This window comes from Ochlerotatus camptorhynchus, unplaced genomic scaffold (genome assembly GCF_037179485.1).
Source record: "Ochlerotatus camptorhynchus isolate MF236.1 unplaced genomic scaffold, CSIRO-AGI_Acam_v1.1 ptg000077l, whole genome shotgun sequence".
In the NCBI taxonomy this organism is placed as follows: Eukaryota; Metazoa; Arthropoda; class Insecta; order Diptera; family Culicidae; genus Ochlerotatus; species Ochlerotatus camptorhynchus.
In genome coordinates, this window is record NW_027040567.1 from 7,766,517 (window position 1) to 7,872,177 (window position 105,661).

Sequence of the window (105,661 nt, forward strand, 5' to 3'; positions counted from 1 at the left end):
AATAAAACCATCCGCACCATAGTTCCATTTTAATAAACTTTTAGACTTTTTCCACCCACACTTTAGCTTCCAATTAATTTCACAATCACGTAAGAAATCCCACAGTTTCTGCACAGTTTGTTCCGCGTACCCCTCCAAATTACCAAGTAGCATGCCGGCCCTGTGACACAGTTCAGGGGTCTCATGCTACTGAGCTAGATATCCGGGAGTCTTGGTTGAGCCACATAGGGTGAGTCTCATCTAGTCTCAAGCTACACTTTAAAGTAAAGAAGACAGTTACCATGAATAATGCGAGTGATTGAAATCTTCCATGCTTGGCTATAGCCCCCTAGTCCTCTCGTAATTACTCCAATAGATTCAGGAAAATATTTTATTGTTTAAGTTTATTGATTCAATAAGATCGAATCAGTTTATTTTAATGCCTTACTTGAGTTTTGCCATGATCAAGACAGAAATACTGATATTTGCATATTTTCAAAGTCATAAAAAATGATATTTTCTAATCTGTCGTTCTGCTTAAAAACTAATTTGTCCTAATCTTACTCTCACTTATACCTAATGGAAGACATTGTCAACTATTTTCCTTAGCAAACTTCTGTCAACGGGCAAGGTCTGTTCGTACTTGTATACCGTCTCGTGGTACTTTGCGTTCAGTTCTGGATCCTCTGGTCCCCAGTGGTGCATCGGTTTGAAACAATGCAAGATTCGATCCTTCCAACTTGGCTCTTTCCTCTTCATCAGCGCATAAACAGCCCAGGCCGGCAATTGAAGAACGCCGGCCGCAAAGACGCACCATCCAAAAGCTAAAGACCAATATTTGTTAGCAATTTCAGACGAACGAAACTGTAAATCAAACAACTCACCATACATTCCATCCGTGTAAACGTAGCCATTGAAGGTAATCGGTTTGTATGTTGCTACGTGATAGATCAAAATAGCAGTCAGTAAAATAGGTGTCACAAATCCCCAACATACTCTCCAGTACAGTCCGGTTTTGATTCCCAACATGAACTCGATATCCCGGCAGATTCGCCCAACTCCGTAGATCCAAGAGAACGTTATCATCTCAAACACAGCCAACACCAGTGCCACAAACGAAGCACCGTAGAAATCCAAGAAATCGAGCAAATACTGTCCGCCTGGAGTGGTGTAGATTATTCCGATTCCGAACCCAATGATCGCTATCACGAACGCCACCAGCGACGGCTTCAATTGGGGGAATCGATCCCGCACCACGGTCATGATGGTCGTTGCCATTCCAACGTTGCTTCCGATTCCGAGAACGAACAGCATCAGGAAGAAGGCACACGCGAAAAACTGTGGCCATAATGTGAACTTTGCTATTGCATCGGGATAGGTGATAAATGCTAGTCCAGCACCGCCTCGGACGACCTTGTCAATGTCCGGGGCATCCAGAACATGAGCCAAGTGGCCAATGATTCCAAAGACTATAAGTCCAGCGAGCATGGAAGTGCACGTGTCCAGGATGGACACGATGGTGACATCCCTGTAATTAGAAATAAGATGATAAATTAAAGATCAATGAAGAACCCAGATACTCACCGGTAGACATTATTCGAGAATCGATTGTACGACGAGTACATGATAACGTTTCCGAAACAGACAGTTAGTGAGAAGAACACCTGAGTCACAGCCGAGTACCACACCTTGGCTTCGAAGATTCGATCCCACTGTGGTTTGATGAAGTACAGCATTCCCCGGCCGGCACCCTCCAAGGTACAAGCCCGGATGAGCAGCACTAGCATCACAATGTATGGGAAGATTGCCAGGAAGTATGCCACTTTGCCGGAGCTTTTGATTCCTGCAAATTGAAATGTGTGTGCGTGTGTGAGTGAAAACGCTATAGTATAACTACATGTGGACGATACCTTTGATCAAGGTTAGACAAATACAAGTCCATGGTACTAGCAAGCATAGCACCAGCTTCCAGTCGGGAGCTCCAATGCCGTCGTCTATGGTATCAGCTTCGTTAAGAACCTCTTTTCTGTGGTAATAAATAATAAATAATAATAATCAATAAACATGTAAGCCGGTTAAATATTGCTTGACAATCAGTTCCCAGATGAGATTATGAATGAAAATGAAATTGATAAACGGAATATTGATTCCAGATTTGAAAATCAAGATTCTGTCCCTGTTTATTTAAGTATTGCAACCAAATTGGATTTCGGCACGGTAAGTGTTACTAAGTGTTCACTAAAAAGGTTTGTCCAGACTCTGCATCAGCACAACCAACTTTAAAGGATACAGCCCGAAGTAACGGTTCTCTGGATGAACCATCCACAATGCTGGAATTTTCAATGGCATTTCTTTCATCGAATAACACTGCTCAGGGAAGCGATAAGATCAAATTTGACCTTCTAAAAAACCTCCCCGATATCGCTCATTTATGGAATTCAATATAAATAGTTCCACCAGCATGGAGACAGGTTAAAGTAATAGCTATTCAAAAACCTGGGAAACCAACATCTGATCACAATTCTTACTGTCCGATCTCTATGTTATCATGCCTGAGGAAATTATTAGAATAAAATATCTTATTAAGACTTAAACATTGAATTGAACCAAACAATCTACTTTCAAATACGCAGTTTGGTTTCCGTAAAGGCCCACGCACATTAGATGCGGATCGGACGCGTTGCGGCAAAATCTATTGTCTAACTGTCAAATTTACGTCAACGAAACTCAAACGGATCTAATGTGGGTGCCCTTAAGAGTAAAGGAACAAGCAATTGTCTAACGATGCTTTCATCTGGTATTCAACTAGCCTTTGCGCACAAGAAGAAATTGGTTTCAGTCTTTTTGGCGCATTTGATTCAGTTTTCATAGACAAACTGTCAGACAATTTGCACAGTAGTGGATTACCTGGTATTTTAAATAATTGTCAGGAAAACAAATGACCTTCAATGTAGGTCAACTGACAACTTCTAGAATTAGCTACATGGGCTTACCCCAAAGGCAATGTTTAAGTCCCTTACTTTATAATTTCTATGTCAAAGATATTAATAACTGCTTGGATAATCGATGCACGCTTAGACAGCTTGAAATCGATGCCGTGGTTGCTCTGAGAGGTTCATGAGCAGAAATCTTGCAAAGACCATTGCAAAATTCCCTAAATAATCTGTCCTTCTGGGCAAGAAATTGAGGTATCGAGTTTTCACCGCAAAAACTGAATTGGTAGTATTTACAAGGAAGTGGTTTCCAGCACAACTGCGTTTAAATCTTTTGGACAGAGACATTACCCAATCTTTAACTTTCAAATACCTTGGAGCCTGGTTTGATTCAAAATGCACTTGGGTTACCCACATTACGTATTTGAAACGAAAGTGTCACAGATGATCAACTTTCTACGATCAATTTCCGGGACATGGTGGGGTGCTCACCCGGAAGACCTAATTAAACTGTATAAAACGACTATTCTTTCAGTTCTTGAGTATGGCTCGTTTACGTCTTTATCCGTTCATTCTATGAAATGAGCAAATCCAAGCCGTTAACTAGGAAACTTGGGCACTGAGTGAGTTCCGCTCGAGTTTCAGGTGGCTTAAATCACTGAGTGACTGAGTCAATGGTTGAGCAGGATTTTACTGGTTATGCTGTACGGATACGGAGACACGACAAAGAGAGGGAAAGAGGATTTTTATCGCTGCTTGCCGCAGTCAGCGTTTTTTTGTAATCCATTTATTTGTCAAGGCTCAAATGCGGTAGCTTTGCGGAGCCAAATTATTTTTCATTTAATTCAGTCAGCGTTCTGTTTCATTGGTGAAGGTTATTGTTGTTATTCTTACTGATGCAGATTTGCTGTCTTCACCTCTGTCTTCACCCACTTCAACAGTCTTATTCTCATCCATGGTATGGCAAAAATGTGCCAACCCCGGCGTGACGTTGAATCTATCTTCAGGTGTCGCCCCTTTGCACGCTTACTAATAAGTTGTTTAATTTCACTTGCCCCTTTCTCAACCAGGCTTGAAATATAAGCTCTTGTAAAGGGTTCCCCGGCGGCCTGGTATAGTGGTTTCAGAAGAGTTTTGGTACAATTCTAGTCCGGGAATCAAGAATAATGTTTGTTTTGTTGGTGTCAACCAATAATTTTACACTCGCGCTCGCATTGGATTTCTTCGTGGATGGCCTTTCTCCAGCGTCTTTTCTTTCGCAAAACCCCAAGCTTTAGGCCACCACAACGTGGTGTGACACCATGCGCCGCTTGTAGTTCTTCGATATGATTTTTTTTTGCTCATTTATGCATTTGGCGTCGGGATCAGCATTGCACCGAAAAACTGATCCTCCCTCCGCCAGTACTTTCTTCACGACACTCAACACTGACTACTCTTTTAGCGACTTACGCTTTGCCATCATCACACACGCACAAATACAGTCGATGATAAAAAAAAAAAGCACCCAGTCACAACTGCTTCACCGAACAGGTAGACTCACTCTGACCCAATTTGTCTCCACACTCTGACTCAGACCTCGAGTTAGATTCATGGTGAATCAGATCGACTAAGCTCAATGACTGAGAGAGAAAGAGAGAGAGAGAGAGAGAGAGTCTGGTTACACCATTTGAAAAATTCATGTAAATTTCTGCTAGGTATAGCGCACATAAATTTAACGCTAGATTTGGCATAAATTTTCACGATATTTCATGTTAATTTAAGTGCTATATCACATAAGTTAGCAATATTGTATGCAAGCTTGTAAACGATTTCGCTGTTTGAGTCAAGTATAGCTCAAAATTAAACGAAGGGAGATTTTACGCGATAGTTAAAATTCAGAATTTTTTCTGTGTTGATGAACATATTCTCATGATTTGTCTGTTCTCCCGCTGAGTTGAGTCGGAATATTTTTGTAATTGCCTCTTCCCTATTCGTAGTGAGAGCCTGGTACGAAAATGAACATTGTGAGTTGTATCTCTCAAATACTGGTAGTGATTGTTAATTGATGCGAATATTTGCATCATTGACTACAGTTCCCCCATTGACTATGATCTCTCCATGAAACAGGCTATTCAAGGAGTTCCAGATCAACTTTGACCTATCTCAATTACCCGTATTTTTACTGAAAGTACCAACAAGTCAATTGCAATAGAAGATTTTTCACTGATGGATCACGCATTGATGGCTCCATTGGATTCGGTGTCTTCAATGAATACTCAACCGCCTTTCGGAAACTTCAGGAACCTTGTTCCGTTTATGTTGCTGAGCTAGCAGCAATCAACTTCGCATTGGGGATGATTTTTGACATGCCCATAGATCTCGGATAGTCTCAGTTCGATTGAGGCTATTCGGTCGATGAAACAAGGTAGGCACTAATCTTATTTCCTTTCAAAGTTAAGGGAGAAGATGAGTTTGCTGGTCGAAAGATCACATATGATTACCTTTGGTATGGGTCCCCACACATCCCCACACAAGGCAGACTCTCTCGAAAAGGTGGGTGCACAACATGGCTAGATTTATGATAGAAGAATTTCACATGATGAATTTTTCCCATTCGTACGTCAGCGTTCTCTTTTAAGTTGGCATTTAGATTTGACAAGTAATTCTCTTGGGCGGTGGTTACATTCCATTATTCCAAATATTTCTTCGAGAGCGTGGTTCAATGGTCTAGATCAGGGCGTCACAATATCAGCTTCAATCGACCAAATCGATGCGACGAAGAGATTGCTGGCTTTCTTTTTCTGTTAAAGTCGAACAGCTTCGCAGCATTCTAGAACCTCAGTCGGCGTGCACAAACAAATGTTCAGTGTCAACGTCTCTCTTTCTCCCGTCGCTCCATTGGTCTTCCTTTCAAGCTTCGGTGAAACGGATGAGCGAAAGAGTGCTCGACTTTGATATTTTTCTCTTTCATGAAATACGTCAACAGAGGTTTCATGACGTATATGACGGAAAATGAAATTACATATTTAAAGCATTTCTCACGTAAAAACACTTGAAGATTACACGTAATATGTTTAATTTATCTTCCATCCACATATTTATCTAAAATAATTAACGATAACGGGACATAACGCATTTTAAACAAATTGAAATAGCGGTGATAGAGTGTTCGTGAAAGGGAATTGAAAGCCATAATGAGGTTTCGTTTAACTAGAAAATCGACGTTACTTACATTGAAAGCGATGAGCAAAGCAACGACGAGAAGATCCACAGCCAGCGTTTCCTTCTAAGCGTGCTTCTTTTTCATTATCATTTCTTGCTGATAGTCTAGCAAGGCGTTATAGAAATGAAGCGTTGAACACGTTTGTATGAGATAAACAAAACTCGAGTTCATTTTAGAGCTTCGAAAATGTAGAGCCCTGGTCTGGATGTATGTCGGGGCTTCATTCGCGTGATGTCAAGACTTATGTCCAACCAATGCTCGCTAGAGGCACATCTCTACAGAATAAACCTCGTTGATAGCAAAATATGTAGGTGTAGAACCGGTTATGATGACATCGATCATGCAGTTTGAGATTGCCCGGGTAATGACGCCTCCAGAGCATGACTGTTGGATACCCTAGTGGTCCGAGGTAGACAACCCTTCCGTGAAGTAAGAGATGTATTGGGAACCCGTGATCTTCCCTACCCCCTCTTTTCCAAACAATTTCCAGCCATTGTGTCCCAGTCTTATTTTCCTCCTGTCTCTGAGCTACTTGCCCTTGCCCAGCCAGGATAGTAGTCTAGTCTAGAGTAGTATCTGAAGGAAGAGTCAGAAAGCAGTTTCCTACCGCTCCTTCCAATCGAAATTGTGTCCCATTAATCTCAAGCCCACCACGAGTAATTGGTACCCAATACTAACCTAGAACTACTGCTGTTTCAAATGTTGATACAAACATTACTGATTTTTGGCTCCGCAAAGTGTCACACACGACTGAGCCTAGTAAATAAACGAACTAGTGAAAAAAAGTGTGATTATGTATTCAGTAGCTTACAATAAGAGCTATCAAGGTATATTTGGCATATAAATTTCACACAGAGAGCCAAAGCTGCCTCAGCCAAAAACGTCGAAAGCATCAAAACGAAGGCGTACTTCTTACAGACCTTCAACACTTAGTACAGCTAAGAGCTACAGCACACCAGATCAGCTAAGAATTGATGAACATGATTGACCACCCATGGTTTATCTTATGTTATTGCCACATCAGCTGAAATTACACATACAACCAATAGACGATGCTTGGGACTAGAATTCATCCTCAATGTGTAAAAACTGGTGATCTCAAACTAGGCAATACTAGTGCCGGCCGCACTCTCAGCGCCGTACTCTAGCGCACTAAAGCTTCATTTTGAAATCAGTATAGCATTGGAGGCGAACCAGCCCAAGGCTGAAAGCCTCCCTAATAAAGTTAAATAATAATAATAATAATCAGTATAGCATTTCCTATCAACTCTGAAAACCGTAAACTTCACGTACGAAGTAACAACACACTTTAATAGCATCATATTGCGGGGTTACTAGTGTAATAGGATGCTTTGTTAATTGTTCATTAACTTGATTGCTTGTAATACTTATGAATATTTTAGGTGGACAAAAAGGCGAACTAAGAGGTGGACGCCTGAGCTTTTCCAAATTTATATCGCTGTGAAGCAACTGCAAACTCTAGAGGGAATTTATATCTGTAACTGAAACCAGTTCGATTTTGTTTGCCAACCTGGTTAAAATGTCATATTTAGTTATCTTAAAGATGAATCGTCCAGCTCAAACCTTTTTAGGGGTAAGAGGTGGGACCATCATCATCATTTAATTGAATGTAAAAAACTATGTTTATTAATATAAATATAATTGTACATCAATTCGCACTATTACGCTTTCAATCTACCAACAAAGTATGCAGTGAAACATCACCTTTTTATTGCTGCAAGAAGTATACACTGAAACCTCTATTTACGAACCAAACTGGAGGCTCGTAAATTGAATCGGTGCGTAACAAAAAACCTCGTTATTTGGGATTTACTTCGTTAAAAAGCTTTTTAATAATATTGTCAAATATGGGTATTTTTGGAATGGGGATGACGTGAAGGAACCGGAAATCTATGTCTGAAGTCATTTTGAAATCCAAGATGGTAGCTTCCGGTTACAGCAAAACTGGGAAATTCTGTCAAATTCCCCACAATATGGGTATTTTTGGAATGGGGGTGATATTGTGTGGTATTTCACAACATTTAAAAGTTTTTTTGAAACTGCACACCTAGAAATAATTTATTTTACACGTTACGGAATCCATCTTTGGCCTAAAGGATAAGACGCAAACAAATATGTTATGTAAAATTAAGTGCAGTGAGACTGAAAAGTTCGTTGCTCGACGAAAAGTACGTCTGATTGAGTTGAATTTTGCGTCTGTTATGACTCAATTTTATGTCAAAATTAACGCTCGTATATATCAGTCGCAGAGCACCTACATTTACATGATTTTTTCTAAGTGTGTGGAAGATGGCTTTTGAATTTCAAAATGGCGTTAGATATCGATTTTCAGTCCCTACATGTCATCAACATTTCAGAAATACTCATATTGTGAGGTATTTGCAGTATTTTACAGTTTTTCTGTAACCGGAAGCCACCATATTGGTTTTAAAATGGCGCCAAACATCGATTTCCGGTCCCAACACGTCACCCCGATTCCAAAAATACCCATATTGTGGGGTATTTGATAGTATTTTCAAGTTTTTCTGTAACCAGAAGCCACCATGTTGAATTTAAAAATGGCATCAGGCATCAATTTAGATTCCTACACGTCACCCTGATTACAAAAATACCCATTTTGTGGAGTATTCGACATTATTTTCCATTTTTTTTTGTAACTGGAAGACGCCATCATGGATTTTACGGAAATTGGGGTCAGACATGGATTTCCGGTTCCACGAACTCCCGATTGCAAAAATACTCATATTACGGACTATTTGACAGTATTTCTCAGTTTTTCTAAAACCTAAAGCCACCTTCTTGTGTTTCAAACTTACGTCAGACGTGGATTTCCGGTCTCTACACGTTACCCCATATTTTGGGGTATTTGATAGTATTTCCCTAACTGCCACGTTGGATTTAAAAATGGTGTCAGACGTCGATTTCAGATCCGACTACACGTCACCACCCAAGTAACATTTTAAGTTTTATGAAATACTGCAAAGCAACTATAAAACAACATTCATAAAACCCTGGTCAAGGCTATTTTGTCATTAATGCATCCACCATAACCTCATTAAGGCTAGAATATGTCTAGTTAGCCCACGCTGGAGAAGGTTCTGAAGGGTGTATTCTCGAAGCTCTTCAAGATTGATTTACTGCAAAAGGTTGTATGACGAACGCATTGAGAACCATTTGAAAGCTACAATAAAAGCTATTTAGCAACAATAAAAACCCTTTCCGAGCCATTTCTCCTAGCCGCATGCTGAATCCACTAGGAAAGCATCAATCAAGATAGAAAAGGATTTATGAATCTGATCTTATCAAAATTAGTAAAATAGAAACTGATGGTATAAAAATCTTGTTGAATATCCAAATTTATTGCAATAGTTCTCATTAAGCGGCCTTGTTTTAAGTGCCATATTAAATTTTATGTGAAATGTACGTGAAAACATCAAAAAAATTAAGTCCACCCTCGTAAAACGTCGATTTGACTAATTATTTAACATTGAAAAAAAAAAAGTATATTTTTAAGATCGAGCTTGACCAAGATTTTTTTATTATTTTCGCATTTAAATGATTGCTTATTGCTAAATTTACCAAAATATAGTTATATCTAAGGAAATATTGATTGAAAATCGAAGATTGTAAAAAACAAGCAAACTAATTGTAACATGGCGGTGGCATAAAAGTTGATTTTCATGGGTCATTTGTGAAAAAGTTGTTTTGCTTTCAAGAATTCCTTAACAAATCAATAAGGTTTTAAAATGGCTTTTATGAAGAAAACTTGCAGGCTGAATTGTATTTATCCAAAGCCATTTTGCTTGATGCTCACCCGTTCAGATTTATGGCAGCATTTATGGAGGCAAAGTTGCCTGCAAAAAGTTAAACGTCAAAGTTTGTTTATCTTTCGATAGTTGCGCTGTGAGATCCAGGATTCTTCCAGGCGGTTTTATCCCGATGGTTACTCAGATAGTTTGCGATACTGTTTTACAACATTTCACATTTCGAACAGCTGGAAGCGCAAACGTTCCCGAAAAAGATCCCCTTCTTCCGGATGGTTACAGAAGTGCACCATCCAATGATGCAGGGATGTACGCTTGAATGAAATGATCAAAGAGTTGATTCTTTCGCCGAATAAAATCGCTGCTTTGGATCGGAAACCAGCTAATCTCCGCTAACTAACAGTTTCAGTGGTTTGCTATCGGTTGTTATTCCGATTGTCATCGCAAGATCTGGAGAAGGCTGGTATGTTTTTCAACTTTCGACAATGTTTTATGAGTTCGAGGGCCCCGCTCACTTTACTCTTCTCCGACAGATGGTCAGTCGTTGCTGTTAGGCTGGTTCTTCTAAAGAAGTAAATTTATCATCTATCCTTCGAGATTTCCTTGTCATAAATTTGGCATTTATTAACTATTAGGAACCATCTTTTAAGCTCAATTTGTAAACAGAGTAATTGGGGAGTTAATGATGCACTTTAAAAAGCCTAAAAAGCAACAATAAATGCTTTTTTCTCTAATGCAAAACCTAATGGTTTTATCGTTGCTTTTATAATGATAGAACACGTTTATAAAGTATTTTATCATGACATTAATAAACAATCGCTAAAGACGTTTATGCTTGAATTACTGAACAGTTTTAAGGAGGGATTGAAAACTGTTTTAAATTTATTTTTAAAGCAAGACAGTTTTTGACTTTCTTGCCAGACTATAAAAGGTTTTTAAAACAGCAAAAAGCTGAATTACTAAGCAGGAATGTTTTACACTTTGAAATGCTATATTTAAACTAAATGGATTGTTCATTACCGTTATAAAACCATCATAAATCAGAGTGGATGCTAAATGGTTACTGAATTGTTACTTGGGCATGATTCCAAAAATACCCATATTGTGGAGTATTCGACAGTATTTTCCAATTTTTCTGTGACCGATAGCTGCCATCTTGGATTTCAAAAATGGCATCTGACATCGATTTTCGGTCCCTTCACGCCACACCGATTCCAAAAATACCCATATTGTGAGGTATGTGACAGTATTTCCAAGTTTTTCTCTGTACGGAAACCACCATCTTGGATTTAAAAATGGCATCAAACATCGATTTCCAGGCAACTTTCACCAAAACAACTGCACTGAAAAAAAAAAAATCTTTTATTTGATATTTTGAATTTAAATTATTAAATTGAAAATTTATTTTTGAAATTTTAATGTCTCGATATAAGTACGTATGCACTTTTATTTTAAATTTTGAAATTTTACTAGGTAAACATTAACATTGAACATATAACAATTTAACATTCCATATGAAACGTTCTAATTCTCTAATCTGAAATGAAAATTAGTTGTCAGCATGTAGTAGCTGAAATTCAATGTTTAAAAACATTGAATTATTATAATTTAAATGAAAGCAAGTAATAGGCAAACATTTATCATTTATTATGTGTCTTATAAAACTAAAAAATCATCACTTTGCACTTTACATTTTAAAATTCACATTCATCAATCAACATTTAAAATCTACCATTTGACAGTAAACGTTTAATATGTAGTAAACAGTGATGGAAAAAATCAAAAAATCAAAAATCAGGTACGGCCAAAAATCACTTCTGATCTTGAGATCAACAAAATCACAAACAGAAAATCACGGCTGATTTTATCTTAGCTGATCTTGAGAGTAGCAAAATCACAAAGCACAAAACCAAGGATGATTTTAACCTTAGCTGATTTTGAGGTTACAAAAAACCAAACGGAAAATCAATAGTTTGGTATTTCAGTCAAAGTAAAAAACCGACTTCCACCGGCATTTTGGAATTCAAGATGGTGGACCAAAATACAATATGGCGGCCCCCGGACAGGGAATATTCATCTAAGCCCATGCAATATGGATATCTACGCAATGGGCTCGATGAGGGGAAGCGAAAAATTGACATCCGCCGCCATTTTGGAATCCAATATGGCGGACCAAAATCCAATATGGCAGAACAAAATCCAATATGGCGGCCCCCGGACTAAAAATAAGCATTAAACCCATGCAATATGGGTACCTACGTAATGAACTCGATGAGGTGAAGTGGAAAATTGACATCCGCCGCCATTTTGGAATCCAATATGGCGGACCAAAATCCAATATGGCGGAACAAAATCCAATATGGCGGCCCCCGGACAGGGAATATGCATCTAAACCCATGCAATATGAGTATCTACGAAATGAGCTCGATGAGGGGAAGTGTAAATCGAAAAATTGGATGTGCATAACTTATGATAAATTCAGTGCCAACATTTCAAAGGGGCGTAATTGCTTTTGTAAACAATGGCTTTAGCCGTCGAATTTTCGCAAATTAAAGCCTACCCCTCCAAATTACCAATGCTAGCTGGTACAGGAAACATTCATCTACCTGCTGGTGCTATTCATTTTTATGGGTGAGCTTTCATTTGCGAGAAATCGACGACAAATGCAAATGGTTTTATATTTACAAATGAAATTACGCCCTTTTGAAATGTTGGCACTGAATTTATAAAACAGTCTTGTTAAAAAAAAAGTTGTTTTGTGTGTTAATTGGGCTAAATAGTCTAGAAACACTAAAAATCACAGTCTGAACACTCTCAAATACATCTTTCGGTTACCTTAAAAATGTCCCCAGGTCTGGAAAAATTTCTCATCGATTCATTCAGTTAATCGTCTTCAAGCCGACCACCCCGTCCGATATTCAACATTTCGGAAGAAGTTATAATGAATTGATTGATTTCCTTTATTAAGAAGATGTTCAGCCGCAGGCTGGTTCATCCCTTGAAATTATTATGATATACACAGATAAAATTTTTAATAGTGGTATAAACATTCATTCACGTAAACTTGTATTTCATTTCACGCATCCGAGCAACTTGCAAACAGTGTTGTTTACAACAATGGGCTTTTGTAAACAACATTTGCTACATTGCATGAAATGTCTCAGAACTTTACATGATATATAATGTTAACTTATATGATATGTGACGCTCCATTTATGTACATCATATTGAACAGAAATTTACACTACTTTTTCGAACTGTGTATATATTTTATAATATCATAGGAAAGCTTGAACATACTGAGAGGTAAGCACATATCATCGGTAAGAGACGTGTGTGTGAGAAAATTTGCGAAAAAATCTAAGGTCACCGGTGGGATTCGAACCCACAATTCGCATTCAGTACACGGGTGCATAGCCAATTATACAACGGTGGACCTATGGTCTACGGATGTATTTGGCTAATGACATTTGAGTTTCGAATCCGTTCCCCACCCTAGTCTTTTTGCGCAAGCGTTCTCTGATACACAACTCAAATCTTTGCGGGGTTTAATTAAGGAATGTTCCCTTTAATTAATCCTAGGGTACGGCAAAACTTGGCTTCAATTAGCTCATCACGAAAGTTCGGAACTTCTCTTCTCATCGGAGATTATTGGCATCAATTCAATGGACGCTGCAGTACAGGTGCAGATGCTCGTACACACCAAACATCAATGCTGCTTATGTCAAAGTCCATCTGCAGTCTGCACCTAACAAGTAGACATTTTTGCCATCGATGCCCACATTTAGGAACCCTTCCCAGCAAAATATTTACTTTTCATACTCACACAAAGAACAGCTCCGCCGACGACACCTTCTTTTCGGTTATATTTTCCGCGAAATTGACCGCCAACCGTGAGTCGATACACGTCGTATTCCAGCCGTCCCGGCATTCGCTCCACGGCAACGGATCACCGAACGACGCTATCAGGTATCGCATCGTGACGCCCATCAACGACGCGTAGTACGTCATCACGATGAACGTCGAGTAGGTCTGCCCGTAGCCGATGCCACGCATGGCCGGCGATGCGTCGTACACATCGATGCATCCCCGGCTGGAAAACTGTCCGATCAGCATCTCCAGGTAGTAGATGGGTCGCCCCACCAGCAGTAGCACGATCAGATAGGGTATCACAAAGGCCCCGCCACCGTTCTCCAGGGCCGTGAACGGAAACCGCCATACGTTGCCCAAGCCCACCGACAGGGCGATGCACGACAGAAGGAACTCGATATCTTTGCCCCATTTGTCCCGTTGCGTTTTGTTGGGGATGTTCTTGACCAGAGTCATTGCGGTGGGGTGAGGCCCGACACCGTTGTCCGGTTGCTTGCAGAACGGTACAGCGGTGAAGCGTGATGGTTTTTTCTCGTGGTAGCTACGATCCGGTTCTAGATCCTGAGGGTCACCATCGTGAACGTATGCTGGATTGAATTGTGCCATGTTTGGGATCGATGAGATATTAGGTTCACAAATTGTTTAACACTGGTGGAAGGCTACTACACTTGTGTGCGACTACCGATTCGCGAGGAGCAATTTATGTTAAGATCTTCTACGGGGAATCACTAGCTAAATAGAATTGTTGTTAACGATAGGAAATTGATGGCGTAATAAATAGTGATAAGCTGCAGCATAGGGTGTTGGAAGCTATTTTCCAGTTTAGGGTGGATTCCGGTTCTAATTAGGTGCCTAATCAATCATCATCAGACTACGTTCATGGACAGCATATTATTGACCATGGCTATGCGAAAGTGGCTGTCTTCGGGAAAATTGCACAAGTCATTGAACCCTTCAGACATTTGGAGAGAATGTCAATAAGGCTTTGAAAATATGCTTACCCCCTAGAAAGGGTAAATTTAGTTCGTAGTAACAATAGCATCATACATGAATCGTCACTAAAAGCTCCGATAAATTCACCGACCTGTGGCTAGTGTAATATTAAAAATCCACATTGATCCACCGGGCAAGTGTATGTAACCTTTGTTACCCACAAGAATCTCGTTTTTGATATTATCTTGAGAAAATTAGGCACTAAGTATTGATTTTATTTGTCTCGGATTCAGTTCCTTCCGGGGTTCCTAAAACATGCCAGAGTGGTTTTGGGCATTTTAAATGACTACCATGGATATAGGACCTATTCTGAAATCCAGCAAGATGGCATATTTTCTATAAACACATGATTGTATGCAATTTAGAGAAAATCGTAGATCTCTAGGTCTACTTTCAGGAAATGACCATTTTCCCGGTGAATCCGATTTCTTGCAGAGCCACCTCTCACTGGTTTTCCCGTCCCGACTGGCCAACCACAGGTCCAATCGGATCCCTGTCTTTTTCGTTCAAAAGTAGATAGTCATACCTTTCAAATAGTGGCTCAATCTTAAAATTGGGTAACCAAATTGCCGGGTTATTGGATAGCCAAACAAAAATCGACACGCATTTCGCTCGGGACTTTCCCGGGTTTTTTCAGTTCCGGCTGGCCAACCACAGGACCAATCGGGTTTTTATCTGTACTCAATGAAAGTAGATAGCCATACCTTCCGAATGGTGGCTGAATCGATCGATCATTGCATTGTTCATAGCCAGCCATGTCAACCATGAATCGACACGCATTTTGCCGCCTTGAGGAAGTTTCGTTGGCTTGGGGTTATGTCCGTTAATTTACATGTTTTCAGATTGGCAAAAAGTTAAAAAAAAGATTGGAAAAAGACAAAATTTCACAACACTTACTGTGTAGGTGGTGAACTCTCAGTGTTGCGCCCCTCCACTGACTCTTACACTTTTACGATGCGCTCATCCTATCTCATAAGTATGAATGGAGATTCGACCGTAGTGAAAATTTGGGTGGTATTCGGCTTGCAGTCTTTTGAATTTAGAACAAACAGTTACATTTTGTCCAACGGCATCGCAACGTTGGACAGAATTTAACCATTTTGTTCTAAATTAAATAAAGACTGCTTAGCCGATTATCACCAAAATAGTCCATAAGGGTAGCGTTAAAAAGAAAGATATGTCGCATCAAATTCTTACTCTTTATCCATGTATACAGAAATTCCTCGCAGATTAAATGTTTACAAATGAAACAAGCAACAACTGAGACCATCCCCTCCTCCATCTCTGGCGTTGCTTGTTGCCTATTATAAATGCAATCGGTCTATAGTTTTGCATCAGCCTGATTGAAGCAGAGTCAATTGGCTATCGTTCACAGCTAAATAGTTCAATGGTAACGATGGAATTACCCGTCACCTCCACCACCGCACTAAATGCACTTGCTACAAATAGTCAGTCACTTGTTAGAAGCCATGCACTATATATATAGTCACTAGTCACTACATTGCAGAAACATCAAGCATAAATCACAAATTGAACTTGCATAGCACTCACGGCCTCAAAAAGAATTCCAATTCCAGCAGCTGCAGCACTACAAAGAACCCGTCAATTTGCCTTCACTTGAACTTTGGAGACCAACTTCCAATCTGCAGCGCTGCCCTCACAAGACTGATCGAACAAGTGGCCTTCTGTTTCATCCTGAAGGTTTCGAGATCCTGACGGAATCGATTTTTCCCATATTCAATTTTCTTTTGTTCTGACTACTCAAATTACAACAGGTTTTGAATATGAGGTGGGTACGGTCCTTTCATTTGCTCAATCCACGCCTAATAAGGGCTATGCAGTGGAAAGAAATTGCAGTCTGATGGGGCAGGATTTTCAGGAATCCCTACAAATAAAAAAAGAAAGTACCTTCAAGGAGGTTCTACTCTTTGCTTGGCAAGCAACAAACAATCTGTCAACCGATTGTTTCGATGTTTTCGTCATAAGTGACTAGTGGTGTTATATTACATACGGACATCACTACGGTCGGACATGATTATGATTAATCGACCGAGAACCGGTCTGAAATTGGCCTAACGGTCAGTTTGACGGAGAGCAAATCGAACGAAATATTTCTGAACTCGCTTCAATTTGCTTTTTGGTTTGGATTGCAATGCATTGACGTAGCTAATGGGGTTTCGACCCCTCAAGGATGATCGAGGCTCCCTCGAGATTTTTTGTAGGTTCTAATACACGCAATTTAAAATACATAAATCTTTAAAAACTTCTGGATTCTAGATTCTCTGGAGCACTCTAGGCACCCCCATTAGCTACGATATGGTGCCCGTATAGGTGCGGCTATTGAGCAAAATAATTACTTCAAAGTAGAATAATTCCCACTACAAACTTATCAAAAGCCTAACCCCCTCAAGTACTCATCCCCTAGGTAAAAATGTCAAGATCACGGGTTTGCTTCAAGCATAAACTAAACTATAAACTATAATGGATGAGCTTATGAAGCCCTTCGTTGGCTTTCCAAGTAGCACTTAATTTTCTAGCTTTTTGAGAAGCTTCGTGAACAAAGTTGATTGAAAAGCATTTCATGAATGTAGATTATTTTACTTTTACTGAAACTAGCACTACTCGGAGTCTCAAACCACACACGACTTAGTTGACGGGTGATACCGAGAAGTGCAATGCATGTAGTTGACTGGGAAATTCCGTATAACATCAAAACCAGGGACTAAAGACGACATACCTTTAACTCCGGTTGAATTACTAATAACCATTGCATGATGAGTCCTTTTGGAAATGTCATGTTCGAAACTATATCTAATCTGTTTGCCAACTATTTCTCCTGGATGATCACAGAATCCACATGCATTACTGTTAAATTGCTTAATATTTTCTATAAAACAGCAAAAAAGGTTATCTTCCATTTAATTCCACTTAATTAATTTTGGTATCCATGACAGATACGTATTTCGACTACAATGTGCAGTCTTCATCAGTGTCATTCCCACTAAAGAACTTATCAAAATCTAACCCCCTTAAGTACTCATCCCCTAGGTAAAAAAGTCAAGATCATAGGTATAAAAATGAAACTACAATGTGTTGAATCGGAACCTACCTAACTAATAAAAACCAAAGATTTAAGTAAGCTAAAGGAGAAAAATCTATACAACTCTCTAATAAGGAAAATCCCTAAAGGCTTGGTAGCCATCATAATGAAGTAATGAAATTGGGTTGTTAGCGGAATGCTAAATAAAACAGCAAAAAAGGTTATCTTCCATTTAATTCCACTTAATTAATTTTGGTATCCATGACAGATACGTATTTCGACTACAATGTGCAGTCTTCATCAGTGTCATTCCCACTAAAGAACTTATCAAAATCTAACCCCCTTAAGTACTCATCCCCTGCTAGAAGAGAGTGGATTCCCCCGCTTTTCACGCCGGTGAAGGATGTTGCCAAGCTGGGTGCCGAACTGGTAAAACACAAGTTGCTGCCTCGCTTCAAGCTTTGCAGCATCGGTACCAAAATCATGTGCTCCAGCCTGGAGGAGTACACACAAATTGATGTTTCCTAATGGACAACAACGTGGAATTCTTCACGCATGATCTGCCATCGAGCAAGCCACTGAAGGTGGTTTTGCGTGGATTACCGTCGTTCGAGGTGGCTGCGGTGAAATCCGAGCTGGATCGGCTTGGGCTCAAACCTGAGGCAGGGATCAACCAGTCTTGCGGCCCAGAGATCCAAAATCCGAGATCTGTTTCCGGTCATCATCAGTTGGGAGCATTACAAACCCCAACATCGTGATATTACGCAGTGTATGAACTGCCTCTCCTATGGCCATGGCACCAAAAACTGCCATATGAATACAAACTGCGGCAAGTGTGCTGGAACCAACTCAACTCGCCGGAAGGCTACAATCAACAACCAGCTCGGTCGCCTCCGTAATCATCGTTCGCCTCCTGTACTCACGGAAGTCCAGTACCCAGCCTTCCAGCCCCGTCGACTCAATCCTGCGAGTATCCAAATGGTTCCCAACAGTCGGACCGTTCAGCATCGTCTCGGTGCTGCTGCGGACCAGCCATTCACCGCCCCTGGTTTATCATATGCTGGTGCTGTCTCAGGTGAACCTGTCGACGATTCTCCGTTCACCTCGGAGGAACTTGTGACGCTCGTGGCCGAGGTCATCATCATCATGCGCACATGCAAGACTCGATCTGAACAGCTACATTCTGCCCTGTCCCTTGTCACTAAGTATGGACCGTGAAGCCATCAAGATCGTAAATTGGAATGCTTGCTCTTTGAAGAGCAAAAACATCGAGTTTGTTGATTTTCTCAACGAACGACACATCGACATAGTCGTTATCACCAAGACTCACCTGTTTGCCCGAGCTGAACGTCTCCCTTCCCGACTTTCAGCTCGTAAGGCTTGACCGCACCAGCTCCGGGGGAGGAGGAGTGGCCATCGCTGTGAGACGGCACATCTGCTGCCGGCTACTACCAAGCTTCCAGCTGAAAATTATCGAAGCCATCGGAGTTGAGGTGAGCACATCGCTTGGTCCAATCACCATAATCGCGGTCTACTGCCCCAAGCAAACCAACATTAGGGACGGCTCGGCCGCACACCTCCGAAGAGACATCATCAAGCTAACACGACGGCGGCAAAATTCCGTCATCACTGGCAACATGAACGCCAAGCATCAAGCGAAACCAGAACGGCGCAATATTATACAACGATCTGCAGGAAGCCCACTACAACATCCTGTGTCCGGACACTCCCACCCGGTTGAGTCGATCCGGGGTTCATGCCACCATCGACATCTTCATCAGCAACATTGGCGATAACATCTCTCAACTTATCACCTATCATATATATTCCTTGGCCAATAGGTTTCAAGTTTCCCGGCGAAATTATCATTGTGTCAACTGGCAGCAGTATCAGCGCTGTGTGGACACAGCAATCGATTACGACGTCCTACCGGAGTCGTTCGAAGAAGTCGATCAGTGTCTGCCAACCATCGAAGAGGCGATATCCCGTGCCAGGGAGCAACTCGTACCAGCATCCAGACAGGTGAGTCATACTCTGAACCTTGACAGCCCAACCAAAGATCTTATTAGGCTCCGTAACACCATTCGTAGGCAGTTCCAGCGTTCTGGGCTGCCCCACCTGAAGACCAATGTCAATAGGCTAACGAAAATTATCCAGGCCAGGATGGTGGAACTCAGAAATAACGATTTTGCCAACAAGATTCGCTCTCTTCCAGATTGTGCAAAACCATTTTGGAAGATTACCAAAATTTTGAAAAATAAGTCGAGACCGATCCCTGTGCTTTCCTCTGTTGACCAGAGCTTGGACCCATCCCTACTCATAACCCCAGTTGAAAAGGACAATGCTCTTGGCCAACATTTTGTGATTTCACATAATCTTGGTCAAACCATGGTGAGCCCTCATGGGCCTGCCGTACTGGAGGCAATGTCTAGAGTCGCTGAAACCCCCGTAGTAGTGCATGATGATAAAAGAATATCGACTGATGAGGTGATAGCAGCTGTTATAAGCACTAAAAACATGAAGGCCGCGGGTTTGGATGGTGTAGTCAACATCGAGTTGAAAAACTTGAGTATTGACTTCTTCAACCATCTTTCCGTTATCTTCAACAAATGTTTGGAGCTTGGCTACTTCCCTGCATGCTGGAAGTTAGCCAAAGTGATTTATACACAAGCCAGGCAAAGATCCTACCAGTGCCAAAAGCTATCACCTCATCAGCCTCTTGTCCTCCATCTCGAAGCTATTCGAAAAGTTTTTTTTTTATATCTTTATTAAGGAGACTTTCAGCCCTGGGCTGGTTCGTCTCTTATTCGAAAAGTTGATACTCAGCCGTCTGCTGGTGTTTTCAAATGAAAATAACATCTTTCTCAAAGAGCAATTCGGGTTTAGGAAAGGCCACTCTACCATGCACCAACTCGCACGGGTTACTAACATCATCAAGCGGAACAAGTTCGTTTCCATTTCATCTGCCATGGCATTGTTGGACGTCGAGAAGGCGTTAGACAATGTCTGGCATGATGCTCTAGCTGCATCGATACAACTTTCCGATCTACCTCGTGAAGATCATTAAAAACTACTTGTCAGGCAGATCATTCCAGGTCTACTTGAACAATGTCCCCTCTGATACGTTCAACGTTGATGCAGGGGTCCCTCAGGGTAGCCTGCTTGGGCCTATCCTATTCAACATGATCACGTCGGACGTTCCTCCCCTGCCGGGTGGTGGTATCGTGTCAATGTTCGCAGATGACACCTCCATCATCTATAAGGGTCGAGTGATCCGTGCTCTGGCGAATAAACTACAATCAGGCCTGGATTTTCTGTCCGACTATTTCAAGAGCTGGAAGATTTGTATCAATGCAGCTAAAACACAAACCATTCTGTTTCCACACTCGAATTCACCTCGGCTTGTTCCGCCTGCAACGTCAAGGCCCATGTTGATAGCACTCCTATTGAATGGTCGAGTGAAGTAGTCTACCTTGGCCTCACCCTCGATAGCAAATTGCTATTCCGATCCCATGTTGACAAGACATCCACCAAGTGTAACCTCTTGATCAGGTCGCTCTACCCTCTGATAAACAGGAAGTCCACCCTGTCCCTCAAAAACAAACTTGCTGTCCACAAGCAGATCATTCTGCCGGCTATTGAGTATGGTATGCCAATCTGGGAGAGTTGTGCTAAGTGCCACCACCTAAAGCTTCAGAGGATCCAAAACAACATCCTCAGAATGATCCTTAACAGTCCACCGCGAACTCGTAATTCTGAGATTCACCACCTGGTCGGTCTTCAAACACCCCATTCTCCTATAACGACAACCTAAAAAGAATTGACGTTAATTTTTTCACCCATCAAAAGAGCCAAAAATTCAGGTAGAGAGAAGATTTGCATGTCGTGTATGCTGTACTGTACCTCTCACTGCTACAAAATAGTGTAAAACATGTCTGGTACCTCTTTATATGCGATTAAATTAACATCTGAAGTCCATCCTTTTTTACATATTCTGCACAAAATATACTTTTTGTCCCACCCCATTCATAAAAAAACGGAGGGAAATACTATCAGGGGTGGGGCTTAGAAAGTATGTTTTGTGCAGAATATGTAAAAAAGGAGGGACGTCGGATGTTTTATACAAATTACAGATTCATTACTGAAAGAACTGTCAAAACCCTATGATTTTACACGCTAGTGTTCGCGAGATTCTGGTTGGAGAACTGAATTTTGATGATTTTGTGCCGTTCCTGTGTTGAAGTGGGATTCAGAGGGACGGTTAAAATTCAAAGTAGAGCTTAACATTGTTTTCTGTTACCAAATTCATGCACCAAATGGATTAGCGCGTTTCTGGGTGGTTCTGGTGCAACAAAAATTTAACCTCTGAAAATGGGTTGGAGCGTCTTTGTGTAAATGCAAGAAAGGCGAAAAGTTAAGAGATATTTTTCTGAATACTTGCAGTTCTAGTTCCTCATTATGTGCTTAAGAGGCAGATAAATTCGGACTTTAAGCTATCCAATGAACATTTAGAATTATGATCCTGCTTGGATGGACGAATTTTTGTTTGCTTGAAGTAGCAAATTATGATTAAATATTGAAATCAGGGTCACATGGACCAAACATTCCAATTTTGTGAAAGCACAACTAAGAATATCCAATTTTCGATTATGCTGATGGAAAAAAAAGTAAGGGGGCGATCCCAAGTAACCAACAAGCGTGCTTAATAATAATCCAACTATAAATGCGCCAAAGCTCTGTATTAGTCGTTTGTTAGCTAAAGTATAACAAAATCAAACCAAATTAGTGGGCATATTGGTTACCTCCCAAGTAACAATTTGGGTTTTATGAGGGTACTGTAGACCATGATTTAGACTTGTAGAGTGCTTTAAACCTCAATAAAACTTACAATGTCACTTGGGCTGGGATGTGCAATACGTGCTTGTGAACGATATCCCACCGAAGTTTTCCCACTGCGATCAAGCGTTTGATTAAACGTGTTGTCCATAACAAATGTTCAACGGAGGTTGGATGGGCATTGAAGTAAGGACGGGAATGTATTTGATAATATCCCTAACGGAAAGTCCAGAAACAGCCAGAAAAATAACTAATAAGGGTGAGGAAATTGACATGTCAAGTTACTTCCACTGTATTTTAAATCAATATTAAGAAAAATGCACGAGAAGTTCGCTAAACTTCTCAACGTAGTCTTCGTCAACCATGCGGTCGTGTCATGTACACAACCTCACCAATTTTTCTCAGAAACATCAAATTGGGAGGGAGTTCATTAGAGCACAACATTAGGTTAAAATTAAATATTTTAACACCATCCGTGTTGAACGACAATGTGATTGAATTCCGGAATTATTTTGCTCTGAGAACCCCAGCGTTTTAAATGTCAGTAACGTTTGACGAGAGGCTCACTTTCGACCGGTACCCTAGTAGCACGCTTGTTACAAATCAATTGTGGAAACTTATATACGACTTATTTCAGTCATAAACAAGTTGCTGTAACTAATTGTGATGAAAGTGTGCTACTCGGGTATGCAACTATACTATCCCAGTTATATTTTACGACGGCTATGAGATTTGATATAAAATCGAACGCAACAAAAAATGACGTTGTCTGGTTTTATGTACATCTTAAAACATTCAGAGTTAGCTTCTCCCATATAGACTTATGAAACGGCTGTTATACGAGTATTTAAAAAAAAAAGGGTTTTCTAATTGCACTAAGCACTATTTGTTTACTCACTCCTTTCACTTAAACTTACTTTTACTACATTACTCTTCGGGACTCACTAACTAACTGACTGAAGCTCCCAGCTAAGACCGTTTCGAAACCTAGCTTCCTAATCTAGATTGCTGAGGTCAGCAGGGAACTGTCGTTAGCGCCGCAATGTGTCCGGTCTCATCGTCACGTTCCAGGTGCCGGGTTACAATCGTCGCTACAATGTCGTTTGCCGGTGATGGGAACTTCTATGAGTAATCGATGAGCTGGTCAGATGTCCGTGCTTTGAAGTATAAACAAGACTCGCTTAACAAATGTTCTATTCGTGGGAATACTTCATGGTTCAGGATCTTGTACATAACTATAGTGCCCACATTTATCACATGTGTAATGGCGTTTATAGGGTTTCTTCATGAAAAAATCACTGAACTTATAAAACGTTTCAGGAATAGCTTGAAAATGAAACGATGAAGTTAATTTGTTTTAAAATATCCAAGAGAGCAGCATTTGATAAATTATGCCGCACAAATATATTCATATTTGAATAAAAAACAGAAAGCTCATAAACTATACAAAAAAGAAAAAACTGAAACCAATTTGCGAAACTATCACAACTTATGCAACCAATTAAGTACAGCCATCAACTCTGCATATGAGGACTATAACCGCAAAGTCGAAAATGAAGTCAAATCATGTCCTAAGAACTTTTTTAATTATGTAAACACGAAATTAAAAAGCAGCAATTTTCCTTCGCGAATGAATTTGGATGCAAATGTAGGTGAGAATTCTTCTGAAATTTGCAATCTCTTTGCAAATTTCTTCCAAGAAGTATACACCACATTTTCCGAAGAAGATCGTGACCGCGATTTCTTTGCATTCATTCCTGAAATTTCTAAAAACATCTCTGTCAACCAACTTTCTCAACATGAAGTCCTCAATGCACTTAAAAACTTAAACGCGTCGAAAGGGTCTGGACCTGACGGCATCGCACCCATATTTTTGAAAAACCTTTCTGAAGAACTCGCATTTCCTCTAGAGCGTCTTTTCAACATGTCTCTGAAAAATGGAAAATTCCCTGAAATTTGGAAATCATCTTATTTGGTACCTATTTTCAAATCAGGTGCAAAATCAGACATTCGAAATTATCGTGGAATTGCTATTATTTCTTGCATTCCAAAACTTTTTGAATCAATCGTAAACGGCAATATTTTTCAGCAGGTGAAAAATCTAATTACAAGTAAACAGCACGGCTTTTTTAAAGGTCGCTCAACTACCTCTAATCTTCTAGAATATGTATCTTTCATTATTAAAGCGTTGGACAGTGGCAAGCACGTTGAAGCGCTATACACCGACTTCAGTAAAGCATTTGACCGCATCGACATACCATTATTAATCCTCAAATTGCAGAAAATAGGAATGGAGCCTGGACTTTTGAATTGGCTTCAATCATACCTAACACATCGTAAACAAATAGTTCGCTTTCAAAATAAACTTTCAGAACCAATTTCAGTCACCTCTGGGGTACCCCAGGGTTCTCATTTAGGACCACTTCTTTTTATTTTGTACATAAACGACATTTCCTACATACTTAAAAAAATGAAATTGCTTGTATATGCAGACGACATGAAGCTCTTTATGGAAATAAGTAATTCTAGCGATGCAGAAGAATTCCAGAATGAAATCAATATATTCCACACCTGGTGTAGTAAAAGTCTACTTCAACTGAACGTTAAAAAATGTACTGCAATAGCATTTAGCAGAAAAATTGAAACACCGCATATTGAATTATCATTAGGCAACCAAATAGTAGAAAAAAGCAAAATTGTAAGAGATCTAGGTGTAATCCTAGACTCCAAACTAACTTTTATAGAACATTATAATACTATCATTAGTAAAGCAAACAGAATGCTAGGCTTCATCAAAAGGTTCAGTCATAATTTCGAAGACCCATACACTATTAAGCTTTTATATACCACATATATAAGGCCAATTCTAGAATACTGCCACCTAGTATGGAATCCATACATTTCCATACACGAAGAACGCATAGAATCTGTCCAAAAACAATTCCTTTTATATGCTTTACGTAAATTGAATTGGACTGCATTTCCATTACCATCTTATGAAGCGCGCTGCATGCTCATCAATATACAAACACTTAAGGAGCGCCGCCAATTTGCAATGCTTTTCTTCATCAACGACATTATTTCAATGCGCATAGATTCGGCAGAAATTCTCGCACAATTAAATTTTTACACACCTTGTCGATATCTTAGAACACGGAATTTATTTTCAGAAACATCGTACAGAACAAACTATGCAAAAAATAGCCCAATCAATCGAATGATGCGCCTATATAATTTGCATTGCGGAACTATTGACATCACTATGTCCAAGCAGCAAATAAAAACTAAGCTAAAACAGAATAGAATTAATGCATAGTATGTAAGTAAACATTGTAATTATCATTGTATGTAGTCTACACTGGCTTGACGAAATGGAAATAAATAAATAAATGCCCCTAATTTGGGCCCATACAAATTACCATATTCTGATGTAGGACTACATGTGCGATTTATATATGGGGGTAAACTTTGTGAAAACCAAAAATGAACAACGGAGCAATAAGAATTTAGTTATTACTGTTTTCATAATCCTACCGTGCGGATTGTTCGTATGTCATGACGGTCTCTTTTCTCGTGAAATACGTAGCTCATAAAAACTCCTCATATGTTCAATCGTTTCAACTCAACTCATTAGCATGAAAATATTGTAAAAATTGTATAAATCAAGTACGAAGCCAATTTTTTCGTTCAAATATGGATTTGATAAAGAGTCACAAATTGTTGAGATATTGTTCAAAATCTAATGCTGCTTCTTGATTCTAAATTCGTTCTACGAGTTTCAATTCCGTCCTAACGCATTGAAACGCGTTAGATTTTCTTCGTCCTACGAATAAACGTAGAAAAAGGGGATTCGCTAGGAGCACTTCTTTTGTTTTTAGAACAATGAGCGTAAATATTCATACAATACGCTCTAACAGGGTTTATGTTGTAGCTCATGAACTAACGCATCGGAACAAACCTATTATTGATTTGTGCACGGTGAAATCATTGATATTATTGATCTTTTCTGATCGATAGAACGGTAATGGGCGATTACGACGAAGTAGCGCTCTACCCTATGTTTCTAATTAGTTTTTATAACGATGTTCTGAAATGCACGTTTGATTTTTGTTCACTGTTAGTCTCCTTCGATGAATAATAAAAAAAAATCTTCCATACCAGGGGCAGCAGATTTGAAGATATGTCTTCATTTGCAGACATTTAAAATTCTTTGAGGGTATTTATATAACGCATACTTTTTAGAAACTATCTGGAGACGTCATATTAATGTTATGAACAGTTGAACATCTTAAAAATAATTATTGATAAACCTGAAGGCTTGAAACATATCCAAAGGGCATTAAATCTCTGATCAGCTGTGTATCCTTTACATACTCTCTAATCAAACTTCCGTCTTTGAAGGATATCTAAAAGACGTCATTAGATTTTTTTAACTGTTGGAGAGCTTCAGAACATTTGTTGATCAACTTGAAAAGCCTTGAATAATGTCCAGAGAACTTCAATGATATATCATCGGAAATCCGTGATAATCCACAAAGTCATCGTTAGAGACGAACCATCCCAGGTAACATTTTAAGTTTCATTAAATACTACAAAGCTACAATAAAACAACATTCATAAAACCCTGGTCAACGCTTTTTTTCCTTTGATGCATCCATCAAAACCTCATTAAGACTAGAATCTGTCTAGTTGGCCCACTCTGGAGAAGGTTCTGAAAGATGTTTTCTCGGAGCTCTTCAAGATTGATTTACTGCATGACGAACGCATTGAGAACCAATTGCAAACCGTAGTTAAGCTACAATAAAAGCTATTTGGTAACAATAAAACCCTTCCTTGAGCCATTTTCCCTAGTTGCTTGCTAAATTCACTAGACAAGCATCAATCAAGATAGAAAAGTATTCATTATTACTATCCGATCTTATCAAAATAACTTAAATAAAAACCACAATTATTTAAATAGTTCTCATAAAGTGGCCTTGTCCTAGGTGCCATATTAAATTAAATGTGAAATGTCCGTGATAAAACCGAAAAAATAAGTCCGCCCTCGGAAAGCGTAGATTTTATCCATTATTTTTTAATTTAAGGGGAAACAAAATTATTCTTAAGATCGATCATCACACATTGCAAGGATTTTTTGAAGGTTTTTGCCTTTAAATATTTGCTTGGTTACCAAAATAAAGATATATCCAAGGAAATGTAGATTGAAAAACGAAGATTGTGAAAAACCAACAAAAGTGATTTTGCTTTCAAGAAATCCCTAACAAATTCAAAGGGTTTTAAAAAGGCAGAAGAAAACAGACTCAATTGAATTTATCTAAAGCAATTTTGCTTCATCCTAACCCGTTCAGATTTATGGCAGCATTTATGGAGACAAAGCTACCGGCAAAAATTCAAACATCAAAGTTTGTTTATCTTTCTATAGTTGCGTTGTGCGATCCAGCGTTCTTCCAGGCAATGGATTGGAAGCAGTTACTCAAAAAGAGTGCGAACTGTTGTATTATATTTAGCATTTCGAACAACTTGTTCCCAAAGAAGATCTCGAAGTGCACCATCTAACGACGCAGGAATGTACGCTTGAATTAAATTTTTGATGAGTTGACCCTTTAGCCGAATAAAATCACTGCCATGGATCGGAAATCAGGTAATCTCTGCTAACTGGCAGTTTGGTAGTTTGCTGTCAGTACTGATCCAAGTAATTCCGATCGTCACCTATTGGTACCGGTTCAGCCGGACTTTCTTCTTCTAAACGGTTCTTGACGGTTCTTCTAAAGCAGTAAATTTGGCTGAAATCGACTTCCCTTCGATCGGTAGAATACTTCGTCTATCCTTCGAGATTTCCTTGTTATAAATTTTGGTTTTATTCACTATGAGGATCCATATCTTTTAAGTTCAATGTTTAAACAGAGCAATTGTGGATACACAATATAATACACTTTGAAAAGACTAAAAAGCATTATAATATGCCATTTGCTCCCATTTAAAACATAATGATTTTATGGTTGCTTTTATAATGTGTTCCTAGAGTATTTGATATCGGCGCCGGTGGTGTAGTGGTAAGCGTGATGACCTCTCACCCCAGCAGGCCTGGGTTCAATCCCAGTCGGCGCCGGCGGGATGTTCTGAGGCATAACATCTCTGATCACGCCTTCCTTCGGATGGGAAGTAAAGCCGTTGGTCCCCGGTTCATGAGTTGATGGGTCGATAGGTAGGGTCTAGGTGTGGGAGCTGCCTTCCTAGCACGTCGGTAGCATTGGTGCTCAGCACAGAAAACAAGATCGACGCAAAAAACAAACCAAAAGGAAAAAAAAATAGAGTATTTGATCAAGGCATTAATTAACAATTGCTGATGAAGTTTATGATTGAATTACAGAACAGTTTTTTGGAGGTTTTGAGAACTGCTTTAAATTTATGTTTAAAACAAGGCAACCGTCGACTTTATCACCAGACTATGAAGATTTTTCAAACAGCAAAAAAGCTAAATTTCTAAACAGCAATGTTTTACACTTTAAAATTCTGTATTTAAACTAAATGGATTGTTTATTGCCATTATAAAACCATCATAAATTAGAGTGGATGCCAAATGGTTGCTGAATAATTACGTAGGAGCCCGCGGCTGAAAGTCTTTCAAATAAAAAAAAAAACAAAGTCATCTTAAATTCTCCGACACTTCCTGAACTTCTACGAAGATTCCTGTACTTCCAAGAAGTTTCCATGAACTCAAAGCTTCTATGAAGTTCCTTGAATATGTGGTATGTTCGATGAACTCCTGATATTTCTCATCAACTTATACGAAGTTCTCAGTACTTCAAAGATGTTTCTCTAGCTTACAACTTTTAATGTTTCGATAGCTACAACTGTATTTCTTTCAAGTTTGCGGATCATAAAGGGTGAACACGAAATTATTGCGACACATTCAACAGGGCATAACTTTTTTACCATTGGGTAAAAATCAACCAAATTTTGCTCACTTTCTCATTGATGTGTATTGTGTACATGCTGTCAAACTCGAAGTAAAATGGAGGTGAACCAACGCGAGTTGAGAGAACAAATTCTTTCCAAACACCTGGAATTTCCTGACCTGTCGCACCGGCAGTTGGGAAAAATGTTGAACATTCACCATTCAACCGTCTCCAGAGTGTTGAAGCGGTTCCAGGAGCGGTTGACGTTGGACCACGGCAAAGAAGCTGGAAGAAAACCGGGACCGGAAAACAAAAAGACGGAGGGAAAGGTGAAGCGGATGATTACAGCAAATCCCAACGTCTCAAGCCGTGATTTGGCTAAAAAGATCGGCATGTCGCAGAGCTACGTCCAGAATGCAAAGAAGAGAGCTGGACTACATACATACAAGGTACAGAACTTCCCAAACCACGATGAGCGGCAACAATCGACGGCTAAAACTCGGGCACGGAAGCTCTACGAGAAGATGCTGACAAAATATGGCTGCTGTGTGATGAACGACGAAACGTATATAAAAGCCGATTTTAAGCAAATTCCGAGGTTGGAGTTTTTCACCGGCAAGAGCAAGTTCGATGTGGACGACAAATTTAAGAAGAAGAAAATGTCGAATTTCGCCTCCAAATATCTCATTTGGCAGGCCATCTGCTCTCGCGGACTGAGGAGTGAGCCTTTCGTGACAAAGGGCACAGTAAATGGCGAGATCTACAAATCTGAGTGCCTCGAGAAGCGCCTTTTGCCGTTCTTGCAGCAGCATGACGAAGCTCCGCTATTTTGGCCAGATTTGGCATCATGCCACTATTCTAAAAGTGTCTTGGAGTGGTATGAGGCCAATTCTGTCCATTTTGTTCCAAAGGACAAGAATCCGCCAAACTGTCCGGAGCTGCGCCCGGTGGAGCAGTACTGGGTAATAATGAAGCGGGAACCTCGGAAGAGCAAAAGACAGTCAAAGACGAGAAGGACATGTTAAGAAAATGGAAAAAAAAAAACTGAGAAACTGGTACCGGATGACACTATAAAGACTTTGATGGAGGGCATCAAGCGAAAATGCGTTCAATTTTACACTCAAGGCTTCATCGATTAGCCTTTCTTTTGATTTTTGAAGTAAATATATGTATAAAACTACCCTTAAATTTTGGTTTGATTCTAAACATTATAAGAAAATTGGCATGACATTTTCGGTGTCGCAATAATTTCGTGTTCGCCCTTTATACGAATATCCTATAATTCCAATTCCCTTTACTTCCTAAAAAAATGGCTTACATTCTTAAGATGCATAATTTTTTATTCGGTCTCAAAATATCCATCAACTCTTCAAACTTCCGGAAAGAACCTGATCCTTTCCTAGGAATTTTCCTGAACATATTGGCGAAACAAAGCTCCCAAAGTTACACAGTTCCCTAAACTGATACAAAGACCCTTTAACATTTTTATGATTTTTACGTTATTGCTCATAGCAACGTCCTGAGCTACTAAAAAATTTCCTGAACTTTTATAAAGTTTTCCGAACTTCTTCAAATGTTGCTAAACTTCTACATAGTTTGCCGAAGTTTTTCGAAGTTCCTTGATCATTAACAAAATATCTTCTACACATTTAGAGATTTCGAAGTTTCTTGAACTTCTACGGAATTTCTTAAACTAACAAAAATCATTAACGAAGTGCCCTGTAATTAAGACTTGTATGAAGTTTCCTGAAATGTAACAAGGTTACCTAAACTTCAACAAAGTTCCCCAAACAGAAGTTCCCACTTCTATTAAGTTTTCTCGAATTTCAACAAAGCTGTCTTCGACATTCTCGGATCAAGTTCTCCGAATTTCTCTTAAATTTGCTTAATGACTACCCGAGCAAAGCTGGAGATCAAAATTGAAATCAAAATGTGCTGTTAAGTTGTAACTTACTTTGAATACTCTTAGGTTGGTCAAAGAGCTGCACGCCGTTAAAGACATGCAGAAGACTCCTATGGTTTAAAAGATTAATTTAAAATTGTTTACTGTTGAATTGATAGATTTGAGGATAAAACGAGAATGTAAGTGTATTTATTTTCAATATATTGTACGAAAGCCTGATGATCACTATTTCTCAACTATTTAAATGATTACTGTTATAACTTTACAACTTTGCTGGCCAAATTTACTACCTAAACAAATAAAGACATCTCAGTTCAACAACTGGAAGAATTGAACGGAAGATCGGCGTCGTTGGCCTACTTTGTATCCACCTGTTTAGGACTGACTGGTTGTAAGGCATTAGTGCTAGGTATTGGTCGACCATCACACAGGTTCCTCAACGCTAAGGCACCACTGTACGGATCAACCGATAAAATAGATCCAGCTATTCTGGAATGTATTTGCAGGGAGCAGTGATGCAAAATATCATGACACTCACTCGACACTCGTCAACGCATCAACCGACTATCAATGACAGAACGTTTTGTCACGCAGTGAGCGGTAGAGCCATGCCAAACAACAATCACCAGTAATGATCGCTGCTCACTGGCAAAACTTAACACTCGCTGCTGATGATGTAAAGCATAACGCAAAAAGTGAAGACTTCTGCAGTATGGTGATGATAAAAAGCGAAATGACAGAAGAGCATTTCCAGCCCAAAACGCAAACCGGTTGGACATGAGTGTTTCCGATTTGAATGAAACATTTCTCACGTGTTCGCTGCTACTAATGGTTGCATTTTTCATTTAAATATGATTTTTTCCTCCAGAGTAACTTTTGAAAAGGGCGTATAAAAAATGGATTTTTTTTTCAAAAATCATAACTTGAAAACTATTGATCTGATCAAAATGGCATTTGAGTAGTTAAATTATCTTTGCGGAAAAAATACACTGAAAGAAAAACTAAGTAAATTAGTATTTAAAAAACGAAAAACGAACTAAGAAAATGATAACAATGCCTACGCATTCCAAGTTCGTCTCGGCACGCGTGACTGTGTGAGTTACAAAAAGAGCTGGCAAAATGAAACAGAAGGTGTTGGGCTCACTCACCAACACATTCACATAAGCAAGCAAAGCAGCAACTGCTTGAAAACGAGCATAGATGAGTGTCGTGATTGTTGGAAATGACCAGATCGGTGATGGATCACTACCAAAGACGACATTTTACCAGATGCTTTTTACTTCTTTCGTCAACTTGATGGATGGTCACATGGAGAGTGCTTCGACAAGCACATTGATAGGAATGTACCAAGCGTTACTATTGCTGATTGCATCTGAAACTGGACTGTCCAAAAAATACAAAAAGTGTGATAAAAGTACACGTTTCCGTCAAATCGTATTGATGTCTTTGGAGCACTTATTGCTTGCATCATAAGGAATAACCGCCCCGAAGACACCAAGACGATTAGACGTAAACTTGCAGTTTTATCACACTTTTTAATAAGTGAAAACGCGCTTATTAGTCCAAGTTGGTGTGAAACGCGCAATACCATCAGCTGTTTGACGATCGTGATTGTGATAGGTTGCAACTCTGGCAGGGAGTATAGAGTGCAATATCACTAGCATAACACTATACCCGTTACAATTTTTTTTTTATTTTATATTATTATTAAATAATTATAACGACCAAACCACGGTACATTCAAATTTCTTATGATATTACTAGTATGGAACGATACCTGTTATAATACAACGGAATCATAATATTATTTACTTGAATAATCATTCAACGATAAATGGTATAATAGCTTTATAATACTTGTTTATTCGGGTTTGCAGCAGCCGTAAAAATTGGTTCGTTGAATCTCAGTTTGCTGTCCAAAATAACACCTGAGTCACGAATAGAAACTACGCGTTCGAGAGTGGTAGGGTCGATCTTATAGCTTTATTTTAAAACAGTTCGACAACGTGTGAAAAACATCGGTTTAGATTTTGTTTCTGTAGACGCTCATCCAGTTCGTCGATGTCGTTTTGTATAGCAGCACAGTCCAAAGCCGATGCGATTATCCTGCATAATTTAAGGTCATCTGCGAAGAAAAATTTACCTGATGATAAGCGGAGAGCAAAGTATTGATAAACAGGATGACAATAAGTGATCCTAGCATGCTTCCTTGTGGTAGTCCAGAAATTATGTCAAAACTGAAGAGGCTTTGCAATTTCTTAGATAAGATCTGAACCAAACAATGATCCAGATCGCGAAGTCCATGGGCAGAAGTTTATCAACAATATAAGTGTGTGGAATTGTGTCATTGGCCTTAGAAAAATCTACATAAACTGAGTCAACCGAACGATGAGCCTCTACTTCGTGGAACAGTGTGTTGGTGTAACGACGAAACCATGCTGGAACCTACATATTATCGGTTAGCTGCATTGTACAAACATTGATGAACCAGTTTCTCGAAAAACTTTCCGAGGCAGGAATCATTAGATGTTGTATTGATATTTTGTTCTTGTAAGTTACAAGAAGAGCTGTGGAAATATATGTTTGACACATAAAACCAGTCAATTTCACAATCAGCGATTGTATGATTCGTTCGCGCTCACTCTGATTGTAACTCAATAAAAGCAAAATTGACACATTTTGCTTGTCGAACACATACTTTACAACCTACTATTGTGATATACAACGTATCATTATAACATCTAATGACTTCATAATTCCGAAATACATTGTGTTTAGCCTAAAGTGAGTGGACGCAACTCTGCTTTTAACTGTGAATTATAGTGAAATTGCACTTTCGTTTAGTCCAATTGGCTGTTTTAATGAACTGATAAGCAGTGATAGCCAAGTACCATGCTGGATTTTTTTGTCAAACTACATTATAGTCACTGGCTTTAGTCAGCAGCGTCTTCGCCTATTGACAGGACAAACAAATTGTAAGTCTTAAAATGACATTAAATTCCAGCCCGGAAACAGTCTAGCAGGCGATACACGGCAATAAATAACGGCTAGCAATTAAGCTATAACCATAACCGACCATTGATGATAAGGCCACGTGAATTTTCAGCCACAGCAACAAAACTTTGGCCACGCTGACGTGGGTAATGTCCACAAACGAGCGCATTAATTATGCCGCAAAAATAAAAAGAAGCCCACCAAACATAAAAGTAGAAGAAGAAGCCAAAGTGTCAACCTAATGTTCATAATCATCGATCAAGGTCAACCTCTCCCGGGCAAAATTTGATACTGCTGTTTTTGCCACCTCCGTATGTTTGTTTTTGTTATTTCCGTAGGCTCGGTCGTCTCTGAAAGCTTCGCATGATGGAGACGTTTTTAATGTTATACAGTACACTATAGGGGGCTGTAAGGTTAATGCCCCTAATGTCTGCATAAGTGTCCCTAATATTGGGCCCATGCATACATTTCGAAGGCAAGCATTTTTTGCTAATTTGTCACTAGCAACTAAAAATTTCATTTGCATTGTTCAGACGATGCATTGTTTGGAGATTTTTATCGATGGGTCCACTCTTTAGATTCATTGGCCAACAGTGGAGCCATTTCCCCTATATAGTTCACGATGAATTATGTTTCATCTTGCCCATCGTTCGTCTTAATCATCGTCGTACTGACAGGCGAAATGCAGCTTAATTTACTTCTTCAAGTCAGGCAGAAAAGTGCGTCAGCTCAAATTACTTCTTGGAAATAATAATCACAGGGAGAACAGTAAGTCTATTCCTGTATTGGCCACATTGGCTCTCCGTTTATATATCCAGTGTTTTGCGCTTGTTAGTGATGAGAACCTTTTAGATTGATTGTAATTTGTTCGTAAATAGCTCAAATTTGTAAAAACAATCTGATAACAAGACTTTTGTCAATGAGGATCCGCGGGAACAGTGGAAATCAAGGAAAAATTAAAATTTACGGGCATTTGAGATCACGGACTAAGACATTTTTGAAGGTTACATGAGCAAGTTTTCAAAATTTTGAGATAAAGTCAGTATAGCACATCAATGAACTTTTCGAAATTTCAAACATGGCATTATTTTCCACATTTCAGATTAAAGAAAAAAGATACCTCTTGGACTTGGACAAAATTTGAGAACTCTGATACTTTGAAGAATTATTAAGAAAATCGAGATGAGATTGCAAAGAATTCTAAAGAAGTTGTACCAAAAATATAGGTGCCAGGATATTTTGCAAAGTATTTTAATGAAATTATAAGAAAAACTAAAAATTGTCTCGAAATTTTTTCAGCTTCCTTTTTGAAAATCCTTGAAGGTGCATGAGAAAGATTTGGAATTACGATTATGGACAATTTTTGAAAGATATGCGTGAAGGGGCTGCAAAATTGGGTTACTACTGTATAATGAGGATTATGAATAGTATTCCTGAGAATGATAATCTGTGGAAATTATAGATACTGGGGGTTATTCCACGAACCAAAGTGACTTTTGTCACTAGTGATGCAAAATTTGAAATTTTCACTCCATAGTGCTCAAACGGTTTAAAATCAGGTCCTGATTAGCCTCCCAAAATTTAAACTCATTTGGTAAGAAACTGACTTGGCACAAACTATTACTATAGGAAAACCAAACTTTTTGTTCATTGTCAGTGTGACATAGTAGCCATGATATTTGTGCTCAATTCTTCGCACCAGAAACACCAGTCCAGAATGCAGATTTAGGTGGAATGTTATGTTTTGAGTCTGAAATTGAAACTTTAGACTTAAAGTTTCTTCTACAAAGTTGTTCCTTATAGTTAGGCCCTCATTTTTATGACAATGAATTCTAGGGTGGTTCTTATTATCATTAAAATCATAAACTAACTTTTTTGTTTGAATAAATTAAGGTATACATTTTTCGGCAAAGTTATAGTTAAGCTAATTTCAAGCAACTTTGTTTTAGACAACTTTTTTGAATCTCTAGAATTTGCTGATTTAGAGCTATTTTCTTGAATTGAGTTAGGGTGGCTCGAAAAAAAAACAGTTATTTTGCTCTAGTTTTCTTATTTCAAATTTCTCAGCAAAGATGTTTCCAAGAACTTTTAGATCTTTTAAAAGCGCAAATTTTTACTGCACAAAGCTTTTCAATATCTTTTGCCGATCAAGAGCTATTGATGTTTTTAAACATCATATCTCTTATTGGGGCAAACACAAAATAGTTTTTTACGGCATTTAAAAGGGCGTATGTTATTCTGAATAATATAAAAAAAATTGGAGGTATGTTATTTTTTAAATTCGTATAAAAATCAATTTGATTCAAAGTGTTTTTTATGTTACTTCATACGCGAAGTTAACGATTTTCAGAGTTGGTTGGAAATGCTAACATGAAGCTTTAGTGTGATGATTTATTAGCTAGAGAATGATCTTTAGAAGAGGGTAGGTGGATAGTTCCGTTAGAGTACGGCAGTATGAAAATTGAATAGAAGTTGAAAATGAGCGAAGGGCCATTAAAGCGACAGTTTACAAGATAGACGCACATTTTTGCCTAGCCCGTACGATGTACGCGGGGACTTGAAGTATGTCTCCAAGTCCACAGGCAAAAATGTGCGTCCCTCTTGTTGCTCATAAACTGACTGCGGCTGTGGAATAGTTCTAGCGACGTTTTTCATCACTACCTAAAGCCCCACGTTGGGAGAGCATTTCCAGTCGATGGTGTGTTATAATGCAGTTCTTCTTTACCCAACTATTGTGTTGCTCCTCTCGTCATGACCAACGTGATCATCTCAGAGAGAAAGCAGTAGGGTGGTTGTTGCGTGCTGTACCATCATCAGCATTGTTGACGGCTACTCCCGCCTTGAGTTGTTACATTCAAAGTGTTTTTTATGTTACTTCATACGCGAAGTTAACGATTTTCAGAGTTGGTTGGAAATGCTAACATGAAGCTTTAGTGTGATGATTTATTAGCTAGAGAATGATCTTTAGTACTCTAACGGAACTATCCACCTACCCTCTTCTAAAGATCATTCTCTAGCTAATAAATCATCACACTAAAGCTTCATGTTAGCATTTCCAACCAACTCTCAATCAATTTGAATTTATTCACATTTTTTACTATATTTGGGTATATCTTTATTATAAGAAGAGATACAGGCAACAAATTTCGCCATTAAACATTCGTCTTAAAGAGTTTTGAAAGTCTCTACAAGATGACTTTCATGATAAATTTCAAATAAAAAAGTTATTGGCAAAAGATGGATTTCCTAGGACCACTCTAATGACAAATTTAAATAAAATGTGCTAGTACATTTGTTTCAATATTTAGACATTTAGTTCCATTTAGGGAATTTTAAAACAAGCTTTTTTTTTGTTTTAGAAAATAAAAACATGTGTTGTTTGAAAGAGTTGTAGCCAAGTTGATTTCAAGATAATTTTTTTCTATCTCTTAACTTTCTCAGTTTAGAGTAATTTTGCGGAGTTGATTTAGGGTGTTCCTGGAAAAAATAGTTTATTAACAATAACTTTATTTCAAAATTCTCATGAAACTCCTCTAAAAACTTTTAAAACTCTTCAAGACGAATCAATTCAAATTGTTTTGATACGAGTTTCAGAAATACCATGCCTCTTTTTTTCATTTTATTCAGAATAACATACGCCCTGTCAAATGCCGTAAAAACGGTTTTTTTGTTTGCCCCAACCAGAGATATTAACATTTGAAATGTGCATATTTTTAGTATAAAAACGTCAATAACTCTTGATCGGCGAAAGATATTGACAAGTTTTGTGAACCAAACATTTGCGCCTCAAAAAGATCTAAAAGTTATTTGAAGACACCTTTGCTGAGAAATTTGAAATAAGAAAATTAGAGCTAAATAACTAACTGGACCACTGTGCAATGTTACCTGTTGAACAGTTGAATGAGCATAATCATAAGACATCAATGACTTGAATCATTAATAACTTTTGTTCCTAACATATGATTGAATAGTAGTATTCAACAAAGTTGTAGCTGAGAAAATTTTCTACAATCACTGCTATCATTTTTAAAAGCATAGTGATGTGGTGAATTTTTAGATAAACAAAACATAAGTTTCCCCGTCGTAATTCCCATATAATCTTCAAATGGTCAGTTTCTTACTATAGTAGTTCAAATTTTGGGAGGCTAAGCAGGACCCAATTTGGAACCGTTTATACACTGTGGAGCGAAAATTCCAAATTTTGCATCAGTCTACTCTCCATTTGATTTGCACAGAGGGTCACGTCAACACGACGTGACTTTTCTCACTTCACTAGTGACAAAAGGCACTTCGACTCCCGGAATAACCCCCACTTGTTTAAGGGAATTCGGAAGAGAATTCAAGTGAACCCTACGACAGACATAATGGTGATATCCCATTACACACAGGTTATAAAAATCCTGACACTACCCCTAATGATCAACCATGGCTAAAATCACTTAACTGTCAATCACACTATCAAAGTGATTTCTGATAAGAGGTCCAAGGGAATATCGACAATAATACCACGACAAAATACATCAGAATAAAAGCACACACAATTAGCGGCGCCGGTGGTGCAGTGGTAAACGTGATTACCTCTCACCCCAACAGGCAAGGGGCATGCAGTAGTTCGCCTCCTCGTGGTGCGCCCTGGAAACGTTAATTATCGTACCCAAGGGAGAGATATTGCGGCTAAACGAACTACCGCAGAGTAAGGACGCTGGAGCCCCATCCAGCTCGTCCCAGGAGGTCGATAAGCCCTGCACAAACCCTCATTGTGCAAAGGCAGGAGTGACATCGGGTTCTTAGAGTGTAGACGACTCTGATCAAGTAGCAGCACACGCAGCTCGTAAGCGGTCACATCTGTCCTGTCCTGCCGTGGACAGTTGGCTGGCTATCACGTCTGCTCTAGAACTCAGGCGAACAATTAACAGCGAACAATAAGAGGAAGGCCCTGCACAGCGGCTCACTGTGCAGTAGCGAGTGTCACGTCTGACACAACACTTAGTGATGCTCCATAGCGCAACCGGCCCTCTCCCATGACCTAATGCTTTCGGGCGGTTCCGGGGAGGGCAAGGGCCTAGAGCACAGGGTAAGGTTTAGTGGGTCGGGAGTGCTACATCTCTCATCCCCACACCCTGAGTTATCTTCTCAGGTGTCTGGGAGCAGATTCCCGCCTGCATAAAAAAAAGGCCTGGGTTCAATCCCAGTCGGCGCCGCTGGGATGTTCTGGGGCATAACATCTCTGTTCACGCCTTCCTTCGGAAGGGAAGTAAAGCCGTTGGTACCCGGTTCATGAGTTGATGGGTCGATAGGTAGGGTCCAGGTGTGGGAGCTGGTTGGTGCTCAGCACGGAAAACAAGATCAACGGAAAACAAATCAAGGGAAAAAAAAAGCACACACAAATGATTTACAGAATGTCATGCTAATTTGAAGATAATTTTGCCTCTTTGCCTCATTTGCCTCTAACTTTTTTCATCAACAGCATTCCGCAAAATGATGTATAGAGCTTTTGTATGTTTTATTATTAGCTACAAGTTTTGTTCATAACTCAAATCTGTATCTCTTATGCATCACGAACTAGAGCGGGCAGAACTTGTTACTGTTTTTCAGTGAATGTAAAATATATTCACTGAAAAACAGCAGTGGCTTCTGTTCGCTCGTCTTCGTCATGCATAAGAGATACGGATTTGACTTTTTAACAAAAGTTGTAGCTAATGACAAAACCTACAAAAGCTAAATACATCATTTTGCGGAATGCTGTTAAAAAAAAAGTTAGAGACAAATGAATGTAAATGAATGCACGAAATGAATGCAAATGATTTTTCATGCCTGTCCTCCACCACCGAAAAAGCTCGAATCATCGACGATATTGGTTCATTATATCCAAACAAAGTACGGTGAAATCTGTCCTGTAGTAGTGACCGCTGCCGAAGAGGACGTTGAGCAGCACGGAAGTCCAACATAGAAAGTAGCCGGAGAGAATCGACTGCACCATTGTAGTCTTCGCCTTCTTTCAAGGGTGTCCATGCCCAACAGTCTACATCGATCGGGATAGGCAGGGAGGTTCAACGGATCGCGCCAAGGTAGATGACTCAGTGCTAGCCGGATGAATCGTCGCTGGACACTTTCAATCCTTAAGGTCCAGGAAACATCATTTGGAGTCCAAACAACAGAAGCGGTTTCGAGAATTGGCCGTACCAGCGCGCAATACAAGGATTTCAAGAAATATGGATCCGTAAAATCCTTTGCAATTTTCGAAATAAAGCCCAACTGTCGATTCGCCTTGGCAATTATCGAAGTGTAGTGAGAATTGAACGTCAGTTTTGGATCCAGCACAACTCCGAGATCAGTAATCACTTCAACTCGTTTAAGTGAAGTACCCTTGATGCGATAATCGAACAATATCGGTTGTTTTGAACGATAAAAGGTAATAACAGAGCACTTCGGTACGCTAATAATTAACTTGTTCCAATGGTACCAGTCAGAAAATAGGTCTAAAAGATGTTTTTTTTTTTTTTTTAATTCTTTATTAGAGAGATTTTTAGCCTTAGGCTAGTTCATCTCTAGTCTAAAAGATGTTGCAAACGGTGGCAATCTTCAGTTGAGCGAATAACTAAATATATTTTCAGGTCATCGGCGGCGTATAAATATGATCACGCAGCCTAATTTCGAAGCAACGTCGTTGAAAAACAGTGTGAACAATAATGGTCCCAAGTTGCTTCCTTGGGGAACACCGGATGTATTGCAGAAGGTCGAAAAACACAGGAGTCAAATTTAACGCAGAGTTTTCTTCCCGTTAGGTAAGAGTTCAGCCAAGACACTAGCTTAGAGCATGATCCGAGACGTGACAGCATCACATTGTGATCGATCTTGCCGAAAGCCGCCTTCAGGTCAGTATAGATGACATCAACTTGAGCCTTGCTTTCCATAGCAGTTATGCAAGTGTTAGTGAAGCTTAGTGGATTCGTCGTGACCGATCTTCCAGGCATAAAACCGTGTTGAATATAGCTGTGCGACTGGCGTAGAATCATATCGCTGACAATTATTTCAAACAGCTTTGACGCAGCTGATAAGCTCGTTATTCCTCTGTAGTTCCTGACGTTTTTCTTTTCACCATTTTTGAAGACGGGAAACATAAATCTCGATGAACATTTCAAATAGTCCTATCTGCTTTGATCGATTCTCTTCATCGACTTTCTCTTTTCATAACCACTGCTATGCAAACAGATTTCGCGCTAATTCTACCACATAGTTTGATAAAGGAGGTTCTTATCTAGCGTACAAAACGTCAAATACAACAGGGAAAGGTTTTACAGCTTAGTTATTAACGAAAGAGAAAGTCGGTGAAGAGAATCGATCAAAGCAGATAGGACCATTTGAAATGTTCATCGAGAAATGACTGCTTCCATACCTCAGGAAAAACCCCTTCATCGAGTGACCGGGTGAAAATTGCAGACAGTGGCTCAGCTAAGTCAACAGCACAGCGGCAAAACAAAATCGATGGTATACTGTCGGGACCAGCAGAAAGCGAACTTTTCAACTTTTTGGCAGCAGATATGATCATTGTAGGAGTAACTACGAATGTCGACAGACTAATGAAGTCCATGGGAATGTCTAAAGCAGCAGACTCAGCTTCGATTTCAGAGGCAGGATGGAATTATGGAGCTAGACACATATGAATCGTTTATTAGTGAGATAGAACGGTAGTCCCAGACATGGATACATTATCTAGAATCTGTAAGATAGAATACTCCAGGTTTCTAAAATTAATAATTCTAATAATAAATCGTGTTGCTTAGACATTGATAAAAATTACTGGAATTATTTAGGAAAATTATCACGATCTTGGACTTGGTAAATTTTCCAACCTCTGAGACATGGAAATGGAAGAAATGTTAAAGATACAGAGATAAATATTCGAGAATATCGAACTTTGTTGTAACGGAAATGGATGAATATATGTAGGTACAGCCATATTTGGAGGACAAATAACGAAGATGGTCTAACCCGTGGCTAAAAATCTCCTAAATAAATTTAAAAAAAAAAGTTATATTATTGGAGGTTCCTTTAAAATTCCCGATTTTTCCAGGTTGTTTTCGATTCCTGGTTGATTTTCGGTTTTCCAGGTTTTCCCGATTAAGTGGCCTTTGAATGGTCTCATAGAATGCTATTGAATATTTTTTGAATCGGTCAACTGGTTTTGTAGATATGTCCGGAACAAGATCCGAAAAAAACGTATTTGGAGAACTAAGTCGTGTTTTTCGACAACCACTGAACCGAATTGGATGCACTAACTGCCAAATCACAGGTATTAGCTATCACACAAAACGCTTTAAAATAGTTTTGAGGTCAGTCATTCAGTTCCGATGATATGGCCGGAACAAGTTACTGTAAATATGAACTACTGAACCAAATTTGACACAACAACCACCAAACGGAAGGTGCAGAGGTTCCATAGAATTAAAGAAGATATTTTGTATTGGAATCGGAGATATGGCCGGCGAGTATGGGATGGAAGTGGCATTATGGATAGAATCCTCCTGCAACCATCTTTTATATACATAATTGTAGGAAGCTTAAATCCGGGAAGTACAAGGTTACAGCTTATTTCAAGAACGCAAGCATTCCGAAGCTATTTTCGTATACGATAAGCCCCACTCCAAAAACATTTCAATGTGGTAATCATTCGTAATGTACTGGAACTTTCAATCAAGCTGTATTGCTTGATCGACGCGTATTAAATGAGTTGAAAATGTTTGTAGCATCACTAGTACTCGGAAATTAAGCATCAAAACATAATAGAGGGCAAAATGGAACGAACTCACCAAATCTGGCCAAGTTAACCCAACAAGCTGGCCTGATGTGTTAGAAGGGAAGTGCAATTGTAGACGGAGCCATGGGCGTAGCTAGAAAACTTATCTGGAGGGGCCTAGGGGGGGGGGGGGCTGTTGCATTTGGTTTATTTTGCTAAACTATGGTTAAATAAAAACTCGCGTCAAGGCAACTTGTGTTTGGGTACATTTTTTCAGTGACCATTATTATTATTATTAAATCTATATTTTAATTTTCTGTGATCAATAATATAACGTTGAGGCTTGCTATAATTTTAAAGGTGAAACAGTAACGATTGGAGGAGCTCTAAAAACTTACTAATTTGAACAAACAACGATCGTTTGTTCATGCTTTATGTAATGAAATCACATAGCGTCCGGATCACCTAAATTTAAGCATCTCAAACAGATATTAGGTATATGTAGGAATTTCCATCTCTTCGTTAAAATTTATGCCCGGTATTCTGCTGCTGGAGTGCTAATTCTTGACAATATAGCTAAATCACCAACGCAAAGGTCTTCCCTAAAGAGAATGTTCACATGTTCATAAAATCTAAATTCATCATTCAAGATTCCTTCAGATTCAAATAGTTGGAAAACTTTTGAATACTTCCTGAACAACCTACAGTCTTGAAAGAATGCTTGAATTTTTATCCTCAGAACTTGATCAACCTGGAGTCTTGGAAAAATATCTGGAGAACATTACTAATATCTTCATCTATATGGAGTTCATTTGAATATTTCCTGCTGTCTAGGAAGGATGTATGTCTCAAAGAAAATCCTGTTACTTATGAAACGTTTCCTGAACTTCTAAAAAACACCCTTAAGTTTTACAAAATTTCCTCAACTTCTACGAAGTCCACTGAATATTTTTCAACATTCTTATTTCTACGAAGATCTCTGAACATCTTTGCACTTGTGAAAAGACACCTAAGACATCTACAAATATTCTTGAACATCTGGAAAATACCTTAAAATGAAGTTCCCAAGGCTGAAGCGAGGTTCCCTAAAGTTCTTAGAAGTTTATTGAACTATTTGTAGATCTTCAACGAAATTCCCTGAGCTTTTTCATAAGTCCTTATACTTATATGAACTTTTACGAAGCTCTTCAAAATGCTATGAAACTCGCAAAACTTCTACAAAGCTTGCTGTACTTCTACGTTTCTCGTTGATTTTTCACGAAGTCCCACAAATGAAATTATTCTGATTTCCTGATTTCCTTTCTAATTTCCACAACTATTCCAAGTTCATGAGGCTTCAAAAAAGTGCCCAAAAATTATGCAGAGGTTCCCGATCAATAATAAGCTTCCCTGAAATAAAATAATGTTCCTTTAAAGAAACTCCTCGAACTTTAATCAATTTTCCACTTTTACGCAGTTTTCAGAACTTATCCAAGTTCCTTGAAGCTACGATTTTTTCTGAAGATCTATGAAGTTCCCAAAATCCAAGTTTTCTTAATTTCTACTGTGTTTCCTGAACTTCTTAGAAGTTTTTGAAGTTCTTCGAAGTTCCTAGAAGTTAATGCATAATTTGTAGAGCCTGAAGACGTCTTATTATGCCATCAAATAACTATCGATATAATATAATAACAATGAACTTGACAAGCTTGACAAAATACCGGTGAGTCAAAAAAAAAAACACCGAAAAATCTTAGGGGGCCTGGCCCCTTTGGCACCCCCATTAGCTACGCCAATGGTTGGAGCTTGCACGGAATGTCCCGAATGTAGTCTTGAAACACCTCTTGGCCGTCCGACGCAATCCGCATAGTGTGGAACTCGATTCAGGAAATTCAAGTAATGGGATACCAGTTCATTGGTGGTCATACGATTGGTGGCCCAAGACCACATTGCTCCCATCAGGACATATTCCGGATACCATGGAGGAAGCGACTAGTTCCTGGCTAGAACTAAGGCCCATCACGCGACACATAAAATTACATCAGAACTCGAAAATAAGATCCATTGTGGTAGGGTCCAGGTGTGGGAGCTGCCTCCCTGGCGTTGGTAGCATTGGTGTTCAGAAAGAAAAAAGACATCCAAATATGTATCAACGCTTGTATGAACAAATTTGGCGTTTTGACATGTGAAATTAGGCCCCTAACGAAATGGAACAAATGTAGTCATCTAGTTTCCCTGAAGTTCTCGGATTACCCTTACAATGTTCAGAAATACTATGAAGCTCCCGAAGTTCACTGGACTGTGTCCTCGAAGTTTTCCTAAAATTCATCTTTGCTCTAGTTTACCTTCCCACAAATTTACAGAACTTCTTTAACCTTTCAGTATTCGCACCATCTTTTGTGACACGAGCTCTCGCGCGTTGTGTTAAATACAACAGTATGCTATTTTTGCCTAGAGGGCACAGCTTGAATTCAGATGTTCTCCAAAATATTTTTCAAGGATTGGTCTATTGGATATGAATATAAAGTTTAATGAAACATGTATAGTTTTGCGTTGAGTGAGTTTCAAAGTCAGAATGTTTTTAATATTTTTCCTTGCTGTAATTTGTACAACGGCGCGAGTATTGATAGATTTAGATTCCCTTAATTTTCCTGAAATTGAAGTGAAACAATTTAAAAAGTTCTTAGATTTTCAATAAAGCTCTCTTAAATTTCCTGAAATTCGTGTCCCTTTAATTATAGATCTAATTCTTCAACATCTTAGATCTTCACCAATAGTCTCTACTCTCTTTGATATTTTACGTGTTTTCTTGATATCATTTGAACTGTCCGAAAGATCTCTCACCTTCTCTAATGTACACGAGAAGTCTCAGAAATTTTCAAGTATTCATAAAAGATTCCCACTATTCTTTTGATGTTAATTTAATTGCCATGAAATTCAGAGTACCTTAATTTTCTTGAAATTTTAAAAACTTTGTTGAAGCTCGCATAACTTCCGCTAATCTTCCCTGAACTTCTATGGACTTCCGTGAAGTTTTCAGTGCTTCCCTGAAGTTCCTTACATTTTCTAATTATCTGGTATTTATCCTGATTTCCGTATAACTTACCTGACGATCCCGCAAGCTTTTGGAGCATTCCTGAAATTCTCAGCATATTTCATAATTCCTCGGAACTCCTTGAAAGTTTCTGCAATTTTCCTGAAGTCCATGGAACAGCTCTGAAGTTCTCTTATCATCTTCAAAGTACTCGGAACTTCCATTAATACAATTAAATTTCCTAAATATCTATGATCTCCTTTGAAATTTTCATTAGGAGATATTTTTTTTCTTTGATTTGTTTTCCGTTGATCTTGTTTTCCGTACTGAGTACTAATGCTACCGACGCCATGAAGGCAGTTCCCACACCTGGACCCTACCTATCGACCGATCAACTCATGGACCGGGGACCAACTGTTTTGCTTCCCTTCCGAAGGAAGGCGTGATCAGAGATTCCATGCCTTAGAAAATCCCAGTGGCGCCGACTGCGATCGAACCAAGGCATTTTGGGGTGAGAGGCAATCACGCTTACTTCTACACCAGCGGTATCGCTAACATTCGGAGATTTCAGAGCCTATAAGAAGCTTTTGCAATTTTCTTGAAATTAATGGAAATTTCTCTGATGTTCTCTGATCTTCGCTGAAATCCCGCTGTTTTTTGGAAAGTTCTCGAATCTGCCATTAAATCACTTTTCCTTATGATCATGTTACTTACCTAATGATTCCTAAATTTCATGAAGCTCTCAAAAATTTGCTGAAGTTTTCCTTTAACGTTTCAGCAATTTCCGTTAAATTAATTGAACCCCCATCTATAAATTACATCATGCGTCCATGGGTTGGAGAAAATATGACCAAATGTGGCAAACGGGGAAAGGGCGTTTGTTCAACCATGACCAGGGTGGCCATACCTACCGATTTTCGCGATGCCTACCAATGCACAGACGAAAGGTTCAAAACTACCGATTTTTCAATTTTCTTAACGAGAATCACAGATTTTAAGGATGCTCGATTATGACGACTTGGTTTGGGGAGAACGTTTATTTCATTGAAACAGTGATAAATTATCACTTTTTGTTTGAAAATTTTTCAACGATTATAATTGAGAAAATTGAAAAAGTTATTGCAGCAGATTGTGAGAGTTATTTGCTATCGATTGGTGAACTTGGATTTTAATTTCATCTATAAATGACAAAGTTATAAGCGTTCAAAACCATACACCTTTTCGTGACGGTCGCAATTCTAGATTTTCGATTTACCCCCAGTACCTTCCCGTAAGACGTAGTCTACGTCAAAAGCATTGAACTTCCGAGAAATCCGTTGAACTTCTGTGTAGTCCATAGTATAGCCGAGATGTCCGAAGCACTTCCGAGAAGTCCGCATAACATCCAAGAAGTCCATAGAATTTCAGTCGTTTTATTTGGTGCAATTCACGGTGCAATTTACATCGTTCATCGAAGTGGAGAGGAGAGGCAATGATTGCTTGACATAACAGTGTGGTGACGATCATGGACGATCAAATTTAAAATACTGTGGTAGGCACAGCATAGTTCTGTCAAAACCTCAGCATTTTAATTGATCCATTGTTTCTTTATTTTTGGCAAATACAGTCAACTCTCCCTAACACGATATTGAAAAACCCATCGACTTAGGAAGGATATCAAGTGATGAATAAATAAAAAAAAAGTGTATGGACATGGTGGGAGTAGCATGGATTTCCCCCGAGTTAAGGAGAAATCGAGTAAGGAAGAGGTCGCTAATCTTATCCTGAAAATAAATTTTAAAGTTAAGCATGGCAAATTTTAGTATGTTATGTGTGCCATAATATTTACTTTCAACATGTTGGATAACGTTCATCTGCGATTTGAAGCAGAGTAGAGCAGTTGTATCGGATTAAAGAGTTTTGCTTCAATTAAATACCGGATCAAATAAAAAAAAACATACATGCGATGAAGTTACAATATCAAACATGACGCTTGCTTTCAATTGTACTCCATTCTACCAGCATCGGTCAAGATCAACGTGTGGCTATTAAACAACAAACTCTCGAAAACCGGTTTTAATCTGACCTGTCATTATTTAGCCTTTTCTCTGCCTCCAACCAACCAGAAATAAAATGTTCAACTAGACGCTCCTTATCACTATTCACTGTTCCCATCACATTGTCAACAACCAATAATTTCACGTTTCACAGCCATCATTCTCATATCTAAATACCAACGGTATCCAGCACACTAAAACCATTTCAACAGAACACCGTGCAGCATCCGTCTCCTGTCTCGATCAAGGTCACTCAAACCACTTAGTCTGGTGGTCGAATTACATCAGCAAATCATTACAAACCGACGGAACCGGCGTAACTTTACGAACCGACTTGTAGTTGTAAGTTACAATGTAAAACGCTACAAGATAACAATGCTTGATAAAAACTTGAAATCCGATGAAACTAACAGCAAACGACCAGACCAGATACTAAACGTACGTCGCGTCTTGCCTGGTCAAGCTGTGCAAAGGAACTAAACCACTAACGACCTAACCCTCATAACCATAGCAGCCACTGACTGCTGGATGGTGGGATGATTTATTTTTCCTATCCCACTGAGATGGGCACTAGAAGCTTGCGCTACGATAGAGATACCTACACTTCACGATAACCCACTACCGGAGGGAAGCGACTAACTTTTTGATAAGCTTTTCCACTCTTCCGAACGCGATCTCTGCACGGCCGTTGAATCTGACTCATATTTGAGTTACGTTCACGCAAATTCACTACAAGGTAAGTCACTCACTGTGTATAATAACCTTTTCGAATACCAGAACAATCGAGAGAGGTTCCACTCAATCTATTAGTATACTCCTAGATTGAGTAATATTGTTATATTACACTCCTAGATTGAGTAATATTTTCCTCAAATTCGAGCAGATTTTCGAGAGAGAAACATTTAGTTTATGAGTTACCTACGTTTTTACGATTTTGAGCAAACAATCACTCAATTTTGAATCGATCTCATCGGCCGTGTGGACTCTCGAGAAGATGATAGTTTTCCATCAACGAAGATGGAAAACTCTCATCTTCTCGAGAGCCCACACGGCCGTTATCGTCTACTGTGGAAGCTATCAGCAATGAACAGTAAGTTGATAATAAGTGCAAATTTCCACTTGGAACAAGGGCCATCGAAGGCCCTTGTTCCAAGTGGAAATTCGCACTTATTCTCAACTTACTGTTCATTGCTGATAGCTTCCACAGTAGACGAATCAAAAGTTGTGCTTGGATTAAAAATCACGATGGATGTCTATGGGTTCGATAAAAATATCGTTGTGCTCAAAAAACGAACCGATTTCAGATACAGTAGATTTTTCGAAATTATACAACCCAAATGACAACCATTTGATTTTTTCCGAGGATTTCTTATTCTTTTAAGATCATATATAAGAATATTGTAATCGAATAGAAATTCAATCACCTTTAGTTTTCATTTGTTCCTCAAATTCAACTCAAGTTTTTAGAACCATCAAGAAATGTGAAAATATTGCGATGCATTCATGCACGTACATCGAATCGAAGAGAAAAGTCATGTTTAATGCTAGCTTGCTTGCCGAAAACTTGTAGCTGAATTGTATTTTGTGGGCTCTCAAGTATTTTATTAATTTATTTATTTGTTTATCTATTAATTTATTTATTTTTTTTATTTACTTATTAATTTTTATTATTTATTTATTTATTTATTGTTTAGTCAATCATATCTGACAAACAGTCTTAATGAATATCTCAATTATGTTCAATCTTCTTACTCTATTAACAAATTGGGGCGTTGACATACCAAAATTAAACGCGGATTCAACCGATGCAAACAAGCGAACCATTGCAAATATAGGCTGGTTATAACTTATAACCAGCCCACCCAAGTAACATTGCAGGTTTTATCGAGGTTTTATAGCATTCTACAAGTCCAAATCATGATCTACAGAGCCCTCATAAAACTAAAATCGTTACTTGGGCAGGGTTCTGCATTTTCGAAACAAAGAAAAAAAATAAACTCTCCGCAGAATCGCATAATTCCGAGCAATATCATTTTCGTGTAAGTCATCGTGTTTCTTGGTATCGAGGCACGATGAACATTTTCAAACATGACTGGACTATCACTTGTTTCGTTCGTCAAGTGCTTCCGTTCATTTCATTTGTAGCAAAGATTTGTTTCAATTGAAGCAATGAATGAATCGAAAACTGCTTCCTTCGTTTTTTCTACTTTCACTTCAATTCGGGGCTCATTCGACTTGTCACGGCCTGACGACGCAGGCATCAAAATATAGTATCCGGATAGTATCCACACAATATCGGTTGCCGATAGGGATGGCATCCGGATTATATGTAGTAATAATATATTATTTTATATTAAACGAAAATTAAATTAAGAGTCCAAGATGGCAGCCATCGGGGTAAGGGAAAGTCTCAAATACCCTACAATACGGGTATTTTCGGAATGAGGACGACGCGAAGGTGCCGAAATCGATATTCGACGTTACTTTGGAATCCAATATGGTGGCCATCAAGTTTCATAAAACGTGTCAAATACCCTAAGATATGGGAATTTTCGGAAAGGAGACAACGCGTGGCTGCTGAAAATCGATATCCGATGCTATGTTGGACTCCAATATGGCGGCCATGGGATTTCAGAAAAAGTGTCAAATACCCTACAATATAGTTATTTTCGGAATGGATACAACGTGTGAATGCCGAAAATCGATATCCGATTCCATTTTGGAATCCAATATGGCGGCCATCGGGTTTCACAAAAAGTGTCAAATACCCTAAGATCTGGGTATTTTCGGATCGAGGACGACGCGTAGATGCTGAAAATCGATATTCGATGTTATTTGCAGGCTATTTGACACTTCTTCTGAAATCGGAAGCCACAATCTTGAATTTCAAGATGGCGTCGGACATCGATTTCTTTCTTCTAGATGTCAGCCCGATTCCAAAAAACCCACATTGATCGGTATTTGACAGTATTTCACAGTTTTTTTGAATTAAAGCTGCCATCTTGGACGGCGTGACAACAATTTTCGGCATCTACGTCTTATTTCTATTCTGAAAATAATCATATTTTAGGATATTTGACACTTTTCCGCAAATCGGAAGCCAAAATGGCGTCGGATATCGATTTCCGGCTTCTAGACGTCACCCTGATTCTAAAAAAACCGTTCGTAAATAGCAAGAGGAAAAATCCGTCAATTCCGCCCAATGATGGCAGGGAGTCCAAGAGCGAAGCAGAAGCGTGCGATTTCGTCGCGACTCTTTTTGCATCCGTCTTCCAATCAGAGTCATCGTCCGACGCCGGGGCCGAACTGGCTGATCTAGATACATTCGAAATTTTGCCTGCAATTATTATAGGTGCGTCAAAAATGTTGAAAAGTTCATTTGCTCCTAGCCCGGATGGAATTCCTGCTGTTGTTCTCCGTCGCTGTGCAAACGCAGTAACCTTCATTTTCAACCACTGGTTCGAGCAAGGAGAATTTTCCATTGGCGTTGACGAGAGCTCTGTCACTCTTTACTCCTATGGAGAAATCTCTTATGTAACTGTCAGTCTATGTGTGAAACATGGCGGACTTTTTCTTATTCTCTCACTTGAACGCAAAACCCCATAAGGAACTGTCAAAATGTGTGTGAAGAAACGTCACTTCGGGACTGGTGTCAAGGCGATTTAGCTGGAAACTGTCTTACACGTTTCCTGTGCACATAAGCGGTGACCGGAGAGATGTCAGAAACTACCGTAGGATAACTAGCCTTTCTCTAACGGCGCCGGTGGTGTAGTGGTAAGCGTGATTACCTCTCACCCCAGCAGGCCTGGGTTCAATCCCAGTCGGCGCCGCCGGGATGTTCTGAGGCATAACATCTCTGATCACGCCTTCCTTCGGATGGGAAGTAAAGCCGTTGGTCCCCGGTTCATGAGTAGATGGGTCGATAGGTAGGGTCCAGGTGTGGGAGCTGCCTTCCTGGCACGTCGGTAGCATTGGTGCTCAGCACGGAAAACAAGATCGACGGAAAAAACAAACCAAAGGAAAAAAAAAAACTAGCCTTTCTGCCGCTTCGAAGCTATTCGAGATCATCGTCAGCGATCATATTCTGCGTGCTACAAAGACCCACATGTCGACGGACCAAAACGGATTCATTCTCGGCAGGTCCGTCCCACAAAGAAGCAATTTAGGGCCGTTACTATTTGTCATATTTTTCAATGACGTTGCATCTTCACTTGGCTATAGATGCAAGCTCATATATGCTGATGATCTAAAGATATATGTGGTTGTACGCTGGATTGTCTTCACCTGTCCATCGTTCCAAAGACCCATCGATGGCATCGATTATTTACAAGGCAAACCGTCAACTTGACTTTATCTCCAAAATTGCCAAGAACTTCACGGATCCCTACTGTCTAAAAGCGCTATATTCTTCCATCGTGCGACCGATTCTAGAAAACAAACGACGTTATATGGCACCTAAGGCCGTTCGCAATGCTGAGTTTCAAAATTGTTTTAAACTTCTCGACAATTCTATATTTTGAAACTGTCAAAAATAAAACTGCAACACGATCAGCGCAACGCACAGTTCTAAAAGATGTTTGTAATCATCATGTTCCATAAACTTTACTATTCTCTATGAAGTTCTCCGTTTTTTTTTGTGAAGCTCTTCGAAACATCTTTAAATACATACAAAGAAATTTGAAACAGAGTTCCATTCGTGTTTCAAACTCGCTCAGAAATAAAACAGAATACTCTAGCAGTTGCAAATCTGGTGCAAAATAGTGCTCGAATAATGAAACTGCAACTCAGCATTGCGAGAGGTGCGTTTCTGTTCTAGTTTCAAATTGAAACAGTCCTTATAAAATACAACAGCATTGCGAACGGCCTAAGAATGGAGCGAGCATAAAAAAAGGTTCATACGGCTTGCTCTCAGGAATCTACCATGGCGTGATCCGTCTAACCTTCCAGTGTATTCCGCTAGATGCCGTCTGCTTGTTCTTGAAACGCTTGATCGAAGACGAGAATTACAACAAGCTACGTTTGTCGTTAAATTACTCAACGGTGACGTCGATTGCTCCTATCTTCTATCGTTCCTTGGCTTCCGTGCTTCAGGTAGGATATTACGTCAGCGGTCCCTGATGCAGCCGGAATTTCATCGTACTTCTGTATGGCTATAACCACCCAAGTAGCAATTTTGGTCAAGGTTGCAAATACTCATTTCAGCTAAAATAATGTTTTTTGGAATAATAAAACCAAAAGATGGTATGCTGGCATGTTTTACTTGCAACTTACAAGAAGAGATTACAAAGTATGCGTTTGTAACATAAAACCTGTAAATTTGGCTTTCTATGAGTCACAATCAGCGATTTTCTGATCGCTGAGTGAGTGAGTGAGTTTGTGAAAAATCGCTGATTGTGACTCTCATGAAGTGAAATAAACAGGTTTAATATGTCAAACACATTCTTTGCAACCTCTTCTTGTATCCTACCAATTCAAAATATGATCATGGCATCTAATTATTTTATAATTTAGAAAAAACATTGTTTTAGCTGAAATGAGCATTTGCAACCTTGATTTTGGTTCTATGGTGGTTCTGTAGACCATGATTTAGACTTGTAGAATGCTATAAAACCTCTATAAAGCTTCCAATGTTACTTGGGCAGGGAACCACAAAGTCACTTTCAATCGAAAATCGTCAAGCGACGATGAAACTGTCAACCATCACTTTCAATTGAAAGTCATTCTATCTTCTCTTCGTGCAGATCCCCGTCAACATCAACAGAACCACTTTCGATCAGTTTTCATGATGTTTGTTTGGGCTTGACTCGTGTTCATTTCTTCTTTCATTGTCAAATGAACTTACTTTTGCATTGAAGCGAAGCTGTTCGATCCAAATCCGTGCAGTTTTTATGACGAGTGAACAAGCAACAAACTCGATTCATTTAAGCGTATGCGCATAGATCTGTGCACGTGGATGTCAAATGTAATGGTTTGTTTACTCATCAAAATGGGTATTTTTTAAATCGGGGTTACGTCTAGAGATCAAAAATTGATATGCGACGCCATTTTGAAATCCAATACTTATCAATAAAGGTATTTTTTGACTCGGGATGATGTCTAGAGGATGAAAATCGATATCCGAAGCCATTTTGAAATCGAAGATGGCGGCTTCCGATTTACGAAAAAGTGAAAATACAGTGAAATGCACATCAATATTGGTATGTTTTGTAATCGATATGAAGTCTACGGATCGAAAATTGATATGCGATGCCATTTCGAAATCCATGATGGCGGCTTTCGATTTCAGATTAAGTGAGAAATACTTTCAAATACCCATCAATATAGGTATTTTTGGAATCGGGATGGCTAGAGTCGGTGTATAATGAGTCACGCCAAGAGTTGAACTCGCATCACGGTTTTCGAAAGATTCCCTTTCTTTTAACTTGGCAACAGAGGACTTCTACATCAACTTCAAATGACTTCTAGCGAGAAAAAATTATAGCGGCTGTAGTAAATCATTATATCAGTGATTTTGTCAAATTATCTTAACAAAAAATAGTAGAAATTCTCATTACTGATCATTACCAAACATATCCCATGACAATTGAATACTCACTGCGTGTTTATTATCATTTCTTCGATTATATTTTATATTTTATTGCAAGACCGTTCATCGCATCGTAATGTTTGTTTACTTTGCACGATAGGTAGCTGGTTTGACAGTTCGATAGGTAGACTTGGCTTCACTCTTGGCGTGACTCATTATACACCGACTCTAGGGATGGCATCAAGAGGCCGGAAATCGATATCCGACGCCATTTTGAAATCCAATATGACGGCTTCCTATTTCAGAGATATGCACCACAGGAGTGGAACTTCAGATCAGAAAGTAGCTCCACTTGTCATTTGTGAACACTAGCGCACCTTGCGGTAGAAGGCATCTTCTGCCTGCAGTTAAGATAGGCAGCATGCTATGATAGTGTGAGTGCACATAGAAATCCCGTGTAGAATGCTACCACAGCACATCGCTTGTTGAGCAGAAAAACGATCCACTTTTTGATTCACCGATTTGTTTGCACTTCCCCTTCTGTTCTGTGTATGCACGCTATTGCTTGAATGTCCGGGCTAACGGTCTTGCATGCAAGGGTTCGCCACTTACAATTTTTGGAAGCTTACTATGGCGCCCGGCCGATGGTGATGGTGACGAAACGTGCCCAGACAACTCCTAGTTCACGCACGTGGTACCTTCAACAGGTCTTGGTGACGGGTTGCCAAGCTCTGTCAGCGGATGGTGGCTTGCTGAATGTTAGCCGGAGTGAACCGTTGACGAAAGGAACCGGAATGCGGTCGCTTTGTTGACCGTTGAGCACTAAAGAAGCTGAGAACACGCGCAAAATCGTTGACTGTGCAAACGACACAATTAAAACATTTTCAGAACACACACATTTCGTTAACTGGTTTTACCTTTGAGTCATCTGGAACGCTTTCACAAAACTAGCACACCATTTTATCGCACTTAAAATCTATCTAGCTATGCCTAACTATAGGAGGAACATTGAAATTTGATTAAATATATCTGAGGACACTTCACGTTTTTCCAATACTGTCCAATCACACCGCGGAATAAACTATAAAATCGCGCCCTTCTTCTATCACAGTCAGGATCAAAGTGAAAGAGGTGATTACTGATTTTCCTCAGAAAAGTCCCAAGACATGAGTACCAGAAATGGAAGTTCAACGGATTTCGTTAGTCACGGTCGTGAGATATTCCCTCTTCAGTCGATCTCAGTCTGTCCATCTTGTTCTTTCTGCTGTTAACTGAATCCAGAGTTTGCTCATTCGGTTTTCCTTATCCGAGAAACGAAAACACGAAAAGTGAAACCCTTCGGAGATAGCTACATAAGTAAGCAATACGTTTTGGCTAACCTCTATACGCGTAAGCAACTGGCTTGCATACAACAAGAAAGTTACAGTTCGTTTCATTTATTTACTGTTACAATATGTAAAAAAAGGAGGGACTTGTTAATCTAAATGCATATATAGAGGTACCAGACATGTGTTTCAGTGTCAGGCACTCTATTTTGCATTATGCAAGAGGGAAATCCCAAATCGGGTGTCATCAAAATACGTGGCATGTTCAGAGATTGATCTCGTTAAAGAGAGTTGTATTCGGTTCCGGTGGCTTTTTTCAATGCTATCAATTTTTCTGACGTGCAAAAAATTAGCTGGAACTTTCGTTGGCAGCATAAAAAATCTCCACTAGAATAGACTGGAGCCGAGGTGGAACCTGCTCCGTCGAGAATGCAGCAAAATCCATCGGATCTTTCGTTGGAAGCATAGAAAACCTCCACATGGGATTGACTTGAACTTGTTCAATCGACAAACTTCTTTATATTGTCTGGAACTCGATCTGGATCGTTTGAAGTCTTCGTTTTGTATCAACGTATTTTTTTGTCTTTTTTGTACACGAAACGAAAATTAACTATTTTGCGTATAAATTCCATAAGTTTTAAGTCATATGTCAAGTTAAGTCAAGTCGACGATGACAGGAGCACATACCGTGGTAGGGGTAAACAATAGCTGCAATTTCCAAACCTACACAGAAAAACAAAACTACCCACCGCTTGGGTTTTTTAAACTCAAATTTGAGTTATTTGACCTCTGCCCGTTTCATTTCCTCTCGCTATTGTTGTCAAAAATAGAACGAAAGATTCGACTCAACCGTCTAGTTCCGTACGAGAAGCCAAAATTGAGTAATATGCGATATACCCAAATTTGAGTTAATTGAACTTAATTTTGGGTAGAAAAAATTGAAAATAACTTAGCGATGGGTAATTTTTTTTGCCGTCCTTAAATGCAAACTACTTTGAGCCAGTTTACCCAAATTTGGCTTATCGTACGGAACATGGGAGATGAGTGAAAAGAACTTAATTTTGGGTTGTTTTGAATTTCTGTGTACGATTGGATGCCTTCCTTCAAATAACAACTGAAGTGCGGTAAAAATCGGTAGAACTGTTTCAAACACATCGTTGGTACTTGTGCGGGTCGTGGTTCATCTCTTTTTGCCAGAGAGAAGAGAGATGAAAAAACCGATTTGTACCTTCCTTAAGAGTTGACCTAGCTCGCTATATACTATCTATATGCATTTTTCACACTGCCGTACTCTAACGGAACTATCAACTCTAGACTTTCATCTCCTCCATCTATCGTATAAAAATTACCACTTTAGTCTGTTATTTGAAATTAGCATCTTCAACTATGTCAGCTTATAAGTTGACTTACACATTTTATGAATAATCAGTAATAGAAAGGTATAAGCGGATTTCTATCCCTGTATATTTCAAAATAAACACTGAATTAAAAAGTCGCTCATCGTGCATTCTGACAGATATCGCTAATCTTTTTAATCCCGCCTAATCTTTCATTTATATATATACATATTAGGTGGATATTACAATGTTCCCCCCTCGTGATAAATAATGTAAACCTGTGTGATTTATAAAACTCCATTTATGTATATCATATTCAAAAAAAAAAAGCACACTACTTTTTCGAACAGTGTGTGTGTGTGTACAATCTAACCCCCACTGTTTGGCAGTGTTATTATGGAAGAAAACTGCTTTTTATTATTCTTAAATTAGAGCTGGTTTAGTCCAATGACGTTTATATAAGGTCTGGGCCAAAGGGCTTATTGGTGTTAGTGAAATGTGCAAATGGTTAGTGGTGTTCGTATTATATTGCAATGTTTATCTTTTTACACGAAACACCTGTTGGCAGTGACGTATTTCTATCTGTTCTCAGTATGTCGGTAGTGACGTATATCTATCTGTTCGCAGATGTTGAGCAATGTTTACAACATTGTTGCTTCTAACACCAGCAAGCTGCCTGTTGGCCCAGACCTTATATAAATGTCATTGGGTTTAGTCCGGGAGTTAGAAGGTGTTAGCTCTATTGCAGCTCCATTGACCCATTTCAGAATGCCTGGTAATTCACGACCACTCCGAGGTCACTTTTACTTACAATAAGCCCCGCATGTTCACTCTACCTTTATCAAATGGCTAATGGTATCATAAACACACTTCCAGATTCAAAAAATTTTATTTCCAAATCTGGCACGTATATAGTTTTGAAATTTGTTCAAATGTATTAAATCGATTTGAATGGACATTTCTTATCAATTTTGTTTCGAATACCTCTTGATTCATCTGCTGGCAGCACTTACTGGCCCTTACCGGCGACCAACGCGTCTGCCCGTAAAAGCAACAACGCCTAAGTCTCAAAGCTCTCCGGACGTTCCCTCGAAAATGCAATCGAGAAATGTATAATAACAATCTTCAACTGGAATGTACTCACCACATCAATACATCCGGGAGCACATTCCCGATGCTTATTTTTCTCTCGCAAACCCGTCGTCGTCGAACGGCAGAAAAAAAGGGAACTCGGTGAGCACTTTTGTGATACGGAATTTTCACTGAACATAAACCGCGAATTCACGAATTTCATCACACCCAACTGCGAAACACGTTCAGAAGAACTTTTGGTACACTTTCGATCAATTTCTTTCGCAAACACTTTTTTTTTTGCAAAGAAAGTTGCAAGCGAGCCAACATCAACACCGATTGTGCCGAGCTCTTTCACGCACCTTGCAGAGCGTAAATAAACTGAAATTAAAAATTATCACTCGCGATGCCACTAATTTCTGGTCCGGGAGAAAACCAAGCAACGCAGATTGCGACATCTCTTCTGATGCTTGCAAACATGTTGAGTCGCGTTTTCTTTCTCTATTCTAAAACTTCCAGGAAAGTGAGAAAACTACCAATCACACACGTATAAACGTCCGGGAGGCAGAGTGCCAGCGCTAATCCGGCAAATGCAGCCGAATACTATGAACGCGAACGCACGCACAAAACAGAGAACAAACTTAAAGCACAACCGTATCCGAAGGGGTTCGAAACTGCACTCCACACACTACTTTTTCGAACAGTGTATGAATATTATTAGATTGTTTCATCTAGACTTTTGGGAAGAGAGGCTTCTGTTTACGCTTGGTTTAAGGTTCTACAAAAGGGTCATTATTATGTTTACTTCTTCTTTTTGAAATATTCTTCGATCATAATTTTCTAAATGTATTGGTAAAATTCATTGGAAGTGCATGTCCCCACGCCAAAACAGTCCTTTTTTCGTAAATATCAACTGGTATGGTGAGGAAAACTTAGCCATCTCTTTTCTTCCTTCATTTCAATACAACAGCAAATGTGATGTCACACTATCTAGTGGATAAGAATGTAGCAGACAAAACATTCGTACTGCCAGACTGCGCTGTATGCAAGTTTGTTTACACCCCTGAGCGGGAAATTGTATACCAGGCTACGTGCACTGCTGCCATCAACCCTGTTAGTGTTGAATTCAATATTCTGTGACTTTTTTAATTGGACCGGTGTTAATTCTTGAAATTAATTTATTTTTATTGAATTTTTGTTACTGTGCAAGAATGAATTCGTCTGAAATATAGTTCATTGGATAGTTTATAACTTGAATTGTATTGAGTAATAATTCTATAGTAACGGTGATAGCTTCCGGTAGTTCAAGGTATCATTGTATTGGTATGGTATTGGGTATAAAATCGAGAATTATTTAGAATAAAGAACTCACTTGTAAACCAAAACTCTACCCAACGGTGTCTATAAGAAAGAAGGTCTTAGCAGTATTAAACAAAATCCTCGGAAGGTCAGTCGAAGTGAATCCCACAAAACTTTAATTAACAATTTGGTGCCGAAACCCGGGAATCGTGTCGCCGGTTGAAGTTTGTCGTTGCGCGAAATAGTAGTGCATTAGTGTTCATCATCTCGATCCACTCTCGTGGGAATAACTACGACGACCGACATCAATACCGTGCTTGCTGGAAGTTATACGTGGGCCGTTCGAGCACACGAATCGACTCGTGTTGGAAGCCCTGTGTGTGTCGCCATTGCCATCTACTGAAGGGAAGTACGAGGTATCGCCATCTTGAACGCCGTTCTGCAATTCTTCAGATCACAGCGAAATTCTTTCCTAAAGTATTACGAAGGTACGTACCATCCACGATTCCCTCGATTTTGTATCGTAGTTTTGGGCATATGACTCCTAAAAGAAAGAGTCGTCCGGTTACCAGCCGGTTGAAGATGTTGAATCGCAAAAGAGCCACCGTTTTGGGCTCAGCCAATTTGATAAAATCATTTAATGATAATTTTCAACTTGAACAAGGTTCTCAAGTGCGTGTGCGTTTAGAATTGCTAGATGACTTATGGAAACAGTTCTCCGAAGTCCAAGATGAAATTGAATCATTGGAAGTGGTTGATGAAAATGAGGATTTAGAGTTGTCCGAAGAGCGAATCGCTTTTCACAACATGTACGTTGAACTCAAATCATCATTAATTTCCAAATTGCCATGTGAAAACGCTCGTAATTTACCACGGGAGCCTCCAAATCCTGGTCCAATGGCCCAATCTGTCCGATTACCAGAAATAAAAATTCCTGAGTTCAATGGGAACTCAGAGGATTGGATAGAATTTAGAGATGTATTCAAATCCCTTGTTCATGGAAATCTGCAACTAACACCAGTACAAAAATTACATTACTTGAAGGCATCGCTCAAGTCTGAGGCAGAGAGAATCGTCTCGTCTCTCGAAATGTGCGCCGACAATTATTTGATAGCTTGGAGATTATTAGAAAAACGGTACAATAACCCCAATCTATTAATAAAAAGACATCTCGCCGCTTTGTTTTCGATTCCGCCGTTGAAACGTGAGTCGGCTACCAGTTTGTCGGAATTGGTAGACCAGTTTGATCGGCATGTTAGTATTTTAAATCAGTTGGAAGGAATGGAACAACACTGGAATTCAGTGCTTGTCGAAGGGTTGAGTCGTCGTTTAGATTCTAACACACTAAGGGAATGGGAGAATCACTGCAATGAAGAACAGAGACCAACCTACGATGAACTAATCGCGTTTATTCGGAAACAAGCCCGGACGCTCCAATCGGTGAAGTTGTCCCAGGTTAATCCATCCTCGCACGAAATCAAACCGGTCCAAAAACCAAAATCGTCTACTTTCGTGATTTCTGAACCGTCCAACAAATGCCCAGTGTGCAAGCAGGGTCATCCTATTTATCGGTGCGATCAGTTTAAACGGTTATCACCAAAATAAAGGTTTAACGTAGCTAAACGGCATAAGTTGTGTATCAATTGTTTGAATGGATTTCATCTCGCGAAAAATTGCAATTCGATCGGCTGTAGTGTTTGTACCAATCGGCATCACAGTCTATTACACTTACCACCAACCTCGGGAACAGTGTCGACTACTGGTGGTAGTATCGCGAATACGTTGATGATAACAGATCACTCACGCCAGGATGAATCTGAGTTACCACACTCTTCAAACGAGCAATATGCATACCAGTTTTATCAACCCCCCTCCGTTGCGTCGCCGCGCGCGCCGGTACCGTCGCTTTCACCGACACTCTCGACTCTATTGGTCCCACACGTTTCTGAGGATTGTGCATCGAAGACTCCTCTTGTGAAACCGACACAGCCAATCGAACCGGTTGATAATTCGTATAAAGCGCATCCGCTACGCGATGGTTGTGAAGTTTTTTTTAGCTACCTCAGTGATAAAATTAAAGGACGTTTCGGGTACGTCTCGGTTTGCTCGCGTCGTGTTAGACAATTGCTCGCAATGCAATTTTATCTCCGAATCATTAGCCAGGAATCTCGGATTGAAACGCATTAAAACAAACATGGATGTTGTCGGTATCGGGCAAGGAAAGGTGCATATCACTGAAATGGTTGAAGTACAAGTGTTTTCTCGCTTGAACAGGTTCAGCATAGTGATTAAATGTCTAATTATCACCAAAATTCCTGCGGTATTGCCAAGTAGAAATATAAACATTTCCGATTGGAATATTCCGGGCAAGTTGGTCTTGGCTGACCCTAAATTCAATATTAGTGCTGGGGTGGATCTATTAATAGGGGCCGAGTTTTTCTTCTGGTTAATTGAAAGTGATAAATACCATATGGCTGATGGTTATCCATCTTTACAGCGGACCGTGTTCGGTTATATTGTCTCCGGGATGTACGCGACACCGAGAACAAATCCCTCAATTTGTATCGTCAGCACAGGAGACAATCTCGATGGTATGCTCCAACGATTTTGGGATCTAGAGCGTATTAACGAGAGTCCTATGCTGACCCCCGAAGAGCAAAGGTGCGAAGATCATTTCCGTCGAACAGTGTCTCGGGATCAAAATGGAAGGTACGGTGTCCATCTACCGTTGCGAGAAGATCGCCTCCCGTTCCTCGGCGACTCGTATCAGCAAGCCCAACGCCGGTTCTTAACGACGGAGCGACGTTTTCAAGCGGATCCGAATTTTCGAGATGCATACTTCCAGTTCATGGATGAATACGCGCGGTTAGGACATATGGAGCCCAGCAGACCTACAGGTAATCTACAATTTTATTTGCCTCACCATGCCATATACCGCCCCGATAGTTCAACTACCAAAACACGAATCATTTTCGACGCGTCTTGTAGGGGAGGTAACCAACTAGCTCTTAATGATTTTTTGTATGCGGGTCCAACGGTTCAGCCCACCATGCTGAGCATAGTATGTAATTATCGAATCCCTAAATTTGTCTTCAAGGCCGACATTGAAAAAATGTTTAGGCAAATTTGGACCCATCCATTTGATCGCAGCCTACTACAAGTGTTTTGGCGACGTAACCTAAGTGATCCACTCTTGAAATATAGTTTAACCACGGTAACTTATGGGACGGCTTGTGCTCCGTTTCAAGCAACTCGAGTTTTATTGCAGTTAGCGGAAGATGAAGGTCACAGATTTCCGTTAGGAGCTTGTATTTTGCGAAAGGGGACTTACATGGATGATACTCTGGCTGGCAGTGATGACCTCGATGAGGTCATAAAAGCCACTGTTGAACTGAAACAATTATTGGCTGCTGGAGGTTTCAATCTGCGGAAATGGTGTGCTAATGATGCCCGAGTATTGAGCGAAATTCCACCAAATTTAATAGAAATGCCTGACAAAGTAGAACTTGATCACGAAGCATCGGTGAAAACGTTAGGGCTGTTTTGGAATCCTCATACAGATAAATTTAGTATCAAAATACCTTCACTTACGGACTCTGATGTCATAACCAAACGAGTTGTGGTTTCTGAAATGGCTCAACTATTTGATCCATTAGGTCTTGTTGGACCAGTGGTAGCCGCGGCAAAAATGTTTGTTCAAAAACTGTGGAGCGCAAATTTGTCGTGGGATGATCGATTATCTACAGAGTTGACAACTTGGTGGCAGCAATATCGAAAACAATTGCCTGGACTGCAGAATGTAGAAGTGCCTCGACGTGTAATGGTTAGTAGGAATTATTCTTTACATTGTTTTTGCGACGCTTCGGCACGAGGCTATGGCAGTTGTGTGTATGTCGTTTCAGTGGACGAATCTGGCAAACAGCACAGTAATCTTCTGATATCAAAATCACGGGTTGCACCAATAAAAAATCTATCCATACCTCGTTTAGAATTATGTGGAGCTCTTCTTGGATGTCAATTGGTTGATCAGGTTCTTACATCAACAGAATTTCAAGGAGCAGTCACGTTTTGGACTGACTCCACAGTAGTTTTGCATTGGATTAATTCTCCACCCTCAACTTGGAAAATTTTTGTTTCCAATAGAATCGCTGAAGTTCAGAGACTTTCTAACGGACATGTTTGGCGGCATGTTCAATCTGAAAATAACCCCGCAGATCATATTTCGCGAGGAATGCAACCAACGGAAATTGTGAAAAATCAGCTGTGGTGGCATGGACCAAGTTATCTCACTCAATCCACGGAGTTCTGGCCAAAATCCATAAATGGTTCAATTTCCAAAGAACTAGTTGGTTTAGAAGGGAAAACTATATCCTCATTGCTAACGATTGATGAGACTCCTTGGGACATATTTGATCGATTCTCTGACCTAGCTAAATTAGTCAAAGTAATCGCTTGGTGTTACCGATTCTACAACAACGCTTGTTCCGACAAAAAGCATCGCATGGTATGCAATTTAACTGCAGCCACTCTTGTACGAGTGGCTCAAGTACAATCCTTTCCTACTGAAATAAAGGGACTGGAGAAAGCTAAGGGTGATGATTGTACTTCCACCGAAATGAATTTCAAGTCTTTGATAAAGGGATTGAATGTGTATTTGCATGAGGATAAACTACTTAGGATAAGGGGACGACTGGTAAAACTATCCGCTCCTATTGATACTCGATGTCCCATTTTGTTGCCAGGTGACCACAGACTAACGAAATTGATAGCACGATCTATGCATCTTCAAACATTGCATGGCGGGCCAACGCTGTTGCTTTCGACTATGCGACAACGCTATTGGCCCATTCGTGGTAGAAACCTTGCAAGAAAGGTAGTAGGAGAATGCGTACAATGTTTTCGCTGTAGTCCACGCACATCAAAACAAATTATGGCTCCACTTCCCGAAGTTAGAATTACACCAGCTCGAGTTTTCTCAAATTGTGGTCTGGACTATTGCGGACCCTTTTTAGTCCGCCCTCTTGTGGGCAGAGGAACCTCAGTCAAGGTATATGTTGCGTGCTTCGTATGCATGGTTTCAAAGGCCATTCATCTTGAAGTGGTGTATGATCTTTCCTCACAGTCATGTATAAACGCTATGAAACGCTTTATAGCTAGACGTGGACGATTGGTTAATCTCTACTGTGATAATGCTACAACATTTGTCGGTGCTAAGCGTGAGCTTAAAGATCTTCGGGCGCAATTTTTACAGCAGTTTCAATCAGAGATTTGGAATAATTACTGTCTCAATCAAGGCATTACTTTTAATTTTATTCCCGCTCGCTCACCTCATTTCGGGGGATTATGGGATGCCGGCGTCAAATCCTTTAAGCATCATTTTCGTCGAGTATTTGGAATGAAATCCCTTCGATTAGATGAAATGACTACCGTCATAACTCAAATAGAAGCCATTCTGAACTCTAGACCATTGACTCCGCTTTCCAATGATCCTAAGGATCTAACCGCGTTGACTCCGGGGCATCTATTAATCGGAGAACCAATGTTTTCCATCCCCGAACCCGACGTAACCGATATCAATGTTAATCGATTGAATCGATTACAGGAAATGAGGCGTTCCATTCAAGATTTTTGGCGCCGATGGGCTCGCGATTATATCAGTCAACTTCATCAGCGTTCGAAATGGCAAACCGAGGTCCAGCGCGATCTATACAAAGGCGCGTTAGTTTTGCTGAAACAAGAAAACCTTCCACCGCTACAATGGAACATAGGACGTATCGTGGACATGTTTCCAGGGAGCGACGGGCACGTCCGAGTAGTTCTAGTGCAAACTTCAAGAGGGTTATTCAAAAGAGCAATAACAGAAGTGTGTCTTCTACCAATAGACGTTTCGCAGAAGATCGACAAGGAAGAGAGCACGGAGGTAAGGATGGTGTTCGACGAAAACCTTCACGGGAAGGAAGCAACTCAAAACCGAAGGAAAGTTCTGGTTAGGAAAATTGCATGAATTAGTATGTTGAAAATACACTTTTCAACGGGCGCCGGTGTGTTAATTCTTGAAATTAATTTATTTTTATTGAATTTTTGTTACTGTGCAAGGATGAATTCGCCTGAAATATAGTTCATTGGATAGTTTATAACTTGAATTGTATTGAGTAATAATTCTATAGTAACGGTGATAGCTTCCGGTAGTTCAAGGTATCATTGTATTGGTATGGTATTGGGTATAAAATCGAGAATTATTAAGAATAAAGAACTCACTTGTAAACCAAAACTCTACCCAACAGTGTCTATAAGAAAGAAGGTCTTAGCAGTATTAAACAAAATCCTCGGAAGGTCAGTCGAAGTGAATCCCACAAAACTTTAATTAACAACCGGTAAAATGTCTAAAATGGATAAATGACCATTAATCAGTTTTTGATATTTATCCACCATTAAATACATCCACTAATCTATGTGAATGAGGCAGACTTCGCAATTAATTGTTTTAATAAACTTAAATTCATTTCTAGAGGCAATACATCTGGCACCGCTGTTTCAATGATACTTTCACGATTGCTAGCAAAGCAATAAAGTAGAAATGGTTTTCTTGGTGATAAATTTTGTTCACCAAGAGTTTTGTGAAGCAGTCGTTTTGAGTTTCGTGTATTCGATTGCGTTTAATTGTGCTATACTTCGAAGAACACAAGTAAGTAAATACAGTGAATGTGTTTTACCCAGAAAATTTTCGATCTAAGATCACGAAATACATGTTTTAAATTTTCGTATTCATAATATATGAATGTATGTGTAAACTAATGATGATGATTTTATCATATTTAAAAAAGAAGAAGAACACACCCTTTGTAGAACTTTAAAAAAAATCTGTAGTTTTTGCTGAAATTAAAAGCTTTCGGTAGAAGGTCTTTCCAAAACTTCTCGAATGATGTTATGTTTCGGATATCAATGAAAGGACCGAACGTTTAGGATAGAAGTTTATTATTTTTACCTATACGGAAAATATATTTTTATTGCGGGTAATTTGTATTTTCCTAGTAGCACCCCGATTAAATAATAACATTTCTAAATGTCTTCGATTGTCGCTTGCATGCTTTTGGAATAGAAATACAGTATCTCCGTCGCTAGTCCGACAAATTAGTATCCGCATTAGCAGGGTTGATCCGATAATCCGACTATGAAATCAAATTCAAAGCATATATAAATCAATGTTACCAATCTAACAATGTTAACAAGTTCCATACGAGACTATAATGTCGGATTATCGAGTCGTCGAATTGACGAGATCCGGATTAGCCACGATTGAAATTAAATCTTGTAGTAAGCTCAGGTTTACGCTTATGTTGCAAACCACTCTATGTGTACTTTCACTGTAAATGACTCATATAACTCGAGCTAATTTCAACCACATCTGTTTCTCGAGGTAACACAGCACACACATTAAATAGCTTATTCAAAAATACACACACTAGAGGTAGATTAGGACACCATAATATCACATTTCATAGAAACGCCGTTGTTCCAACACGCGCTCTGAACTAACTGGTTATTCACTTCTCCATAGGGATGGTTCAGCCCCGTTGACACCGGGCATGCTATTCGAGCTCTTCGAAATCAAGCTTCCATGTAGAGCATCTGGCTTGCAGCAATCGCGGCGAGGAATGAGAACAAGCTCGCCGAGTAAACGGTCACGGCGGTAGTCTCGAGCGCGTCAATCACACTGCCAATCGCGAGTGCTATCAGGAGCTGCGGATGAAATATGAAACATAATATGGAAATTTTCCGGAAAAGTATTCAGCATTGTACCTGCGCTAAGAAAAGCATGCTGCTAAGCATAGAAACGTCAGCTCCAAATCCTCGTCGGCGGTCGTTTTCCACGTACTTTCCATCCTTCATGGCAAACTGGGGGAGCACATTGCAACGGAATAAAATGTTAATCAATGCAACCTAGCAACAGAGCGAACAAAACCGCAGTAGCACATACCGAATTCTTCGCATGGTACCGGGAGATTAACAGGAACGGGACACAGTAGATTGAAGCGTACATAATGCCCACGGTTGGACTGCACACGAGAACCATCCATTTCGTACTGATGATTCCCACCAGGAGCATCCCGACGCTAAACACCAGCAAACCTCCAATTAAAACCATTCGGGCACTGAAACAAAATTTATAGAGAATTATAGATCAAACATGTTTTCTGTGTGGCCAACCAACCTGAAATATTCGATAATGCGTTCGATGACCAACGAGTAGAGAGCGGCACACATGGCAAACAGAGCCATTCCCCAGCAACCGTAACGGACCCCTTCCTCGTACAGTGCCAAATCCGGGGAGCCATCGGGGGCCTGCAAGAAAACGAAAATGTTGCCTATAGTTTATATCTAAATCTACAACTGTTATCTGGTCATTAGAGTGTGAGCCATTTAGCCAAATCCTCTTAGCCTCGAGTATTAAAATCAAACGAAAACGCTCGACGAAATGAAACCTCCCAATGGATCATCCTGCCGGTGAATAACGGGTGTTCAATAAAAAATGAGAATTTTTTCAGTCATACAACTATTAAAAAAAAATTTCAACGAGTTCAGTTTTTTTTATTAAAAACATAATGTTTATTCTTCAAAAAAAAAACGTCAATGAATATTGGAGAACGGGCCCTGGTCAGCCGTAAGACGCAACTAAGTCGCGATGCTCTCACAAGAGCGCTGGACGGCACTGAAATTATTCTCATTTTTTATTGAACACCCGTTAGTGCCTTTCTGGCATATAAGCATATAAACACAAACGAAGTGACAGACGAAGCGGCTCGAAAAATTTGGTGACGAACCTGCTATTGCAATTTTTCAGTGTACCACATGGAAACACTACTACTGGATTGTACCAGCATTTTGACCAAATGTAATAGAATATTTTGGTTATATCTCTTTAACTCAACTCAAAACTGAAATGCATAAAAAAACACACTGTCAAAGATCATTGCAAACAAAATCAACTTTGCTCAAATCAAAACAAAAATACTAGCTCATCTGTTCCCTGATGGCACAAGCTTCTAAGAAAATTCCATTTCAGCGAACCACATTATTTTAATTGATTTCTTCGCCAGTTAGTCGTCTGTCACTTCGTTTGTGCTCAGACAAAAAAAATACTTTTTTTTTTATGTTCCGTTAAAATTTAAGGAGGGTAAATGATAGCTGTTTTCGGGGACCAAAACTTACATTTTCTCACAAACACACTTCGCTTTATGCATTTAAACGATTATCTAGTATTTCAGCTTCAATCTGATTACGTTTGTACAACTGAGCGAATGGAGGTTTTTATTTAAATGAATCATACGCACTACAAAATGCGTTGCCGACAATAAAACAGCAGGCTACCACGTAGTTCAAATGTAAAGCAATATCTTTTTTTTTTTTTTTTTTTTTTAACTCTTTATTTGTTCCAAATTCAAAATAAATTACATTTCATTTTTAACCTAGGTGCTCCAGTTACTACAGTAACTTACCAGCCTTAATTGTTATGATATATATCTAAGTGTTTTTACATTGTTCCTGTCTTGGCAATTCAGTATTTTAAACAGGTTTTTTAAACCTGCATGTCAGTATAACAATTGATAGCTTAAAACTAAATAACTAAAACTAAATCTTATCTAAGTATAAAGGGAATTAATCGTTGCAATTGAGGATTGTAACGATTTTTGCCGGAAATTATTAATTATTTTGTTGGACATTTGTGCTAAAGTCTCAACATTCGAAATTCTATGTACTTCGGTAGTACTGTACCAGGGAGGCAACTTCAAAATCATCTTCAGAATTTTGTTCTGAATCCTTTGAAGTGCTTTTTTCCTGGTAGTGCAACAACTAGACCATATTGGCACAGCGTAAAGCATGGCCGGTCTAAAAACTTGTTTAAATATTAGAAGTTTATTCGTCAGGCAAAGTTTGGATTTCCTGTTAATAAGAGGATACAAACATTTTATATATTTGTTACATTTGGCTTGAATGCCCTCAATGTGATCTTTAAAAGTTAATTTATGGTCAAGTATTAATCCAAGATATTTCACTTGGTTTGACCAGGAAATTGGAACTCCGTTCATAGTGACTATGTGGCTACTACTAGGTTTCAAAAAGGAAGCCCTGGGCTTATGTGGAAATATTATAAGTTGAGTTTTGGAAGCGTTGGGAGAAATCTTCCATTTTTGTAAATAAGAAGAGAAAATATCTAAACTTTTCTGAAGTCTGCTGCAAATAACACGAAGACTTCTTCCTTTAGCGGAAATGCCTGTGTCATCAGCGAACAAAGATTTGTGGCAACCCTGAGGCAAATCAGGGAGGTCCGAAGTGAAAATGTTATACAATATAGGCCCAAGAATGCTACCCTGAGGAACTCCTGCTCTAACAGGTAGTCGATTAGATTTGGAATTTTGATAATTTACCTGCAGAGTTCTGTCAGTTAAATAATTTTGAACTAATTTCATAATGTAAAGTGGAAAATTAAACTTTTTCAATTTAGCAATCAAACCTTCATGCCAAACACTGTCGAATGCTTTTTCTATGTCTAGAAGAGCAACTCCAGTTGAGTGGCCTTCAGATTTGTTTGAACGAATTAAATTGGTAACTCTCAAGAGTTGATGAGTAGTTGAATGCCCATGGCGAAATCCAAACTGCTCATCTGCAAAAATTGAGTTCGTATTGATGTGAAGCATCATTCTATTCAAAATTATTTTTTCAAAAAGTTTACTTATTGAAGAAAGCAAACTTATTGGACGGTAGCTAGAAGCTTCAGCTGGATTTTTATCCGGCTTCAAAATTGGAACAACTTTTGCATTTTTCCATTTATCAGGAAAGTATGCCAAATGGAAACATCTGTTAAATAATTTTACCAGGAAAGACAAGGTACTCCCTGGGAGTTTTTTGATGAGGATATAGAAAATTCCATCATCACCTGGAGCTTTCATATTTTGAATTTTTTTAGTTATAGACCTTACTTCGTCCAAATCAGTCCCCCAGGAATCATCAAAAATATTTTCCCGAGAGAAAATATTCCGAAAATCCCGAGCAACCTGATTCTCAATAGGACTAGTAAGACCCAAACTGAAATTATGGGAACTCTCGAATTGCTTAGCAAGTTTCTGAGCTTTTTCCAAATTTGTGATCAAAATTTTACCACCTTCTTTAAGAGCTGGAATTGGCTTTTGAGGTTTTTTCAAAATTTTTGTGAGTTTCCAAAAGGGTTTGGAACTCGGGTCTAATTTAGAAACATTATTTTCAAAAGTTTTGTTCCTCAGGGCAGAGAATCGCTTTTTAATTTGTTTTTGCAAATCCCGCCAGATAACTTTCATGGCAGGATCGCGTGTTCTTTGAAATTGTCTCCTACGGACATTTTTAAGACGGATCAAGAGCTGAAGATCATCGTCTATTATAATTGAATCGAATTTAACCTCGCATTTTGGTACTGAGGCAGCTCTTGCTTCAACTATAGAAGTAGTCAGAGATTCAAGAGCATAATTAATTTCATCTTTGGTTTGCAAAGGAATGTTTGGATCGAAGTTATATTCCATAAATGTTCGATATTGCTCCCAATCAGCCCTATGGTAATTGAAAGTAAAGCTGTTGGGATTAGAAATTATTTCTTGGGATATTTCAAAAGTTACTGGAAGGTGATCAGAACCGAAGTCAGCATGGGTAACCAATTGGCTACAAAGATGACATGAATCAGTTAAGACCAAATCAATAGTTGAGGGATTTCTTGCAGAAGAAAAGCATGTTGGGCTGTTTGGATATTGAATAGTGTAATAACCTGCAGAACAATCATCAAACAGAATGTTACCATTGGAATTGCTTTGAGCATTATTCCATGAGCGGTGTTTTGCATTAAAATCACCAATAATGAAGAATTTAGACCTATGACGGGTAAGTTTCTGGAGGTCACCCTTGAGAAAATTCTTTTGCTGGCCTACGCATTGGAATGGCAAATAGGCAGCTATAAACGTAAGTTGTCCAAATTTTGTTTCAACAGAAACTCCCAAAGTTTCAGAAACTTTGGTTTCAAATGAAGAAAGAATTTTATGCTTGATTCGTCTATGAATAATGATGGCAACGCCACCACAGGGTCCATCAAGACGATCATTTCTATAAATCAAGTAATTTGCGTCCTTCTTAACCTTATGGTCAGGTTTAAGGAACGTTTCAGTTATAACGGCAATATGCACGTTATGAACTCTCAAAAAATTAAATAGCTCGTCTTCATTATCTTTAAGAGATCGAGCATTCCAATTTAAAATGTTTAATGCTTTAAAATCCATTACTGAATTTTAAAGTCATGACAATATTATTTGCAAATTTTACTCCAGTTTGAATAGCATCAAACATGGAGTTAGATTTAAGCATATCAGAAATCATGTCAATTAATGATTTCTGTAAAAATTCCATTTTAGGGGCAGTAATGCTTCCTAAGTCAAAATTGTCAAAATTTCCGTTAGAACGTTGGTTAGTATTTTGATTTCTACCCGCTGCAATAGCAGCATAGGTAGCTCCATTGACTCGCTGAACATTGTTAGCAGCGAGGGGAGTAGGTACAGATGAAACATTTGAAGCAGGGGTGATATTTGTACCTACGGGTACGAATGTAGAATTTGTTCCTCGCTGACCGTTGTTAACAGCAGAGGAATTTGTACCTGGTCGGAAACGTGGAGCGTTTCCTACCTGTCGGTTAGAACGAGATTGTAGGATCGCTTTGCGAGTCTTACATTCCCAAAAATTGGATTTGTGGTTTTCACCACAATTTGAACATTTAAATTTCTTAGGATCTTCCTTCACAGGACAGTCGTCCTTTGCGTGAGAGGAATCACCACAATTCATGCATTTAGCTGGCATGTAGCAATTTTTAGTTCCGTGACCCCATCCCTGGCACTTACGGCACTGAGTGAGGTTTTGGAAATTTCCTCCAGTCTTCCTGAAGTGTTCCCACTTCACTCGGACATGGAGCATAAGGCTAGCTTTTTCTAAGGCCTTAAGGTTGTTTAGTTCACTAGACTTGAAGTGAACTAAATAAAAATCATTAGAAATCCCGTTGCGCGAATCGCCAGGACGGGATTTCATTTTCATTTTGATTACTTGGAGTGGCACAACTCCAAGTAATTTTGCCAGTTCATCTTTGATCTGATCCAGGGATTCACCACTGGGCAGTCCTTTCATGACAACCTTGAACACACGTTCAGTTTTGGTGTCGTAAGTAAAAAATTTGTGCTTCTTCTCAGTAAGATACTTGAGAAGACATTTAAATCCGTCCAAGGTTTCAGCCAATACACGGCATTCACCCCGACGTCCAATTTGTAGTGAAAACTTAACTTTCACAAAATTCAAAAGTTCCATGCGAAGAGCATGGAAATCGGTAGTGGTTATCACAATAGGGGGAATCTTTTCCTTCTTGGCATTAAGCCGGGAAAGTTTACTAGAATTTTTCTTGGATGATGGATCATTCTCATCATCCGTGAGCAAATCAAATTGATTACTCAAATTAATTTCTTCAGAAGGGGGGTCAAGAGTTTGCCCCCTTCTTTTACGTTTAGGTGCCATGGCGGCAGTAAATTTTTTATCCAAATCGACTTCCAAGCAGATTACTATAAGAATCTGAAGGATCGAAGAGGAATTTTCCAAATCGATATCCAAGAAGGATTACCTCGGGTAGGGTCCAAACAAGGATCGAAGAGGAATAAGAGGAGTTGAACAAGGTAGAAATTTTTTACAGGTTGAGCACTGAAAAGTGCTGTTTAAATTTTTTGTAGCTTTAGGTAGTAGTAACACTTCCTTAAGCAAAAAGCAAATAGATCCGCACGGCAAGAGAGCACGATGCGGACTCTAAAAGCAATATCTTATTCGGGTTACGATAGGCTGGTTTACGTAGATAGATTCTATTCGAGACATAGACTGCCCTCGAACAAAAGTGTAATCGTTGGAATTGTTGAACATTCTCCACGCGTCAGTCAGATTCCAATGTACCAATCTTTTTTTTTTTAAATGGGGCTTATATTGGTCTCAACGGTAAAATCTCCCCAAGTAACCAAAAGTTCTGATAAAAGGCTATTTGTGGCTTAAGCAGCTTGGGTGAAGGTGGTCTATAGAATTCTAAGCATCCTCATTTTTAAGTCGTTATAAGAACTTGAAAGTTCCGGTACCATAATTGAAGAGCATTCTAAGCAGCTTCTGGCGGAACTTGAACGGAACTTATAGAAAATAAGTTAAAAAAGGTTTTTTCCCCACCAGTTTTAAATTTAGTTTGTACAGGTCTTTATTACAGTTATTTCTAAAGGCAGGTATATGAACGTGCATTGATTTATCAGCATTAGTAGTAGTATTACAGCTGTTTGAAGAATTTAACCCAGTCCTTCTGCACTAACCGCTACGTCATCTGAGATATATTAAAGTGAGCTGTCTTCCCGCCGACTGTTGGAGATTTCAGTGCCAGCTGATTGAATTGAAGACGAAACACAACACCTTGATGAATTTTAAATTGGTGTTTGCCCGAATGTTATACCAACACATTTGTGGCGCAGTGATTAGCGTTCGTAGATCGCATGCCGAATACACGGGTTCGAATTCAGGAATATGCTCTTTAATGGTTTTTTTACGTTTGGACTTGTGCGGATTGCTTAATGTGGGCTTTGACGGACCTTTTTAGAAACTTTCAAGTAGCTGAGAAGTTCCACAGGGAGCTTTTAAAATACTTTAAAGTTGCTAAGAAGTTCAGCTGGGAATTTTGTCGTGGCCATGTTTTCAGCCTTGCCTGAAGTTCCTAAGAAGTGCTTAGGGATGCTTTTTTGAACTTTTTTGAACTTAAAGTTGCTAGGAGTACGCATCGGAACTTTTTGGAGCCTGAAGTTCATCGTGTGCTTTCTATAGCTTCTAAATTAGCTAGAAAGTTGTTTTGGAACTTTATTTGAACAATATGGAACTTGGAAGTGAGTTTTATCGTTGAATGCAGAACTTTTGGTTACTTGGGTCGTGAATCGGTAATCGAGTTGAAGTCGCCAGTTATTATATGATAGGTAGCGAAAACAAAATGAACTGCGGAACGATACGATTGAAACAGAGTTCATTTTCTGCTTGACCGCCAAGCAGTACTTTTCGGTTTTGCTCGCCCTGTATTTTTTTTTTCTTGATTTGTTTTCCATCTCTTTTGTTTTCCGTGCTGAGCACCAATGCTGCCGACGCACAGTGGGGTATTTAGTAGCTGGCCAAAATATATTATATTCTAGCTGGCCAAAAATATTTAACCACTCTAACTTGTCACATACAGCTTATTATTCAAGGATAATAACAGCACAGACAAACAGACATAACACATTCAATATTTCTTACTGTAAAACATCGTCGCTAAAACATATCCGCCATCTGTTGAGTACACTGTGGTGGGTAGTACGCTGAACAGATGGCGGTAGTGTGTAAACGTCAAACGCAAGGGAATTGACTATGCGCACCCCAGGTGGCGGTACTACCCACTAAGATACATTTTAATTGACCGATAAATGCTTGTTCGATGAACATCCTGCGAGAGTTATGTCTGTTTGTCTGTGATAAAAGTGTTTGGTCAAAAAAGGGTGGAGTCATGTTTTGGAGGGGGATAACATGACGTTGTGATGATGTTTTTTTTTTTGAAAACTTGTAAGTCGTTAAATAAAACATATAAAAATACACTTACACTGCGGTCAATAAAAAAGCACGAAAGGCCGAACTTTGTTGATAAACTTGCCGAATTTGACATGTTGTAACTTTGTTCTATTATGATCAATTGAGCTGAAATTTTTACACAGAACCACAAATATGCTGAATTTTCCGTGAACAAAAGGCCAAACTTTTTGAACCTCCTGGAAAAATTGGCGATATGGTTATAAATGTTGAAAATAATAGCGTCTTGATATTCGAAATATTTCAAGATCCTTATATTAAATTATTTTTCGTACACGCAAAATTCACCATGGTTCTGCATAACAATATTAGCTTAATAGAATATAACAAAACAAAATTACATAAATGTTGGCTAATTTACATGAAAATCCGCCTATGATGCTATTTTTTTAGCTGCAGGTGTAAAAATTTATAAGAAAATAAAATATTGAAGATTTTATTGACGTTTTACAATCAGTCATTGTAAAATAATTTAAGCTAAAAGAGAACAAGATATTCATATTTAGATTTGAGATTTAAGGTAAAAGTTGATGGAATCCACAAATGGCCGCTATTTTGTTTATTTTTCTTAGCCACTTCAAATTTTTACCGGCACAGATCTCAGAAACTAAAAGGATTTCGTGTGCCAAATTATAATCACTCTTTTGCTGCACTGCAGCATACATGTCATTAGAATTTCATGCACGGAAACTTTGTAGTTTCTGATATTCGAGGCGCCAAAAATTCGAAGTGGTAAGGCAAAATAAACAAAATAGCGGCCATTTGTGGATTCCATTTACTTTCACCTTAGGAAAATAATTATACTACACCGAGTATTACACAGCAACAACATGTTTTACAATTCAAAAACAAAAACAAAACAACAAGTAAAAAAAACAAATGAAATTAAACGAAAAAAAAAACCTCATTCCGAATTTGAGAAGACATTTTCTTGTTCATTAGAAACATCTGTTTCGCTTTCTTGCATGAAGTCCTCTGAGAGTAACATTTGCAATGTTTCTGTCGTCAAAACCCTTGACTTTTTTCGAGGGATTTTTATTAATCCTAAAAGAATATTTATTGTCTTTCACGTATGATAATCATTACGTTGTTTACCTGTGATTTCAGGATCAGCACTAAGCAGCAGTCTATTCAGTGCATCCATGTTGAATAGCTTCTTCTGACAACTGCCCTATTTGTAGCAGTGTATGTTATATAACTGTGGATTAAAATTATATGCAGAATTGGAGTCACCGGATACCATGGATACAGTCGAACGTATGTCTCCGCTGTTTCTTGAGTAAATGTTTCAAACTTTTCCGTATCAATTTTAAAACCACTAGCTAGTGTCTCCAATAATAACTTTAAGCCGGTAGATCAAATTAAAATCAAACCTGTTATTTGAGCAGTGGTTTCCGGATCAGCAAAGAATCTTAGACTAATGTTGCCATCCGAATTTCCAAAGCCTGGTTTTGGAAAATCCACAAGGAGTCCCAATTTCTTTCTGAAGTTTACTTGAATGTGTTCTTTTCTTTCTTTGACTATTTGCTTTTCATTGCCATATAACCGCCATTTTTTGATCGGCAACTTGTAAGAAAGATGTAAAATTGTCTCGAAAACACGAATCCTGGCATGAAAAATGGATAATTTGAATTTAAGAGAATCTGTGTTAATTTCCTTTTAAACACCAAGATTATTGAACTTGCGCCACATACATAATATTTCATCGTTGATGTCGTTTCAGCTGCTGCATTACACATTTTCACATCAACCATAGTCAGCATAAAAGTATGTCTAATAGTGAACTGCTTGCCATTTAATGTAACATTTGTTGACCATAGCGAATTAATTGCATTTTTAATACATCTGATCTCTTCATTAATTACCTCAGATGATTCCTTGATAAACCTCATGCGGATTGGGCGACAGTAGTGAGGTGAAGATGGAGTTGGGTTTTGCCAAACTATGTTTGCATTGAATCCACAAACTATTCTCAACTGTGAAACACACTCGTATCAGAATTCATATTCACACGCATCTGATGGCATTATGAAACAAGAAAAATATACCTAAAAGGCAACCCTCCCAAAACAAGGCCTTGACCGCCTAGGTTGCCGCCTTGACCACCATATAACGAATGAAAACGCCATCTTCATTTTACAATTTCTCGAAAGATCGCAAATAATCGCATCCATACATATGTACATATAATGCCTCATATACGGCTTTACAGGATATTACAGGATAAGTCAACTTTTTTATCACGATACATTTATTTTATAGTTTAAATAGCACTTGAAGACAAGATTTTCATAAACTGCTTCTACGAAGTCAAAACTAAGAGAAATAAGCTGATGTCATGTTGAATAAATATTTCAATACCTGCTTGATCACTATCCATTTTTGCAAATTAATGTGATTATCCCAACAACAAGTAGAGACACGAAAACAATGGCACTGCGGAACGATATTTTCTAACAAACCAACACGATTCAACAACAGGCAAGTTTGAACGGATGCCACAACGCGGTCAGTTTAGAAAAAGAAATAATGAGTACAGGGTAATGTTACCCTATCTCTGGAGTATAGAATTCATGCATTCAGAATCTGTTTTGGCTTATTTTGAGAAATCAACTTTTGGCCAGCTAGCGTAGAACAAATACCCCTCCGTGCGACGGTCTCAAACGTTGTCCGGTTTCGAGTGTGTGTGAGTGTGTCCCACAATGGGACGAAAACGCTCGCGGAGCATACAACGATCGGAAGATCCCAGTGAAGGTAGCTCGTGTGGTGTACCTATTTTCAATAGGTTTGCATCGCCAGCTTCGCGTCAATGGGCTGTTACCGGACAATCACCGCCAACAATAGCTTTGAAGTCGATTGGCTATGTACAGTTGTTGTGAATATGATATTTAACTGTAGGTAGCTAGTTTAGTTATAAATTCAAAACTTTAAGGTAGGCTCATCGGTTAGTTAAGTTTCTGTGTTTAGTATTATATTCTTTATGCCAGTTTATCTTGTTTTTGTTTGTTAATTTATGTTTAACATAAATATTTAAACCCAGTTAATTAGTTGACCAGAAATGTATATAATTATTTGTAAGGCTTTGCATGTAGTCATAAGCATTAAGTATATAAAATAAGCCATTGCTTGCGTCATTTGTCCTTTGTCCTCCCTGTAAATTAAAACCAAAGACTGCAAAGTCCGCACTAAATTAAAAAAAAAAAACTACTACACAGCAAAAAAAGTTGTTGAATATTACATCGAAACTGCTGCAACCAGGTCAATCCATCGGTTGAGTAATATCACATTGTACGATGTACATCGATTTTGCGAACAAAATTACATCCATTGATGTAATATTGTATCTGCTTTTTGCTATTACATCATTATTTCATACATCAGCTTGAATTACGTTGATCGATATTACATTTTTTTTGCTGTGTAATGAACCCACCGTGCGCAAACGCAAAGCACAGTTTACATCTCCAACGGGTGAAATGGGAACGTTTGTCTATTTCCGCCTGTCAACGAGAGAGTGAGAGAGAAAGAGGGAGAGAGTGAAACGAGAGAAAAGAAGGAGATATGGCCTAAAAAAGCGCAGGTCGTCAGAAAGTACGGGACGATCAATCGAAGTAGACACTAATAAAGAAGTTCGGAAAAAATTGGATTGGTGAAAAAAAAACGTCAGTGTGGTGTGATCGGAGTTTCGGCAAGAGAGATTGACGTGGGAGTGTCCGGAAATAGGGCAACGGGTCGTGACGATCGAGCCAGGTTCGTGGATCCGGAAGAGTAGTGCCAAGCCCAGATCAGGCTGAAGTTGTGCCACGCGGGAAGTGCCAGTGCCGCACGCCTTTGTCGGCCGAAGCAACCTGTTGGAAGAGCCAGTAAGCCCGGAACTTTGTCTGGCCGGAAAAGACCACGTGCGAATATCTGGACCTTGGCTGAACAGTACCTCCCAGACAGAAAGCAGATCTTTCGGAGAAGTCGAGATCAAGTTGCCCTTGGTCGGACCGTTGACGTTTCTTTGAGTATACCACGTAAGAACTCCAACCTCGAAGAGCCTCACCATCGACGGACGGGTCACAGGACCTTGGTTAAGGTCAAGCAAGCCTCCTTTTCCTGGAAGAGACGCCTCTCTGGTCATCAGTTCGGATTCAACCCCAAGTGCTGGTAGCCAGCCGAGTCCCCTTCGCCATTTCGGTGACTACACACGGTCGTGGAGCAGAAGAGCGGACGCCAAGGAGGTTACCAGCCTGGTAAAGACCGGCGGGTCCGCCCCCGCTTGCCAGTGCTTGGAACCGATGTGTTCCCCCTCTTCCGTGAGTACCCCTCCAAGCAAGCCGGATCAGGTATGTCAGCATAAACGCTCTCTCTCTCTCCCTCTCTCGCACTTCAAGCATGTGAAGGGCCCCACTAGCATTGGGCGATCTTGAGGCAAGAATCGATCTAAGCGAATCGATTAATTTTTTTGAAAATAATCGATTCTCCGATTTAATCAATCATTTTGAATAGATCTTTTTGAATCGATCTTTTGGGTCTTTTTGAATCGATCTTTTGGATCGATTCATTTTTCAAAATGGCACAAAAATGTTTCAAATATAACGGCTCATAGGAAAATTGGTGAAGATTAACGCCAAGTTGCCACAAATCGTCGATTGAAGTGATTGTTTACAAAATAAGATAGGGAAATGTCGGCTTCGGCAATACCTTAACCTATTATCGTCAGGGGGTAAACAAAGTCCTATAGCACTCAAATTTGGCCAATAGTTGCTCTGAAACACAATGTATCCACATGCCAAAATTGAGCTTTCAAGGACGTTGTTTACCCCCCTGACGATAATGGGTTAAGGTATTGCAGAAGCCAACTTTTCCCCCACGTCGATTTGAATAGTTACGATTGAATTGTGTTGTACGTACGCAGTAAAAGTTGTGAGTGTAACATCCCGTAAAAAAAAGAACCACAGAGGCACAATGAAATGTATTGTAACCATACAATAGAATTTATTGTATTTACAATAAATCATATTGTCTACAACGATAAAATAACCATAGAATGTATTGTTTTCACTATAAAATCTATGGTAAATGGGTAAATCTACAATAGAACAAGGGGGTTGTTATGTATCTTAACCATAGGAAAAATGACTTTTTCCCGAACAAAGATAAACCATTTACCATTAATTGTATTGTTGTTCTATTGTTGAAAATAATTACTATATGGGACGTATTGTAAATCTATTTTAATGACAATATGGTAAAATTTCTTGTACCATATGCGTACAATAAGATCGAATGTTGGCAATAGATTTTGATGTAATTGTATTTTATTCTATGGTAATTGTATTGTTATTTTTTTCCGGGATACCTACGTCATGAGAATATAGTAAATTACTATTTTGATTTCATTTGACATGTGGAAAATTTTGCTCAGGATACTTGATTAGGTGAGTGAATTCGATTTAATAGGTTATAATATTCGTTTTATTGGTATTAAATGAACGATTTAAAAACGAAAAATTAACATATGAAACAAAATGATTAGATGGTCGGAGTGTAAAAGCAGGTAAGTACGGAAAGTACTTAATTCAGATATCCCAAAACTCATCCGAGAGGGATCCCAAAAAGGTAATTGAGCCATGCGTTTTGCATTGAGCCGATATAGATTTTGTGTGGTTTCACCAGTTTAAGACAATAGCCTCTCTGACGGAACACTTGATAAATAATCTCGAGCAATAGGGTATACATGGGGATATTTACAATATATTTTCTTCCATGCTTGAAGAGGATCGACAGAACATGGGAAAACAGGCTGATGCAAGAAAGTTTTGTTATTCTGTCGATATGCCCCTATGACGATTCTCGTTCTTGTCTACTGAACTGTCACACTGGTTGTTTGCAGAATTTATGTTCAAGGCAAGTGATGTGCAAAGGTGAAGACACAAAAATCAATATTGAATTGCAAACGCAAATGCACTGAATTTTTTTTTTTTGATCGATACAAAAATCGAATGAAAAGGATCAATCCAGTCGATTTTTGTCGTGTTTGACATCAATTCAAAAAATCGATTAATCGAACCAAAAGAATCGATCTTTTGTGTTTTGATCCTAGATTGCCCATTTTTAGGCCCACCCTGCTTCCCTCGCCTCTCATATGTCCTAAATAAAATGTTAAAATAAATTTGTGACGTTTATTCTTTAATACTAGAGCCTTAGGTTTGCATGCGAGTCCTTTTCTAGTCGAGATTGGTTTGGTTTGTTGTCCGCTTTGTTCCCCAAAAGTCTGCCTGAAGTAAGTGGGAAGCCGACCCAGGATTAAGAGTAACCCTGAGCTAGCCGTTACTTACAGGGCGTTAAAGCTGAGTTCAAGCTCAGTAGATTCGGAACCAAGGTGATGCTCCGCACGAAAGCGGAATACGAACTGGCCACATCTTACCTGAAGAAGTCCAAGACGGAATTTTTCACTCAAGATATCTCAGGCGAGAAGCCCTTCAAAGTGGTCATCCGAGGTTTGCCGAGCTTCGACCTAAAGTTAATCGAAACGGAAATTAAGGACCTCTACAAGCTGGCCCCAACTGCCGTCTTTCGGATGGTAAGAAGGGACGAGAACGTCAAGAAGTATCCGGATTGCTTTTTCTTGGTGCATTTCCAGAAGAGAACGATGACACTCTATACATTGAAGGCCATCCACTCCATCAATTCCATCATGGTAGCCATACCGTGGCGGCCATCACGACGTCACCCAGTGTCAGTGTTACCTGAATTTCGGGCACGGCACCAGAAATTACTACATCAAGTCGCGCTGTGGCAAATGCGCTCAAAACCATGTCTCCTCCGAGTGTGCTGTCGACGAGTCGGAAACGGCCAAATGCGCCAACTGAGGTGGCGCTCATCAAGCGTCCGACAAACAGTGCCCCAAAAGCGAAGATTTCAAGCGGATCCGAAAGCAGGCGTCCACAAGAAACCAACCAGGACGGACGAAGGGAAAAACGCCGGCATTCAGAGTGGAGGATTTCGCACCTCTTCGTGCTTCGCAACAATCAAGTAAATCCGCGGGTGCAATCCGGCCCTCGTCAAGAAACGTCTTTTTTTTTTTTTTTTTTTCTCTTTATTATAGAGATTTTTAGCCTGAGGCTAGTTCATCTCTTACAAGAAACGTCTGATGCTTCTGCTGGAGAAAGCTTCCAATCCCCCTGTATTCTGGAGACAACCATTAGTACAAATCGTCAATCCTGATCTCAACCTACTAACAGAATATATCTTCTGTGACCTTTGTGTAGACGAGAGGTAAACACAATTCCTAAAACAACAAAGGTCACTCTAATATTCCTTCCCTTTCTTCTCACCTGATTGCAAGAACGTGGCCGGCACAGTTATTGATCTTTAAAATTTGGAGTCACTGAAACATATACAATGAGAATGGAAGGTCACTCCCAACCCCATTCAGTTGGCTCATTATGCAATTTCACTGGTTCTAATCAATCGCGGAATAGCAACCATTTAAGCTTAGTTAATAGACAAGTCAAATTTTATTTTTCAATTGGTTAATTTTTTTACTTTGTGTAATTCCAAATGTAATAGATTATTATGATAAATAGACATAAATGACATTCCGCATTAAGATTTGTGATAATTCACTAAACTTTGATACAGTCTTGATGGGAACCTAAATCGAAATCACAACAACCTTTACCAAGAACTGCAGTACAACACGATCAACCAATGCTTTCCTAGATCATAAGTACATGTAGTTACTTACCGCAACGTCTCCACCGAAGACGGTACTGCCAACAAAGTCCGTAAAATACAAGCAATAGCTCATATATCCCGCCTGCGCTAGGAATTGTGTCAAATACAAAATAGCCAATGACTTTGGCATGTAGCGCAAGTTTTTGAAAAAGTCCATAAACGTCAACGGTTTCTCATCATCTTCATCCTGCAGCGCAACTGGAAGGTCCCCTGGCTTGTTTGGTTCCGCTATCGGCCCCGAAATGCTATACACTGCGAGCTGTCGATTTTTTTCAGCTAAAAACTTTTTCTCCGTGACCGGCTGCAACAGTGGATCCTTTTCCAAAAGTGGCAGCGCAATCTCCCGAAAACTGGTAAGGGTTATAACCAAGGTCACCGCAAGCACTATCACGACACCGGCAAAGACCGTAGCCTCGTTACTACCCAGCAATGATCCAACGTCGGTCTGCTGCCAATCTATGGCACCTAACACATACCCCGCACTACCGCCGACTCCACCGATGATCATGGCCGTAGTGAGTACCTTGGCGTGATCGGCTGCAAATATCACAAACATTATTACAGACAACCTTGTTTATTCCATAAAATGTCGCAAACCACTTACCCTCAATACACACGTCTATGAAGTACGTCCGCCCGATGCCGCTGCTCGTTTCAATGTCAAAATCGGTCAGAATTAATCCGATCACCGTTATCAGCACTCCCCAGCGAAAACCAGACATCTGCTCCACCGGTACATCGTCGTCGCCGAACCAGATTCCAATTTGCTTACCGTACGGAAGAATCAGCAAGCCCACAATCACCGCAATTCCCAGCACCATCAGAACCGGCCTTCGCCGGCCCCAGCTATTTCGGAGTTGATCGCTGACCGAAGCTATCAGAGGTGCGAAGAAGAATCCCAGCGTTGGGGCGAACGCCCAGACCATCGTCATGAAGGTATGCTGCAAGCCATTCCCCAGCAGAATCGGGCTGACGAAGGCCGTCTCGGCTGCGTAGCAAAACTCAACGCCAACCTGGTATACGGACAGCCGGATCAGCTCCAGGCGGGATTTGGACCTGCAGAGGAATAAATACACCGATTAAGATTCACTTGAAGAAGCCCTCGATTACAAATTTAACAACTAGGGGAAGTGCACCAGTATTGGCCATTGGTTCCTATTTTGGCCACACCTCAGAAAAACCGATTAAATTACAATATTCGTGCATTTTGTGGTCGAAATGTTTATGAAACAAACTGAACGCAGCTGAACATTTTAACATTGTAAACAACGTGAAATATCGTCCATTTAATGCGTTCGTGATCGGAAATTCATTACTTTAAAATTTTCGAGCATCCACAGAAAAACATACAATGTTCCGCAAACTGCCAATGACGTTCAGAGCAAACCGTATTTCATGTTTAAAGTGAAACTAAGCATGTTTAATACTCAGTAATTGCAATCGAGTTAAACCGAGCCGCATGTAGAGGAGAAATTGCTGCATATAAAAAGTGTGCATGCAATTATCTGAACAACAAACGCCGACTAATTAATGAGCAATTAAAAGCTGTTCTGTGATTGAAGATAAATTCTCGGGCAAAAATTCAAAATGTCGTAACTGTTTTCAGAAGCATTGACGCCAATTTGTCAAAACTGCTAGCTCGTCTAAAGGTCCGTTTAGACTATCTGATTTCTTGGTCTGATTTTTACCGCCGCCATAATGAAAAATCTGCTCGATTTTACTTTCGACACACTTTGTCGAACCCCCCTGTTTGCTGGAGTTCACACTGCTTGCACATGTCGAAAGAATGGTCAATTTAAATTTTAAAACAAAATTGTTTCCGGAATCAAAAGTAAATGCTTCCATAATGAATTACCTGAAAATTGCTCTAGCTTTGGCAGGCAATGCTTTTATTATTTTAAATAAAATGAGAAGGAGAAGGTGAATTTTGTCCAGTAGGAAATGGTTGCCCAGGAGGAACACCGGCAGGGATCTTGCTCATCTTGTCCTTCAAGAACTGCGATATTAAGGGGGTATTCCCGATCTTTTTTTTTCAAAAAATCAAATTTTTTTTTCACGTTTTTTTGTACTTTAGACTATATACTTTCATCCCCCCAAGCCGTTTTCCGATCAGCGAATTCGGTGTCCAGGCATAGCTGACTAATGGTAAGAACCCCCAAATGGTTTTATCGGGCGAAGATTTTTCTCAGAAACTATAAGAGATATTGACTTGAATCTTTGCGCATTTTGTTCCTTATTAAATTCTTTGGAGCTTCTCCCACTTTCAGCCAAAAATATTAACATTTAACATTGTTTGAAGCACCTTAAAGTTGCAAAAAAGCGGGCTAAAAATCGCCTGTTTTTTCATATGGCCGCCATTTTGTTAATTTGCAAGATTTTTTGCTGCCAACGGGAGAAGCTCCAGAGAATCTTATGCAGATTATTATTTCATCACGAAATCTGTTTCAGATGAAGCCATTCCAGAGAAAAGTCTTTGCCCGTCCAGGCGTTTGCGGCGAACAGGGGTCTGTTTGTCGCCATTTTGTAACGTCAATAATGTCTTTTTTTATGTCGAAAAAAAATTATTTGTAAACTTTAATGTTCAATAAACAAGAATCCCAAAGAGTTAGGCGCATTACTATTCATTTTCCTTGAAAAAAAAATTAATTGAAAATCAGGCCGAAAAAAGGCAAAATATTGGGAATACCCCCTTAAGACGAAAAAGGATTTCAAAACTTCGCCAGGATGTCGATACCATCTTTCGACAAGCTAGTGGGAAAAGATCTCGATAGATCTACATGATTCCTTGAGTTCTGAAAATTTCTGTTAAGATATCAATTCTGCATAGTTCTCTGAAGACCTTCGGACGTTTCTGAAGTTTTATTTCTGTTCTCTGGTAAATATCTTTGAAGATCAACAAACTTTTCTGAAGATCTGCAAATTTCTCGGTAGTTCTGCAGATTTATTAGAAGTCCTGTGTGTTCTTTTGAAGATCCGCAAATTTCTCTAAAAATTTACAAAATTCCTGAATCCACGCAGATGTAAGATCCCTAAATATCAACAATTATCTCTGATGTTCACTAAATGTCTAATAATCTACGAACTTCTCTGTAGATTATCATGATCAATTAATATTTGCAAATATCTCTGAACATCTACGCAATTCCCTTAAGTTTAAAACAAATATCTAGAAATTTTTGACCTTTAAGAAAGTTCTCTGAAGATCTGCAAATTTTTCTGAAGTTGTGCAAATACCAAAAAGATCAGCGAACTTCCCAGAAGTTCTGTAAATTTCACGTAAAATCCAAGAACCTCAATTAAATTCTAAAGATTTATCAGTGGGTCTTCTCTCAAGTTTTGTACATTTCTTAGTGGATTCTTTTAAATTCCTTAAAGCTCTACAAATTATCGGAAAATATTTGAATTTATCTGCAGTTGTGTAAATACTTCTAAAGATCGGCGAACTTTCCAGAAGTTTTGTGAATTTTGCTGAAGTTTTGAATTTTTTTCTAAAAATGTACGCACTTTCTGAAGTTCTACAGACTTCTCTTAAGGCCTATGGACTTTTCTGAAGTTCTTCAGATGTATCTATTTCCAACTTCCATGGAGTTCTGCAAAATCTTGGACTTTCGTACTTCGCTGAGATTTGTTTTTGGAATTGAAGTCCTTTTCTGAAACACTGAATCACTGAATGTCTCTGAAGATCTGCAGTTGTGCAGATTTCTCTAAATATCTACACTCCTGAAGTGCTGCAAATATCTTTAAAGTTCTGTAAAGTTGTCTGAAACTCTGTAGTTTTATTCTCAAGATCTACGATTTACCTCGCAGTAGATCTACAAACTTGTCTGAAGATTTGTAAATTCCTCTGTAGGCTCTCGGGCTACCCTGAACATTTGAAAATGTCCCTGCAGATCTTCCAAATTACCTTAAGTTCTCAAAATTTATCTGAAAATAGTTGAGCTTATTTGAAGTTTTAAATGTTTCTCTTAGAATCTACAAATTTTCCTGAAATCTATAATTATTTTTTTTTAAACCCGCCGAACTTCTCTGAAGTTCTGCAAATTTCACTGAAGATCCATTAAAATTTCTGACATTCTAAAAATGCATCACAAAAACTGCACTCTTTCTTATTATTATTATTATTATTTAGCTTTATTAAGGAGGCTTTCAGCCTTGGGCTGGTTCGCCTCCAATTCACTCTTTCTTGAAAATTTATCTGAGGATCTGTGACCATTCTTGTGATTTTTTCCAAAGTTCTGTAGCTTTGATTTGAAAATCTAGGAACTTTTCTGAAGTGCAATAATTTTTCAGTAGATCTCCAAACTTCTGTGAAATTCTTTACATTTCACTGTAGATTCTTGAACTTTTCTGAAGGTCTGCGAATTTCCCTGAATATTTACCAAAATTTCCCTTATAGTTTTACAAATTGATCTGAAAATATTTAAGCTTGCTAGAAGCTTTGAAAATTTCTTTGAACATTTTCCTGAAGATCTCTCTTGTGAATTTTTCCGAATTTCTGCAAATTTCTGTAAAATTTTCTGAAGTTTTATAGTTCTGTTCTCAAGATCTAAAACTACCCCGAAGCTCAACAAATTTCTCAGTAGATCTCCAAATCTCTCTGAAGCTCTAAAAAATTCTCAGTAGACTCTCAGACCTGCTGTCTGGCATGCTTATTCTTATATAATACATACTTCGTATTATATATTCACTGTTTTGTTGACGACCAAACACACTGGAAAATAAAAATCAGTCAAATTATACACATTGAATAATGGAATCGATTTACCTTGCTGCTGGATGTCATCAAAACATTTGCAATTTTGCTGAATGAGTCGAATTCAAATTAACCACAAACCTATTACGTTCGACAAATCAAACGTCAGATCTAATCATCATGTCGAAAAAGTGTGAACGCATTCGAACATTGCATCCGACAAAATTATCGAGCAGTCCGCTCGAATCAGACCAACAAATCAGTTAGTCTAAACGTACTGATGGTTTGCGTGGACAAACACTCAGTTTTAACAATTGACCACTTTGTCAAGCAGTTTTGGCGTAGCTTTCTACCAGCGATTTCACAAAACTGGACCAACTAATTTATATTTCTTTATGAAACGCACAAATGTTGGCTACTTTTCTCGTGGTTCTAGAAGAAAAAAAATCTCAAAATAATGTCTTATTTCAAAGTTCGAGTGGTAGTAAACGTAATTTTAACTGCTCGAATGAAGTGGTTAATTTGATGTTTGAAGTTATTGTTTACAAACGCACACACTATTTTTATTTGACTGGAAACCAGCATAATTTTGCTGGATTTTGCCAAGCTGGCAACCGCAGTTTGCTGGATATTCAGCTCTCGATCCAGCTAATGTTTTTTTTACAGAAATTTGCTTGAAAACCAGCAAACTTTTCTTTCTGAAATGAACCGGGAATTTAACTAAGAATAAGAAAATAATATTTAGAAATGATGCAGAACATACAGACTTACTAATTAATTTTCAAATAATGATGATCGTTTTAATCCACAATATAGGCTGACTAAAAGTAAATTTGTACGCACAAAAAGACCTATAATTCGTGATTCAATAAGTTTAAAAAGTCCATTATTAGTTGCTTTGCAGTACTTTTATTGAAACTTCAAAGTTACAGCATTAGATGGTTACATTACTCCAGTTCGAACGAATGGGACCCATCAGCGCCCGCACAGTGGGAACGGACACGGAATCAGCGCATTTCTTCAATTTTGCCCGCATTTGCTGAATGTCCTTGACTGCCCCACCGCTTTGTCGAAGTCGCTGCTTTGAAATTGCCCAGTATTTTTCGATTGGTCGAAATTCCGGGACAATTTCGAGCTTGGGGACAAAATCGATCTTGTTGGCAGCATACCATTCCTGAACCAACTTGGAGTAGTGGCAGCTGGCCAATTCGGGCCAAAAGATGACTTTGCCCCTATGCTTGCGGATGAACGGCAATACACGCTTTTTCAAGCATTCTTCGATATAAACTTGGGATGTCATCATCGAGGATCTGACGAATGGTTCTGTTTTCAGGCCACAACTGCAAATCGCTTGCCAAATCATGGCCTTCATCGCGAACTTGTCGGCAAACACGAACTTGAATCTTCCCAGCTCATCCCCACGTCCAGTCGCGATGTAAAACTTTTGACCGGGAAGCTGCTTAAAATTTTGACGTATGACGTTTGACGTATGTTTCGTCATCGATCAAAGTGCAGCCCTTGTGATTCGTCAAAACACGGTCGTACAAGAGCCTTGCACGCTTTTTGGCAACGGAATTCTTCTTCATGTGCTGGGTCGGATGTTTACTGGCTTTGTACGACTTGTATCCTTTCCTGGCAAGGAAGTTCCGCACTGTTTGAAAGTTGGCGTTGTACCTTCTGGCCACATCTCGGAAAGACCGGGATTGGCTTTAACGCACCTCAACACCTTGCTGCGCGGCTGGTTCCAGTTTTTTCGTACACTGTACACAAACATCATCCTCTGATCGAATGAAACCTCAGACCATTCAAAACAAAACACCGAAATCGCTTTTTCGAATGATAGCTGCAACCGGATGACGGTTGTTTTGAAATCAGATGATTTTCCTCTCGAATACAGGATGAAAATTGTTATGAGAAGGGATAGGGCCTTCAGTTGAAGTGCGTAATGCTCTCTGCAGAATGACTGGCATACTAAATGGAAATGCATATGGTATTGGTTCAGTCCCATAAACAAATCATTCAAAACGATGATGTAAATAATTCTATCTAATGTCATTTGCTGATCTGAGCTGACAAACGAGGTGGAAGCATATGCATCGCTATCAGAGCTGTTACGAACATAGGTAAAGGATGAAAACCAATGTTTGGCTAATTCGTGGTGGAGGTTTTCTCCACCACGAAAAAAAATTTGAATTCATAATGGAATGGCTTATTATGACTATTCAGTATGGAAATGTAGATAATCAAATTATAAATCTAATTAAAAGCATTTGCATGTCACACTATTCTTATGTTTGTCCTCTGAGTGCCGTATGTTTTAAAGCTAATTTTCAAACGTAAATCATCCTGTATTTGGATGACAGTCATATGGATGTTCATCATCTGACGACGAATTCAACCATAAGATAATCATCCGAAATTCGAATGCATATTGTTGAAGGGCTCGAGCAATGCAATAATCATTCGAAGTCTTGCGGATGTTTTGGTTCAGTGTAGGTCCGCTGATTCCTTTCCACAATCGGGGTTTCCTTGTAGGTTTTGAGCACTCGACAAACTCTTGTTTACGGCATCTTCAGCACTTTAGCCAGCTTGGAACCGGACCGCTCCGGATTTTCCAGGTGTTTGTGCACAATATTTTTTCTTCTTTCGAGTTCCATTTGACGTTATTTCTGAACGGGATCGACTACTTTGATCAAACTGCACCAGTTGTTGTCTATAGAAGTGTCATCAAACCACCGTTAAAGATTGTCGATGCCCATTACTACACTGTACACAAACATCATCCTCTGATCGAATGAAACCTCAGACCATTCAAAACAAAACACCGAAATCGCTTTTTCGAATGATAGCTGCAACCGGATGACGGTTGTTTTGAAATCAGATGATTTTTCTCTCGAATACAGGATGAAATTTGTTATGAGAAGAGATAGGGCCTTCAGTTGAAATGCGTAATGCTCTCTGCAGAATGACTGTCATACTAAATGGAAATGCATATGGTATTGGTTCAGCCCATAACGCAAATCATTCAAAACTATGATGTAAATAATTCTATCAAACGTCATTTGCTGATCTGAGCTGACAAACAAGGTGGAAGCATATGCATCGCTATCAGAGCTGTAACGAACATAGGTAAAGGATGAAAACCAATGTTTGGCTAATTCGTGGTGGAGGAGGTTTTCTCCACCACGAAAATTTTTTGTACCCATAATGGAATGGCTTATTATGGCTAATTCAGTATGGAATTGTAGATAATCAAATTATAAATCTAATTAAAAGCACTTGCATGTCACACTATTCTTAAATGTTTGTCCTCTGAGTGCCGTATGTTTTATAGCTAATTTTCAAACGAAAATCATCCTGTATTTGGATGACAGTCATATGGATGTTTATCATCTGACGACGAATTCAACCATAAGAAAATCATCCGAAATTCGAATGCATATTGTTAAAGGGCTCGAGCAATACAATAATCATTCAAAGTATTGCGGGTGTTTTCGTTCAGTGTAGAGGCGTGCTAGCGGCGCGCGGGGGGTGTAACAATTTACTTTTAGCCTGCATTATATTAAAATTTTGAGCCGTCTTCCTAAGCTTCGACTCATTGATAATTCCTCCAGGTTATCTTGTCGAATGCTTTTTTACAAACAAATTTGTAGAAAGCTTTGATCGACCTAGAAATGAAAACAGGGGATATTAGGGATATTATACCCTAAAATCTTTATCTTACCGTAGTCAGTACGAAACCAGTAATTTACTGGATTTTCAGTAATTAAACATTTCTTCTTCTTCTTATTCGCAGTTCAAGCTTATTGCTTAGTGCAAATTAGCTTATTGCGTGCTCTCAAATTAGTGTTCTAAATGCACTTCCACGGTTATTAATTGAGAGCTTTCGATGCCAATACCAATGCATGAATTTGTATATTGTGTGGCAAGCACAACGATACTCTATGCCCAGAGAAGTCGAGAAAATTCCAAACCCAAAAGATTCCCTCGACCGGACCGGGAATCGAACCCGCCGGCTCCGGATTGGTAATACCGTGCGTTCACTGACTAGGCTATGAGGCCCCTTTATTTAATTAATCATTTGTATGCTTTATTTACAGTAAATATAACTTTCCTTGACCATTTTCAGCAAACCATTGCGCTGGAAGGTGATTTCAGAATTTGGTTTGCAGATACGACGTTTTGACTATTTGCTCGAGAATTGTATTCCAGTAATTGCTCAACAATATGGAGACAGTGGTGTTTACTGTTGACAGGGGCTGTCGAAGTCACGGGGGTGGTAAGTGGCCATAATTCTGTTGTCAACCATTTTTCACCCATACCCTCACAAAAGACGCAAAACACACACATGCGGAATCTACGATAACTATGTAAGATATGCAATTGAAACTCAAAATGCGTATTTGTTGTTAATGTTTGTTATGGGCTATTCATTTATGGCCCAGTAACGGGTACTTTCATACTTGTCAAGTCCCGTAGTGAGACAATTTGATGTCACTCCCATGGTCGAAGTGAAACGAGTGAAACATTTAAATGCTTCCGGACAGAAAATACAAGTACATAGGAACTATTGCGATACAATGCAAATTGCACATTCTACCTCTATGTTACGCAATGTTGTACTGAGAGATCCCTTTGCTGATATACACTAATGAAAAACTAAAGTACGGCCGTTCAAAACGATGTATTTTTTTTACTTATGACAATGTCATTTTGACGTCCCCCGAGAAATCTTAAGCTAGTAAAGGTTAATGGGGAAATCTACAATATAACAAGGGGGTGGTTATTTATTTATTTATCACCGTCTTCGACTAGTAGTGCATACTGAACTTTTCTAATCATAAACTAGAGATTACTACTAATCCTGTTTCTAAAACGGTTTTAGTCAAGTTAAAATCAAATTCGTCAATTCACATCACGTGAACAAGCGAAGACACGAATCGAAATGGTTGTTTTAGTCGTAGTTTGTTTCTGTGGTTTCGGACTGCTATTAAAGCCGCTTTTCAAAACCGTCGGGGAGGAATGTTTAGTGGAATCTGTGCGAGAAGTTCAGGGCAGTCGATAGATCCTCCAATGAAATCGAAGACAAATAGCCGCTGCATCGTTTGTGCACCGTTCTGGTGAATAGAGGAGCATGCTTTATTGAAAATTTCTTGTGCAAAATTTGCATCGCTCCACTATGGCCGAAAACGCGAAATTTCACGACAAAAATCTATATCTCGAAAACTATGCACTCTAGGGGTTTGATGTCTTCGGAAGAGTTTGTCTACAAGATAAGATCTTCCTTTTAGCATAGGTGGTTACTAGGGTGGTCCTCTTTTTTTCAAAATAAAAAACCATAACTTTTAATTTATATGTTTTAGGAGAATACTTGCTTCCACAAAGTCAAAGATAATTTAATGTCAAGCAACTTTGTCAAGGACATCAAAATTCTATCTCATCAACACATAATTCTACGAACGTTTTTCTAAATTCAGATAGGGTGGTTCTGAAAAAACAGTTTCTTTGCTCTAACTTTTTTCTTTCTGTTTTATATTGAGAGCCATCTTCAAAGAACTTCAAGATCATGAGAAGACGCCTCTTTTGAGATGAGGTGGGAATTGATAGTTGTTATTTTACGAAAGTTATTCCTGTTTTAGTGTAAAAAAAGTCAATTTTTCCTGGACACTTTCCTCCAAAAGGAGCAAATATGAGCTAAACTTCTACGCATATTCTGAAAGAACATGGTTCTGCCTACACAACCTATAGAATATTATCTGTACCCTTTTGTACCCTTGATGAGAAAAACATGATTGGAACTAGAGATAACATTGGTTAAATTAAAGCCAAAGCAACCCTACCGGGCTAAATAATTACAAAAAAAAAACACTTTTAAATACTCAAATTCACAAAAAGAAGCTATACTATATTATCTATAATCTCTTATTCTCTAATAAAGAATAAAAATCCAGAGTAAAGTTACAGTAATGCATACATTTAAATGTGAGAATTTATTAACATTTTACAGTTATATCATACAGTTATTGTGTGCATATATTTCAACTTAGTCGTACGTCTTCGTTGTCCATATATCCTTCAAACCAATGAAACCCCAATTCTTGCAAGCAGTTAGATAAATCTTTCCTTGGGTTGTTCTTTCTTTTGTGAGCTGCTAGAATTGGGTCGGAAGAATCCATCGCCCGATAAAATACATCTGCCATATTGGCAGCTCTTGAGACTTTCCGTGCGTGAAATAGTCAATCGTTTCTATAACATTTGTTTCTTGCTTCAGAACCTTGTTCTCCCATAAATCCAGATGATAGGGGTAGAGTTGCCATGATGCTGGTGGAGTGCACTAAAATTTTGTGAAGTGTAGCTGGCATGGGATACCACTCGTACATTTCAATATACATCTGGTATGTTGCATTGCACAATTGGTCGAAGTCCTCCAGGTTTACCTTATCTAGACTGTTTATAATCAGCAAGATCGCGGATAGGTTCCTAATTAAGTTCTCGTCTAGACCGAGTGCCAACGCAAGTTTACATGGCTCCGATAAAAGCCACCGGCATAATCCTCCTGTTGTTGTCGATCCAGCTCCACCTTGCTTAGGAATATCAACGTGTGCTTTGAACTCTTGGAGTAGAATCTTTTGAACATCCGCTTTTCGTTGTTTAAAGTAATCCTTTTCATCAGGCTTCCTTACTTGCCAAACACGAATTCCTATTCTGTATGAAATGTGCAGCAAACAATTGAAAATATTAATTGTCGCGTGCAACGGCTGGCAACCAAAGTGGAGTGCCTTGTCGGATGTTGGAAAATCTAGCCTATTTTTCTTATTAAACTGGCTTGGTTTTGCATGGCAAATAGGACAAGATTGAGACGATTTCGTATCTGTCAGTATGTTCAATATCTTTCCGTCAATCATCGTTTCGTAAAATTTACATTCAATTTTAATGTTTTTATCGTTATTAGAGAACTCAAAGATCTCCAAATTGTCAATTTGTTCTTTCACATCTTTATCAATTTTTAGTACGTATTCCGCTTGTTCTTTTGCATACTCCAGCATAAGTGGTCTTACTGATCGCACCGATTGTGGTGCATCGTTTTCCCATAAGACCTTTCCACATATACTTTTCATTTGCAAAGGAGTCATGGTTACGGTAAACAAGGAATGATCGTCTACCATTTCTCCTTTGTCATCGGCTTGGTTATATACAGACTGTCCCGTGGTTCCGTCCATCCCGTAAGAAAAAATCATGATAGCTATAAACAAAAATGATGCTCAACTGTTGAAATGAGAGTAACCTATGTTTACCTTCATCTGCTAGCTCAATCAATGAATTGTGATGCACAATCCTACTGATCGTATGCTTAGCAAGTGCACTCATCGTTGTAGAAGCTTTGGTTGAAGTGATTTTCATCTCGTTGTTATCAGGACGACATTCATCCTTCGTTTTCATGACCTTAACGATAAAAAAGGAACTCCACAGCTTTTTCAAACATTTATAAGATTGAGTAATTTGAAGTTCAACTATACCTGATCATAGCTAGGGAAAATGTTCAAGTTCTTTTCCTTCGTGTCCCTCCTTAGTCTTATGTAAGTAGCTTTACTCATTGATTCGTCCAACAATAAACTCAAAGCTTGAATTGGTGTGAATGGTTTCGGAATATCTGTGTCAAGGCGTTCCAGAAGATTTTCAAGATTTTCGAAGTTAGCTATAATTTTCTTAATTATCTTGCACAAAAACGTGTTCCCATTTTTCTTGCTGCGTTGCTGACCGATTCCAGAAGAATTAGCTCACAATTATCAAATTCTGTGGCTTGACGGCGAGAGATTTTACGCTTTCTCTCCAAGCAAAGCTCATTCAAACGCTTTTTCGGACGACCTGTGGATTAATGCATTATGCTATGTATTTACCAACTATAATTAAATAATTTAAAATTTGTGTACCTCGACTAGCCACATTTAAGGGCAATGCGGTATCGATTGTTGACAAAATCTGGCTTTGAGTTTGAGCATTGGGTGACAATGAAATGTTTCCTAAAATTTCCTTAGGAAGTTTGAACGGTTTATCAAAATATTTCTGATTAGATTTGAAAACTCGTGTTGCGTTTCGTTTGTGCTTAGTGTACAATTTCTTGAAATAATTGCATGTATCCTTCACCATTAGAGCAATTTTATCCCTCGTATCTTTCTCCACGATATTATGCATTTTGAAGACTTCTTGACAGACACTATTACGTTTATCAATAGTGTTTCCGGACGCATTTTTCCACAGGTTGAATAATTTGCGCTTATCCATACTTTAAAATAAACCTCATTCGTAATTTTCAAAAATGAACGGCAAACATACTTTATTTGACCAAGCGCTTACCTGGAATACTTCCGGAAATTTATCTTTTTAAAGTTTCAACTGATTTACGTATATACTTGCTGCCACAAACTTAAATCCCGTCTTGACGCGTATGGAAACAAATGCCATGACACAGTCAGCACTACGATGAAGTACAATGCTGCCAACATAAAAGGAAAAAAAAAACACTCTGTCCAAGTTGGCTTTGAATAATACTTGTCAGAGAGATAAAAACAGCAAGAGACCTTTTAGACGTTTAATCGTCTTTCTCTATCTAGCACACATCGATGACTGGGCGGTTTGTTTTTCCACTCATCTGTTTCCGTCTTGATCGCATTCGTTTGATTTAAATGGTGCAGTAGTGTGCACAGATTAAACATTAAAAAGCTCTATGAATGAGGCATTTATTACAATAATAGGTTGTTTGGTTGATTTTGAATGATTATTGAATTCTAGCAATGAACGTTTACAGCGTGTTTGCTGGTTTATATTTAACTGTAAGTTTGATATTTACAACACTGTACGTTGTATATCCAAACGAAATATCGAATATTTGAATTTATTAAACTATCAAGAGCAAATTTTCATTGGGTCGTAAGCAACAATGTAAACAAAAACGAGATTTCCATGCGATAGGATAGCTAGAGCGTTCATTAATGTGGGTTTAAATTTTCATAGCGATGTTTTGATAATAAACATTAAAATTTGCACATTGAAAAATCAACTTATGCCGCACAACCCTACAACAATACTACTTTGCAACATAGGGCGAGTTTGCCTGTTGTCGGTTTGAGACGTAAGCAACATTGGATTTTTTATGTTTAGCGAATCGACGAAACGAACATGACGTAAGCAACATGATAGCTTAAAAATTACCGAAACCCTCTCAACGTAAGTAGCATGTCAGTTTATAATACAGCGTAATGCTTAGATGAAAGTAACGTGCAACCTATCATAACGACTTATGAAATGGTCGTATACACGTTTGATGAAGCAAAACGTCGAATAATCTTATATTTAACAAATCTCATAGTATTATCGAACTTAATATAAATCTTTATCACAATCTTTATCTAATGAAAATTTGCTCTTGTTATGATGTTTTGTTTGCGTTTGCGTTTGCGTAAGCTCATTGAGATAGGTAGTGAACAGGTAAATATAAAAGCACTGTAACAGAAATTGTGGACAAAAACTACTGCTGTACACTGATAACAAAAAAGAAACATTCACATTTACATACAAATCTGAAACACTTATATATTTAAACATCATCATGTAAATGCATGCATAATATGGGCCATCGTTAATCGCTTACTGGCCTTATAATCGAATTATGTAAAATTAAATTTCCCTGTAGGGGTGTTTTTGGTCTTTTTTAACCAATGTTATCTCTAGTTCCAATCATCTTTTTCTCATCAAGGGTACAAAAGGGTACAGATAATATTCTATAGATTTTGTGGGCAGAACCACGTTCTTCCAGAATATGCGTAGAAGTTTTGCTCATATTTGCTCCTTTTGGAGGAAAGTGTTCTGGAAAAATTGGCTTTTTTTTACACTAAAACAGGAATAACTTTCGTAAAATGACAACTATCAATTCCCACTTCTTCTCAAAAGATGCGTATTCTCATGATCTTGAAGTTCTTTGAAGATGGCTCTCAAAATAAAACAGAAAGAAAAAAGTTAGAGCAAAAAAACTGTTTTTTCAGAACCACCCTATCTGAATTTAGAAAAACGTTCCTAGAATTATGTGTTGAAGAGATAGAATTTTGATGTCTTTGGCAAAGTTGCTTGACATTAAATTATCTTTGACTTTGTGGAAGCAAGTATTCTCCTAAAACATATAAATTAAAAGTTATGGTTTTTTATTTTGAAAAAAGAAGACCACCCTAGTCACCACCTACACCAAAAGAAAGATCTTATCTGGTAGATAAACTCTTCTGGAAACGTCAAACCCCTAGAGTGCATATTTTTCGAGATATCGATTTTTGTCGTGGAATTTTGCGTTTTCGACCATAGTGCGCTCTGATAAATGAAATGAACGGAAAATTTGTGGTGGAAAACTTGCACTGGTCTAGTAAATTAAGGCACAACCTTTATTTAAAATTAAGCTATATTGAAAATTTCTGGTGGAAAATCTACATCGTTCTGTTGAACGGATGGGCAAGTTTTTTGGAAAATTTTTGGTCTTAAATTTGCATACTTCAGCTGAATAGAGAAACAAACTTTAATGATATTTTCAGGTTTAAAATTTGCACCATTCTGATGATTGGAGCGAAGCTGCTTTACTGAAAAGAATAGGGGCAAGCTTTATTAGGTGGTAAACCTGCAACATTCTGATGATAGGAGAAGCAAGCTATAATGAAAATGTCTGGTGCAAAATGGAAAAAGGAAATCTGCACCAATCTGCAGAAGGTTGGAGAAGCAATTTTTATTGAACATTAACGGTGGAAAATTTGCATCGTTCTGATCAATTTGAATTTTCTGGTGTAAAATTGTATGGGTGCAAGTTTTTGTTGAAAATTTCTGGTGTAAAATTTGCAACAATCTGCTGCAAAATTCCTGATGTAAAAATTGCACAGTTCTGGTGACTGGAGGGGCAAGCTTTCTTGAACATTTCTGGTACAAAAACTACAACGTTTTGAGAACCTCAAAGGTATTGAATTCTCAGGACAGTTCTAAAAGAAAAGATTTCTGGGGATGCGAATAATTTCTTGTGAATCCTGCAGATAGTATCAAGATAATTTCGAAAAGAATACTGAGTGAATCAAAAATCATACTCGATTTCGTATGTTTTTTTCTACTGAACGTGAAATGGAGAGAATCGATGCAAGTTTGTGCGTCATTCTACAATTCGCAGTGGTCCAGAATGCAGATTTAGGTGGAAGAATATGTTTTGAGCTTGAAAATGAAACTTTAGACTAAAAATCTCTCCTAAAAAATTGTTTTTTTCATAGTTAGACCCTCATTTTCATGACAATGAATTCTAGGGTGGTTCTTATTAAATTAAAATTAAAATCTTTATGTTAGAAGAAATTTGGGTATACATTCTTCGGCAAAGTTAAGGCTGAGCTAATTAAAGCAACTTTTAGATCATTAGAAGGTGTTTTTTGTGTCTCTTAAATTGACTGATTTAGAGCTATTTCTTTGAATTGAGTTGGGGTGTCTCTAAAAAACAGTTGTTTTTTTTCAAATTTCTCAGCAAAGATGTACTGCAAAAACTATTAGATCATAAATAGACGCAATTTTTTTCTGCGCAGAGCTTGTCGATATTTTTCGCCGATCAAGAGTTATTGACGTTTTTCTACTAAAAACCCTTTTCAAATGTTAATATCTCTGGTTGGGGCAAACAAAAGAATTTTTTTACAGCATTTGAAAGGACGTATGCTATTCTTAGTACTATGAAAAAATTGAAGGTATATTATTGTTTAAACTCGAATAAAATCAATTTGAATTTACTCATATTTTTTACTATAATTGGGTATATCTTTCTTATTAGAAGAGATACAAGCAACAACTTTTGCTATAAAACGTGCGTCTTAAAGAGTTTTAAAAGTCTCTAGAAGATAACTTTTATGAGAAATTTTATATAAAAAAAAAAAGTTATCGGCAAAAGGTGGTTTTCATAGGACCAGTCTAATTTAAATAAAAATGTGCTAGTGACATTTAGTGTCGGAGAAGTTGTTGTGCTAATAAATTCCCTTCATTTGGTGTTTGCAAACGTCAGCATTGAAGGATTTTTAAAAAACTTATTTATATGTATTTAAAAAAAATGTAGCTGAGTTAATTTAAAGCAACTTTGTTGAAAATAATTTTATTCAATCTCTTGAAATTTTCGTTTAAGAATATTTTTTGGAGTTGACTTGGTGTGTTCCTGGAAAAAAAATAGTTTTTTAGCACTCACTTTTTCATTTCAAATTTCTCATGAATGTCACCAACTCTTTAAGACAGGGTTTAAGGGTATATTTTTAGCATAAAAACGTCAATACGTATTACAAATAAAATGCTTGATGGTCTAGTTGAAAGCGATGACAGAACATGATATAAAAAAAAAAAAGAAAAAAAATCATTACATCGTCTGCACGGTCAACTTATATCATTCGCTGCGGTATTTGCTGCGGAGCATGATAGGAAGTGCAACTTACATTCAATGTAATACATTTATGATATTCGTGTATTTTTTCAAACTGTCTAGTAATTCTAATCACCTCTTCCAGATATTTTCTCAGGATACCAGGTGACTTAATATATACTCTAGAGATCTTCAGAAGATCAGAGATGTTCAGAAACTTTTTTTTTCAAGTCTTCAGAATGATCAAGTATCATTCTGAAGATCTTGAACTGTTCGATAATCCAATTTTCGACTCTCAGGAAATTGTTTTAAAGACCTGTCTTAGTGATCGGTAATCACTATAAATTATCAGTAATCCAAATCACATCCCTAAGATAGTATCTCATATGATACCAAGCGACTCAGAAGTTATGTCAATACACTTCAGGTAATCAGAGATCTCCATAAATTACTCAGGTTATATTTTCATGCAAAATAAAAACAGAATTTAAAAGCGACATTGCATTTCACACGTTAAAGCTGTTAGATGTAGTTTGCCACTGATTATTTTGTATGGTCACACATAACATATGTGGAATAGGTGGTATAGAAGGACATCTATCTGTCAAATTGATTATACCAGCTGTAAAATGAGAAGGGGATCAAGGGGCTTGTCAATTCTTTTGAATGATCATACCGTGGTTTATAATTCTATGTGTTCCTAGCACTCCCGAACTCACTTTTTCCTTAACGATTTATGTGCTTTATTTAAAATAATATAGCTAACATTAACAAATTGATCACCTTGATTCATACAGCAAAACTGTGGTAAACTGTATGTAACGTTTCCTTCTTTGGATACTTTCTATTTTTTTTAATAGTTTCGTAGCAGGAAAAACACGACCGCGTAAATTTGGAATTAAATGCTTACATTTTTAAGTCCAGAGAGAAGCAGCAAAATTTGGAACAAGAGTCAGAAGTACCATATAAAAAAAAAATCAGTATTTTGAGCTGACTTTGCTTTGTTTCATTCGCAAGAATTTTGTAAGCAGAACGATAAATGAAATTGAGTGCTTATCGATACCTGCAATATCCAAGATTTCCCTATGTTTCTCAATGTCGTCAATTGAAAATTTCCTCAAAAATCCCAACACAAAGACCCAAGCAACACACATGTTATATAACAGTTTATATAACCTTTATATAACTGAATTTGGTTGTAAAGAAGTTTACTCAACATAATTGCATGAAAATGTGTTACTTGGGGAACAACTCAAATTACGTTATAACAAAAAACATGGTAAGGTTGAACTTTGTTGATTGAAAATGCAAAAGAGGAGCTACCCAAAATCATAACAAACTTTTTTTCTACAACTATGGCTAAGGTCCCTGGGCGGGACTCCTAGCTAGCTGTATTAAAGTTAAGCACTATTTACATACGGAAATAATCGTTAATATGCATCAACTTTATATTTATGATGCAATCATAAGTTGACTCACTAAAAGCACAGTTAATAATATTTCAACATACCACAGACAAAATGATAGTTTTACACCTATTCAACGTAATCCTCAAATTTTCGAATTGTTTGCATTAAATTATATTCAATTTACATCATTTCCGTCATGAATCCGATGCAAACCAATAAGATGAAAAAAATAATGCATCTGTAAATAGGCAATATTATGGAATAACAACGCTCTTGATTGGCTTCTGACCGACTTGAAAATACTAGTTAAAAAATCCTTTGACAAGCCCGAAAAAATTATCTTGGCCTCACCTAATCTCATTACGCATTACCGTGACTATTAACCACTTCATTCGAGCAGATAAAATGACGTTTACTACCACTCAAACTTTGAAATGAAACATTATTTTGAGATTTTTTTTTTCTTTTAGAGCCTCGAGAAAAGCAGCCAAAATTTGTGCGTTTCATAAAAAAATAGAAATTAGTTGGTCCAGTTTTGTGAAATCGCTGGTAGAAAGTCACGCCAAAACTGCTTGACAAAGTGGTCAATTAACAATTCGCCTCTTCGGTCACTCTGTAACTCTTCACTCCTCCTTTCTCATGTTTGCATATGGGATTTTACCAGAAGTAAAGAATTGCAGAGTTGCCGTCAACGTCAATGCTTACAATGCTCAATGCTGCAAACGTAAACAATTACTTTTTGTGTGAATTTCTCGAAAATGAAAATTCCTTCTAGAAAATCAACACCATGATTGTGTAGAGAAAGAGTCCTCTTATCCGATAATATTAGTGGCTTACATGGATTGACTTTACACCACGAGATATTTACGCAAGAAGCTACTATTTATGTTTTCGACATTGGTTTTTATGAATGCTCAGTGTCGATATCACGAAAATTTTATTTTGACAGATCGATGTCCAACCATGCCAGTTATACCACTGAGGCAAAACCAAAAAAGGGGTCAGATTTGAGTCAGCTTTTTGCATGAAGTTCCACATATGTTGTGTGATGGTCAGCTGTCATAACGACCTATTGTAGCGCTGCAAAAACTATTTTGTTTGCCACGGTAGTGAGGATGGATTTTTAATATTTGATTTAATAGTAGTAGTTATAAAAAAGTGATTTTGAGTAGTCTACAAAGGTTTGAGCCTCACGCGCATATTACGGATATAGAGGACTGAATTTATCGTTTGATAAACAAACAAAAAATTAATTTTGAAGCTCATTTGGAAGATGCCATGAATTAGTAATAAGTTTTCTGGCTGAATGTCGGAGATTCGTTAGCATTCCTGACGTTGCTAAAAATTACGATGACATCAGATTGCGTGGTTGCTTGTATATTAGAATTCTTTGTTGATTATTCATAAACTCTGGACCGCTGGGAATGCTTGTGAATATTTGAAGTGGACAAAAGGGTGAACAAGGATGTGAACCCTAAGTTTTTTTCACATTTTCACAAGCTGTGAATCAACTGAAAATTGTTGAGGGAATCTATATCTGTAACGGTAACCAGTTCGTTTTTGTTTGCTAATCTGGTTAAGATGTCAAACTTAATTATCTTAAAAATAAAACGACCCGTTCAAACCTTTGTAAGATGTGGGACCATCATCATTCTCACGTTTTCTCCTTTTTAAGAAAATATACGTGTAAAATCATATTTTCTAAGTCATCCTGGCAGAAAGTTGGACTCATAAAACCAAAAATAATGAATCATTCAGTTTTGTTTAGAGCCTTTGTTTTTTTCATGATGAAGTTAACTAAAGAAAACACTAATTTTCTTAGATTTTTGATACTTTTTTTTCAATAATTTTAGAAAGATCAAAATGAGTTTAACTTTTGTTTTTATTTGGTTGTAAGCTTTCCATTATCCCCGTTTTTTACAACACAGTGCCTTTCCGGTTATGGAAACACGATTTCATAAGTTATTCCTTGCTCGGGTTATATTCCATCGCTTACTGGACAACTTTTCATACATTACAAGCCATTCCCATTAGAGCGAAATATTACCTAAACATATGCGAATAATCCTTTTCCAACGATTTAGCGTGGTCGTAGCGAACCTGCAGCATATTTTCCATGATCTCCTCATCGCTCGCTGGCTGCTGCCAGTTAACTGCCGTGTCGTTTTGCTTGTCGGATTGATCCATTTTCACCAATTTAAATCACTCAATTTCACCGAAAAGAACTGCAACGATTTTCTTCGTTCTCGAACTACAACCGATCTCCACCCGATCACAATCACTTTCGTAAACAAAAATCTCACGCTTATCACTTCAGATGATTTCACTGACTAACTAGATTATGTTGCATTTTCTTCTCTCCTGGAATTAATCACACTTTCAGCCAATATCACCGTCCACCAGAGAAGCACAAAACTACTCGCTTTTGATAAGTAACTGGCATTTTCTCTCCTTTTCTGACGGCTCAAAGATAATCAATCAGATTCGGGATTCTTCCTCGTTATGCCCCACAATACGGTTAAACAAAGTACCCGAACCTTTCACGTATAACTCAATCGATGAACTGGAACGGTTGTCATATTTGAGCACACATTTTATACCGATCAACTGGCAACGCACGTTTTATTAAGCATTACGACCGTCGTCTGGATGAGCTTCGAGATAAAGTGCGACCATAAACATGCCTGCATTTCCCCAGATAACCACCCTGCCGTCCACCTGTTCTCTCCACCTCACACTCATCCGATCCCAATCAAAAAGATATTTGTCACGGGAATGTTCGTGGTGGTCGGCGGTGGTTAAATATTTTCGGTTGATTGTGTAAGTACGTATGTAGGTACTACATGCCAGTAATCACCGTTTTGCAAATATTCGCAAAGAATGAACGGGCAGTAAAACACGTCAACCCCTGCTTTTACTTTTTCGCGAAAACAAAATAATGAAACGTGCTATGATTGATTGTAGGTAATAGATTAGTGTTCGCTCTGCGTACAGGTACTAAATCGATTTAGATTAGCACGACAACATGGACTAAACATGACAGCTAATGGCGAGATAATCTAATCAATCAATGAATGTTTATTTATTGGAACGATTACTTCAGTACCGAATCGGATCCAATCAGGGATGTCCTGCTGATAATGAGGAGCACTTCACGAAGGCAGCTGCCGGACTTTGAAGTTGATAGCGACGGCAATTGTTAGTTAGTCGATTGTCATATTCAGTTCGAACCTACCTCCGATGGATGATCGGATAATAGACGTTAAGCTGAGTAAATTTATGGTTGATTGTGAGAACTGGATGTTTCGGGGCAGCACGCCTTTGAAGAATTTTTGACACGTAATTGTAAATCATATTCTCAAGCGTGGGAAACGTTGGTATATAGTAGGGAGGCCCAAAAATGGACTTTGTCGGGAAACCTGGAAGCTTACCCTCCAAATGAAAGCTAAGCTAAGTGACATTATGGAATTTAATCATCACAAGTGGGTATCAAGTGGGATGCTATTCTCAATCTTATCCAACAGAAAGATTAGAAATCTTACGGAGAATAACATGACCAAAGATAGCATGTCCATTCTATTTTAATCCGTTATTATGTTATTCGTGATTTACTGTGGAATGAGAAGTGACATTTTTGCATGTTTTCTTATATACACACACTAAGAAATGACTAATTTTACACATGACGGAATCTATTTGTGACAAAAAGAATGAGACGTAAACCAACATATCATGTAAAATGAAGTGCTCCGAGACTGAAAAGTTCGTTACTTTACGAAAAAGTACGTATCTGTTATGTCCCAATTTTATGTCAACATTGGCGCTCGTAGTCTCAGAGTACCTAAATTTACACAAATGTGTATTGCTAAATTTACTTGCAATATTGTGCAATAACATTCAATAAATTAAACTTCATGTCAAGTAATCGAAAACTGATTTTTTTTAAAAGCATTATTAAGGATTTTCCGGTTTTCGTCA

The 105,661-nt window shown here is 38.6% G+C and overlaps 2 protein-coding genes across 4 annotated transcripts; both read right to left on the reverse strand.

Moving 5' to 3' along the window:
• Positions 1-322: 322 nt before the first annotated feature.
• LOC135697726 (sodium-dependent nutrient amino acid transporter 1-like) lies at positions 323-48,674 on the reverse strand. Of its 3 annotated transcripts, none has more exons than XM_065217524.1 (6): positions 48,552-48,674; positions 13,726-14,501; positions 1,890-2,005; positions 1,564-1,822; positions 864-1,507; positions 323-803 (listed from the first exon to the last, which is right to left on the reverse strand). In XM_065217524.1, the coding sequence occupies exons 2-6, from the start codon at positions 14,373-14,375 to the stop codon at positions 556-558; spliced, it is 1,917 nt and encodes a 638-aa protein (XP_065073596.1). In that variant the 5' UTR covers positions 14,376-14,501; positions 48,552-48,674; the 3' UTR covers positions 323-555. The 3 variants fall into 3 exon arrangements, with proteins under 3 accessions (XP_065073596.1, XP_065073595.1, XP_065073594.1); XM_065217523.1 differs by having other exon boundaries at positions 48,395-48,674; XM_065217522.1 differs by lacking the exon at positions 48,552-48,674 and adding an exon at positions 16,399-17,240 and having other exon boundaries at positions 13,726-14,356.
• An 18,646-nt stretch (positions 48,675-67,320) lies between these two features.
• LOC135697740 (proton-associated sugar transporter A-like) lies at positions 67,321-103,897 on the reverse strand. Its single transcript, XM_065217545.1, has 7 exons — positions 103,731-103,897; positions 83,783-84,234; positions 83,189-83,715; positions 67,988-68,118; positions 67,754-67,928; positions 67,576-67,671; positions 67,321-67,515 (listed from the first exon to the last, which is right to left on the reverse strand). The coding sequence occupies exons 1-7, from the start codon at positions 103,868-103,870 to the stop codon at positions 67,384-67,386; spliced, it is 1,653 nt and encodes a 550-aa protein (XP_065073617.1). The 5' UTR covers positions 103,871-103,897; the 3' UTR covers positions 67,321-67,383.
• Positions 103,898-105,661: the final 1,764 nt, after the last annotated feature.

What these genes read in the sequence shown, in the direction of transcription:
- LOC135697726 (XM_065217522.1), bottom strand. Translation starts at nt 16,456, where the DNA reads ATGAAACAGAAGGCCACTTGTTCGATCAGTCTTGTGAGGGCAGCGCTG. An exon ending in TTGTCTAACCTTGATCAAAG is followed by an intron (nt 1,823 to 1,889) that starts GTATCGTCCACA and finishes TTCAATTTGCAG; the next exon opens with GAATCAAAAGCTCCGGCAAA. An exon ending in TTACACGGATGGAATGTATG is followed by an intron (nt 804 to 863) that starts GTGAGTTGTTTG and finishes ATTGGTCTTTAG; the next exon opens with CTTTTGGATGGTGCGTCTTT.
- LOC135697740 (XM_065217545.1), bottom strand. Translation starts at nt 103,870, where the DNA reads ATGGATCAATCCGACAAGCAAAACGACACGGCAGTTAACTGGCAGCAG. An exon ending in CATAGACGTGTGTATTGAGG is followed by an intron (nt 83,716 to 83,782) that starts GTAAGTGGTTTG and finishes TGATATTTGCAG; the next exon opens with CCGATCACGCCAAGGTACTC. An exon ending in CGCATTATCGAATATTTCAG is followed by an intron (nt 67,929 to 67,987) that starts GTTGGTTGGCCA and finishes ATTTTGTTTCAG; the next exon opens with TGCCCGAATGGTTTTAATTG.